General features: G+C 38.3%; 2 protein-coding genes across 2 annotated transcripts; one reads left to right on the top strand and one right to left on the bottom strand.

Annotated features, from left to right (window-relative positions):
• Nucleotides 1-34,951: 34,951 nt before the first annotated feature.
• LOC150090329 (immunomodulatory peroxidase-like) lies at nt 34,952-83,331 on the top strand. The gene is made up of 12 exons (XM_090390271.1): nt 34,952-35,081; nt 40,113-40,296; nt 45,032-45,255; nt 51,940-52,113; nt 53,266-53,421; nt 57,322-57,426; nt 57,621-57,728; nt 58,762-58,897; nt 63,299-63,859; nt 67,062-67,231; nt 78,808-78,814; nt 83,214-83,331. Exons 1-12 carry the CDS (start codon nt 34,952-34,954, stop codon nt 83,329-83,331), a joined length of 2,073 nt encoding a protein of 690 aa, XP_090246397.1.
• On the bottom strand, nt 82,496-138,106 carry LOC150090328 (immunomodulatory peroxidase-like). Its single transcript, XM_090389800.1, has 14 exons — nt 137,995-138,106; nt 119,266-119,465; nt 118,337-118,460; nt 112,305-112,528; nt 109,857-110,030; nt 109,308-109,463; nt 104,361-104,465; nt 103,320-103,424; nt 102,964-103,099; nt 93,300-93,860; nt 92,580-92,749; nt 91,383-91,485; nt 85,688-85,793; nt 82,496-82,662 (listed from the first exon to the last, which is right to left on the bottom strand). The coding sequence occupies exons 2-13, from the start codon at nt 119,462-119,464 to the stop codon at nt 85,721-85,723; spliced, it is 2,130 nt and encodes a 709-aa protein (XP_090245926.1). The 5' UTR covers nt 119,465; nt 137,995-138,106; the 3' UTR covers nt 82,496-82,662; nt 85,688-85,720.
• Nucleotides 138,107-144,179: the final 6,073 nt, after the last annotated feature.

Below are 144,179 nucleotides of genomic sequence, written 5' to 3'. Positions count from 1 at the left end.
GGAGCTTTTGAACATGGTAATATTGGCAAGATATATCAAGTAGTGCCCACTCCAATCTGGTCATCTGTCTCCAATCGATCCCACTCCAATCTAGTCATCTGTCTCGCAGTCTATATATGAGCAGTTCCTCGCGATGAAGTACTGGATAATGAGATGGATGATAGGACCATAGGAAACCCATTGAATATTTTCAGGGCTGTATAAATACCACCCTAAACAGCACTTCCTGGCGACTTCGCATAATATCCAACATCCTTCGCCTTCTAGCTCAAATGTTTATCAGTATCATTGATGTCGCAGTTGTCATGGATATCCCCACGAAGCATTGCGTTCCATGCTGCCAAACCTCTCGTCTAAACAATTTTTACAAGTAATACAGAAAGCCTACTTAATTCAAAGGAAATAGATCTAGAGAATTACACCAATTTACATACACATATACAAAATATATTACTACTTCTACTGCGCCGATAAGCTTGAAACGCTAGCTGTTTACTTCCACATATGTCACAGTTGTGTATTGCAAATTTTCAGTAAATACATTCAATCTATCTAGGCGTCGCAATTTCTGTGACTAGTAGCATATTCATAGATCAAACAAAAATCTTTTCTTTTTAATTGCATACTACATAATTATATTAATTTTGTCGCCAGTTGTATTCTTAGCTCAGAGGCTATTTATGAATCGTTATAAGTTATTTATTGTCAGTGGATAAACTCAGCTGAAAACTATTTATTGGAGTCTGTACTAGTTTTATGATTTTAAGTAAACAAGTTCTTGAGAACACTTTTTTGGATTCCAAAATTCTTCATGCTTCATGCTTCATGTTTTCTCAACAGCGTAATAAATATTAACTGTAACTAAAAATACTAACTTTTTTCAGCTGAAGCTCACCTTCGGGTTCTGATAGAGAAACGGGAGTTGTAAATCTATTGGTTTCCCTAGCATTATCAAAAGCTTCGTTCAAAGCATTTTCATCAAAGATAGGCAACGTCGTCTGGGGACTGAGAATATCCTGAGTAGTAACCAAGCTTACCACAGTTAGGAAATGTAAAGTTGACATCCTAGAAAAACAAAGAAATATAAAAAAATTGTAAACACCATTTATACGTTTATTGCCGATTTAATGATAAGCGAAATAAGTCCTATCTTGGGCCTTTCATTCTGTAAAAATAAAAATGTATTATTTTATATTTTGGGGTCTCTTCACATGATTTACCCATGAAAGCTGGTTTTATTGTAGGATTAATAATAAAATATTAAATTGTTAGGATACTTTAATGAAACTTGAGTTTTTGTGGATTTTTAGGCACATCAGGGACTAAGGTCATGTTGAGCCGTATATATTGACTGTAAATTGCATGTGCGCTGTGATCGATTTTCTGTTTACTGGGAAAAAACCCCGAGTTTCCGGGAGAAAAAACTATTACCATCGCCTGAGACCGAATAACTCAGTCACGTTGTGAAAAAGACCTGTAAAACTTCCTCGCATCATTGAGGGGATTCGAACTCAGGTATTTATCATGCGGTGTTGGGAAGATGGTGATTTTACCAACTATGCTACCCACGAGGACAATGAAACATCAGACTGAAATTTTACATAGCAAAGTTAACACGCTTTCGACTATAGTAGGTTGAGTTAAGTTTTCGATTGTCATAAAGAAAATAATAGTTAGCTAGCCTGATAACTATATAACTAGGCTATAGATAGCTAGCTCTCCTTCCTATATAATTATCCACTTAAAACAAAACCCAGTTTACAATAAATCAATTGAAATGCAACCTTGTTCACAGAATTCCGATCCACGAGCTAATGATGTCTTTCTGAGTAATTGAAGGAAAGAATTCGCAGAAAATTGGTGTAAAAAACCAATTAGTTATTTTTGTCAAGATGCACTTGTTATTTCCTTTCTTTTATAATGCTGAACGTAGTTATGACCACTCAGGAAGGTAATTTTTTTCAAGCGGTTGGAAAACAGTTCCTTTTGCTCTTAAGGAAACGATAGTTGTTTTTAATTTTCCGATTATGATAACTGATTGAGACTGACAGGCATATTATTAGTTAAGTAACATGTACGCACACTGACCAATAGTTGCCAATGCTCCTAAAATCCAAAACAACAACAACAGTCTCGTTGAGTATAAAGACTGCACCGTAATCTGAAGCAATAATGGAGAAAACGCGTGCTTATCCGACTTTGAAAAGGCCTTATCGTGGGTGTACGTTTAGCAGGAGTCACGATTCAAGAAACGAAGGACATAACTGGTTTCTCCAAAGAATCCACATCAAAGGTTTTTAATGAATGAAAAGCAAGCGGTTTCCCCCATCTCAAAGGCGTAAATGTGGAAGAAAAACAGTACTTCAAGAGCGAAGCCGTCGTACTACACCGTATGATCAAATAGGACATCCGGTGCGCAGCAAATAGTATCTGAATTCAACCAGGCCCAAAGAGTGCCCTGTTTCAACGTGTACCATATGCAGGGAATTGAAGAAATTGGGTACTAACAGTCGGCAGCCTATTCGGAAGCCACTTGTTTCAGAGAAAAACGGAAAAATTCACTTTCAGTGGTGCTGAGTGCGTTGTGATTGGACAGTGGAACAATGGAAGAAAGTCATGTGGTCAGACGAATCACGATACACTTTTTTTGCACTGATGATGGAGAGTGTTACGAGACCCTGCTTGCCTTGTTAAGCCAACCCGAGCATCTGGTGGTGATATTATGGTGTGGGGAATATTTTGTTGGTACGGGCCCGTTGATACGAGTGGAAAGTCTGCGTGGGTAGCAGAGTGGTTCAACACCATCCTCCCCACACCGGATCGAAAAGGCCCTGGTTCGAATCCCGTCGATGACGAGAGGAACTTTAATGGGCTTTTTTCACTCCGTGGCTGAGTTAGTCGGTCTCGGGCGTAGATAGCAAGGTTTTTTTCCCAGAAACTGTTTTTTTTTTTGTCCAGCAAAATAGACAAATCGACTATAGAACACACGCAATTAACAGACAGCACGGCAGATGAATTTCATTATTCGGGTGGCCTTAAAATAATAGTTTGATACGAGTGGAAAGTCGAATGTCATCCAGGGAGTATCTGAATTTTGTATCAGATTTACTGCACCCTGCAATATTAGACTTTCATCCATGAAGTGATAGCTACTTTTTGAATGAAAATGCAACAAGAGCATCTTGCAAGAATGGTTCTAAGAACATGACACGGGTTTCCACCATCTTCCCTGGCCCCACGTTCACCTGATCTCAGTTGTATTGAGAATATGTGAGATATGCTGGAGAGAGTTATTCGGCAACGAAGTCCTCTTCCTTCAGCAAACAACTTTGTCGGCTACGCCATATTTTGCTGGAAGAATGTTTATAATTATATCAGAAAGCACTAAAAGGCCTTATAGAAACCATGCAGTGCTGCACACTTGCTGTTATTCATAACAAAGGCGGCCCGATTCGATACTGAATAATGATTCTTATTTTTTGGCCTGTGTGTGTGTATTTGACCATCCATTTGGCAAAGGTATACTTATTACTAGCTAACTCTGGTCTTTTATTAGATTCTAAATGAATTTTTCATGCTCCTGTATTGATTGACTCAATACATCTTCTCCTAGCATACCTACAATTTCCATTCAATTTTCCCTTTTTTTTCTGATCAATATAAATCGAAAAAATCCTGACTATTCTTGTTATAGCAAGTCTCTCCAGGATCTGTCGGCTCTTCACTTTGTCTTGAAACCTATGTTTCAAACTTTCACATACATTTTCTGCTTATACCACAATACAGTGACATACGATCAGAGAAGTCAATGTTTCCCTCAGTTATGAAAATTGTCCGTATCCCGTCTATACTTAAAGAAATAAAAGTTTCTGTCATCTCATTATCATCCTTTTGCCCTTATCTCAAATCTTTTAAGTGTATTTGATGGAAACATCCATCAACTGATACCTCTTATGCATCTTAATAAACAACAATGCAGCCAAATCCCTAACTAAGTTCTGATCCTACGGTCTCTCTTTTTGCCTTTTGCAACTGGATGGCCAATTTTCTCGTTACATGCACCAATCATGGCAGACAGCATTTTTCAATTTCTGAACCAACGCGTATATTACTGAAGATTTTATTCTTTCATTTACATTTCCTCCTGTGCAAGGACTGTTTGAAAATTATGGTAACAGATGTTTAAACCATGCCTTTTTCCTGTAGAGGAACGCCACATGAACATATGCAACGTTCTTTTCTGCTTCTTACAGGGTATTGTATACCTTTGTTGATATTGGGCGACTTGCCCAAAATGGCCGCTCTACTGGAAACGCTGACAAATGAAGAAGTGTGAACAATCATCTGATTTCTGCATTCCAGAAGGACTAAATTTGCAGAAACTCGTCAGCAACCGCTATCTGAATATGATCGAATAGTCATTCCAGGAAACCAGTCTGTTTTGGTGCATTAAATTCAAAATCGATATCACAGACAGTTGATGAAGTCTTACGCATGGGACATGCTTGCTCATCGATCAAATAGTCTTGACCTTGTGCTTTCTGACTTTCATCTGCTGGGGACTTTCTCTTTCGAAACCCTTTCAGATACTTTTTTATATATAACAGTGAAAAATTCGCAGTAATTAGAGCTGTCTATGGCGTTCATGTTCTAAACTTTCAAATGGAAGCTTTGCCTTGCACTGGGGTCAGAAGTTTTATGGAATACATGGTCCTAACGTTGTCATCCCGCAAGAAAACTTTTTTTATTTTTTCGTTGTGGTATTATGAGGGAGAGACTACTTGAAAATTTACTCCTGACGTTTAACAAAACTGTTTAAAAACTTTAAATTCTAAGCAAATCGGTTGATGTCCAGTGTGATAAATTCATATTTTTTATTAATTCAAGCGCAAACTATACCGGTTCTACGCGTCCTCAAACATTAAGTTCATCATTGCTGATTCCGAAACATGAATTAATCATGGCATCCTAATGTCAGAACCAATCAGAACTGGTGTAATAATATTTGCTTGTGTTGAACAAAAATTTTATAAAAATGTATTTGTCCTGTAATAAAATGTAATAAAAAATGTCGGCGTTACACCTGTGAGGTACACGATCCCGCGTTAATTGTTGGTTTGCGATTAAAACTGTGGCTTCCTGCAGCTTCTTAAATATAAACACATTTTTTGATGGTTTTGATTTTTTCCTTTTTCCCAGAGTTAGATTTTTTTACACTCATCAGGTACAGCGCCACCGTTCTTGTTACAGTTTTTCACTAGCGCGTAACTCACTAGTTCTGCTCCAAACTATTTCTACAAATAACAAACTGTCTGTGGTAAAGAACTGGCCAACGTATTAGATCGATATCAATAGTCTTAGACGAGGTTTTTGAAATATTGCTTATTATTTTTTTCTTATTAGTTTTCAATAATCATGAAATCATGAAAAGTTCAATTTTCGTGCGATTCAGTGTGCCAAATTTGAAATGTCTCAAAGATATTGGAAAATGGAAGTAATTAATACTTTCTAAAATGTTATGTAGCTTTTGAAAGTTTTCAGAACTATCTTTTAAATGTTTTCAATCTTTTTTGAATTATTAAAATCCATTTTACAAATAATAAGCAGAAATATATGCAGATGTTCGTGTTTAAAGTTTTATGCGACTAACGGCTTTTAAAACTATAAAAATGGAAGAAAGTAACAGTTTCATCTTTATATTTTGTCTATAACGTGTTTTCTTTAATTTTCAGCATAATTAATATATTTTTTGAAAATAAAAAGGTACAAAAACGCACCTTTCTTTAAATGTTTAAATTTTTTAGTAAAACTTTTAAAAATCATACAATAAGTATCGTAATCCATTAAGAAAAGATGAAATATTGATAAAATCTAAGCAGAAATTAAAAATCTCATAAACGTTTTCCAGAAATTAAAAAATAATAATAAAGTTTACGCCTGTCAGGTTTAGCGCCATCGTTTTTGTAAAAATTGCCGGTTTAATCTGTATTCTTTATAATAAAAAAACTACAATAAAAATACTCACCCGCTTGTGGACAGTTTCTAAAATTGCCTATCAAAATATTTACAGATTAAAAATTAATGAAATCCTTAATTAATGAAACTCCTTGATTATTCCTCTGCTGAGACAAACCAATAGCCTCTCTGGCTTGGCAGTAATGGTAGTTATAGGTGCATAAAATAGTTGTATATCCTTTCCGAATCTTCTGAAGCCATTGAGCTCTGACAAAGCCAATGAGCTCTGACGTCAGAAACATGCAAAGTTCTGACACTATTTTCAAACAAATATTTCAAAATTACCGGAATATTTTTATTTATGTTAATGAAAAGTAAATGATATCAATTTCTCTTTAAAAGTCTACCACTTTTAAAGAGTCTACCACTCTTTCATAAACAAATATACGATGAAAGTCGTTCTTACCTGAATGTTGTGTTCTTATGAGTGAAGTGAAAACGGCTGATGCTTCATATCCTTCACCTACAGACCTATAGCCCCGTTTTTTATGATTACCATCCACTTCAAACCTGTTTAAACAGTGTGCAATATTTGTTCGTTTATAAGTGAGTAACACGTGATGCTGGAATTATATAGACAATCATCATGCACTCTCTTCAGGGACACAAGCTAGTTACAGCTTGGTTATAGTCATGCTAATTGATAAAGAAGGAAAGGGTGGAGTAACTTTCTCTGCAAACTCCATGTGTTGAAGAAGTTGAAGAAGAACCTTTTAACACAAAATAATAAAAAGATGTACACTGCTATGACAAAAGTAAACGATTGCAAATGGATCTGAATATCATATAGCTGTAAGCGTTATATGATGGCAAGTACAGGAAATTTAAAGAATGTTATTTTCATCCGAGGATTCATAAGTGATATCCCGCTTATGAGAAGCTTTAGACTACTGTGTCCATATTTTACACTTGTGAACACCTCTTCTTCTAGAATGGTATGCGTGAAGCTATTTTTGTTAGCCCCCATCCTCATGAGTCTTAAGAGTTTAAAAATTTAAAATGTACTTTTTTATGTTACTCCTTTCCTTCCACTTCAATATACTGTAAATAAACGGATTTTATGAGTTGACTGTTGCATAAAATGTCTCTTGGTCCATCGACCCACCTGTCACGTGATTATAATCCGTAGTTTTCCATGCCTGCAAATTTTGAATCACGTGGGTTTCTAATATTATATTTTTAATTACAGATCTATTCCCCTTCCTCAGTGGACTGTAAGGCTGCCTAACTGCTTTATCTTATGTTTCTAGAATTAATGGTAAAAAATATTCAGCTGATTTTTAAATAAATATTCATTGCTGAAACATTCCATCGAATATTTCAGCAATAGTTGTTATAAGCTGCTGAAACTTCATGCATAGGTTACTGGAACCAACTGTTGGGAATTCAGAAGGTTCAGATTGCACCACTATAGTGCTGCTGTTTCATCTTTAAGAGATCATTAATCAATGCTGGCTGGGTAATGCATATCTTTTGACGTTCGGTTTGCAACCCGCGCTATAGTTTTTATTTAAAGAAGATTGCAGTAGACTGTTACCGTGGATGGGTTAAAGGTGGGCAGGTAAGCTTCCCTGGAGATTTTGTAGGAGTCGGAATTATAGTTCGGATCCCCCCTAGATGGAAAAGCGCTCTGGTGACCAGTGAGGCATTTTCAGTGAGTGCCCATGGCCATTCTCGACTCTTCTGACTAAAGGATGATAGGATGGTCTGTTCCTTTCACCAGCTTTCTGCACTTGTAACTTTCCTCTAGCTATTATTGCCAACCCTCAACCAATTCATGTTCCTGGAAAAGCGTTTTGTTAATCTGTGAGCTCTGTGTAATACACCGAATTATCATAGCCATCAATTGTCTCTCACCAATTGTCATACACCAAATTTCACTTACAGGAAATGTCATTCACCAAACTGTCTCGTACACTGAACTGTCATGCGATGAATTCTCGCGTACAGCGAATTGTCATGCACTGAACTGTCGTACAACGAATTGCCTTGAGACAAATTGAAGTGATCCCGTTCCCATGTCGTATTGCTGTGTGTGCTCAAGGTTTCTCTTCATTATCCAGGAGGGACTGCATTCAGTAAGTGACAACCATTGCTGCGGAAACACATTCTGTCATATGAGGTACCTTTGACCATTTGGAGGACACCTTTGGCCCACGGTGCGGAAAAAAAGATTTATAATTAAACAAAGATGGCAAATGTAAAACTTCATCATGGTAAACCATTCGGGGCGAAACAGTAGGTAATGTGAATATTGTCAGAATCGATTTTCCTTTCACTACTAGTTTACAGAGGCATTGTGAGCTGTGTTTACATGTGCAGATTCGTAAGGTCCAAATTTTATATTCTATTCTGGCCACAAAAAAATCTGGAAATTAAACATCTTTGTTTCTTATAAACCACCATCCAATAAGTATGCAGACATTCCTATTTTTACAGTCCACTGGACCTTGCTGGATACAAAAGTGACTCATACCGGTGTACAAGGAAGGCATGAGTTATACAAGGTAGTTGTTTTAATCATTATTACTTCCGTGAATGGTTGGTAAGTTTGAGGCCCTACAGCAGCTTATGCTGCTGATGGGCCTCATTTGTAAACTCTTACAAATATAATGAAAATATTATTTATTTGAAATGAATTCAATAAGGGCAGATAAAATTGGAAGCTATTAAGGTTAGAGTATTAAGTTTGAATATGATAAATATTCAAGTTGAATATTAAGTTTGAGTATGATAAATATTAAAGTTGAAAATGCTGGATTTGAAATAGAGAAGTTATAGATGTGTAAATTGAATAGCAGTCAAATGGAAGAGAATAACAAGATGTACGAAGAGGATGAACTGAGAGTGAACAAAACAGTAGCTCGTACTAAGGAAGGAGCGGCCATTTGCAAATAGGCGAGAAAGGATTACTAGGAGCAAGACATTAGGACCAAGTAATTAAGGAACGCTTTGATCCATCTATGATCCATAGATGTATTTCAAGACTTCTGATCCCTTAACAAAAACCCGTCTTTCCGGGAGAAAAGCCATAATACTCTGGTCTGAAAACGGCTAAAATTTTCTTTAAAATATTTTGTTGTTGTTGTTGTTCACTTCCACCTACTGAAGTCATAGGTGGACACACCTGTGACTTCAGTAGGTGGAACTCTAGCTACAATTTCAGAAAATTCCAAATTCTAGGTCGTGTAAAGCGGTGAGTTAACACAACATGAACGACACACAATTTACACAATTAACAAAATTTTAATGAGCCTTATACAAACAAAATTTACATATATGCATACCAATTTCAACATAGTAAAAAAGGCCTACGTGCTCTGGATTCATTACGAAAATTTTTATTTTGTTTCTCAGAGCAAACTAAACTAGAATTACAATTAATAAGCTTTCGGCTGGGAGGCAGCCTTCTTCAGATTGAATACATGAATGCCAGTTGGAATAGAGATGTGCACTGCCAGGATGGTGCGTGAGGCGCGTGGTTAATTGTTTGTTGATGTTTGTGGCTGTGACATATGGTGGTGACGTGGCCAGCGTTTGTCTATGGATAGAATTACTGCCTCTGTGATGGGGTTAACTTGGCGACCACTGTTCCTGTTCAAAGAGGCATCCGAGCATTTTATATTTAACGATTCCAACCAGGTGCGCTTTAGGTAATGGTGGGACCTGTCCACAACCACGACATCGCGGTGTGGGTCGATGTCGTGGCGGGTTGTCCAGACATGCTCGGCGATAGCTCAGTGTTCTACATCTGCCAAACGGATCGCCCTTTTATGTTCTGAGAGACGTTTCTCGAGTCGACGTCCAGTCTCTCCAAAGTAGCAGCTGGTGCAGTCACGGCAAGAGATGCGATAGACCAAACCGCTCTGTAGAAGAGTGGGGACGGGTGTTTTTACGTTGGAGATAAGAGAACGCAGTTTCTTGCCTGGGAGTTGAATGCATTTTATCCCATATGATTTTAGGATTCTACCGATCTGTTGTGACACAGATCGGTAGAATCGATCTGTTGTGACACAGATCGGTAGAATCCTAAAATCATATGAGATAATATGCATCCAACTCCCAGGCAAGAAACTGCGTTCTCTTATCTCCAACGTAAAAACACCTGTCCCCACTCTTCTACAGAGCGGTTTGGTCTATCGCATCTCTTGCCGTGACTGCACCAGCTGCTACTTTGGAGAGACTGGACGTCGACTCGAGAAATGTCTCTCAGAACATAAAAGGGCGATCCATTTGGCGAGAACACTCAGCTATCGCCGAGCATGTCTGGACAACCTGCCACGACATCGACCCACACCGCGATGTCGTGGTTGTGGACAGGTCCCACCATTACCTAAAGCGCACCTGGTTGGAATCGTTAAATATAAAATGCTCGGATGCCTCTTTGAACAGGAACAGTGGTTGCCAAGTTAACCCCATCACAGAGGCAGTAATTCTATCCATATAGGAATTTGCAGATAAAAGAACCACTAGGTGGCAGTGATCACAGTGTACTGACGTGGGATTTACTTAAAGATTTAATTACCATCAGGGGTAAAGGAAAGGGTTTTTGCTTCCGTAAAGGCGAGTACAGTGGTCTCCAACAGTTTTTAAATTCTGTACAGTGGGATCAACTGACGATGTTACCAACAGTAAATTCGAAGTCGGAAGCATTCAAGGAATTAATCGTGGAGGCTACTAAAAGTTTCATACCTATTAAGAAATATTGTTCAAGGTTTAGGCCTAAATGGTTGTCAAATGAACTAATGAGACTCGTAACAGAGAAGAAAAATGCATGGGATGCATATAAATTATCAAGCGTCTCAGAAGCCTATGGCAGATATAAGTTAATCTGTAATCAGGTCACAAAAGAGGTTCGGCAGGCGAAGGCAGATTACGAGAAATCCTTGGCAAAAGATGCTAAGAAAAACAGCAAGGATTTCTTTACTTATATAAACTCTAAAAGGAAGGGGATGAATCTGATTGGTCCACTTGACATCGATGGTTCGACTGTTGATGATCCTGCTCAGATAGCAAACAAACTGAATGAGTATTTTGCATCTACATTCACACATGAGGAGTTATTAAGGTTTGAAAATGGCAGAAGGTTATCAAATTGTAGCAGGGTGCTTAATGATCTTGTAATAACTGAGAGCAAAGTGGAAGAGAAATTTTTGAAGTTAAACGTAAGAAAAGCACCTGGGGTGGATGGGATCTATCCAGTTATATTAAAGGAGGCGGCAAAGCAACTAAGCAAACCCTTAGCCATAATTATGAGAGCATCCTTGGACTCAGTGGAGGTTCCCACGGACTGGAGATGTGCAAATGTATCCCCAATTCACAAAGGGGGATCGAAGGGTGACACGAGTAATTACAGACCAGTTAGTTTAACTTCTGTTCCGGGTAAAATAATGGAGTCACTGGTTAAAGATGCATTGCAGGATCATCTAGACAAGACTGCAGCAATAACTCAGACACAGCATGGGTTTGTTAAGGGAAAGTCTTGCCTGACAAATTTGATAGGATATTATGATGTGGTTACAAAGGAACTGGATGCAAAAAATAATTTTGATATCATATGTTTGGATTTCAGGAAAGCTTTTGACACTGTTGCGCATGGAAGACTATTGTACAAATTGGAGCAGAATGGTATTAAGGGTAAGTTGCTACAATGGATAAAAGGATGGTTAAGTGGGAGAAGGCAGAGGGTGGTAATCAATGGGTGCTGCTCTTCTTGGACTAATGTTATTAGTGGAGTCCCACAGGGTTCGGTGTTAGGTCCACTGTTGTTTTGTATATTTATCAATGATATTGTGAAGGTATATCAGGCTTAATGTCGAAGTTTGCAGATGATACAAAGTTGGCAGGGTTGTTAATGACAGTAATGGCAGTGTGCTACTGCAACAGGATCTAGATAATTTGGGCAGATGGGCTAAGAAGTGGCAACTGAAGTTTAACCTTGACAAATGCAAAGTACTGCATATGGGTAGAAGTAACCCCAGAGAAACGTACCAACTGTGTGGTACTACACTTAAGATGGTACAAAATGAAAAAGACCTGGGAGTAATTTTTGCAGTCAGATATGAAGTTCTCTGAGCAATGTAGACAGACTGCCAGGGCAGGTCATGGGGTTTTGTCAATGATATATAGGAATTTTGCTAGCAGGGAAAAGGAGGTGATTATCCCTCTGTATAAGGCAATGGTCAGGCCACGCCTTGAGTACTGCGTACAGGTCTGGAGGCCTCATTTTAGGAAGGATGTAGATTTACTTTAGCGTGTACAGAGAAGAGCAACAAGATTGGTGAGGGGAATGAAGGGATCCTCTTACCAAGAGAGGCTGAAGTTCTGCAAATTGCAGTGGCTGGAGACTAGGCACCTGCGCGGTGATCTGATTGAGGTATATAAGGCCTTGAATGGGTTGAGCACGCTGAATTCTGATGGGATCCTTCCACTTGTTCAGATTACGAACCTAAGGGGGCATAAATTCAAATTTAGAAAAGACAGATGTAGAATAGATGTGCGGAAATTTGCCTTTAGCCAGCGGGTGGTTAATTGCTGGAACAAACTTCCATCTGTCGTTGTGGAAGTTGATAGTTTGAATAAATTTAAGGAGGAACTGGATAGGCATTTGGAGGGAATGGTGTGATTTTTTTTTTTTTTTTTTTTTTGGCTGATCTGCATAAGCTCATACATTTGCTTTCTTGCATCACATGCCACTACTACTAGTACTACTACTACTACTAGTACTACAAACGCTGGCCACGTCACCACCATATGTCACAGCCACAAATATCAACAAACAATTAACCACGCGCCTCACGCACCATCCTGGCAGTGCACATCTCTATTCCAACTGCCATTCATGTATTCAATCTGAAGAAGGCTACCTCCCAGCCGAAAGCTTATTAATTGTAATTCTAGTTTAGTTTGCTCTGAGAAACAAAATAAAAATTTTCATACCAATTTCAATTTTAATTTGCATCTATAGGAACTGTGATATAAGAAAATTCACCATATCGCACACATCATTAACTATTCTCAAATATTCCTGATATGTATGCATAATTCACGTTGGCAACACAACCCTTTATTGATAATCTCTCACACAATTTATAATTCCGACTATTGATTAGGAAAAGGTGTTTGTCTTCCTTTACAGATTTACACATCTCACTTTACATCAGTAGTCTCTCACTTACTACAAATCACCAATGTCTATCAATTCACCTATCTATCAAATCAATTACTATTTTTATCACTTACATCAGTAGTACGTATTTATTACAAATCACTCTTTTCTATCAAATCACCTATCTATCAACACATATCAAACCAATTACTATTTTTCTTCCCCCTTACATCAGTAATACTGTAAATAACTTATTTCTAACTTAGTTACTCCCTTAGTTAGTATCTTAGTTACTTCCCCTTTCTAATACAGGGCAGGGTTTCCCTTTTCTCTCAAGGTCTCTGAATAAAACACTTTTTTTTTCTTCCCTTCACACCTTAGCACATTATCTAGAATCTTATCTGTTGTATTATCATCTGTTAACACATTGTGTAGAATAATAATACAGGTTACCACATACTCATCCTACTGATTTATTCTATTATTAATTCCCATATATTTTTTTTCTTCTTTACCCCTTTGGTACCCTTACATCATTTCACGGTCAGTAACTTATCTATAAGTACAAAGTACAAAGTACAAAGTATGTTGAGGGTCAAACGGCACCAGGAATTTCTCCCATCTCCGCGAGTGTTCGCTGTATCGAGGGACAGTACTCTGTCAAGACCAGAGATTTAAAAGTGTGTGGATCATGTGTTGTGTAGTATGTTGTGCCCATTGTTCTTCTGGCCTATTGGCCGTCGAGCCCCTGATGAGACCCGACGTTGTCCGTACTATGCCAACGAGGAGGCTGGCCAGGTGTACCTTGAAATTTATTATACTCTGGCAGGTCCCGCCGCCTAATGTCCTGGGATTTCAGCGGCTGGGTCCTATAGAAAAAAAAAAAAAAAAAAAAAGATAGATAATCGCGGTGGTATAATTGCAAAATCGCTATTAAGTTAGTATGTGGGGTTTGTTAACTTATCTATAAGTAAGCAGCAGCCATTATCAATCCACTGCAGGATGGAAGCCTCCTCAACAATTCATGTTGAGGTAAATGGACCATAATCTGCGGCCGACCGGACTAGCCGAGTGGGTAAAGTACCTGCCCGGCAACCCAAAGGTCGCGGGTTCGATTCTCGCCTCGGGCTTGGATCAAAGTACTGCAAAAACCTTGGGAGGTGCAATATGGCCACAGAAGCCGATGCGCCAACAACTACCAAATCAAAAAAAAAAAAAAAAAAAAACCATAATCTGCCACGCTGGTCCAGTGCAGGTTGGCAGATGGACCGTACTTATCAGTCAGGCGCTTGAACCCCGGTTGACTCAAAGAGCGTGTGCTACTGCACTTCCGTCTGACCACTCGGCTACGGAGGCCTATAATCTACCCCAACTTAATAACTCCCTTGTACTAATTATACAAAAGATTGTACTCCCTTGTACTAATTATATACAAAATTCCTTTGAAAGAAACTATCAAACAATTTATAACAGAGTTTAGCCTATAAGTATATGAGTTTGGGGTTCAATAAAAACTGGAACACACTTACGTTCCGAAAATGGGCCGCTACTTTCAATTCCTTTAGACTTTGGTTTCCTCCGTGGCAGACAGGTTCACACATCCGTTTCGAATCTTTCTGGCGGGGGCTCGTGGACTGGACACTCCTCCTCCTCACGTAGATTTCTCGACTCACATATCTGCCTACCTGGCTCATTCTCGACGGGCCGGATCTAGACACGTCTTTAGATTCCTACATGAAATTTCTTCAGAAATACAGCATGTGATTGCGTTGCTAGACACGCCGACCACCCGACTGCTGGACAAATCTACCTTTACTTTATACTACAGAACAGCCGACTGGGCTAGCCAGATGGGTAAAGTGCCTGCCTGGCAACCCAAAGGTCGTGGGTTCGAATCCCGCGTCGGGCTTGGATCAAAGTACTACAAAAACTTTGGGAGGTGCATTATGGCCACAGAAGCCGATGCGCCAACAACTACAAAAAAAAAAAAAAAAAAAATACATAATATGTTTCCCACTCGTCCGCACTTCCCTCCCCCCCAAAAAACAACTCTCCGAGTTCTTTCCATAACTCTCTTATATCTCACTATTTCCAAACACCGAACTTCATTACTAAAACTGCAAATCTAGAAACTCTCCATGTCCTCACCTTTATACAGGGTGTTTCAGTTAAACGTTTCAGAACTTCTAAGAGGGGTAGGGTACATCCTGACAACTCGAAATCATATAGCAATGTGGGGTCGGAAATGCTTTCCTGAAGCGGTGTTGTACACAGAAGCACCATAAAGAAAAGAGACCGTAAGTGAGAAATCGTTTTAATAATACATGAAAAGAAGCAAAAGGTACATGGATTAAAGTAAGTGTTCGAAGTTTCTTCCACGGGCTACAATGCACGCCTCACATCTCCGACGCATGGACATCCGAACATTCTGGAATACTCCAGGCGAATTTCGAATTTCTTCGGCAGCTACTGCGATTCTTGCAACCAGCTCCTCAGCATTGTCAACAGGGGTGTCATAAACTAGCGATTTCATATGACCCCAGAAATAAAAATCAAGACATGATAGGTCGGGTGACCGAGCAGGCCAACGCACGGGACCACCACGTCCGATCCACTGTTGACCAAATGTGACATCCAGGTAGTTACGAACATCTCCGCTATAATGGGCAGGGGCTCCATCGTGTTGGAACCACATTGTCTGTTGCGTCGATGCAGAAATCTGTTCATCTCTCAAAAGTTGTGGCAATACTTGCTGCAGAAAGATCAAGTAGATAGGTCCAGTTAGACGACACGGTAACAGGTAAGGTCCGATGAGGTGATCTCCCATAATACCGGCCCATACACTGACCGAAAATCGAATCTGTGCTGCACGACGTCGTATTGCATGCGGGTTCTCGACCGCCCAGATATGGTCGTTATGCGTGTTGAAAATTCCTTCCCTTGTGAAGGATGCCTCATCGGAAAACAACACTTCAGCAGGAAAAAGGGGATTTGTAGCACAAATCCCCTTTTGCTTCTTTTCATGTATTATTAAAACGATTTCTCACTTACGGTCTCTTTTCTTTATGGTGCTTCTGTGTACAACACCGCTTCAGGAAAGCATTTCCGACCCCACATTGCTATATGATTTCGAGTTGTCAGGATGTACCCTACCCCTCTTAGAAGTTCTGAAACGTTTAACTGAAACACCCTGTATATATATATATAAACATTTATATATAGTGTTCTCTGCCTCACTCCTTTTTTTTTTTCTTTCTCTCTGTTTTTCTTCTTCATCTCGCTTCCACGAATTGCGAACATGAAAATCTAAAACAAACTTCAACCTGCAACTCGCGACTCACACTCAAAGTTTGGAACGCCTCCCACAGAACTTTTAACTAATCCAAATACTACGCTTAATTTTTCTTTCCTTTCTATTTGCTAAGAATAACAATAATTAAAAAAAAAAAAAAAACTTACCACAACCGTCTCCCTCAAACAAACCAAACCAAACAAAACAAACCAAACCCGTCCGGCCCACCTTCAAAAGTAGCTATTTTAGTGTTTACACTTTCGTTGCTAAATGTCACCAACTTACCTAAAAATCCGCCACTCTGGCGCGGTATTTTCGGTACGATCAAAACGCTTCTTAATTACATGATCTGACGGTGCCATTGTTCCCTTCTAGTAGCTCTTTTCTCGGTTGTTTGCAAATGTCCACACCTTCCCTAGTATGGGCCACTGTTTACTCTCAGTTCACTCTCTTTGTACCACTTGTTATTCTCTTCCATTTGACTGCTATTCAATTTACACATCTATAACCTCCCTATTTCAAATCCAATATTTTCAACCTTATTATTTATCATATTCCAATTTAATATTCAAACCTAAATAATTATTCTCATTTTTCATCGCCCTATATGAATTTATTTCAGATAAATAAATATTTCCGTTTTTATTTGTAAGAGACAACGGGATTCTAAATCAAGTGTGCTACTCACAAGGACAAATTAGCATGTGCTCTTATACTTAATGATAATAACTGTTTACGAGCAAAAAATAAATAAAATAATGACTCTAATTAAAGCAGCAAAGGTTGATGTTGAGCCATACTGGCCTGGTCTATTTTCAAGGACACTTGAGTGGATACTTTAAACTTATTACAAGTGTTGATGCAACTGATCCTGTTATGACTTTCCCACAGAAAGTCAAAGATTGAATCGAAGGAAGCTCCTAAGAAAGGCGAAGATGAGAATCTGATGATGATATTGGTTTTGGTTTCTTTGACTGATGGACAAATACCGCATGAAGAGTGCTATGTTATTACTTGACAATTTTGTAATAAAAAATCAATAAATGAATTTTCAGTTAATAGTTTGTGTGCTTTCTTTCTTAGGTTTGAAAAAAATTTTATTTGGTAGTCTAAGTTATTAAGAATATAGAAAAGGCGCTGCTGACTGCAACCCTAAATGAAAATTCCGAGCATCCATATATATATATTTTTAACCAAATGGTAAAGCTACTATGATATCACCGTAGTTGGGATTAGTAATGTAGTCTGAAGTGGCGTTTCAGGGTTTCCTTAAGATATTTTCATCCCATCAAAAATAAACTGTTAGAGTACACGCCGATTAAGGCCTAATGTAGTGGAATCGTCAGTTTCAGCCAATCGGCCATCAAAGCGGCGACAAGTTCAGTTTTATTTTTTGGACCATCTCTCCTCATGCGCACCCGACCTGTGATGAGAGATGGCCGAATGTACAGTACAGATCCAATTCACCCCAGAGATTCTCTATACGATTGTGGTCAGATCTCTGAGCTTGCCGGTCCAACTTTTCGAAGGCATACTATAGCCCCAGAAGTTTATGCGCCATTAAACACACACACACACACACACACACACACACACACACACACACACACACACACACACACACACACACACACACACACACACCAACTTTTCGACGATTATGTCCTGAAACCAGTCCGTCAATGTGAGCAAAAAAACATGGAGCGTTGTCCTGCTGATTATGGGCTTTCTTCGCCGTTTTGCCACAATAGCTAACACATTATTGTCCGGAATGTCTCCATAGACCTCAGCGTTCATGGTTTTGCCCAAAACAACCAATGGTCCAAGGCTAGACCAAAGAAAGGATTCCCAGATTATTACGCTGATTCAACCAAACATTACAATTACTGTTGGGTTAATACAATCCGACGCGGTAGCTTTATCCGAGCATCCTCCACATCTAGATGTAGTCGTCAGACTGTATACCATGCACCGTGAATCATCACTCCAATGGACACCTTTACATTGTTCTATGGTCCTAGAACGGTGGATCTTGCACAAAGCTAGACGGTGCTTAGAATTAGTCGAGGTGATTAGTGGTGGACGGCTGCTCGACGTTGCTAACCCATAGTATGCAGCATCCTACACTGTACTGATGTTGGAATATGTCCTAAGCTCTCTCTCTCTCTCTCTCTCTCTCTCTCTCTCTCTCTCTCTCTCTCTCTCTCTCTCTCTCTCTCTCTCTCTCTCTCTCTCTTTGTGTGTGTTACAACAACGTCAACTTGCGTTCTTTGTTTTAAATAGTATTATTCACATTTAAGAAAATTTATTTATTAAGACGTTTGCCGAAGATATACATACACGGTGCTGCCACTTTATTAGGTACACCTACCCAGTAGCGTGTTGAGCCTCCTTTAGCCTTAAAAACAGCCTGAATTCGTCTAGGCATGGATTGAACAAGATGCTGAAAACGTTGTACGGAATGAAGTATCATGCAGACATGAGTGTGTTACGCAGTTCCTTGCGATTCGACGAAGGTGTAGGACTGCAAGGAACAGCCCTTTCCAGTTCATCCCAAAAATGTTCAATAGGATTGAGATCCGTGGACTGAGCTGGCCACTGCAGCAAAGAAAAGTCATTGTCATGTTCCTGGAACCATTCCATAGTGGTTCGGGGTTTGTGCACCGGCGCATTATCCTGCTGGAAGTAATCATCTGACTGAGGATAAACTGTCAACATGAACGGACGCACTTGATCAGTAACAATGTTTAGGTACGATATGACATTCAGACGTGAATCTATGGATATCAATGGACCCAACGTTTGCCAAGAAAACATTCCCCACACCATAACACTGCCCCCACCACCTTGCACAGTAGTCGTTAGATATGACGGGTCCATGCATTTATGTTATTTTCGCCAAATTCTGAACCTTCCATCAACATGATGCACCAGGAACTTCGACTCGTCAGACCAAGCAACTGTTTTCCAATCCTCGATAGTCCAGTGCTGGAGTTGCTGTGCCCACAGGAGGCGTGCTCTCTTGTTCTTCGTTAATAACAAAGGTACGCGATGTGGCCGTCGGCTGTTGTAGTCCATTCGCGACAAAGTTCGACTAGTGGTCCGTTTTGATATTGTGTTCTGCGCACCAAGGTTGTGTTCTGACGTGATGTACGACATTGTGGCTCGTCTGTTTTCTTGCACAATTCTAACCATCCTCCTCTGACCTCTCTCATCAACAAGCAAACGAGACACTCCAACATGCAAAAGAGACACTCCACGAGACTACCCTGGTCGTGTATATAACCCATACATGTGACTGACCTCAACCTACCTGGATGGACACATAGCCAATGAATGACATCGGGGAACTGGTTCCGACTGCTTCGTTGGACCCATATCTTTTCCCCACCTTGAACAGCAGATTTGCTGCCAGTGCGCCAATTGGCGACCGAGCTGGGCACTCTTTCCTGGCTTTCTTTCCACTCCACTTCCCTGGCAGGGGGGGGGAAGGTGCCTGTCCTCTTGTCTCCTCCCTTCCTCGCCACCCCCAATTTTTCTTCTGGTGGGGCATGGGCATGCCCCACTGACACCTATTGGGGTCGCCTTCCCTATTGACTCCATATTTCTGTCTCTCCCCCCCAGTCTTCAGTCTCCCTCCCCTACTCTATCTGTACACAAGCGATTGCCCTACACGTCCAAATTTAATCATGTCCAGATTACTGTAGTTTCGGCCTTTCAAATCCTAGCACTCTTACCCCCGCCACGCGAAAGATCAAAAAAAAAAAAAAAAAAAAAAAAAAAAAATTTTTTTTTTTTTTTTTTTTATTATTATTTATTTATTTATTATTATTTTTTTTTATAGGTCCTAGCCACTGAAATCTCAGGAAATTAGGTGGCAGGACCTGCCAGAGTAATTAATTAAAATGCTGATATACCTGGCCTGCCTCCACGGGGCTGAGTGTGGACAACGTTCGGCCTCAGCAGGGGTCCAGCGGCTAAATGGCCAGAAGAACAACGGTACACGACACTACACTCATACAATAACCATACACTTTTAAATATCTGGCCTTTCCAGTGAACTGGCACACCTACAATGAAAGCAACGCGGAGATGGGGGAAACCCCTGGTGCCGCTTGACACTAAATACACTCTACACTCTACTCTCATCAACAAGCGATTTGATTTTATTCCACAGAAGTGCCGTTGAGAGGAAGTTTTCTGTTCGTTGTACCATTCTTGATACACCCTTGAAACTGTGGTGCGTGAAAAGTTCAGGAGAACTGCCATTTCCGAGATGCTTTGTCCAGCACGTCTTGCACCTACTACCATGCCAAGTTCGAAGTCCGTTAAATTACTCCTTTTCCGCATTCTTGCAACGGTTTGTACGCTTAACTGATACCAGAAAGGTTGTTCCGCTCCATTTATATCCACAACAGTGGTCATGTGACTTGCAACGTTGTGGGACAAACCATTTTTTTTTCTGTTTATACTCCGGGACGACCAAACGGTCTGAGGAGTTCACAAGATAGACAGAATACAAGAAACAGCACCGTATTCAGCAGTCACGGGTTTGAACCCCGGTCACTTGGCACGTGTACTTATGCACCCGCGCGTCTGACCACTAGGCTACGGCGGCCTTTGTGTGTAATAAAGTGGCAGCACAGTGTATATATTGACTATGTCATTCAGTTATGAATTCTAATGGGAATCTCGTGTCATTAATCACTTCCAAAATATCTTTTTCTCATTAAAGAAATCGTTGTTTCATCTTTTTCTTTAGCAAATCTCAACGGCGCAGAGAAATCCTCAGTTTGATAGTTGAACAAGCTGCAATCTAAAAAAAAAAGAAGTTTTTGTTTTCTTTCTTTACCCGACTTTTCTTTAGACCAGTTAATTAAATACATTTTTATTTCACCTCAGTTCGCCAAAATATAAGTGAAGGGTGAAAAGTTACTAAAATTTCCCGATAGGTGGCAGCACACTCCGAATTCACAATATCCGCATCAGAGTAAACATCTTAAATTGAGCGAAATGTGACCAATCATGATTTTATATCCGATTGGGATTAAACTGGTTGGTTACCATCAGGTTTTAGGCGCATCAGCAATTTTAAAGATATTGCACCATATAATATAACTGCAAACTCGTGTGTTCTGTGGTCTATTTGCTGTTTTCTGGGCGAGAAACCCAAGTTTCCTGGAGAAAAAGCCATTTTATCCTCGCCTGAGACCCAACTCAGCCACATTGTGAAAAAGATCAATTAATACTCTTCGTGTCATTGACTGGATTCGAACTCAAATCTTTTCCACCCAATGTAGGGAGGATGGTGATTATACCCACAAGGGTTGGGTATAAGCATTGCTCTTCAAAGTGGTATTAACTATTGTGATTGTAAATTTGTATGTAGCACCAAAAATGTCCATAGAAATGCTGTAATCAGACCACTTTCGGAAAGTTGTATTATACTATAGAAAGTTATATTGCTGATTTTTAATATTTTGAAAATATTACTGTTATTTTCTTAGTTTAATATTTATATAATTAAATTAGAGAGACTGACTAGTCGCATCGGATAGTCCTAGGGCAGAGGTTTGCTCTTCACAGCTGTAGTGAGTTACCGGACTTAGAATCAAGAGAGAGAGAGAGCCCTCTGGCTATCCACGTCAGTCTTGCGTACTTTTGTAGCTCGAGGGGACTTTTCAGCAACTGGACATGGTAATGGCTTTTGTAAACCTGTTGTATAAACAACCCTTGGTCTCTGTTGAAAGTAAATTATGGTGATTGATGTGAAGTGAGTGCGACATTTTATAAGCTTCCGCGTTTGATGTCCAGTTGAAACAAATGCTAAATTACACTTATGAGTAAAATTCCAGCATTAATGTTAGGTTTGTAGACCACCATAATTTCCTCCTGGACGTCTTTTCCTCGAGTATTACAACATTAAGGATTTTCTCATTTGAAATAGAAAAGAAGATTCAGGTCTCTGAGAGGATTTGTTATACGTGCGTGTGTTAAGTACAAAAGAAACTACGGCTATGATGCGTCAGTATATTGTGTCTATAATTGCATGTATCCTTCGACCGGCTTGCTGTTTTCTGGTCGAAAAGTTGGTCTCAGGCAAGGGTTGCTTGCAAATCGTGCACCCTTCACCTGAGACCGAATAACTCGGCCACTTTGTGGGGGGGGGACATAAAAATTCCTAATGTCATTGAAGGAATTTGAACTCAGACCTTTTCTGCCCGGTTTGGAAGGACGATGATCTGAGAACTTTGTAATGTTTAAGTTCATTTTCATAGCGTTGCCGCTCAACGCCAGCAGATTGAAATACGCTTTACCAATAATTAATTCAAACAGTAAACAAAAGAAGACCTAACAGTGAGCCTTGAGGAACACCTTGTGAAACAATAAACGAATTTTATGAAATACCTTCATTTATTACAGATAGTTGATGATTGCCAAGCAGTCAATCAAGCAGATGCGGTAAAGGTAGACAGTTGTAGACCATAAGATGAAAGCTGGAAGACAAGATTGATGTGAAGAGAATCAAATAAATTTAAAATGTCAAGGAATAGACAATCTGGTTTCCTTTGTTCAAATTAGTTTTCAGGAAATAAGAGAACCCAGCAAGATTGAGACTGGATTTTCTGGGATGAAAATCATTAATGGTAGTTATTGGTAAAAAGCTGAAGGTAGGAACTAACATATTAATAAAATAGGAGTTCAAAAATTTTAGCAGTTAAGTTGTTGATAGTTGCTTAAATTAGATGTATGATTCTGTTCACCACTGAGCATATCACAGTGAAATGTAAACAATAAGAGGATACTAATCCTTGATGTCAACCAACTCTAGAGTTTTATTTAATGGTTTATATCGAACTCCGGAAGGTTTTTTTCAGGAATTGAATATAAATACTAATAAAATTTAATCGTGGGTAACCATAACTGAATAAGTAATAAGAGATTGAGTCAAACAGAATTCTGTTTGAAACGTGTTCCATGCAATTGGTCATCGCATGCCTAATCAGATAATAATGTAAAAATGTCTTTGTAGCAATATACTTTATAACAATAGCTCCTTGTGGCTTTGAATTATTGCATTCACATCACTCTGTTTATTTATTTAATAATAATATACACTACAGTGACAAAGTCACTAGTTCTCATAAAAATTTAACAACTCAATATTGTTAATGTATGTTTCGTTTTTCTCAAATCCCAGTCTTGGCCGAATACTTTTGCCAATGTAGTATACATGTTTTGATTATTACTGCAAGTGACGCAGATTTTGAGTAGTATAGAGCATTCGGTGTCTTTTATGTCATGATTTAATATAATATGCATTAAATGTAATATATATGCCAAGATTGTTATAAAAAGGCCAGGAAAGATGAGGAGAAAGAATTTTAACTGTGTAATGTCAATTCTAATTTTATCGAACATTGTAATATACCATTCAGTGACCACACGACTAGCATGCTTAAGTAGAAGGATATGTAGGCGGAGAGGACAGGACAAAAGCAAGAACTAGAATGACTTCTCCCAGGAAACGGGTTCTAAAGATTTTGACCTAATCACCACTGACGTAAAGTACCTGTCTGTGTGAGGCCCCAGTTATTATAATAGCAAAATTCCGCCTCAAAAGCGCTTACGGTAACCATAAAATATCTTGGCCAGTAAGAAGATGAAGTATCTTGGTCAGTGGGGGAGATGAGGCAAACTGCACAAGGGATAGATTGACAAAATCTGTGCAAGGCATCGAGCGCTGTATCGTTTCCTTAGACATTAAGCTAACCTAATTATCTTATAAAATAAATAATTCATCTTCATTGGACGGAATACACATTGTTCCCGTGATGGCAAAAAAGGACTCCAAGGGATTACAGTTGTGTAATCTCCAGTTTATTTTCCAGTTTCTCTCCTGTTCTTAATAAAATTTCTCTGTGTCTACTCATATTTGTGTAGAGTTGAAATTCTGTGCACAAATGGAACTCGAAAGATGATGTTGGTTCGTCTTGTCCTTTATTAGTTCGACTGGAGGGAGGAATCATCATCTATCATGACCATAATCTTCTTAGTTGAAATTTGTCTCCTAATATGTATAATATTTTTGCAGTCACAGACCAAATGGGAAACAAAGCCGAAGAAAGTTTAAGCCTCCACCAAGACTCACTCATGACCGTGGCGCCTTACCAAATCTCCTAATGCAAAGCGCCCTCCAAACGCCATATAACCTAAATGAGGAATCCCCCAAATACCATATAACCTAAATGAGGACCCCTCCAAACACTATATAACCTAAATGTTTTGAGCTGAGACCTGTTCCGCCACCAACTGTCGCGCAAAATGTAAATTGTACTGCATCTTGGGGTATTTTTCGGTGGTTTGCTGAGAGAAAAACTCGGGTTTCCGGAGAAAAAACCATGCAAACCTCGCCTGTACGGTAAACCATAACAATGCAATTAAGGTTATTTAAATGAAGGATATTTAAATTCTCCTTAATAAAGGAGTACTGTATTTAAAATAAGCATATTTAAATTCTCCTTAATAAGGGAGTACTGTATTTAAAATAAGCATATTTAAATTCTCCTTAATAAGGGAGTACTGTATTTAAATGGGAATTGGGGGGTTACTTGATATTTCTTTTTTTTTTTTTTTTTTTTATGAGAACCCCAAACACGAGAGGTATTATAACCTATAGTACTTAGTACCGTGCTTGGGTTGGAGGTTGAGAAGACGAAAGAAGATATTTGTTGATATTGGACTTGAACTTCTGTAGATTGTAAGTTTCAGGAAATACGTATGAAGGAAGGTTGTTCCAGAAAACGGCAGCTGAATGAATAAATGAGGAAGCTGAAAAGTTGGTTCTGTGGGTTTGAAGTTGGACAGTAAATGGATGTTGGCTGGTGGCGGCACGTGTTCGGACTGTTTTGAAAGAGAGAGCGGGAATTATAGAAGCCAATTCAGAAGAACAGTGCCCATGGAAGTATCTGTAGAAGAGGCATGCAGCAGAAACAGTGCGTCTATGAGAAAGCGAGTGGAGAGACTCTGTTAGAGATGAATCATTAATTAACCTAACTGCCCTCTTCTGAATGGAATCAAGAAGCCTGAGAGAGGTTTTGGGGGCACCACCCCAGATGTGGGAACAATATTCCATGGCAGGGCGGATTTGCGATTTATACAGAGTGAGAAGCTGATTGGAGAAAAGTAATGCCGAGAGCGAAAGAGAAAACCAAGTTTTTTAGATGCAGAGGAAGCAATATTTGTAATGTGCTTGTGCCAAGAGAGATTAGAAGTCAGGGTAATCCCCAAAAGAGATATATCATTTTGCCTAGAAATCGGAGTGTCACTAAAGATAAGCATAGGAGCAGAAGAATCCTTTTTGCGAGATATAAGACAAGATTGAGTTTTAGAAGGGTTGAAATCAACTAAGTTTTCTTTGCCCCACTGGAGAATTACCTGAAGATCGGCATTTAAGGAATTGGCAACAGATTTTCGAGAACTTGAAGCTGATTGAGCTGGGCAAGGTTTCTCAAAATGGAAAGTTGAATGCAATGTGCTATCATCGGCAAAACTATGGATAGGATTTCCAGTCAATGGAAGAAGGTCATTGATATATAAGAGGAAAAGAGTGGGGGAAAGAACTGAACCTTGGGGGACACCGGCATTAGTGGAGAAGTTAGAAGACAGAGAGCCATCTACCATCACCCTCAGTGAGCGATCAGAGAGAAAACTGGATAACCAATTACTAAAAACAGTTGGCAAACCATAAGATGGAAGCTTGTTTAGAAGACCTTTATGCCAAACACGATCAAAAGTCTTTGAGATGTCAAGAGCAACTACTTGTGTTTCACCGAACCTTTCCATTGATTTAGTCCATAAATGGGTAACATAAGCCAGAATATCACCAGTGGATCGACACTGACGGAATCCATACTGGCGATCGTTGATCAGACGGAAGGTTTCTAGGTAGTTTAAGAGTTGGCGGTTAATTGATTTCTCCATTACTTTAGAAAGAGTAGAAGTAATTGCAATGGGACGATAATTGGATGGGAGGGATTTGTCACCCTTTTTAGGAACTGGCTGGATATGAGCAAATTTCCAAGCAGAAGGAAAAACACCTTTGGAATAAGAAAGTGAAAAAAGGCGGCAAAGAATAGGAGTAGGTTCAGGAGCACAGGTTTTGAGAACAAGTGGAGAAATACCATCAGGACCTGGAGCTTTCTTAGCATCAAGATTCATCAAAATCCTTCTGATATCCTTTTGACGGAAGATCACAGGAGGCATTGAATGGAGCGTGTTAGGAATGGTGGGAGGTGTTTTACCAAGATCATTAATACATGAGCTCAAAGAAAAATGGGATGCTAGCAGGTCACCTTTATCCTTGGCTGAAGTGACAACAGAACCATCTGGTTTGGACAGAGGTGGGAGCAGAGATGGGCAAAAGTTGCGGCCAATAGCTTTGGCAAGAGACCAGAATGCTCGGCTACCATTAGGGCAAGAAGCAAGTTTTCTACTCTTAGCCTGTTCAAACTCTAGTTTGGACTGATTAATAACTGCTTTACAATTGTTGCGAGCTTTGGTGTAGGCAGAAAATGAAACTGAAGAATTAGAAACAAGCCAATTACGACGATATGCAACGTCGATAAAGGACGAGATTTTAAAGTGGAGTTTGGGATAAAGGATTCCATTCCTGCAAGAATAATTTCACTGACACGATATGAGCAAACGTTGACATCAGAAGTTTTGAAACAGTAATCAGACCAAATAAAAGAAGAAAAGAAGTCTCGCAGGTCATCCCATTTTGCATTCTTGTAATGCCAAACAATACGAGGTTGGGAATAGCCATGAGATAAAGGTTCCATTGGAGAAGAGGCAATCACCAAGTTGTGATCTGAAGTGCCTAAAGGACCTCTCACTTCAACCTTGTACTTAGAAGGGTTGTTTGTGAGAAAAAGATCAAGCGTATTGGCTGTATGATTAGGATTGTCCGGTATTCTTGTAGGTAAATGAACAATCTGTGCTAGGTCATTAGTAATTGCAAAAGCCTCAGCATCTCGACCTGCTGGGTCGGTGTAACTAGAAAACGGAAGCCAGCTGGAGTTGTGAACGTTAAAATCACCAAGGAAAATTACCTCACTGTTAGGAAAGTTGGACTGGAGAAAGTCAAGTTGCAAAGAGAGGAAGTCAAAGAGCTCCAAGTGATTAGTGGAGTTGGGAGAACAGTAGAGACAACAGATGAATTTTACACAATGAGGTAGAGAGATTTTAAGCCAGAGAAGATCAAAGAGAGGAGATTCCAAATTGCCAAGTCTCTAACAGGGAATATCAGAACGGACATATGCACAAGTACCACCTTTGAGGCGAAAGGAATCATACAGCAAATAATTTGGACATCTGAGATGAGCAGTAGTTGAATCAACTGATAACTGAGATTCAGTCAGAAAAAGTACATGGGGTTTGGAAGACTGCAAGTGGAAATGGACATCGTTGAGATTAGAATTGAGACCACGTATATTTGTGAAATGAATTAGGAAGTCCTTGGGAGGTTTAGATCTTTTCGCAGATAAGCTTGCTCTATTATTTTGACAATTCATGGTGTATTCAATAGTAAGAAAAAGTGGGTGGGACATGCTGTATGAAGTAATGAAATTTTTGGATATGGCGTACATGTGGTAAGAATATACCCGGATCCTTGACATAACGTGGCCTCGACAATGGTCCCCGCATACACACTACTCGGACTCCCTCCAGTCACTATCTGGCAGAGTAGAGGTAGCAAGATTATACGCTAGCTGATCCGGAAGCTTCCTAGAGAGTTATCAATAGGTTCAGTCCGGTGTACTAACTAGCGGCCGGCCTGCGAACACCATTTTAGAGCTGTACCCTCGAAATGTAAGGAATATTGGATCTCGCCACGACATTCATCATAACCTCAAAAATCATCAATCATACTGCATGATGGAAGAGATAGGGAAGAGTTGGCCGGAACTTAGCTCTAGAGACTAAACATGGGTTCCACCACTTCAAGCCTCCAATAAGCAAAGTGGTGGTATTTCACCGGTTGATGAGAGTCATCTACCACCTAGTACTGCCTGGTAACATAGAGGGGCGGCGTTCCTCCATGTGGTGTGGGCGCCACACCTCGACCCCTGCTTACGTTGGTTCACACCTGGGTGGTCACCCACCATGTACTTGTGCATGAAGGTTATACCCAGGATTACTAACAGTCCCACCATCGTGAAGGTGCAAGCAGAGGATTTGGCTGTCATAGACCGTCCGGACTTCGCCGAAATTGGGTCCACTTTGACTTGAGTGTCACCCGAATATCAGTTCCATCAGCGTTTTAGACTCCCAGGTAGCAAGAACAGCTTGTCTGGCATATCTGAGAGAATGTCTGTGACAACCTCAAGGATCCAATTTCGAAACATAGTTCAAATAATATCGAAGCGATCGTCTTTAAAAACTAAAGCTTCACGGCATAAAATGAGGCACATGAAGAGCAACAACCTTGAGAGCAACAACTTTACTCTAAAACAGAATTAAAAAATTCCAGTGTTAATAGGCTGAAGGCCAACAGCATGTTCCTTTTTTTTTAAGGATTCATAGTTGTGGGCTGAGTTCTTAAATGAGTTTAATGGTTAATCTTGGTTAAAGTGCCTTTCGAATGACTGTGAAATGTGTTTAGTTACGTTTCAACGAGAAAAATATCAGCGTAGACTGTTTCCAGGTTAATTTGCTTATAAAAATGTGAAAAATTGTGAACAGTCCAAGAGTTTTAAGGCGATGACTTTAAAAAGCTGGTTAAAAAAGGGTTAATGCCTTCGTAGTCATCCTTTGTAAATTATAACTTCGTATTGTGAGGTGACAGCTGTTGTGGACATTTTTACCAGAGGTAAAATAAATAAAATTCTAGTTAACCAGATATATTCGGATTGCTACCAACCAAAGCTGATAAGGAAAAAAAATATTTATTTTTTTATTCGCAACTTTTCGTATTGATCTTGACTTAATAGTAATAGTATTGGCAAATGATGCAAGAAAGCAAGCAAGCGAAAACCGAATTGAAGGTCAGATTGAAGGCCAGCGTTGATATAATGTGATTGGAGCCGCGGTTGGAGGGTCTTTTGAAGAGCTTGCTTATCATGGATAAATCGACGCTCATAGAGTGAACAGCTGGGTTTAGCTCCTGGTAAGGTGACTGCAGTGAACTATCAAGTAAATCCCAATTGGCCTTAGTAAGGGCATATCGGTTGATGATATGATGCTGTGGTGGGGTTTGGTCGATAGATCTGTGGAGATTATAAGTGATTACCCTGTGATCCGACGTGATTTATGCTTCATTGACATGCCACTCTGAGATCTTGCTAGATCTTGTTGCAATTGTCATGTCGATGGTGGATTCCTACAGGGTACTGGAGTAGGTAGGAAGTTTATTAGATCGATTCAGTATAACAAATGGCGCTATGGCTAGGAAATCTTCCAAGAGTCTTCCATTTTGGATACCTGTACGATCAGCAGTGTTACTACACTAGGCTGGGGAGCGGCAGTTAATATCCGGACACCTGCCTTTAGACAAAAAAAGAACTTTTATTGTGTCATTTAATATTTTGTACTGAAACGTTTTGCTTTTATGGCCTTCATTCTTCGCGGCATACTCTCAGCCAGCTTCTTATAAATGTTAGGTGATATGTTCCTCCACTGGGCCTTTAACGCAGCCATTGGTTCGGCTTTGTCCTTTGGGTGACCTCGACGTGCGTATTCCTCCGACGATCCATTATATCCCAAAGGTGCTCGATAGGGTTCAGATCAAGACTCTGAACTGGCCAATCCAACTTTTCCACACCCATGTCCTCAAACCACTCTGTTACGACTCGAGCAGTATGGCCTGGCGCGTTGTCTTGCTGATACAGGTTTGGGCCTTCCCCGAAGTATTGCCATAATGTTGGAAGTGCATAATTTTCCAGGCTGTCCTGGTATTGCACAACATTCATGTTTTATCGATAACTACTAATGGGTGCAAGCCAAACCATGAAAAGCAGTCCCATACCATGACACTGCCTCCACCAAACTTCATTGTTGGAAGGATACAATAAGGAAGGAACTCTTCCCCTGACATTTGCCACACCCAGGAAAGGCCATCAGATTGGTAGAGTGCGAACCTCGATTCGCGTGTCCACAGGGCTATTTTCCACCTCTCTATAGTCCAGGATTCGCATTCCTTACACCATACTAATAGGCGTCTAGCATTTGTTGAGGTGATCAATTCTGTTGAACTGTTGAGGTGATTCTGTTGAACGTGTCATCATGCATACCCACTTTTGCAATTGTCTGTTCGAAGCCTAGAGTGCATATTTATAACAGGCTCTATGATGTGTTGCTTGCATAGGACCTGGTTCCCCATCAATGGAGGGGTGTCCAGATGTTAATGATAGCGCAATGTATATAGAATCAGCCAAAAAAAAAAAAAACTACACAGTTCATCCATGCGTATTCCTCCAAGAATTTTTCTACTTCTTTCTCGAATTTATTCAAACCACCCACTTCCACAACAGTAGATGGAAGTCTGTTCAACAATCAGTCACCTGCTGGCTGAAAGAAACTTCCGCACATATATCCTGAAACCATCCTCAACTTGAATTTATGCCCCGTCATGTGTGTAATACCAGCAAGTGGAAGAATGCCATTAACATTCAGCTTATTTAATCCATTTAAGGTTTTAAACACCTCAATCAGATCTTACTGCAGGTTCCTAGTTTCAAGACGCTGCAATTTTGCCGAACTGAAGTCTATCTAAGCAAGGGCATCATTTGTTCCCTTCAAAGAAGAACAACCCTTGTCTGGTTGCCCTTCTCTTTACCCGTTCCAGCAGATCTACGTCCTTCCTAAAGTGAGACCTCGAAACCTGTATACAGTGCTCAAGATGAGGTCTAACTATGGCCTTATACAAAGGGATAATAGCCTCCTTAACCCTCCTAGCAAAGTTACTATATATCTTTGACAAAACCCCATGAGCTATCCTCAAGCATCTGTGCACTGCTCAGAGAATTTCTTGTTAGATTGCACAATTATCCCCAGGTTTTTTTCATTCTTCACTACCCTGAGTGTAGTACCATACAGTGGGTAAGTTACTCTGGGGTTACTGTTACCCATATGCAGTACTTTTCATTTTTAATTGTTAAACTTCATCTGCCATTTCTCAGCCCATCGACCCAATTTTCCTAGATTTTATTTTGTTGTGGTAACTCACCTTGGTGACTGTCGTTAACCAATTTGCCAACCTTTGTATCATCTGCAAACTTAGACATTAAGCGTGATATACCTTCATCAATATCATTGATAAATATTGAAAAGAACAATGGGCCCAGCACTGAACCATGAGGAAACTCCAATAATAACATTAGTCCACGAAGAATAGTGCCGATACATAACCACTCTGTCTTCTTCCACTTAACCATCCCTTTATCCATTGCAGTAACTTGCCCTTAATGCCACATTGCTCCAGTTTGTCCCGCAGTCTTTTATGTGCAACAGTATCAAAAGCCTTCCTGAAATCCAAATTTATGACATCAAACTTTTTTTGCATCCAGTTTCTTGGTCACTACATCCTAGTAATCTATCAATTTGGTTGGACAAGACTGCCTTAATAAATCCATGATGTGATTGCAGTATAACTGCGTGCCTCTCCAGATGGCCCTGCATTACTTCTTTAACGAGTGAGCCCACATTTTCCCTGGAACAGACGTTAAGTTAACAGGTCTGTAATTACTCTTGTCGCCTTTTGATCCCCTTTATGAACTGGAGATACATTCGCACAACTCCTGTCCATACGGACCTTCTCTGATCCAAGGATGCTCGCATAATTATGTCTAAGGGTTTGCTTACCTCCTTCTCTGCCTCCCTTAATATAACCGGAGAGATTCCATCCATCCCAGTTGTTTTTTTATGTCCATATTCAACAATTTATCCTCCACTTTCCTTTCAGTTATCACAAAGCCATTTAGCTCTTCATTAAAGTGGGACAGTATGCACACATCCGGCAATATGTTCAATGTATTCAATCTATACAGAGTTCTTGGTCTCATAAGGTAAGGTCTGTACCTAAGGAGCAGAAATCCAGGAGTTACGACTAGGGGAAGTGGAATTAAAAGTGCTCCAGAACGAAAAGATTTATAGGTTGCGATTTAGTCAGATATGAAATTTTTTAGTGCAGTGTAAACGGGCAGTTAGGAAATCATGTGGTGTCCTGTCTATGGTATAAAGACGTTCAGAAGTAGGTAAAAGCATGCCATAATCTCTTAGTATAAGATGTTGAAACCGCATTTAGAATATTGTGTTCAAGTCTGGAGGCCATATTTATATAAAAAAAGACAGAGATTTCTAAAAGGGGTTTAGAGAAGAGCAACTAGATTGGTGAAAAGTGTTAATGGATGTCAATATGAAGAAAGGCCTAAAAAGGTGAGGACTGCAAAACTTGGCTACGGAACATCTTAGGTGGGACTAAATCCCTGCAATATTTTGACTGGCAGAAGATCGAAGAATCAAGAGGCATATATACAAAATTTTAGGAAATACAGGACTCGATCCTATGAAGCTTACTTTTCGGGCAGCGGTTATAGTTCATTATGTATAATTCCCTGCCACAGTGACCGAGGTTGATGGTTTGGTAAAGTTCAAAGAGGAATTGAATAAGCAGTTTTTGGAAACAGGGAAGGGATGAAGGAATGATATATATAAACTTTTTCTGACAGATTCAGAAAAAGTCCACTTCCTTGCATTACCAGCAGGCTGCCATGGCCGAGTGATCAGGTACGAGGTTGCATAAGTACTCACTCTTTGAATAACCGCTGTTCAAGTCTGTGTGACTGATAAATACGGTATAATGTTCATATATTTTTTCTGTCTTGGGGAAATCCTCTGATCTTATGTGGTCGCGCCGGAGTATAAAAAGAACATTTATTTGGCCATTATAATACTGGTACTTATCAAAAGAAGCACAGTTTTTTTGGAGTTTTAGTTTGGCTTTCTTTTGGAGAGACTCGTGTCCAGTGTATTGAAACAAACTTTCACCTAATCTTGTGATGTATGAATAGTTTTAATAAATTTAAGGAGGGTTTGAGAAATTGTTGAAAGGAGTGGTAAAATGGCAGGGTTTTTTTTTGTCTGGTGTTGTATAAGCTTTGCTTTCTTGCAGTGTATTGCCGATACTATTCGCTAAACCCCTGCAATTATCCATTGTGGGATGGGTGAATTTACACTCCACTTCTACAGTGACGTGTCAATTCAGTAATCCAAATACCATCGAAAGAAGGATTACGAGCAAAAATTGTAGCTACCATCGCAGAAACTAAGAGACTTCTTAGCTTAGAAGTTTAGAGGAGGTTGAGACAGCTAAGGTTCATTGTTAGAAATGATTTTACATGACACAAAACTACAAAATTGTTATACAGGGGATATTTATGAAGAGCTGTATATCGCAGTTATGAAATTATTTCTAAAATTTTTCAAATGAACAAAAGCAAATCTCATTGGCAATTGAGATCGTTGTAATTGGGAAACAATATTTTGAGGTTTCCAGTACAGCTGAATTGGGTACATCTACCATCCTATTGCAATTAATAGGAGAGTGCTCATCTCATTTTTGTTATTTTTTAGGACATGTAACTGTCCTAAACTTTGCTAGTTTCGGACTCTTACAATATTGTTCCACATGTGCGGTGTAAACGAGCGAAGTTTCTGATTTGCTGTTTACTGATTTACGTGTTCCTCCACCCATTCCCCGCAGCAATATAAATATAGCCAAACCTTAAATAGGTTGTACCCATAAAGAAAGTGGACATTTACTTTCCCAAATCATTTCCATGTGTTACATGACCAATTTAGAAAAAGAACGGATACATCAAGTGCGGCCTAAACAGGTTTTTTGAGGAGTATAAAACGAGGCTAAATGTCGTGGGGTGAAGGGTATAAGGCATGAGTCGAATCTTCTTTTTCATAACAGTACACTCAGGTAAGTCATTCAGGTAATACTTTTCCTTATCGCACGCTCTTGGAAGGAAAAGCGAGAGTGATTTTTAAGTTGTACAATGCCAGATAACGATTTACACCCACAGTAACGCTTTTATACTTCATAATGATGATTTTTTTCATCTAAGGGGTTGTAAGCCCCGTATATGAGAGATTCATGACGGTTCTCCTTTGGTATTTTTATTCTACAATTATTCTGTCTAAGACGTAACAATCACAACAAAATATATTATTCTGATTGTGGGATTAGAGAATAATGTATGTATTTCAAACTTGAAAATCACTGTTCCTTAAGTGAGGTACAAAGTAAACGCAGTTTTTCTTTCCTAAATGAAGCTGAAATTACAATTAGATGGTGTAGAGTTACGAATGTAAAGTTTTAGGCATTTTTATGAATATTTGGTTTATTTTGATTTATTTTATATAATGTACTGAACATGGATCGTATACTGAGCTATAATAAAACGTTAAAAAAATTAATGCGCTCTTTTCCTTCTTGTAGGATGCTTCCTTTATTCTTTCTGGTACTCATGGTCTTTACTGCTGGACAAGATATCTTAAGTCCAGGGACGACGCTTGACTTTCGAGAAGATGAATTGGACGTAGCTTTTGGTGCTGGTGCTGCGATGTCTGCTCCCAGTCTTCGAGCTGGTTTTTACGGTATTTTAAAATTTAAAAACTTAAATTTTGAAATTTTAAAATTAAATATATAAATTATTGCCTATTAGAAATATTCATTTTAAGAATTAAAATTTTAACTTCAAAAGCTTAGACAAATTTACATGGAGTGTCCACTTTCTTAGATATATTTACTAACAGCATCATTTGTTCGTATCATGCGATATAAAGGTACGTAGGGATGCTGTATTTGTATAATTCAGTGGGAGAATTGGCAACACGAAACGTTTAGTGATTTGAACGTCGCAGGGCAGTCGTCGCCAGATACGTTGGTATGACTATCTCAGAAACTGCACCCCTACTGGGCTTTCACTTATTGGAATAATTGTATCAAGGTTGATCAATAACTAAATAACAACCAGCCAACAACTCTGTGACCGAAAACAGCTCGTTGTTGTAAGAGACCAGTAGTCTGGCGAGACTTGTGCAGGCTAATGAGTACACACAGTTAAATAATTTCAAAATTTCCTGGTAAAGCTTTGCCTGGTTTGATGAATTCCTAATTCATTCTGTTTCACGATGATAGAAGAACCAGGTATGACGAAAATTGTTTCCAACGAGGCGGATCCCTTCATCGCTGTAGTGTATCTATCTGCGAATGTGTTCCTTCAACGGGATAATGCACCATGTCGCAAGGTGCATTATCCTGTTGTTCTGTACTCCCCCTGAGTTTCCGGGGGGAAAAATACCCTCGCCTGAGACCGACAAACTCAGCCACGTTGGAGAAAAGGCCCATAAAAATTCTTCATGTTCCAGCGTGAATTCAGGAATAGTCAATTCAGTGTACTGTGATGGCCTTCCCAGTCGCCAGATCTGAATTCAGTTGAGTACCTGTGGGATAAGATGTAACGAGATCTTTGGAATAGAGATCAAAGCAGCCAGTTTGCAAGAACTGTGGAAAGTAGTTGAATTAATATGGACCAGCATCTTTTTGGCACGCTTTTGACACCTCGTCGAGTTCATGCCACGACGAATCCAAATTTTTCTGAAGTCTAAAGGGGTGCAGGGCTACTCATTGTTATCGAGGTGTATCTAGTTAGGGCTATCAAGCGTGTTACCGTTGAGGGAATTTTATGATCGTATGTGTGGGTGTCAGTTGGTTTTTCTGACTTTTAGCTGAACAACATAAGGTTATGGCAAATGTTGTTGTAATAGGGTTTTAGGAGCACCAGCAACGGAGGCCATATTACTTCGTGTATATTGCCTGTATTCTGAGATCGACTTTCTGTTTTGCTGGACGAAAAACCTGAGTTTCTGGGGGAAAATACCCTCGCCTGAGACCGACAAACTCAGCCACGTTGGAGAAAATGCCCATAAGAATTCCTCATGTTATAGACGGGACTCGAACTGAGATCTTTTCCAGGGGTGTGTGGAAGACAGCGAACCTACCAACTGTGCTATCCATGAGGGCTGTGGAAAATGTGTAGGTTGTGTTATTAAAGATTTGTATTCTCTTAGTCCACCTCGAGTTTGACTCACTACCTTGCACACGTTTGACATGAAGAATGTCAGATTATTGATGTCATCGTTGCTTACTTCAGTGGTGGAAACCTATAGCTCGCGGGTCACTTAGTGACCGGCCACGATGAGTTTTCTTACCCAGTAATTAGATTATAGAAATGAATAAATAGTAGTAAATAAATAAATAAAATTCAAATATAAAGAAAAAATATAGGATCCTGAAAATAATACATTGGTGGCTATTCTTCGTGTAAATAAAAAGTGTAATTACTTAACTCTCCATAAGTTGATGAGAGTGTTAATGTTATGGCCAATGTTTACGAAAGTAAATAAACAGATTTATCTTAGCCCACGAGAATATAATCACGAGCTACACGTTTGGCTTGCTGTGGTTCTTCAGGTGCAACGCACCTGCTCTCTGGAACGCTGTTGCGAAATGAATAATTAAAGATACAGAAAACTACCTAAAATGATTGTGTAATATTGCACTCTGTTGCACGGTGTGGAAAGGTATAGAGACATTTTGAAAATACAGTTGTTGTTCTTTTTTGTTGTTTCTTTAAGTGTTGCTGATAGCAGGCAGAAGTCCCCTTTAGTGTTTAATCTTGTAGAAACGACCATTAACAGTACCATTTACAAAGTGAAATTCACTCCTTTGCTTCTTCTACAACTTCACACCTTCTGATTCAGTGAAAACTTCGTTGTTGATTCAATGCAGTGAGGCTGTTATGATGATTTGCATGCTTTCGACACCTCGTTAGATTTAGATTCATCAAATTACCACTCCTGAGTTATCCAATTAGCATGTTCTTTCGCAGGTTAAGCATCTCTCATATTGTGGAGCTATAGTTCATAACTGTGTTGTCACTATTGCAACACCTGGGAACCTGCCCGCTCACCAATGAGTAAGCCAACAAGCTTCGAAAACATATCGTCCGGGTGTTGGTATCCGCCGAGAATAAGTAATATTAGTCTTCTCCACTGGTGAAGGGTTACTTATTCAAAGCAGGGCAATACCTCGGCAACTCGTTGTGAAGGTGATCACAATATGAGATATGAATAAACGATGCATTCATGCTACTTGGGTAGTAACCTGGTGTGCAAAATTTAAGGACCTGTCAGGTTTTCACCCGTAGCTTCTCATAGGAGTGGCCTGGATATGGGAAAAGCATAACAAAGGAACCTCGTGAGGTACAGAAACGATGAAGGAAACAACACTGACACAACAACGGAAACAAAACGGTACAGAGGGATTTTATTCAAAACTGGCAACATAGCACTGGCTGCCATGATACAGATGCATCACTGCCAAAGATGGAACAAAGGGAAGAGGTGGTCCTCAGTAGGAGATATGGCCAACCCTAATGTCGAGGCAGTATTTACACCGCCTGTCCATATTAAGAACAATGTTGTTGATAAGTTCTTGCGGTAACATTGTCCATTCCTCTGTCAGCGCCATCTTTAGCTGGTGAACATATTCTGGTGGATGTGGACGTGCCGCTAGGCGTCTCCCCAGAGCGTCCCACATGTGTTCAATAGGAATTAGATCGGCGGAAACGGGTAGGCCAATCCATACGAACAATGTCCTCACTTTCCAAAAGCATATCAACAGTTGCAGTGCGATGGGGTGTGGCGTTATCATCCATAAATACGAACTCGGGACTAATAGCACCTCGGAACAGACGCACATGGGGAAGAATTACCTCAGTACAGTAGCGTGCACCGGTTACAATACCGCCTTCCAGCATCTGAAGTTGTGTACGTCCATCCAAGATAACGCCTCCCCAGACGAGAACACCTCGACCGCCATATCTATCCCTTTCAGTGATGTTTGCGGGGTGATACCGTGTGCCAACCTCTCGCCAGATTAGCTGACGTCCAGAATCGCTGCTGAGACTGAATCTACTCTCATCAATAAAGAGTACCTTACCCCATTGCGCTGCTGCCCAGTCCTTGTGTTCGATGCACCAGTGTAAACGGTGTCTTCAATGAGTAGGTGTTAAAGGGACACTGGGTACTAACTGTCGGCAAACAGTCCACCTTTGTGAAGTCGCCTGGCCACAGTAAACCGCGATATTCTGCGTCCTGTGCAGCTGGTTTGCAATGGATCTCGCTGTCTGGTGTTGGTCCCTCTTGCCCTGTAAAAGTATATAGCGGTCCTCATTGGGTGTTGTTTTTCGTGGACGACCGCCATTGGTCCTTCTAACAGCTGTACCTGTCGTTCTGAAGGCCGACATGCACGTGAGACGATGCTATGGGCGATACCGAACTCTGCGGCCACACTCCTCGCACTTCGAGCTTCCCAATTATTCGACCCCGGGTAAAGTCATTCAGATATTGTCTACTGGCCATTTCGTTGTCTGTAGCACCGTATTAAACCAATCGAACGTATGTAACAATCGTGCTCACCATTCGGTAATTTGAACATAACTGCTGCTTTTTTCTGTTTATGTGAGCTCTCTCATCACGATTCAAATTTTTACATGTGCACCAGCTTTCTACTGAACGATCACAGTTATGCAAATCGCCACAGGCTGTTTCGTTTGATTTTGTGGTTGTAACCTTTAGAAATAGTGTTGGGCCTTAAGTTTTGCACACACCAGAGTAGTTATAGTCGCCGTAATCCCACACCGGAGTGGAAAAGGCTTCAATTGGAATCATGGCAATAAACGGGACGAATTTTTACCGACTATTTTCATAGTGGTTGAGTTAGTCACTCTCAAGCTAGAATAGCATATTTTTTGTCTCCGGCAAACTCGGCTTTTTAGTTCAGCAAACAGGAAATCGACCATAGAATGCACGACATTTACAGACACGACCATAGAATTCACAGTTAGTGGCCGCGCCCTGTTTCTGCTCACCGTTATCTAGCCACTGCTTTCTCTGTAAAGTTAACTCAGCACGATAGGCTATTGTAGTTGTTGTTGTAAACAGGATTTTTGGAGCTTTAGCGACTAAGGCCATATTGCTCCTTGTATATTTTCTGTAAATTGCATGTGTTTTGAGGTAGATTTTTTGTTTCTGGACGAAAACCATAGTTTCCGGGAGAAAAAACTATGCTGCCTCCGTCTGAGATCGATTAAATCTGCCACTTTGGGAAAAAGGCCCATAAAAATTCCTCACACCATCGACGGGGCTCGAACTCTGGTCTGTTCCCCCGGTGTGGTGGAAGATGGCGATTGTACCAATTATGCTACCCACGGGGACAGCACGATAGGAAAAACCGATCGTGAATCTTGGATTATTTTACCAAAAGAACTCGGAGATCATATATGTATTTCGTGAACAACAGTACAATCCTATGCACTGAATGTCTTGCCTCAGGTAATTCATTTTTTTGGAAAATAGGCTTTAAGCACCTGACTCAAATCCACGTACATTATATTTCCGGTTTTTAGAACCATTTATCTTTTGATACCATAACAATACGCAATAATTGATAAGTTGTTGAATACTGTTGTTACATAAAACTTAAGTCCAATAAATGTAACCACAATTTCTAGCATATCTACGATAAAAACTTTTTTTTATCGTTTATTGCTTCGCGCTAAGGAGGAGGAGGAGGAGGAGAAGGAGGTGGAGCAGTACCATTTTCAATTTCTCTTGAGGAAAGTTCTTTTACTGAAGTATCCGCTGAGAACAGACATCAGTTACTGCAAGGTTCTGGACCGCGATCGAATGAATTACAGCAAAATCAAATTGTCTTCGAGGGGGCAAGTGGATATCTTGCTGCAGCGTAAGTGTATATTCCAGAAATTTCTCTATTTTACTATGCTTTTGGTACAAAGTTTTATTCATACTTATTTTGATTTTTATCGAAAGAAATCAGTAATTATTTCTTAAGCTTCGCTGTGCATAGATGTTGTACCGTTATACAGAGCTCGTTAATTGTATTAACGAACTCTAAGTTTATATTAAATCACTTTTGTGCGGTTCTTCTTAATGGGGTGTATTTCAGAACCGTAGACTTCCTGATATATGGAGGGATGGGATATGTGGATGTGAGTAGATACATTTTTTTTCATGTGGATAGTTGCGTTTTCGTCTTAAAAGAATCCATCGCTTTCCGGGTGAAAATGAAGCATTGCAGGGTGAAGTTGGTCCATTACAACAGAACGATATTCATTAGAGGTAACACCTCCTTGTAACGGTTGATCCAGCCCGAATGCTTCATGTCATGATACCATCACTAGTGGCTTGAGTGGTGGACAGGACACAGTCTCGATGCATTGCTTCATCAAATTCACGCCGATCATTCTCCCTACCATTGGCGCATATAAGCGTTAATCGAGATCACGTGATCTTTATCGCTATTCCACGATCCAATCTTGGTGTTGACTCGACAGCAGTCAAATGTTTTGATTTTTTACAGAAAGAAGTGGGCTTTGTATATGCACATGACTATCAAATCCCAGAGTCTTCAACTCCCTCGCCCTTAGTACAGTTGGAAACGGTTCTTTCTTTGCTTAAATTTAACCTTTTTTTTTCAGTCATTTACTAAACACTGTCCCTTCTAATTTGATGCACAATTAGCTTTAAAGTCCCGAGGTCTCGTTCTTTCAGTACCCACATTTTCATCTTTTTACCGAATGAAAGGAGCTGCATGCTCCTTTCGTCTTCCACTCATTTTATACTTTTGTGATGGTTGCTTTCGACACACCAGTGATTTCCTTTATTTACTCAATTGGCTCTTGCTAAACATACTTCAACAATAACACTTTCCTGAAAATTAGAAGGATCACTTGTGTTCCCTATGACCAGATCGACTAAGAAGCTCCAGAAAAGCGTAGGGTATTTATCTCGTAACGAGGAACTTGTGATCGTACTATGTGATAACACGTTTACATACCTACGTCTAATTATCTCCTGATGCTAATTACAGAAAGGTTCAAAGTGTATTTCTGTGGTGTAACTGTATAGCGTTATTTATCTCATTGGCATACGAATGTTTATAACTATTGAATTGTAACTTTTTTGAGAAGGCACAGACGAGACATAACTGTCATCGACAAGAAGGAAATGGCTACGTATCTGATCAATATATCTGTTCCCAACAACAGCAACCTCCAGAAAACCTACCAGAAAAAAAGATCAGGAATTACGCAGACTTAAGACAGGAAATCAACGGATTTGCCATGTAGAACAAGTAACGATTATCCCGATCACCGTATACAAAAAAATCACCTGTATGGTACCAAAGAGCATCCATAAAAACTTAGCAGCAATATAGGCCTACCAGAAAACACCTGCATGGAACTGTAGAAAGCTGTAGCCTGAACGCACCTGCAGGATAGTGAGAGTTTCCCGACCAACAGTAATAATAATATTAGTAACCAGATACAACCAATTACCTCATACACTGCCCTCTTGGATAGCACACCATCCTCCCCACACCAGGTGGAAAAGATCTGAGTTCGAGTCCCGTTTATGACGGAAGGAATTTTTATGGGCCTTTTTCACAACTTGGCTGAGTTAGTGTTAGTCAGTCTCAGGTGAGGACAGCATGGTTTTTCTCCTGGGTTTTTCTTCCAGCAGAACAGAAAATCGATCACAGAAAACAAGCAATTTACAGACATCATACGTACAAGGAGCAATACATAGCCTTAGTCTCTGATGCTCTTAAAACCCTATATCTTTCACTCATCGTTAAAATAGCTAATTCCACATCAGGAAAGGCTGACAGTGGTCATTATTCTCCTCACGGATGGGCTTTACGAAGACGTAAAGGAAGCTATAACACGCAGTACAAGATATTAAAAACATTTTGGATAAAAAATATTCAGTAGGACAGTAGCTTTAAAAGTATCTAATTATTTACCCCAAGCGCAATTTAACTTTTATTACTGGACACTCGAAGAATGAAGATAACGCAGTTAATAAGCCGATGAATTTTAATTAGGATTCTTAGGAGAAAAGAAAAGGAGCCTAAATGTATTTAGAAGGAAACTCCGGAACTAATTGAATGGCGCAATTATAAAAATATTTAATCGGGCAGAAATCTCTGATAAATATTTAATCAAAATTTATAGCCGGAAGCTTATCAGGACCTATTGGGGCAGTTAATTTTTATAGTTAAGTCCGTTAACCTTCAAATTTAATTGCGATAAGTTGTATACATACACTTCAGCGAAAAAAACAATTTGAATGCTAAATGGGGAAGGATGAAATTTAAAATTATTAGCTTGTCCAACAGTTGCGTGACTAAATTTTAATTAGGACTGATTAACGTGGGAATTCTTAGCCATTAAATTTTTCAAGTGAATATACTTTCGAAATGGTTTAGCATTCTTATCAATAGTTAGAGAAATAAAATATTTTCCTCTAATTTTATTGTGAACTTTTCTTTCATGTTCTTAAAATTAGTTAATTTTTGTACAGTACAAATTAAAAATTGGAATAATACAACTATTGTAGTCATAGTTTTGACGAACAGTTTATAATGCCCTATTACGGGGCATATAAATATTGCAATCATTTTGAGGAGTGTTTCTGCATCACACAAATGTAAATTAATTGTATTATTGGGTTGTTAAGCATCAACCAAAAAAAAAACCTTCCCATATCACCCGTCATCTCCTCTAGTTCTTTGAATTCATTCAAACTACCCACTTTTATGACCAGATGGAGCTTGTTCCGCTTATCAAATACATGCTGACTGAAACTTTGTACATCCATCCTGCAACCATTCTTCCTCAATCTCAATTTATGCCCTCTCATGTGCATTTGAACAAGAGGAAGAATTCCATCAACATTGAGTTTACTTAAGCCATCCAAAGCTTAAACACATCAATCAGATCAACTCGCATGTGCCTAGTCTTCAGACCTGCAATTTACGGAACTGAAGCCTTTCTTGGTAAGAGCACCCCTTTGTTCCCCTTCTTTGTACCCATTCCAGCAGCTCTACATCTTTCCTAAAATGAGGCCACCAGAGCTGTATGCAGTACTCAAGATGTGGCCTGACCATTGCCTTATGCAATGGAATAATCACCTCGTTGTCCCTGATGAAAAAAATCTGTATATCATTGACAAAAAAATCCATGGCCTGTCTGCACTGCTCAGAGAACTTCACATTTGACTGCACAATTACCCCCAGATCAGATTCTTTTCATTTTCCACTACCCTGAGTGCAGTACCACGCAGTTGGTGTGTTAGAATGTGATTACCGCTATCCATGTACAGTACCCAGCATTTGTTAAACTTCAGTTGCTATTTCTCAACCCATCTGCCTAATTTTTGTAGATCTTGTTGCAGCGGCATACCTTCATTACTGTCATTAACCGCTGTGCCAACTTTTGTATCATCTGCAAACTTAAACATTAAATCTGATATACCTTCATCAATAACATTAATAAATACAGAAAACAACCATGGGCCCAGCACCAAAACCTATGGGACTCCATTAATAACATTAGTCCACGAAACGCTGTGTCCATTGATAACCACTCTCTGTTTTCTCCCACTAAACCATCCCTTTATCCATAGCAGCAACTTGTCCTTACTGCCACACTGCTCCAATTTGTATAGCAATCAATCTTTTATGTGCAGCAATATCAAAAACTTTCCTGAAATCCAGGAAAGTTTCTGGTATAAAAAGTATTTCTTGCATCAGGTTCCTTTATCAGTGCATCACAGTATCCAATCAAATTGGTCTGATGAGATCTAACCTTATAGAACCCATGCTGCGAGTGAAATATAATTGCACTCCTGTCTGCATTACTTCTTAAACAGGCGACGCCATTGTTTTCCCTGGAACAGAAGTTAAGTTAATAGGTCTAATTATTTGTGGCCCTCTTTGATCACCCTTTGTGAATTGGGGATACATTTACACATCTCTAGTCCACAGGAACCTTCCCGAATCCAAAGATGCTCTCATAATTATGACTAAAGATTTGCTTATCTCCTTTGCTGCCTTCCTTAATATAATTGGATAGGGGACAAATGGATAACTGACGTTCGTCTCCTATTTTGGAATAGGCTGGGAATGGACAAATTTATATTATTCCGGAAAAAGACCACTAAAATAGAGAAGTATCTCTGGATTTTAAAATTTTAAGAACTACACACCTTTCTGTTAGCAGGATTGGTCAAGTTGCCCCTGGTTGTTTGGTAGTGAAAAATCAAAGGAGGGATTGAGTACGATCCTGTTTATATGGCAAGTGAGTATTTGCTAAGATTAATTGCGAAGGTGAAGAAGTAGAATTCAGTTATTCTCTAACTTTGTGTGTTTCTACTGAACCATCTGGGATGTAAAAAGATACTAAGGATCGGGAGTTGCAGGACATGGCTTTAGAAACGGCCAGTAAGCATAATTGCTATTTGTGCATGAGACAGGTTTTTCTCTGTTTCTGAATTTCAAGGCCACACACAAACACACTGATAGGGAACTTTTGCCTTTATATGTTTTTATATGCTAACATTAAACTATTATTTAAAATTCATTTTCAACCTCATCTGAATCTTTTTTCATGCAGGCGTTTTCTGTCCCCTACGCAAGCAACATTCGACTTACCGAAAGTTGAGCTTAGAGGAAGGAATGCTATAGCTGCAAAAGAACAATGCATCTCTAACTTCAAGGAACTGTGCTATGATAGTCCTTATCGCACAGCTGATGGCAGTTGTAATAATTTCCAGAATCCGATATGGGGACGAGCTGCCATCTGCTTTAAGAGACTCCTTCCACCCGTCTATGCCGACGGTAAGTTTTTCTTTTAGAAAAGGTCATGTGCTTTCATGCAATGTTGTAACCCTCGGGCCTAAACTGTTCGGTCACGACCTCTCCCTGGAGTATTTTTATTTGTATCTTGTAAAAAAAGTTTGCCATCGTTCATATAATAAGCACAACCCATTTATATAACTCGATACCGATGCTATAAATCCAAAAATGCCTTTAACTTTATATTTTTTTGCGTTGGATATTAACCTCTATTTCTAAATTACAATGTGTAATAATTTTGATTAATAACTTCCGTTCGAACAATTGATTTTTAATGAATTTGGTTTATTATATTGCGTTTCGATGAATTGTTTGCTTTTGATTGGAATAGTTCCTTTGGTAGATACTTTGATTGGGACAGTTCCTTTGGTAGATACTTTGATTGGGACAGTTCCTTTGGTAGATACTTTGATTGGGACAGTTCCTTTGGTAGATACTTTGATTGGAACAGTTCCTTTGGCAACATCTCCCATTTTGTATGCGCTCTCAGTTTATATACGTTATGAGCCTAATCAGTATTTTTATATATATTTTTGCTTATCTAATTTTCCACGTGTGGCGTTGGGTCTTACAGGTTTCATTTTGGCCTGTTATCCTCTTTGATCGTCTGCCCATAGTGTTTGGTTAAGTAATTTAGAATATGCCCCTAGGAAAATAAGGCCCTCGTGGGAAGCACAGTTGATATAATCGCCCGCCATATCCACACCAGGTTTGGAAACATTCCAAACTCGTCGATGACTCTAGCAATTTTGATGGGCCTTTTTCACAGCGCGGCTGAGTTAGTCGGCCTCATTCATGGAAAGCAAGAATTTTCCCCTGAAAACTCAAGTTCTTCGTCCAGAGAAACAGGCAAATCGACCAGAGAGCATACAATTTATGAACATAATACAGATGGGCAGATCTCGGATGGCCCTAATATGACAGTTTTTGTTTATTTTTTTTATGGTAAACTCTGTTTCCTTATTCTTCCGGATTCAAAACCCGAGTTTCGATATCATAATGAACAGCACTTGTTTTTGAACTATTGTTACCCTCGAGGGTAAGGAGGAAGTTGTTCTTGCCCGGACCCGCATAGGACATAGTCATTTGACACATTCGTTTTTGCTGAGGGCTGATGACCCTCCTATGTGTGAGTCCTGTGGCACAATTTTAACTTTTAGACACATTTTAATTGATTGTCCAGATTTTAGCAATATCCGTTTTACCGCTTTTAATCATCTGACTGAGCCGTATACACTCAGTCAGATTTTATCTGACAATGACCATGCGTCTGCTGTTTTTAGCTTTTTAAAATCAATAAACATTTTTGCTCTTATATAAAATTTACATTTTTCTTTTATACATATGTTATACATTTTGACATAGTGACCTAACTAATTAGGTCACTGAAAGTTTAAAATTTTTTTTATATATGACCTGGTCTTGGCGCATTATAGCCTTAGTAGCTAATGCGCCAATAAAAACAAAACCAACCAACCACCCAACCCTCGTGGGTAGCACAGTTGTGCTACGCCGGGTGGAAAAGACCTGAGTTGAATTCCCGTCGATGGTGTGAGTAATTTTTATGGGCCTTTTTCACAATGTGGCTGAGATAGGCGATACTGAGTTAGACAACGGTAGCACTGATGTTCCTAAAATTTGTTATAACAACAAAATATTGTTCATTATGCGGAATGCCTTTACGATGTCTTTTTCCCCTTTTTTTAAATTTACATAATCTGTTCTATTATTTATTTTATTTTATTTTATTTTATTTTTATTTTATTAATAAAAAGATACACAACAGGTAACCATTAACAGTGTATCTGAGATCAGATCAATAAACATAATAACAATAATGTGAAATCCTACAGGACGATAAACATTGATACAAATTCAAACAATAAAGCATATGTACAAAAGAGGATTGTATTAAGTTAAGTTACCGGTAAAACAAGTAATAATTAATCCGTTAGAGAATAGAAAAATAATATAACAAATAATAAGCTACAATAATTAGATGTGAGCTAGTCACTTTGCAGTTTAAGTGAAGAGGCAAACTTGTGGATGGAGTTCATCAGTGATTGGGAGTTGTCAAAGAAGTCAATGAGAGAGTCATTTGCTGATTTGCTGATTCTGTTCAGTGGACTGAACTTCATTAAGTCCGTGTTGGCAGAGTCAAGGCGAAACGGTGTAAGGTTCCTGACTTGTCTACAGGGAGCATTGAAGTTTATTTTACTCAGGATATCAGATGCTTCATAAATTCCAGTGATTACTTTGGCTAGGAGGGCGATGTCAGCAGTAACTCTTCTAGTGCACAGAGGCCTTAGATGAAAGTAATCACACAGCGATTCATAATACACTGAGTGATAGAATAGAGGATTGCGGTACGTAAGGTAACGGATAAAGTTTTTTTGGACTGCTTCAATTTTGTTAGTTAAAGTCTTTGTGTGAGGATTCCAGATGGGTGAACTGAATTCAAGGATTGGCAGTACAATAGTTTTATAAAGGATAACCGCATATCTGTAGTTTTTGAACTTGTATGTGTTCCGTTTGATGAATCCCAGTGTTTTGAATGCTTTGCTGGTGATTTTAAGGACATGGGCATCGAATTTAGCACTGCTGGAAAAGAGAATCCCTAAGTCGTTAACTTGGTCACACCTTTCGATGATCACAGAGTTAATACTATACTCCGTATTCATTAGTTGTGGAGATCTGCAAGATGAGAAAGAGATTACTTTGCACTTCGAGGGGTTAGCAGACAAGCCATTCAGAGATAGCCACAGAGAGAATTTATTGAGAGCACATTGAAGTTGTTGAGAATCGGTAGTCTCCTTCACTGCTGAGTAGATCTTAAGATCATCTGCATAGAGAGCAACTTGAACATTGGAGGTGTAGATGAAAGAAGGAAGATCATTTACGAAAACAATGAAGAGAAGAGGACCTAAGGGAGAGCCTTGTGGTACTCCGCTTAGTGGTATAAAACAGTCTGAGTTCACTTGATCGATGATAACGCTCAAGGAACGATGCGTAATATAGCTGCGTAGCCATGAGAGCAAAGGGTCACGGATGCCATACAGCTTAAGTTTTTTCAGAAGTTGTTCGTGCGGGACTTTATCAAATGCCTTAGATATGTCTGTGTAGACTGCATCAACTTGTAGGTGGTTATCAAGAGCTTCAGAGGTGTATTGCCAGAAAGGAAGTAAATTTGTGACTACTGACTTGCCACTGCAGAAACCATGTTGATTCTGATCGATAAAAGGCTTGAAGAATTCGAAGAGATGTTTGTGCACTGCTGTGTCGAAGAGTTTAGCCAGGCTGTTTTGCAAGGTTATGGGTCTGTAATCGCATACGTCATTTTTATCACCTTTTTTGAAAATAGGAACTATATTGACCTGCTTAAAGTGATTAGGATACTTCCCCAGCCTGAGAGACAGGTTGAAGATCCGCAGTATGAGGGGTTTCAATGTAGTGACAGTCCTTTTCCAAAATAGGCCTGGAATGTCATCTGGGCCTCTAGTATAGTCATTTTTCATGCTTTTTAATGCCGAGTTTAAATCTTCATCAGTGATAAAGAGATTAATGAGGATATCATCTTTAACAGGTGTGAAGTCAAGAAATGAGGCAGGTCTCAATGTATCATTTGTTTGAATTCTAGAAAAGTGTTTGGCAAACTCTTGAGCAATACTGAATTCGTCAGATAACCAATTTAAAATTGGTTATCTGTTTAATAATGTTACTTACTGCAATTTTGCTTCGGATGCATCCATTTCGTTTGAAAGCCGTTGTTTTGGATTTATTTTTTCCAGTCTACAAAATATTATAATTTTCTGCTCGGAGATAAGTTTGCATTCGATTTTCAACTTATCTCCTAAAATTATATTCTAAGTCAACTGATATTAGCCTGGGAAACGGCAAATAAAATAGCTGAAAGACTGTAGCTACGTCCAACTGCTGTTTAGGTGATGGTTGTTTTGGAATTAACTGCTTTTACTAACCATGAATACCCATAAACTATCCATGACTACTTTGGTTCACAGTATGTGATCCAAAGTAGTCTTGGACAGACGTGGTCTTTATCGGGTATTATTTTTGTAAAAGTTCACTGGCTGATCTGCATATTGTGCTATCTGAAAAAATCTAAAATAATTCATGGAAAAAAAGTCTATTCTTTCCATCTAAGATCGGCTAATTAACGCCCGAAGATTGAGGTCTCCATTCTTCGTGTCCGACGGGATTTGAACTGAGGTCTTCCAAAATGAAGGATACTTTAGCGAACTCGCTGTACTCTCAACGGAGGAATAGCTTATATGAGTGAATGAAGATAATCCTTCTGGGTATTGAAAATGTTATTCCCTACTAATTCTAAAGCCTTTTTTTTATCGCCAACAAGATAGGATGAAATTATAATATTTCAGTGTAACAACAGAAGCATAAATATTCCCTTTATAAAGGGAGAATGCCCGGGGTAGTTTCTGAGGTATCGGTGAACAGGCTTCGCTCAATAAAGCCGACCGGGCTAGCCGAGTGGGTAAAGTACCTGCCCGGCAACCCAAAGGTCGCGGGTTCGATTCTCGCCTCGGGCTTGGATCAAAGTACTGCAAAACTTTGGGAGGTGCAATATGGCCACAGAAGCCGGTGCGCCAACAACTACCAAATCAAAAAAAAAAAAAAATCGCTCAATAAGTTCATGTACTGGAGCTTTCTAAGGAGATAATTAAATCGGAACGACAAGTCAAATCTCCTGAGAAAAGTGCAGATGAACTCCTGCTTACAATGTGTCAACCAAGAAAATTTATGTCTCTGGAGAGCGTAGCGGTCAAGAATTTCTGAAGGGTACATATAATTGTTCAGATACCGAAAACATTACTGTCCTGTGTAATTTAATAAGTAATTGCGAGGTTTGTCTAAAAAATGAATTATTAGCATGTTTAAAAAACTCCAAGGTGATTATAATTTCTCCATTTCATTTTTATAAATACTGGTTTTAATAGATCTTCCATTTCGGCTTGTCTAAATGTCTTGCTTACTTTGAGCTACGGAATATATTTGTCCATCAGTGATACTTAAATTGCATTGATTACTTTAATATTTACCGGTCTACAGAGTTACATTTAGATGGCCCTCTCTGTAATTTGATGATAGTGTTTTTTTATGTTTAATTAAATAATAAACAAGTAAATAATAATAATAATTAGATTGATAATTAACCGACTATTATTAAATTAATCTTAATTACCATTAATAATTATTTAAAATAATACCTTTATTGTGATTTTATAAAACATTTGTATTTAAAGTTTAATTTTTTATTTTCCCATTTCCTTCGAGCATCCAGGACTTGTATTCCAACACTGTCTCACGAGAACTTTTCTTTCTGTCAATATTTATTGTTTACGGTTGCCTACATATTCTTCTGATGGAGCAAAATATGTAGAGAACGAACCTATTTTTATTTGTAAATTGACCGTGTATTCGATGATCGGGTTGTTCGTGTTACGGGATGAAAACCTGATTTTTTTTTCCAGAAAACCATGCCTTCTTCATTTTATTTTGGAAAACGAAACTGACGAACTCGACCAGATATAAAACAAATCAAATAAAGTTCTTTCCATCCTGAAAGGAAGTTGTTGAAGTTCCCATCACAACGGACACCTCAGCATTGAACGGGGAGACTATCTACTGGACTAACTTGAGAGGGTTTCGTTATACAAGTATTTTCTAAACTATATGGCACTGCCCCTTGAGGACTGTGAGAAGTTTTTCATTGGAATAAACTGGTGGAATAAAACAGTAGAATAAATTTCATTTTAATACAAGCGTTTTTTAATATAAACCTGTTTATTAAAATATAGTATTTTCACATTTAAATACGCCATAATGAATTCAGTTTGATAGAATTCCTTTTATACATCTATAAGAAAAAAATTATACGTTCAATATTTTTGAATAAGAAGGTGTACAAAAGATACGCATTTAATTTAGGAGGGCGCCGAAGACAAAATTCTGAGAACGTTACTTTATGCTATTTAGAATTGGTATCTTGAGACATTCCTGTGGATTTGGTTATATTGAGTTTCGAATTTGAAAAGGTTCACAGAGCACACAGTGAGCTTATTTCCTGGTGATTTTCTCTCTCATTAGCCTAGTGCTAGGTATAGTTCGGTAATTATTATTTGATTTCTGTATTTTTAGCATTTGCATACCCATTACTGGCCGAAGTTGAGAAATACTCCCTCGGGAGAGAAGGAATTAATAGGTTTCTCATTGTAACCGAATTAGTCGGTCTGGGAAGAGTATTGTCTAGTTATTTCTCCCTCATATTTGGTTTTCAATCCACAAAAAGGGCAAATCGACCATAAAATGCACGCAATTCAAAACTTACCGACGCCTCATTGTCTTAATTACTTAGACGCATATTCTAATCAACTATATTTGTTTGCATGGAAACTAATATACTGATGTACTCGTACAGTTGAAAGAAAAATTTGTCACGTTCAATTATTTATCAAAAGGCTCTTTTCACTAAACGATATAGGCAAAATCTAACTTTTCTTGGAAGAATCTGTCCAATAAAGGTTGAATTTATTCTATACCAATTCACATTGTTTTCGTTCAAGAAGAGAATTTCGTATGAACTCAAGTAAATATCTTTCGCAGTAATGAAATTTTGCATTTTGATTTTAGGGATCTCAAGTATGCGTAAAGCATGGTCAGGTGGTGAGTTGCCAAATCCACGTAATGTTTCTATAAGAATACACACCTCTGAAAATAGACCCAGCGAATCAGGCAATCATTTCGTCATGATGTGGGGCCAGTTTCTCGATCACGACATCACCCTAACTCCTCTCGCCAACAGAGGTAAGTCTTGTCATTACACTAGTCTTACGGTTGTTTCTTTATCATGAGATTGCAACTTTGTGTCACTATAAATTGATAATGGTAAAAGTGTTGTTATTTTACTTTTTGGACTCTTCTTTCTTATGTTTTATATGCAATTTCAGAAAGATACTTGCCCAAGTAAGTTTAAATAAATTCTTGTGTCATCCTTATTTTAAAAAGGCAATAAAAAGTTTGCGGCTAATTATGCTGATGAACAATCTTTAAATATTGTGAACTGCCTTGCTGAAGTACTAGTTTTGAACAGACTTTTACGTGCCGTTCACCATAGTTTTATCAAATATCATTCTACATTATTTTATATTCTTGTGTCTTATATCAAAGCCATCTGATGGTAAGGCCCTGATGGGTAGCACAGTTGATAGAATAACCGTCCTCACATCTGGTGGAAAAGACCTGAGTTCGAGTCCCATCGATGAAGAGAGGAATTTTCATGGGCCTTTTTCACAACATGACTGATTTAGTCGGTCTCAGGCGAGGGTAGCATGGTGTTTTTTCTGGTTTTTCGTCCAGCAGACAGATAATAGACCACAGAACACACGCAATTTACTGACAGTATATACGGAGCAATATGGCCTTAGTCGCTGAGGCTCCTAAAATCCAATACAATAACAACAACTGATGGTATGTGTGGAACGGGAGTGGAGGAAATTCTGTTCTCTTTACCCCTCAAAAAGGAGTTCTGCAGAGTTCCTCTCTTGGTTTTCTTCTATTTCCTTTATTTATTAATTACTCGGTGTTCGGGTTGGATATCTCCTTCAGATGTATGCTAATTTGTTACAGAAAGTGACAAAATCCGAGTTTTCGGAAGAAAAAAACGAAGCTATCCTCGCCTGAGACCGACTAAATAAGCTATGTTGTGACAAAGACTCATAAAAATTCCTTGATCATTGATTCGAACTCAAGACTTCTGCACCAGGTGGGGAGAGAATGATGATTATATCAACTGTGCTATCCATGAGGAACCCTTTGGTCCTGGTTTTCTGTTATTTTAATTATCATTAACATTTATGAGCATTAATCTCCTTAGAACATATTTCATTTTAAATTACATTTTGATATTATTCATCTCTATAAAGAAGATAGGAATAACACATTTTGTTCACTTTATAGGTGATAATCTACCTCTTCGGTGCTGCGGCGTAGATAGATTCTCTAGACAAATATGCGCTCCTGTTGATATTCCTCTTGATGACCCCTTCTTTTCAGAAACTGGAAAGACGTGCATGAATTTTGTTAGGTCCTCTTCCTGTTCATTGTGCAAATTGGGTAAGTCAATTTAGACATAATGTATGTATTTCGACCATTTAAACCAGCAGTACTAGCTGAGAAGAACAGAATGAATCTTACCATAACGGAAACTGTGAATTTAATTATAGTGTTTTAATTATATCCGCCAAATATACAATCAGTGGCCACTTTATTAGGTTCAACTGCTCTATTTATGAAATATTGCGCTTCTTCAGTAACAGCAGTAAATTTTTGTACGAATATTGTATGTGTGCAGTTCAGTGCGAGAGTGAGAATGACGAAAATATTTAATTTACTTTGAACAGGCCAAGGTAGCTGGTGCCTGATGCGCAGGTATAAATATCTCTCAAACTTCAGCCCTGGTGAGATTTTTAGTTCTAGGGACAGAGATTGAATTCATCTTATTGCGGTACCTGGCCCAGTCATCAAGTCTCAATCCAATTGAGCACCTGTGGTATGAGGTGGAACGCGTTTTTCGGAATAGAGATCCGCAACAATCCAATTTGTAACAACTGTGAAAGTCAGTTGAGAGAACATGGGCTAACACATCCCTGCTGCGCACATTCGGCACCTCGTTGAGTCCATACCAACGAATCCAAGCTATTCTAGAAGCTGAAGGGGGGACCTCTTGGCTATTAGGTAGGTGTACCTTATACAATGAGCACTCAGTACGTCTTGTAACTTGTATAGTAACTTATTAACAGTCAAATATAGATGCGCAGATCGAATGCGCATTAACATTTCCCCGGACGAATACATGGGCCATTCGTTCTGTGAATTATTATTTATTTCGGTGTATACATATTACATTGTTTTACTGTACTTAATTCAGTCTAATATTCAATCCAATCAATACAGCTTAATTAAGCTTTCCATGTAATTCATTCGTATATTTATTCAGAGTAATACCTACAAAGATTTCGAAACTTCTCAAATTGGTCTATAAACGGTTGGGTTATCGGAATGTCTTTTGTAATTTCCATCTAGAAGATATGAATTTTATTATTTTTTAATTAATTTTACTTAACTTGAACAGTGCTATATTCATTCTTGTGCATAACTTGTCTTACATAAATTCCTTAGGAGGAGGTATGTATTTTTCTTGGCATATTTAATGTATATTTAGATTTATATCTAATTCGAACTTGTGTATTTTTATTGATGAAATTTTTTCAAAAAACATGAGATATTACCTTTTTTTTTGGTAGGCTAATTAAGCATGCACACTGAAAGGACAGAATTCATGGGATACCTGGTTCCTGGGCAACGCGACGCTGTCACCCCTCTCGCTAGTCGACGAATCTACCGCTTGGCAGGTATATAGGTATACCACATCACAGCATTCACGTAGACAGTAATTCGATGTCAGTATGGATAAACCTCGTGAGTTAACCGACTTTGAAAGAGGGATGATAATGGGTGCCCGACTCATTGGTCACTCTATCGCGGAGATGGTGCAGAAATTGCACTATTCCCGTTCGACAGTATCAAGCGTGTATGGGCAATACGCCATTTCCGGAATTACATCTCATCGTGGAAAGTGCTGTGGGTGCATATTATTAAGGTCAGGCGCCACCTGTGGTTTCCTACATCTGCGCCGCATGTACACTGTGAAGATATACAGTACTACTGTAAATGCCAGAAAAGTGTTGTCTGTTGCATATGACATATTGCGTTAAGTTCTGTTGTGTGTTCTGGTATTTGGCCGCAGGGTTCCTGGGGGGGCCCTACTTTGCCCGCACACACCACTAGGAGGTAGCCAGGCTGCCCATAATTCTCTGGCTGGTCTCCGACATGGTCGCCTGAGGTGGGTTAGCAAATTCTACCCTACATGAGGGTTAGCAGGGAGTCATGTCTGGTGAGCTGTGACAAGACCGTGGGTGCCATGTCCATGAAGGTTGTTTTCAGTTAGGGAGTACCAATCCAGTTCTGTTCTTGTACACTTACAGAGGGAAGAGTGTCCTTTAGAGATGAAGGATAAGATGAAAGTCAGAAGGCAGTTGGATGTGCAAGGTGTGATCTTCTTACAGCAAACAGATCCTGGGCAAACTTGGTAAAAGCTAGGTAATATTCCTGCTCAGTGATATATAGATATTCCCTGTCTCGCGGGAGATCATGTATTTTGGAAATTAAACGGCATCTTAAGTCTTCGTTGTGAGGACACGTATAAACCATATGATCCCAGTCCTCTTCCTGGCCACAGGAGCAGTAAGGGTCCTGCTCAATTCCCATCAGGGTCAGCTTCTGTTTGATAGATCCATGCCCAGTAATAAGATATGTAGCATGGAGACCAGAAGAGAACCAAGAGGAAGCTTTGGGTGAAACTGTAGCGACCTGGGGAATAAACTTCTTCGTGATTGGTCCTTTGCTTGTATCTGTCCATCTCTGCTGCCAAGTTTGAGTGAGTATAGAGAAGAGGGTTCGCTTTTCCATACGAAGAATCTCGTTTGTGAGATTGATCGTGTGGTTAAGGATGGTGGCCGGAATTCCTCTTGATAGGCAGGCGATAGTGTATTCCACGGCGGATCACCTCCAGGTCCAAAGGCAGGACCCCAGCCAAAACTTGAAGAGCAGGAGTGCTGACTGTGCGGCAGGCCCTTATCATCATGAGCAACATGCAGCGCTGGATGGTTCCAAGTTTCAGTATGTTTCTAACAGTGGTGACTCTGGTAAACCATGTGCCGGCACCGTAAGTAATTATGGGCAGGAACACAGACTTATAGAGAAGAGAGAGGATGCATCTTTTTAGCCCCCAGTCGCTCCTACTCACACGTGTAGTTGCGGATTTTTGTATGTAGATATGCTAAGTGTGGATAAAAGGACAGTTTACTGTCTAACGTAATTCCTAAGTACTTGAGTTCCGTGACCAGAGGGATTGTTCGTCCTGCTAGCTTGATCTGTGGTGTTCGGGTGGTCTGTAGGGTTCCCTTGAGTAGAGTCGATTTGGTTTTAGCAGGCTGTGGGTGGAGAAAAGTGGCGGATGAACGTGGCCGTCGACGTCTGTTTCGTATTGATTCAGCCAACTGGAGAGCGACAGTGGCACAAATCACCACCGACTTCAACGAGGGAGCTGCCATAAATGTCTCAACCAAGACCATAAGGCGATATTAGCCGCAATAGGTTATGGGAGCCGCCTACCCACCTGAGTCCCATTGCTAACAACAATGCACAAGCCTGTACGCCTCAACTGGGCGAAAGAACATCGGCACTGGACCTTGAATGATTAGAGACTGGTCCGACGAGTCCCGTTTCCAGTTATTTCGAGCTGACGGGAGGGTGCGTATCGGCGGAAACCGCACGAAGTTATGAACCCGTCATGTCAACGAGGAACTGTTCAGGCAGGTGGAGGTTTCGTAATGGTCTTGGGCGTGTTCAACTGGCACACGTTGGGACCTCTGGTATCCACACGCATCATTGTGCGGTCAAGGTTACGTGTCCATCCTTGCAGACCATCTGTACTCCTTCATGGTCATCGTGCACCCACAGGGCAGTGGACTCTTCCTCCAGCAGGACAATGCGCCTCCTCCCAGAGCCATTGTGACTAATACATGGTTCGAAGAGCATTTCGCAGATTTTACCACCATAGAATGGCCTCCCCGTTCACCGGAGATGAACCCTGTGGAGCATTTTTCGGATGCTGTGGAAAAGTCCGTTCGAGCTTTGGATCCTCCACTCAGGTATGCAACGGAATTATGGACAGCGGTGCAGCAAGCATGGAAATACCTGTAGAACGCTTTCATGAACTAGTGGACTCAGTTCCTCGCCTTGTGACTGCCTTATTCGGGAGAAAGGTGGGCCTACCCATTACTTGATAATTATCCCATGATTTCTGTCCACTTAGTGTAGTTCCTATTACTATACATTTTCAATACAAATGGTTATTCCATTTATTGAATTATTTTTATTACCGTTTAATAGGCCCCAGACAGCAGACCAATCAGATATCGGCTTTCATCGATGCATCTCAAGTATACGGAAATACTATTAACGAAACTAATACTTTACGAACTTTTAATGGCGATGGTAAGTGTTATCTATTAGAAAGAAAGTTACAGTGAAAAATGCATCCTTTTCAGCTATTGATTAATTCATTCAGTATTTTATGCAAACGTAAAAAGTTTAACATGTACTGGAAAAGAGGTTTGTTCAGTACATAATGGTGTTTGATTTTATTAATATCAGTACTGTTTTGAACTAGATTCTATATGCCTTTTCAGGAACTCTGAAAATAATAGGCAGTGTAGTTGGCGATTTACTACCGCCAACTCCTGACCCAAAGACGGACCAGTGCAGTCTCGGAAACAACATGAGATGTTTTCTAGCAGGTGAGTAAGCACTTATGTCTCCTTCCAAGAAATGGGTATAGTTTATTGTTATTCTGGTATTACTGCATCCTAACAGTATTTGGAAATACTGTACTTCTCAGGTTTGGAATTTCTATTGTTCATAAATTTTGACCTGCTTGATAGAGGTCTCAAACTTCTTAAGTCTCATTTTTGTGTGATCGGTGTCTGCAAGAATTTTTCCATAATTTGCTTTCTTGTACATGATTCACGTGATTCAATATTATGTTGGTTCTATTGTTTAAGATTTCTTTCTCCCAGTAGTTCATGTGGAATCGACGTCCAACCAGATCATTTTTCGATTTTCCAAATATATGATGAAAGTCATGGGTTATTGAGTAGGTCGAATCCATGACTTGATATACAAATCCGTCCTAATGTCATTGTCTGCCAAGATAGTATTTTCACCTCTGACAACAGTTTGTTCTGGACGAGAAGAGTAATCTTCCAGAGTTTTTCTTCCTTCGCTATAAAGATTTGCTTATTCGTACACATAAAGATGTACCTATTTATGGGCGTAACATACAATTATCAACGTAACTCTTTTCTATACACTTGTGAATTACTGCTGTAGAGACGGTCTCTGATCTAAAGAATTGAAGAACTTCATTAGCTTGAAAACGCGCGTCACTGTGAACACCATATTGCTTCTGCTGCTAATGCTGCACATCACTCTCCGCCCATACAGGACAGAAGGAGAAGCATCATTACTATTTCCTAAATTCACACCAATGAATTTAAATTTAGACAGTTGGAAACTCGTTTTCATTTGACTCACTCTCCTTTGATGATTTTTATTTAAAAGTTTTCTTCCCCAGTTTTATTAGTTAGGTTTATTATACAGAGTTCAAAATTTATACAGAGTTTTCTGTTTTTTGAGATGGAGCTTTGAAAGGTTTTCTTGAAATGCAGTAAACACTTGGTTATTTTTCATTTCAAATATTAAATTACATGATTTTAAAATCGAAAATCTAATATACCTCGATTAAATTTATTTTTCTGTGTCTTTGATCAGGTGACCAGCGTATTAATCAACACTCTTCTCTTGTAAGCATGCATACTCTATTCGTAAGGGAACACAACCGCCTTGCTCATCAATTAAAGACCCTAAATCCATGTTGGGAGGAAGAACGCATCTTCCAAGAAGTTCGGTAAGTTCTGCTAATCATCTGATACGTTGATAATTTGTTTATTTATTAAAATCTTTGGAAAGTGGTTGAGCCAAGAACATAAAGCATGTCTTATACGAAATGACTGCAGACAGTAGCAAAACACCAAATAAAATTTTATGGGACAGTGTTCTTTTGCATTAACTCATCTCCTGTGAGTAGTCTTTCATACAAGGGCCGTTCAATAAGTTATCCACCTTGATTGTAAATATCTTGATATACTGTACAGTATATAAAAAAACTGTAGTATTATGATACTCTCATAAATATCTGTACTTTATTTTCTTAGGTCTAACTCAGTATAGTGAAGAAATTTAAAGTAACCAGCCAAAAGATAACATCGTGTCACGAAATTGGAGCATCGGACCATTATCAATTTTTCGACAAAAGAAGAGAACGGACCAAAAGTTAGTTTTGAACACATAAAAGCTATGGTGATGCTACATCAGGTAAAATTTTGCTCTAGGCAAGTGAAACGAAATTGAGGATTCATAGAAGATGACGCCCTCTCGAGGACGATCACTGGAAGTGACAACTCGAGAAATGTGCCAAAAAGAATTAAAGACCTGGTCATACAGGACAGAGGTATTAAAGTGTGATTTCCAGAGAATGTAATTTTTCTGAGGGGAAGGTATTGACCATTCTCTTTGAACACTTGATCATGTCAAAGGTCAATGCTCGCTGGGTGCCAAGGTGTTCATGCTTCTTGAGAAACAGTACAGGGCTCAAATTTGTGAGGAAATTTTACACGATGCAGATCCATAAAGATTTTTTTCAAAAATTAACTAATGCTTCACGTGGACTCTTCCAGTGATGGGTACACATCAATTAAGACTGAGATTCAGATTCCATGGTGAGCAGTAGTCTATGCAGTAAAAACACCCAAAACTTTCAGGTTTCAACCCTCCACCGGAAAGATCATGGCCACCATATTTTGGACATAGAAGGAATTATTTTGATAGACAACACGCCACATGAGAAAACAGTCATTGGAGATAACTATGTTGTTGTTCCCTAAAAAAAAAAAATTAAGCGGATTCATAAGGGGAAGAGAGAAACTGACTGGCACGAGACATCTTGCTTCTTCATGAAAATGTTCCTATACACAAAGTCTCATAATGCAATCTGTGTGTTCCTCGGCTTTCGTAGGTATCAATTTATGACGATATCAAGGAAGTTGTAAATGGCTTTTCTTGTAGACTCCATTTTGAGGGCAATTTCCTCTTTGCCCTCAAAATGGAGGACATGTATCGAGTTCAAGGACATATACCATTATATTGAGAAAAAAAATAGGCCTTACTGTTTCTTTATTACCAAGGTAGATAAACTTTTCAGAGATCCTGGTAAAGGCAATTCTCCTCCGAACTTCCCTTTATTTTGTTTACATATCTCACATAACGAAGGCGGCAGCGACTCCTTTTTATTAAAAATTAACCTTTACGGAATATCTGCAAGTTTCCTCGTGTGATTAGGCGGAAACGTTGGCTTTATATACTGTATTTTATTTTTTTTTAGAATTACGAATGCATTTTATGACTGCCTCTTCTTTCTGCGAAACAAAGTATGAATACCTGATGGAGTGTAGTATATGTATTTCCCACATCTGAAAAAACAGTGTTTCTTTCGAAAATCACAATATTTTTAATCTAAAAAAGTTAATAAAAGCTATTGCTGTTTCTTTTTTCTATGTGTTAATTTTAATTTGAAAAAGATTTGAAATGTTAGTTTCCTTTTTTGATTTTGAATTTTGTTTTCATTTCCCGAATTTTCCGAAGGACAGTTGTATGTAATGCTGTGTGGATACAGAAAATTGAAACGGAAAGTCTTCATTGAATTACATCTCAAACTAACCGACTAGGCTCTGTTGTTTCAGTGCTGGGGTAGTCGCACCGGAGACATCGGCCCTCGTTGGTAGCACTGTCGATAGAATCGTTGTCCGCCCCACACAGGGTGGAAAAGACCCGAGTTTGATTCCATGAGTGACGTGGAGAATTTTTATGGGCCTTTTTCACAACGTGGCTGAATTCGTCGGTCTCTGGCTAGAGTAGTATGGTTTTTCTCCCGGAAACTCTTGTTTTTCGTCCAGAAAACAGCAAATTGACCACAGAATACACGACACGCAATTTACAGACAGTGTACACGGAGCAGTATGGCCTTAGTCATTGATGCTCCTAAAACCCTACAACAACAACAACCGATGCATCGGTAGTTTTTGCATTAATTTAAATCTACTTTCAATTTACAGATACAGTTCTGTGGTCGATTTAGTTTTGTGGATTGAAATAAAAATGAAAGTTTCCTCGAGGAAAACCGTCACTAGAGACCGAATAACTTGGCTAGAGTGTGAAAAAAAAATTTCCATAAAATTTCTGCCTCTCTATATCCGAATCCAACTCAACTGTTTTCCCCACCATATGACTCAAATCGTGGTAATAGCAAATGTGCTACCTGTGTGAGATCAACAAATGGTGAAATACGTGAGATTCTAATAAACTGGGTAGTAGTTAAAGTCTAATAATTTATGCACACAAAAATTACATTACATTACACACAATGGATTCTAGCTCCTCGTAAAGATTGCGCTTTCCACGAAAGGAATTACAAAATTGTTCAATATTTATTACTATTCTCTAACGTTCTAACATCCGACAAATTTCGAAGAATTCTCTTGACCCAGGAATTCTACCAATTTAAAACACTTTACGTACTTTCTTGGAATGCGCTGCTAGAATAAAAACAAATCCCTATTGACCCAAATAGCAAATTGAAAGGGAATAATAAAAGTAAAGATAGTATTATTAAGCTCTTAAGTATTTTATTGAACAGATATTAGCTAGTAATGAAATAAACGTTCCTCATAATTATAACGGTAATAATGATGTAAACATAGGTGCATGGTTCTGATGATCATGTAACAAAGGAAGTCAAAGATCATGTTTGTGATAGCCTAGAGCAGAGCTGGTTCTGCTCCCATGACCTACTGAGTTATAAAATTGGCCTTGTCTGCATCGTAAAATAGGAAGATGTTGCAGAGGGCTTGCTGTTAGCGTCTGTTTAGTGCGAGGGTTACACATAATTCGCCATATGGTGAAAAGTAGTCAAATCGATCTTTCCTAATAAATAATTATTTTTTCTTAGCTTCCCCCTCATATTTGGCAATGTTGAGTTCCACTAGTTGTGCTAATGCACAATGTTCGGTTAAAGTTAAGCTTCTTTAATTTAGAAAACATTCTGCAAAATTTTCCAATCTATAAAAAAATTTTACTCCTATATTTCATAGAAGTTCATACATCTATTCGCTGTAAGCTCAAAATAAACTTCTAAAGAATAAATGTAAACTACTATGTTTGACTTTTATTTATGTTCGTCCTAAATACTTTTCAAATTACACCCTGCTACTCCAAGCACCGTACTAGATAATGAATACCAGTAACTTTCTCTGAAGGTTACTGGTATTCATTATCTACTTCCGGTACTTGAGCAAAATAAAGCCACGTGTCATCATAACGACATTTAGCATTAGTAGAGGCATATGATGCAAGAAAGAACGCTTATACAGCATCAACCAAAAAAAAAAAAAAAAAAAATCTTCCCATTTCACCCATCTATTCACTCCAAAACTTTGCCCACTTCTTCCTTGAATTTATTTAAGCTATCAACTTCTACAACAAGAAATGGCAGTGTGATACAGCAATCAGCTGGATCGCAGTGCTGGATCCACTGGTTAAAGGAAAATTTACGCACATCTATTCGACAACTGTCTTTCCTCAATTTTAATTTATGCCCCCTCAGGTTTGTAATCTGAGCAAGAGGAAGAATCCCATCAGCATTGAGCCTGCTGAATCCATTCAAGGCCTTATGCACCTCAATCAGATCACCTGGCAGGTGTCTAGTCCTCAGACGCTGCAATTTGCAGAACTTAAGCCTTTCTTCCTAAGAGCACCCCTTTGTTCCCCTCACCAGTCTTGTTGCCCTTCTCTGTACTCGTTCTAGCAACTCTACATCCTTCCTGAAATGAGCCTTCCTGCAAAATGTATGACCTCGAAATTTTATAAATTTTCAGACATATTTTGTATTTGATTTTTCAAAAATTTCTTGTTGTCAATTCAAAGAAGGTAACGTGGACACACTGTGATAATGTTTTCGAATTTTTTGGCCTAATAGAAAAAAAAAACTTATTATACGCATAATACCGTTTCTTATACTGCATATCACAGTATTTTCATAATGCTATTAATAATCAGTATGTGCATACATGTATATAAATATTTCGGAATCTTCATACTGTTTCATAGGTAAAGTACAATGTACTATTAAGTAATGCAATATTTGTTTTCTGATGTATTATCGATTGCAGATAATTGAATAACCTTTGTCTTTCAGACGTATCTTGGCTGCTGAAATGCAGATGATTACTTACAATGAATTTCTTCCATTGGTGCTTGGAGATAAACGCGTGCATTTCTGTGGACTCAGAATTAGGAAATGTGGTTTCACTGACTATGTTTCAACGGTGGATCCCAGTATATTTAATGAATTTGCCACAGCTGCCTTCCGATTCGGTCACTCCATGATCAATGGCTTCTTTCCCGAAATCCCCACCAATAATCCAGAGGGTGGAGAACATCTTAGAGACATCTTCCTGTTTCCGTTTGAGATATACCATTATGGTATCGAAAGTTATCTCAGAGGTCTGGCGGAAGGCAACGGCCAGCAGTTCGATAGGTACATGGTAGAAGATGTTACCAATCACCTGTACGCAGTAAGAGGAAATAATTCTGGACTCGATTTAGCTTCACTGAACATCCAAAGAGGTCGTGATCATGGCCTGCCTGGTTATATCGACTATGTCAAGTACTGCCAAGGACTTAACATCAAACAATTCAGAGACCTCGATCACCTCATGCCTGTGAGCACTCGGGAGGGCTTGGAGGAAGTGTACAAGTAAGTTTGATTCATTGCTACTTTTCTTATTATGTATGATATAGTATATTAATTTTATTCGATAAGAAACTATTCCTCTTTCGTTGACCCTAAATATTGGATTTCAAGGTCAGTTCTTTCGCCTGCAACCTTGTGGGCTACAGTTACCATTATTGGACTTTGTAACGTACAATAGAAACATGTCATTCCTGGTACATGCAATGGGAGTATCGGGCCAAACATTTCCAACCAAACGGGACGTCAGCAACCTTTTGGTAAGTTTTGTTAAGATTTTATCGCACATTTTTCCTTAATGAAAGCACCACATCAGTTCGGCTATTGCATTTTACTCTATGTCCTCAGCATTCTGAAATCTCTTTCCTTTGAGGGCAGTATTCCACCTTGGGAAAGAGGAAGAAGTCCGCTGGTTTTAGATCGGAAACGTAGTCTGGATGGTTGTGTACAATGCCATGTTTCGTCAGAAATGTCTTCATAACAAGTGCGGAATGGGCGGGGACATTGTCGTGCAACAAGAACCAGCTGCCTTTCTATCAAATTGCTGCCTCACTCGGGAAATGCCCTTCAGTAGTCTTTAAAGCACCTGTATGTAGAACGCAACACAGACTCTCTCCCCTTCAGGTAAAAATTCCTTGTGAATCATACTCTGTTTGTTGAAAAACACGAACAGCATCTTTTTGATCCTAGACTTCTCTAACTGGCACGTTTTGGCCTTGATGATTTTTAAGTCCACTGCATGTTTTGACGCCTCGTCTTTTGGTCGTACTGAAACATCCAAAACATATCTCCAATGACAATATAGTCGAGGAAATTAGGATTGCCTTCAAAAGTCTGTATGAAGTCTTCGCATAAAGACTTCATCTAGAATTGTCAAGACTTGTTATTTTCATACTCATTGAACATGACCGCAACAGCACCACTCGGGGAACTTTCCTGTTCCAGGAAGATTGTTAGAAACAGTGCAGGAAGCAATGATAATTTCCTAGTTCATTCACTTTTCCAATTTTTAAAAAAGGGCATAGGGGAATATATATGCAATCCCCGCATGGTTGCCTGTGTTACATATTTACTGTATTTGGAATACAGTATAGTCGATATATTACCCAGAATACCTCGCAGGGATAGCAAATATATCCTTCCAATGCGTTTGTTTAAGAATCGGAAAATGAATGGACCATTGAGATGGGACATTTTTTGATATTTCAGACTTTTTCCAACACGAACTAATGAATCCCAGGATTTACCAGTTGATGTTGGTAATGTCGGTAAATCCTAAGACTTTCACTACTGGTGTAGGTAAATCCTAGGATTACGGTATCAGAGCGGTAAAAGTAACATATACAGTATATTTAGTCAATTTTCTTACACGTATAACTGTTAAAAGTAATTTGCTGAGATTCGAGTTGTGCCTGCCTGAAATTTTACTTCGTAATCACATTATAGACGCGTATTCCAAAATTAGCAATACAAGATTTCTCCAATATCTTCTATAATTGTATGGTAAGTTCTCTTCGCTTGTCATTTGGGGTCTAAGTTCGAATCCCACTGGAAAACTGGAGGAGTTATTAATGTCCTCTTCAATCAGGGCTGTGGTTAGTCGATCTCGCACAGAAAATAGGGTTCCCAGCTGTGAAGCCTTCTTTGTTTTTGAGCACTCACAACATGCAAATCAACCTGTGAATGCTCACTTGCATAGACATAAGATATGATACAAAAACATGCATTAGATCCCCGAATTATAACCGAAGTTGTTGATTGTAGGTTGTTGTGAACTGCGCTCAGCAACTAAAGAGCGCCACAAGTAACAAGAATTTTGATGTCACTGGTTAAACATGAAAAATAAGCGTGAATAATAGTTATATTTTCAAGCACCCATAAATTTGATATTGCATTCTGAGCATTCACAATACAAAAAGCATCGGTGACATAAAAATAAACCCCATTTTTGACATCGCAGAAGCTTTGATAATGAAACGAAGCATCAAGCACTTCATATATCCAGATTTAGCGAGAATTTTACAGAAACATCAAAGATCTTTTATATTGATCCTGGCTCAGAGAAGACAACACTGGCTTGACAAAATCGGATTATTGACATCAGAAAACGTAAATTTTATCTTCTGTGCAACACGACTTAGGGTTTGTGCCAAGTATGCAAGTCAGGTTAGAATAGAACACTTCCAGTGCTATTGTTTCGTTTACTATCACGAACACCCGTTTGCCATTTTCACCTTTATTTCACAAGAACCCAAGAGAACCGTTCAAAATTCGAAGGATTGTAACAGGTGTCGCTCTTTCCAGCATTTTTCACTCTAGAAGTCGAACCTAAATTTCATATTCGTCATAAACCCGCCACCCTTATCAACAGTTTCGATTTCGGCTAACCATACAAAATTATTTGCTCTCTGTACGATGCGATCTGTCCCTCTAGTGTACAGTTGTCTGAAGTGGGTATCAAAACATCTCTGAGGTTTCGTGTTGAGTCCTAAAGGGTATTGCCAAATTTTGACACTATGGAAGCATTGTTTTTGCGCTGATTTAAATTTCCTTTCACTGCATTGATGTAATTGACTAATCAAAATACAATTATTGAGTAATCAATTAAAAATTTACGACGAATTTTATACTCGACTGCTGGTAAGCTTGAGCACGTTCTTTCTACAATCCACAACCAGACAGCATCTTTTCATTGACCAACTCCAGACTCACAGAACCAACTTTTTCTCTTCCCCGTTGATCCCTTCTATTTCTGTTCTGTGGAAAACCTTCCTTTAAATGTATTTCAAGAAAATTACAGTTCACAGAAATTCGAGTCTAATGTTAACAAGTATCTTCTATTCTCAACCTACAACCTGTATACGATATCAGGTTCGGATACCTTTCTTGTAGGCGCATTATAGCCATAGTAGCTTATGCGCTATTAAACTCCCATAACAACAACAATACCTTTCTTGTTTGAAGTTTTCATTTAAAAGAAAAACCTTTCACAACATGCAAAATTTTCCAATGTCGACAATGGTAAGAATAGCAAAAACATTTTACATATCTCTATTTTAAAATTTTCTGTTATCTACAGAAATTTATAGAAATGTGTAACTTTTTATTTATGTTTTCTTTTAAAGAGCACACCTTCTTGCATTTTGTTATAATTACCGCCATTAGCAGTAGAACTGTATAAGTCATTTATAAATGTTTAATATTTCAGGGATGTGGAAGATATAGATTTATTCACAGGAGGACTCTCCGAGACCCCCAGAGAAGGCAGTCTCGTTGGACCCACGTTCGCATGCATATTGGGAAACCAATTTTATCGTTTGAAATTCGGCGACCGGTATTACTTCGAACACGGTAGACAGTCTGGTTCTTTCACCCATGGTAAGGCAGGATTTTCTAAGAAACAGAATATTCGAGACACACATGAATTGTATTCTCTAGATTTCAGTCACTTTAATCTAGTTTAGAATCTTTATTTCCCAAAGGATCTCATACAATAGAAATAAAATTCAGCTTTATTTTTCGTATAGATTTATACACTATCCTCCATTGTGTATTGGTATAGCAGTGAAAGGCAAAGCTGAAGTTCCTTGTTTGAAATTTGCAGCCATCCAACTAAAGGTGTCACTATTACTGGGTTGTAAATCACCCACATCTTGGCATCGGTGTTTCGGGATGGAAAATCCAATTTCTCAAGACAAGAAACCATTCACCTCTCTTCAGGGACCGACTAACTAGATCCAATTCAGCTCTTAATGGGGGACTCGTAACCCTTTTTCCACACGGTGTGAAAGAACAGCCATTAATTGTTTTCGCTTCACTGCATACCTCAACATAATATTCACTCAACTTTTTGTTTAGTAATTTTTCTAAATTTTTAATGAAAGTTGAAATGCAACACGTACAAGTATTTCATATTCATATAATACATTAAACAATTAGTAAAATTTACCTCAGATCGTTCCATCGTGGGTAGCACAGTTAGTAGAATCGCCGTCCTCCCCACACCGGGTAGAAAAGACCTGAGTTCGAATGACTCGAAGAATTGTTATAGACCTCTTTCACAACGTAGCCCAATTAGTCGATCTCTGGCGAGGGTGGCATGGTTTTTTCTCCCGGAAACTCGGATTTTTCGTCCAGTAAACAGAAAATTGACCACAGAACACATGCAATTTACAGACAGTATACACGCAGCAATATGACCTTAGTCGCTGATGCTTCTATAAACCTACTCCAACAACCAGGAAGAAATAAGTAGGTTATACAGCATAGAGAATTAAGCTCTCCATTTCTCTCTTTCTCTCTCTCTTCACAATCATACTCGAAAAAGGATTATCCGGTGGTCATCAGCTTTACAATGTAATTTTCGCGTATTTTATTCAAAAAAGCAAAAGTGCATGACGTTATTTTAATTTCCGGCTGGTAGTTGCCCTTGTTTTGATTGCTTGAAGAAGGAAGTAACTGAAGAGACAATTTCTATCCGAGTCACGAGCCAAATACCCGACCTTTCACTGTGAGCTGACAAGTATGCCAAGAGGAGGCGTTAATTTATTGTTAATTTACATGAATGCCATCGGAATTTAGTGGCTAGAGGCAATATTGGCGATTATACATTTATGAGATGGCAACGGCTGAATACAAGGAAGTTGACAGATGCGATCTGTTGTAGATGTCATGAGCGTGACCAGGTGACATGAGCGTTACCTCGTCTATGTGAAGGCAAATCAAGATATAAATTAAACGTCATCTAATCAACAAATGAGGTAATTATACCTCATTAGTTGATTAGAAGATGTGCTAAATGCAACAAATGATATTGGAAAGTGTTAACTGTCACCTGCAATGAATTAATTAGAATAAATAAATAGGAAAAATCCAGAAAATGAAAAAAGTGAACCAAAATGGTTGCATTTAGTAGCATCAATGGTTGTAAAAGCTTTGTACTTTGATAACCAAAACGAATAAATAATCAAAATAAAACAACCAAAGGATTTGTTTTATTTTGAACAATCAGTATACATTACATTTCATTTATTGTTTCGGTGTTTTCAGCTAACGTGGGCTTTTTAATGTTACATGATAATTAAAACTTAATAATTATCCGACCACTGCTTTAGTCCCCCTCCGGAAAATCCTGGGACCATCACTGCTGCCGTCTATCGTTCAGATCACTAACAGGCAGCATAAGAAGAGTAACTGCTGTACTTACTGTTCTATGCAGCATCTGCGTAGAACATCTGGATTCAACTAAGATAGCATACTGGGTTTTTTTTTTTTTTGTTTTTTTTAATTTTTTTGTGTGAAGCCAGTTCCGAGCCAAACTATGGCAGACCTACAGGATGTATATGAAGGCGCTGTACGTTGAAAAGCAGATTGGTGAAGTGGTAAATGTGTCTGCCTAGTGTGGTGTTGAGTTATGCATGCTGTTTGTACTAATTGATTGACCTCTTAGCGCAGTTGGCATGAATATTTACCTCCAGACTATAATCCCGACACCAAGGATAAGCTAACTACCTGGATTATAAACCACCTCAAGCCTCACGCGTTCACATTCGCTTCAACATGCCCTTCCCAAGACATGAAGTAGCTATAAATGACCTCGTACGCTCCTTCTCATCTCTAGGCCTTATACTTAGCCATACGCGACCTACAAGACATCAACAAAACCTTGATCTCTTATTCCATAACCTCGACAATCGCACTCTCACAATGTCGACTTTTAAGTTCTCATCAGATTATCTTCCTATTGCCTTTGATAGTGAAAACCTGTGCTGTCCCCAACAACTGGTCCAATATAAAGAATCTCAACTGAAGATCCCATTAAAGGTTATAAAACCTCAAATCATCCTACAAAGATTAAGATCTACAGACTGGAACCAAATCGTCGCTAGCCATCCTGATCAAACGCTCACCAATTTAGCTAACTTGTTAAAAGACATCGAATGTGAAGCAGCTTTCAAATCCGTCTACCTGTCTTCCAGGACCAAGAACTGTCTCCAGTTCTATCCTACAAGCAAATCTAGGCACCACTCCTTGGAGACATATCATCATGACAAAAAATGTTCTCACGCTTGCACGGCTTATAACGAGGCGAATTGATGCTCCATCAGTATCCGCATTAATCTCTGGCCCGAGGAGGGCAAGAGGGAAGCACCCCGACTCCTGTCTCCCTCTACGTCTTACTCTGTCAAACATTGATTCTCTGAGGAACATGTTTCCAGCCAATTGTCTTCGGATCTTCAATAAATTTCGGATCCACCCTGATAGGTTCTGTGAAGACAAGCCCTACAGGAAGGAAATCCTCATGAACTGTTACCAGATTATGAACCTATAATACTCCCCTGCTCCTGGACAGACTTTTTTTTTTTTTTTTTTTAACTTGCCTATTTGTATATGGCAAAGACTTTCTGTTTTCATGTAATCATGTATATTACTGTATATTTTGTACATTATTGTTTATTTAACCCTGTAAAGTCTCGGGTCGAGCAAGAATGTACCCTTGTTTATTGTACATTGCGTTCCTCGCACCTTAGTCTGTATTCACACCCTTCTGGCACAGAGCCGTCCCGGGTTGACCCAAGGTTTCTTGGGAAATAAACTGATTTTAATAATAATAATAATAATAATAATAACTGGTTCACCAGTGACGCGAAACAAGCCTTCATCACGAAACAGAAACTATACCGGAAATGGCTGAGACGCGTGATCCAGCTCACTACCAGCTCTATAAAAAGCATCGAGCACATTTCCTACGCGTACGGAGGAAAGCACAAAATGATTGGATCTCCTATAGAATGAAGATGGGGAAAAGAATTTACAACAACAGGAACCAACAGTTCTCTATGACAACTGACGTCTTCCTCGAGTGGACCAAGTCGCTTGAAACCAAGCCCCTGCTTGCCCCCATCCCCTTCATACAAGTTAATCCACCATCAAACCAAACATCATTGGATAAAATAGCCATCTAAAAGGAACGCCTTATTGAAGTCATCAGCAATCTTACCAACAAATCCACCACTGGTCCTGACGGATTCCCTGTTTTTGTGGTTAAATTATGACGGATTTCCTGTTTTTGTGGTTAAATTGTGTATCATTGACCACCTACTTGAAGCATACAACTCCATCCTCACAACAGAGCACACCTTACCATCTGGAACACATATCATGTCTCTCCAGTACCAAAAAAGTCTAACCCTAAATCGCCCAACGATTACAGATCAATTGCTATAGGATGCACCTTTCTCAAAATCATAGAAAGGCCATACTCTCTGCTCTTACCCAGCATATGTTTGCAATCCTCCATACCTCCATAGTATACTACCCGGACGATTCATTACCATCAACTTCATGGACACGCTTTTCAGAATAGAACATACTATAAGGAACAAAGAGCAACTTAATATTCAAATTATTATATTAGGACCATCCGTAATCTCTTACATATACACATATATGTATTATGACTGTAAATTGCGTGTTCTCTGGTCGATTTGCCTGTTTTGCTGGGGAAAAATAACCAGTTTCTGGGGTAAAAACCTTGTGTTCCTCGATATTAAGGCTGCTTTTGACAACCTGTTTATCCATTCACTATGCGCCATTTCATCCGATTACTACAAAATCTCTAGCCACCTATTAGATCTCCTCAAGAAGCTCCTACAGTCCAGAACCCTATGGATAACAAACCAGAGCCACCATCACCGAACTATCTGCTCCAGAGGATTCCCCCTAGGTGGTGTTCTCTCTGCCACCCTCTTTACCTCCATCTGACAACTACAATAACTTGAAAATTACCTTCATGCGATTGGGCTCTCCATAAATCCATAAACAAGGAGATAACTGCTCAACATACAATAATCAAGAAGAGAAATATCAATGATGTGAATATATAATTGGTAACTCTCCAGTTAAAAAAAGTCAATCCGCATAAAGATTTGGGCATCATCTGGGACGATGAAGACGTTACGTTCTTGCCTCATTTTAATGCCACTCGGAAAAAAGAAAAAACATATAAAGCTATATGGGCTGTGAAACAGAAGATCTCCAACTATCATAATCCGCATCTTATCAGCAACTATATTCTTCGCTGCATAATCGCTGTTCCCTTATATGCCTCTACTGTATGGTTCTCAACACCGCCATCATACCAAACCAGGTTCTTATCCCTGGAATACTGGATTTTAAAATGGGTGAATAAGATTGCAGGCTTACCATCGACTATTTCAAAATCTGTCATGCTCTCCAATCTAAATTTGCTACCATGGAGATCTCACATCTCTAAGAATGTTATCTTCGCTGAGCTCCTGTCCGGAAAACTAAACTCACCTGATATCTGGGAGATAATTGCCAGACCATCAGATTAGAATAGAAGCCTTACCAATGCACTCCCATACAGACCTAAGCTTCGTAACATGACCTTCTTGGACTACACCGATGAGCCAAAACATTATGACCAGCGAGTCGTTATGCAAATCGAAGTAACTGCAGATGAATTACGTAGCGTGCGCTGGTCGGGACACGGTAAAAAAAAAACACCTGATACTGAGCTCCATTAATCAGTGTAACTCTTGTTCTTCAGATGGGAAAGGACTTAAGCGAGCTTGAAAAAAGCGAAATTGTAATGGCCAGACAACTGGGTCAGAGAATGTGCGAAACGGCACGGCTGGTGGGTTGCTCACGATCAGCCGTGGTTAGTACTTACCGAAAGTGGTCCGAGGAAGGAAAACCCACGAACCGCGAGCGAGGTGTTGGACGACCACGGCTCATCGATATTCGAGGTGAGCAAAGGCTCTCCCGGATGGTACGTGGGAACAGAGGGGCGACTATGCGCAACTCGCCGGTAATTGGAATGCTGGTGACGGGAGTAATGTGTCACAACACACAGTACATCGAACTCTGCTGAAAACTCTGCCGGCGACAGCGCTAACAATGCGCATGCGAGCATCGAAACTGGACCTTGAGTGATTGGAAAAAGGTCGTCTGGTCCGATAAGTCACGTTTCCTGTTGCATCATGTGGACGGCCGGGTACGTGTGTGTGTCATTTACCTGGGGCAGTGATGGTGCCTGGATGCACCAAGGGACGAAAACAAACCGGTGGCTGCGGTGTCATGCTTTGGGCGATGTTCTGCTGGGATATCCTAGGTTCAGTCATCCATGTACTGGGCAGACACTCTGACGTCTACCACCTACCTAAACATCATTGCTGACCAGGTATATCCTTTCATGGCAACGGTCTTCCCCTCTGGCGGAGCCGTCTTTCAGCAGGATAATGCGCCATGCCACACCGGACTGGTTCGTGGAATATGAGGAAGACTTCCAGGTATTGCCCTATCCTCCAAATTCTCCAGACATCAATCCCATCGAGCATCTGTCGTTTGTGTTGGAACAGAAACTCCGATCTGTGGCGTCTCAACGGACCTTACAGGAGTAAAAGAATCTGCTGGTTACGTGTTGGTACAAGATACCACAAGACACATTTAGAAAACTTGTAGCCTCCATGCCTCGCCGGGTACAAGATGTTTTGGCTGCACGTGGAAGACCAACATCATATTAGGTAGGTGGCCATAATGTTTTGGCTCATCGGTGCGTATGTTTCCACCAAATATGGAGAATGCGGAAAGGTCAGGGAATGACCACCGCATATCCCGGAGCAATATGGCCTTAGTTGCTAATGCTCCTAAAAACCAAATAACAAACAACAAACAAACAAACAGCGTATGTTTCCATTTAACTCTATTGAAATATCTAACACGTTTTCCATAGACTTCCAGAAGCTGTCCAACGACAAAACCTACAGGTCTTCCACTCTCGCAGATATGTATGCCCTCGTTAAGCTCTAGGTGAGATTATGTCTGGGAAGCTACATTGCATGAATTGATGTATTTATGTGTATAAACCAGAGGCTGGTTTAAGGCATGTATTGTATAACCTTCCTGATTACTTCGTACATAACCTGTATTTGTTTGTCATTTTTCATTCGTGTAACCGTGTAATTCATGTATTATCATGTAATCCGAATCCTCTTTTTTTTTTTTTTTTTTTGATTTGGTAGTTGTTGGCGCATCGGCTTCTGTGGCCATATTGCACCTCCCAAGGTTTTTGCAGTACTTTGATCCAAGCCCGAGGCGAGAATCGAACCCGCGACCTTTGGGTTGCCGGGCAGGTACTTTACCCACTCGGCTAGCCCGGTCGGCCCGAATCCTCTAGCTGCACAGCTGTAGCGGGACATTCCTTTGGAAATAATAATAATTTTAATTAATATACCCCCCCATTGGTTTTTGTTCCTGCCCCAGAGAAGCAGACCACTATTATCATTATAAGCGTTTAGTACTTATAAAAGAATCCACGGCGACAGGGTCAGCAAAAAAAATCAGGCCCACGACATAGTCCATAGTTGGGATTGTGAGTCAGGTCCACGGTATAGTGGAAGGTTGAGATTGTGCAAAGCTGAAATTATGCAAAGTTGCTAAGTCCAAAGTTGATACACTGGTGTGCAAAACTGAAGGACAAACACTATTTCTAAAGGTTACAACCACAAAATCTTTACTTAAGGTACTCTTTACTGATGAGAGTAGATTCAGTCTCAGCAGTGATTCTGGACGTCAGCTAATCTGGCGAGAGGTTGGCAACGGTATCACCCCGCAAACATCACTGAAAGGGATCGATATGGCGTTCGAGGTGTTCTCATCTGGGAAATCGTTATTCTGGATGGACATACACAACTCCAGATACTGGAAGGTGGTACTGTAACCAGTGCACGCTACTGTACTGAGATAATCCTTCCCCATGTGCGTCTATTCCGAGGTGCCATTGGCCCCGAGTTCGTGTTTATGGATGATAACGCCACACCCCATCGCACTGCAGCTGTGATTTGCTTTTGGAAAGTGAGGACATTGTGCGTATGGATTGGCCTGCCCGTTTTTCCCGACCGATCTAAATCCCATCGAACACATATGGGAGGCTCTAGGGAAACGCCTAGCGGCACGTTCACACCCACCGGAAAATGTTCACCAGCTGAAGATGGCGCTATCAGAGGAATGGACGATGTTACCGCAAGAACTTATCAACAACATTGTTGAACAGGCGGTGCAAAGCCTGCATCGACATTAGGGTTGGCCATATCTCCAATGACGAGTACCCGGGTACTCCAAAAAACAATTAGTTTTTAGTTGTTAATTGTAAAAACAATTAGTTTTCCATGTGATTGACTGTATATAATTGTCTGATAAGAAATAAACTACATTTATCTCACTAACTAAATATAATTGTTTTTAATTAAAAATGTTAAATTGGTCCATTTTTTGCAATTTTAATGAATAGAGTAAATTTAATGTCCTTTATTTTCCACTCGTTTTCTTCAGTCATTTTAAAATCTGATTTTCAGATCAGCTACAGGAGCTTAGGAAAATTACGTTAGCAAAGATCATCTGTGACAACACCAAAATCGAAGAAATCCAACCAAGAATATTTAGATTCGCAGATGACAGGTGAGTGAGTAATATTTTTTTTTACTTTTAGCACAAAAGTATAGTTGGTTAGATAGTCCCACTTGGGTAAAGCTAAAATGCATGCATTTTAGCTTTACCAAGTAAGGAACTTTACTTTTCATGTAAGGAACAAGTGGATATTCAAAATAGTATGATAAATTTGAAAGCACTCGCTTGATAATGAATTCTGTACTAATAAAATGGTGGACTAAAATGGTTGTCTTTAAAATAGTACAGTCAGATTGATTTGGAAGCGATTCTATCAAAATAAATAGAATTTTTATAAATATATTGCATGAGTTTCGAATAATTATTGCTGCAACTTTGGACAAAATTAAAATTTTTATAACTTTCGTGAGAATCCTTTGTGGAGAGAATCCGTCCTCATGAGTAGTACAGTTGGTACAATCGCTGTTCTGCTCACCCTTGTGGAGAAGACCTGAGTTCGAATCCTGTCGATGGTATGAGGAATTTTTTTCCTCCTGGAAACTCTGGTTTTTGGTCCAGAAAACAGAAGATCGACCACAGAACACGCAATTTACAGACAGTACACAGGGAATAATATGGCCTTAGTCACTGATTCTCCTAAAACTCTATTACAATAACAACAACACCTTTCTGGAATATTTATTTATTCAATTGATTGCTAGTTACAATCGCCCCTTCGAATATTGTAGAAATTTCTTAAATATTTCTTAAGCATTATTTAATTTTTTTGATTTTTATACATAATAGAAAAATATTTTAATAAAAATTGTTAAACAAGTTGGTCCTATTTAAATAAAAATTTTGAAATTTAAGAAAAGTGATTCCAAACTTTTAGGCAGGAACGTACATTTTGAGGCATACAAGTCAATATATTGGATTAATTATTATTTATTATTAAGTGTTTGAGTATTTCATCCACGAATTTATGGATTATTGTTTTTCTGCAGCTTGCTATCTCAGTGAGTTTGCACTAGTTTAAAAATAACGGTCATATTTGGGAAACTCGAGAACGATCTCATCCACTCATGTGTGTGTGTATTATTTCCATAAACTTCGTGTATTCTCTAGTCGATTTACTCGTTTAGTTGGACGAAAAAGTGAAGATTCTGGGGACCAAACCTTTCTGTCCACGCTAGACCGACTAACTCAACCAAGGAATGAAAAAGTTCATAAAAGTTCGTCAAGTGATTGACGGGATTCGAACCCGGGCCTTCCTCTTCCTAGCAGCAGTGCGTAGCACACGCTTCTTGATTAGACCGGGATTCGAGCCCATCACCACCAAATACGGAGGATGCGGAAAGGTCAGGGAATGACCACCGCATATCCCTGAGCAATATGGCCTTAGTTGCTAATGCTCCTAAAAACCAAATAACAACAATAACTTCCCCCTCCCCCAGTATGAGGAGGACAGTGATTATAACCACTTGTTGTTGTTGTTGTTGTTGGCTTTTAGGCGCATCAGCAACTTAGGCCATATTGCGCCGTATATAATAGATCTGTAAATTGCATGTGTTCTGTGGTTGAGTTTCTGATGGCTAGAAGCAAAACCGGAGTTTTTCGGGAGAAAAAACCATGCTACTCTCGTCTGAGACCAGCTAAATGAGGCACGTTGTGAAAAAGACTCATAAAAATTCCTCGCATCACGCACGGGATTCAAACTTAGGTCTTTTCCACCCGGTGGAATTGAGGGGAGGACGGTCATTATGTCTACCCACCAGGGCATTATAACTACTGGGCTGTCCGCTCGGACTTGTATCGGTTAAAGTAATTATATGGTAATTAACTTCCGATCTTGTTATGCTTGTTTGTTGTAGGGTTTTTAGGCTCATCAACAACTTAGGCCATATTGCACCAAAGTTGTTGATACAGTGCGGCAATTGGAAAACGAGACTGATGCAAGAAAAACGAAATGATCCCATGTATGAAGTAAACGAACCTTGATTTGTTCAAAGTAACTTCCTCACACGTCCACACTGCACGAATGATCACGAAGCGATTAGAACGACTGATGAAAGGTCGTGACTGGTATGCTGTTCAATGTTCTCGTCACAGCTGTTTGAATGATGTCAACGTCATCAAAATAACAGCCTTTCAGTGGTGCTTTGAGTTTCGGGAACGAAAAGAAGTGCACGGGGCTAAGTCTAGAGAATACGGTGGGAGCGACAGTACGCAGACTTATTTTGCTAGCCATAAACTCCAGAACAGTGAGAGCCTTGTGGCTTGATGCGTTGTCATGCAAGAGGAAACAGCAGCCGTCTCATCCATACTGATGATACACACGACGAATTCTCTGCAACAAGCGTTTCGAAACGGACAGATAGTAAGCAGCAGTAACACTCTGGTCATTGGGCAAGCTCTTTATGCACAATCCGCTTGCTGTCGTAGAAAGTGATGAGCATGCTTTTGATCTTTCTTCACGAACTTTTTTTTTTTTGGCTTTGGAAGAGTTTGCCGACTTCCACTCCGCACTTTATTACGCGATCGTACTGAAAACCCCACGTCTCATCTGGAACAAACCCCGCACAGATCCGTTGTCTTTAAATCCTGTATTATTATTTGTCGAATGACTTCCTTATTAACGCATAGATCTTAAATCATTCTGAGCGTTTATTGGCAATATCTTTCTTTCATTCAATATCTTATCATTCATTGGCAATGAATTCCCGCATCTTTTCAATCAACTCCGCGTTCGTTTAATGGGAATGGATGTTCGTCGTTTTCCAGTGATTTTCTTCCATGGGCAAAACGTTCATACCACTAGAACTCGCGTGCGCAATAAAGACAGTTCTGTCGATACAATGACTTCATCATGTGAAACGTTTCGCTGGCACTTTTTACCAGTTGAACGCAAAACTTGATGTTTGCTCTTTGTTCCATTGTCCCTCCCCAACACAGGCACAGGAGAGACTTGAAGTTCAGTTCACACTACGTTCTGAAATGGCTGCAATTTCCGCTGACCTTGACTGCAGTGCTCGAGGAACAATCACTCCTTCATTTCATGTTTGCTTCTAGTGGAGGGCATGACATCAGTCTCGTTTTCCAATTTCTGTTCTGTGTTCCATAATAGAGAATTGCTTTTGTGTTCCATTTAGAGCCATAATATATACAGTTCTGTGTATATATTATGGCTCTAAATGTTAATGACAAAATTATGCTTTCTATGGTCCACATCTAGTTGATACTACGTTCTTATATACCCTTCATTTCTGGCGCTTTTCGTGTAATAAGATATTCTCAAGAATATCATTGAAATGCCAACGTTGACTTGTATGACAGAAATAGTAAGTAGAATACGTTTTACTTAGTGTTTCAATAAATATTTTATGAACTTCTATATCCTAATCAATGACAAACTGCTATAAAATTGTGAGATGAGAAATAAAATTAATTAAATTATTCTTAGCTGTGTTAAGCATCAATCATGTTATTGTCAGCCACAGTAACATTATATCATTAACATTTTTTCTGTTGTTGTTTATTTTTAGGAATAGAGTAAGTCCATGCTCTGAACTTCCAGAAATGAATCTCGTACATTGGATGGAGGATGCGAATTGGTTGAAATTCAGTTAGGTTTATAATTAATTGGAAGGTAACGTTGAAATTTCACTAAATTAGTAAAAATAGATTGAAATGCACTGCTCTTCAAAAGTTAAATTTCTTTTCGGATCCTTTCTCACAACATTTCTCTCTCTCTCTCTCTCTTCAGATGTGGATGTGTCTCTGAAGAATGAAAGTCCGAGAGAGTGAGTGAAAGAGGACAAAACTAATCCATAAAGGAGTTCTTGACATTTATAATGTCCATATCTTCGAGAGAGAGAAAGAAACTGTGACTATTGTGAGCTGCAGGGACGAAATCTTTGAACCCGATGTCAGCTTTTTCAGGGATTTTGTAGCCGCCTCTCAGGTCCTTCTAATGGCTGATAATGTACTTTCCCTAAAAATGAAACTGGCCTAGAATTTCTTCAGTCAGAGCATTTCTGGAAAGGAGTAATCTTAGAGGTCTCGAGACCTGAATCCTATTGATCATCTCTGTGATTCTCTAAAGACACGAATTTTGAATCCACGGTCATCATTCAGAAGCTTATATAAGTTAAAAACTGTTCCCTTGGAAGAGTGATTTCACTATTACCAGGTCTCTTGAAAACTTTTCCGTGACATCATGAAACTCCACCGTAAGTTGTTGTAGTTTGTTATTTGGTTTTTAGGCGCATTAGCAACTAAGGCCATATTGCTCCGGGGATATGCGGTGGTCATTCCCTGACCTTTCCGCATCCTCCGTATTTGGTGGTTACGGGCCCGAACCCCGGTCTAATCAAGAAGCGTGTGATACGCACTGCTGCTCTTGCTCACCTGGCTACTGAGGCGCCCCACCGTAAGTGTTCTGTGGTTGTTAGCCACAATTAGCCCTCTTAAATCCTGGAATGATTAGCCCTCTTAAATCCTGGAATGATTAGCCCTCTTAAATCCTGGAATGATTAGCCCTCTTAACCGTAGTAACTTCTAAAGACCAAAACGCTGTTGTTTTGGGCTTGTATCTTTAATCCTTTCATCAGTATCATTTCTTTCTAAATAGTTTGTTGATGGGGCAGATAATTTTTTGTTATGGCCACGCTGTGGTTATTAATCAATAATGTTCATTCTTAATGTCACTAATATAATTTATTTAATATATTTGTTTGTTTCAGTTCACTACTTTAATCGATCATTGTTGTTGTTTTTCTTCCCCTACCTAGCCTTCTGTGGAATTTGGCCTCCCGAGAATTGAAAAGAATCGTTTCCAAGAGAAGTATCCCAGCTTTCTGGAAAGAGAGTTTGGGTTATACAAATATCATTTGATGATGATTTCTAAAGCACCACACTACTTCAGAAATTCAAGATACGTATAACTGGATGTTCACATATCTAAAAGTTATGGCTTCTGTAATGCTGCAGCTGAATTATGGAATGTTTAGATTATTCTCACGAACTGCTCTAACAAATAATTCAAAGAAAGCCTAAGACCAAGTGGATTAAATGGTGAAAGATCGTATTTAAATATCTCACCCACTCATTTCTCTGTTTAATTCTTTAAATAAAGCTCAGTTTATACTTGTTTTTACAAACCACAAATACATGATGCTTCTTAAATAAGTATAGTGGTTGCTGAACAAGAAAGTTATTCCAAAAGATGAATTTGATTCTAAAATCAGCACATCCCCAAGATAGGTTCGAAAGGTAAACTCGCTTAAAGATAATACGCGCAGAAGGCAGTTAACAAAAATACATGGCATCACCGATGTAACGGAACCGGATTCCATTATCCATTCAGAATTTGATTTGTTTTTTATTCCTTTTATTTTGGTCTCTGTCGGGTCGGCTATGATATATACATCAACTCACTTTTTTCCGCTTGCTACGTATATTTCATATCAGAAACAGAGGCCTTACTTCTTGATGTATGGTTTTGGCTGCTGACCCTTGATGAAGAAGTTAAAATCTTAGGATCTGTAGCATTAAGTACTGTTTGTAGTATTTTATTTTATTTTATCTGCCTTTATTTCTTTACAATTACTACTTGTAATTGTAATGAAGGAAAGGAAATATAGATAATTTGAAAGAGTGATTGTTTTAAGCATGGTCAAGTTACTTTGAATAATTTCACTAGGTTTTGTTAGGTTATTATAAAAGTTATTTAGGCAATTCTAGTGGCGCCATCTATCAAAGAATTTCTCTACTACTATTTATATCCTTAACATAAACACATCACATTTTTTACTCTACGATCGTATCACACAAAACTTTGTTGTTTTATCCTTCATAACACCAAGTGTGCTACCCGCGAGAGCCTTCTTTTTAAGCGCGTTAGCATATATTCATAATCGCCTATTGCCTTCACAATATCTGTCTGTCCGTCCGCATGTAACAACTCTACTCACAGTGTAATGCATGAAATTCATGTAATTCATGAAAATTTTATATTTTTATATTTGGTTCAGATAAGAATATTTTTCAAGCCATCCTAAATTTTATTAAAATTGTACCAATACAAATCTGGCAATTAATATTTCTTTTTTTCCATACAATTTGCATTTTAGGATGAAACTTATTATGTTAGAACCCAATATGTTTTATCCTCAAATGTATCTTACATGTTTTTTTTTTTTTTTCATGGAAAGTAACTTAGACAAAATTTCATTCAGTATCGTACCGTTCGAAGCGCACATCACTTCGCAAGAAACTTGTTCATAAATGCAATAAATTTGGTGCTGACCAGCAAAGGCAAGGACAGTTAAGTAAAGCAAGACGGTATCATGCGTTCCCACATTTAAAACTTTCGCTCTGGTCACATAAACTTATTTCCAAAACCTTAACAGTACGTGCCAAGTTGGATAAACAGTGGTTGGAATAAACAAAAGGCACCAGATTTTAAAAACATAAAATAAATATACGAGGTGTGGCAATAAAGTTCCTGGACTGCTGCTGTTGCGGTCATGTTCGATGAGTTTGAAAATAAACGGAAGTGGTATACAGCAGTTCAAACTTCTTTCAACAGATAGCTGTACAGAGATTGTCCAGTAGCATTTGTGAGTGCTACGTATAGATGCTTCAAAGAAGCGCATTTCCCATGTGAGGCTGCAATTTCGAGAGAAAGGTAGCTGGTTCTTGTTACAAGACATTGCCCTAGCCCATTCTGCACTTGTTGTGAAGACAAGTGGAGAACACTGCCTTGTACAGATCAACCATCCACCCTACTCTTCCGATCTAGCACCAGAGGACTTCCGCTTTCCCAAGATGAAAACTGCCCTGAAAGGAAAAAGATTTCAGGATGTTAAGGATATAAAGATAAACGTAAGTGCTGAGCTAAATATCGTCCCTTTGGACGCGTTCGCTGACTCTTTTCAGAAACCTTTAGAGCAGTGTTATAAGTGCATTCGATTGGTGATTACTTTGAGTGATAATAAACCCATTTTGCAGCTCCTGCAATTTATGTTCTTTTTAATGCACCTGTCTGAAAACTTTATTGCCATACCTCGTATTGTTTCTATAGCTTAAGCACTCGTTATAGAAAATTTCATATATTCCACTCTTTATAACAAGACGCACGCGTTATTAGTTTGATATTTTGCTAGATATCCAGCACAGCATAACCGATAAGATATTTCACACAATATTTTATTTTAAAAAAATGAGCAGGTTCGTTTATTTTTTTTATTTTTACAGTTTCGTATTATGAATCGCTTGATGTGTTAAGCTCTTCGCCGTTTTCTTCTATTTGGAGAAGAAATTGCTTCATCACTAAAGCCGTATTCATGCTGGTGTTTTGAAGGATGCCGTTTGACTCTTCAGTCAGTACATCTAGACTGTTATATAAAAAAGAAAAAAATAAATATATAGCAATAATACTCACCAAGTAATGTAAAAATATTAAAAATATAAGTTTTCACGTAAATAAATTAGCAGATATAAAAATTATACTTAATTCGTAACAGAACCGAACATATAGAATGTATTTTAAAGTAAAGTTGGGAAATTATACTATACTTAAGGCCCACATGCCAAATGCTGCCCATCCCAATTTCATGCTTATTGTGGTCACCTCATTCTAAAGAAGAAAAGAAATAGTTTAAAGAAACTACATTTTAAATGAAGACTACGCTCCTCGTCACTGAAATTAACCCAGATAGAAAGAATGGGCGGATTTATGTGAAAATTTGCATAACTGTGATGTATATGGACGTAAATGATTAGCTGATTAGTGCAGATGATGTTTCTTTTACTGCCCTAAGATACATATCTGAAGGCGTTATAAAAAAAAGTGTACTTGAACGTTGGCAGGTTCAAAACGGTGAGAGAATGACCGCCTAAGAGTGTACAATGCTTTCAACATACTTAAGGATTATTTCTTCTACAGCTGTGTTTTTAAAGTGTTGGATCGGGGTCAGAAGCTGGTTGGCCGACATGAAAAATTACCATTCGTGTGGGCTCTACTTGCAGCAGAAAACGTCAAGAAGTGCCGGCCGATTTGCTAAATCGCGACAGGAAACAAATATGTTACAGTCCATCAGATATCCAACATCGTAACGCCACCCCTGTCTGTGCCTGCGTCCGGAGCACAATTGGTAGACAACTGTGAGAAATTGTTGCAACTTGTCATCCGTTGCCACGACTACTTCTGATGCAATTCCATCTCTTCAGCGTCAGCAGTTGTTCAAGAGGAAAGCTGCTTGAGAACAAAATGATATGTTGTTTCATGTTTCTATTTGGAATTCACTGACGCCGTATGCTCGTCTGGAGACAGAGGTCGAGCCTACGTCAGGGAACTGCATGTCGGATCCACAGCCGGAATCGTGATATGAGAAGCCGTTCACCATTGGCGGCTATTGATGGCACGTTGACCGGAGGACGTTATCTTCAAACCATTCTATGACCAGTACTTTTGTCCTACCTACGCGCGGTGGCGCGTTATCCTATAGGTAAAAAACCATCTGCCTAGGTACCCGATCAGAGGGGGGGGGCCCCAAAATCACTGTTTCAAAAACGCATTGCTGTTTTTACTAATATTTTAAGTGATTTTTTTTTTATCGGAAACTGAACTTTCTACCTGCTAAAGTCAATGAACTTTACTTGAAAATTAATTTAAATATTTTTTTTTTAAAATAATTTTACCGATTTTGGTGAAATTTTATATTTAGTTCTTATGTCACATAATTTTTTTTTTTGTTGTTGTCACAATAAAATGAAATTTAAAATGTTCTTTATTAGTTTTTTCTTTAGATGGGCCCTAAATTCCATTTTGCCTTTGGCCCCCATGAAGGTATAGCGCGCCACTGCCCACGCTTCATCCCAAACACTAAATTTCAGCAAGACAATGCCTACCCAAATATGGCCATCATGTCACTAAAGTGCCTAAGTGGTGTGGACACCATTCATTGACCTGCACTTTCATAGATCTGTCGCCCATCGAACACAATTCGGATATGATGGGGCGTTCATTGAACTCCACCTCTCAATCCCCACTACTATTTTCTAGCTCAAGTGCAGGAAGTATGGCTCAATATTCACCAAGATAACATTCTTCACCTTCATGACACCCAAACGCAAATAGCTGTAGGCAGTAATTCTAAGGAAAGAAACATGGATTTGTACTAAAGACCTGCTTGTTCGTAAGGGAGCATGGAATTGTCCACAATGTGAAGATAGGCGTAGCTTTCATGATTCATCACACAACCACCTGAGATCCTACCACGTGAAATGCTCTCGCACCATAGCTCTACCTTCTCTGAATTTCATTGTTGGCACACAACACACTGGGAGTCAGATGTTCTGTAGGCCTCTTCCGCTCTCACGTGCTCCCTTCTCATTGGAGAAGATTGTAACGACATTCGCTGCTCCATAAAACTAATTTCCACTTCTTTATGGAGTAGCTGAGGCGTTTTCACCATGCAAGGCTTAACCGCTGATTGCGTTTGGTGATGTTTCACTTATGCACAGCCACTCTCCCATTAGAACTAAGGCTATGGAACTCAGTTCGTACGACCTCACCTTGGCCTTGGCGCCTAAAACCTCTGATGTTGATGTTTTGCAGGGATTTTCATATTACTCTTTCGAGTACCCTCTGGTCACGTGGAATGAGGGTCTTTGGTTTTCCTAAAAGTGTTACAGTCCGGTCGTGGTACCGCCACACTTCAATTTCATGATGCCCTCGTGGGTAACACGGAATAATCACCGTCCTCCCCACACCGGGTGGAAAAGACTCGAGTTCGAATCCCATCGATAAAGTGGAATTTTTATGGGTCTTTTTCACAATTAGGTTAGGGTAGCATTTTTATTCCCGAAACTCGGGTTTTTCATGCAGAAAACAGCAAATTGACCACAAAACACACACAATTTATAGATATATTATATATGGCTCAGTATGGCCTAAGTTGATGATCTTCCTAAAACCCTACACCAACCAACCAGTACACTATGAAAACGGGATTTGGGGATACTTTATGGAGGATAGTATAAACACTGCTGAAGAGATACATAACCTTTATCGTTTTTGGTTCACATTGGTATCTACCACCCCACTTACTTTATGCCCAATATGTGATGTATGCTCTCTTTTTTGATGACAAGCAGGATTTAAAATTGAGAAAAGAACGTGTTCTGGCAACGAATCAGATCTGGTTGCAAAGTGCAATTATTATGAAATGTGCTGAATTAATAATCGATTACTTAGATGTAACCCACGATTTTTAGAGTTTCCGATAGTTCGTTGCATGCATAAGTATCCTCGTCCTGCTTAAAGAAAACAGAAAAACATAATTGAGGTTATTGGCAAGTGTACTTTCACAACAAATTTACAATTTTTATTGTTGCAATAAACTATAATCACCTTACCTCGATGTCAATTATTTTAAATATGATTGAGCTTCAGTTTCTTGCTCCTTCTCTCCAAGCAGCGAGGTTCATTTGTGGAAGATTTTGGCACGAAGTAACCTCGTTTCTGAAAAATAAGAAATCAAAATATAGAACACAGCTGTGGAACAGTAAATATTCTAAACGAATGTTTGATTGGAAATAATGTTGGCACTCACAAAGAGATCGTGCCTTGGATTATCACCTGTAGGAATATATTTTACAGGCTTGTGTAAAGAACTGAGTCGATTAATTTTTGCTTTTGCTTAATATCTTAACATCTCATAAATTTAATTTAAATAGTTTCTGTAGTTATTTTCTGTGATATTTTGTAAATTTAATTCTTGTGTCTTGTAAGGCTGATGCTTGTAAGTTACATTCTTCTCGTGCATTTTAAGTTTAAATTCTTAAGTTCAGTAGTTGATAAAAGTATGGTATCTGCTTTATTATTGTAATATTTTTGTCAGTTTAATACTTAATAATGGTAACTACAAGATTCACTTTGAATACTTGTTCCAAAACTATCATGACTCATACGGAAATGGCCGTAGTATAATCACATCTGAGTCATGAGTTTATCGCTTGTATAGCTTGCGATAATACAAGGTCAATCTTCAAAGTTCAAAATCTTGTTTCCGATGTAAGGAGTGCAGCGGAAGATGTTTTTGGATCGCAAATTAAAACGCGGTACATTGCTATATGCAATTCAATCGATGACCTAGAGATAAATAAAACTGGATACTCATCAGGGATTCGAATATCGCTGGACAGTGCAGTATCGAGTCAGTTTGGTGTGACATAAACATTTGGAGATCAAAATTGAGAGTAGGAGTGTGCTATAGGCCTAATAACTCTGATGAGTATAATAAGAAACTGTACAGGGAAATAGAGTGGGCCAGTAAATCAGAGAGTCTTATAATGGGGGATTTTAATTTCCCAGATATTGACTGGAATTTGTGGGTTGGTCACTCACTCACACACTACCAAGGCTTTTGCGGATTTATTGGATGATTGTTTTCTACATCAGCATGTTTGGGAGGCAACTAGAGGGAGTAATACTCTTGATTTTATTATCAGTAGTGATTCTTCATGCATTAAAAATCTGCAGATAACGGAACCACTAGGTGGCAGTGATCACAGTGTGCTAAAGTGGGATTTATTCAAAGAGGTAACTACCATTAGGGGTAAAGGGAAGGGTTATTGCTTCCGTAAAGGCGACTACGATGGACTGAGACAGTATTTAAATTCTATACAGTGGGACCAACTGATGATATTACCAACAGCAAATTCAAAATGGGAAGCATTCAAAGAACTTATCTTGGAAGCTATTAGGCTTTACATACCAACTAAGAAATATTGTTCAAGGTTTAGGCCAAAATGGATGTCAGATGAACTAATGAGGCATATGGCAGAGAAGAAAAATGCATGGAATACTTACAAATTAACACATGACACAGAAGCCTATGATAGATACAAGTTGATATGCAACCAAGTTACAAAGGAGGTTAGGCAGGAGAAGGCAGATTATGCAGAATCTTTGGCAAAGGATGCGAAGAAAAACAGCAAAGAGTTCTTTACTTATGTAAACTCTAGAAGGAAGGGGATGAATCAAATCGGTCCACTTGATATCGATGGTTCAACTGTTGATGATCCTGCTCAGGTAGCTAACAAACTAAATGAATATTTTGCATCGACATTCACACATGAGGAGTTATTCAGTGAGGGGAATGCCAGAGGTGTATTCAACTCTGGTAAGAAGCTAGATAATCTTGTAATAACTGAGAGTAAAGTGGAGGAGAAATTGTTGAAGATAAACACAAGAAAGGCACCTGGGGTGGTTGCGAACTATCCAGTTATATTAAAGGAGGCAGCAAAGGAAGTAAGCAAACCCTTAGCCATAATTATGAGAGCTTCCTTGGACTCAGGGGAGGTACCCATAGACTGGATATGTGCAAATGTGACCCCAATTCACAAAGGAGGATCAAAGGCTGACACAAGTAAATAGACCTGTGAGTTTAACTTCTGTTCCCAGATAATTAATGGAGGCGCACTGGTTAAAGAAGCACTGCAGGATCATCTAGACAAGACTTCAGTTATAGTTCAGACACAGCATGGTTTTGTTAAGGGGAAGTCTTGCCTGATCAATTTGATTGGATACTATGATGTAGTCACAAAAGAGCTGGATGCAGGGAATAACTTTAATATTATATACTTGGATCTTAGAAAGGCTTTTGATACTGTTGCACACGGAAGACTTCTGCACAAATTAGAGCAGTGTGGCATTGGAGGCAAATTGCTGCTATGGATAAAGGGGTGGTTGAGGGGGAGAAGACAGAGAGTGGTAATCAATGGGCACTGCTCATTGTGGACTAATGTTATTAGTGGAGTTCCTCGGGGTTCAGTGTTGGGTCCATTATTGTGTTCTGTATTTAAAAATGATATTGGTATATCATTTATAAATGATATAAATATTGATGGTATATAATATACATTTATAAATATTGATGGTATATCAAGCTTAATGTCCAAGTTTGCAGACGATACAAAGGTCGGCAGGGTTGTTAAGGACACCACTGATTCTATGCTGCTGCAACAGGATCTGGAAAGGTTGAGCAGATGGGCTGAGAGGTGGCAAATGAAGTTTAACATTGACAAATGTAAAGTATTACATATTGGAAACAGCAACCCCAGAGCAACGTATCAACTCTGTGGTACTACACTGACAGTGGTAGAGAATGAAAAGGACCTGGGAGTATTTGTGCAGACAGATATGAAGTTCTCTGAGCAGTGCAGATGGGCTGCAAGAGTAGCTCATCGTGTCTTGTCAATGATATACATGATTTTTTCTAGCGGGGATAAGGAGGTGATTATTCCCTTGTATAAGGCACTGGTCAGGCCACACCTTGAGTACTGTATACAGGTCTGGAGGCCTGATTTCAAGAAGGATGTAGAGCTGCTGGAACAAGTACAGAGAAGGGCAACAAGATTATTGAATGGAACACAGGGTTGCTCTTACGAAGAAAGGCTTAAGTTTTGCAAATTACAGTGTCTGGAGACTAGGCACTGGTGAGGTGATATGATAGAGGTGTATAAAGCCTTGAATGGTTTGAGCATGCTCAATGCTGATGGGATTCTTCCTCTTGCACAGAATAATCACCTGAGAGGGCATAAATTCAAATTGAGGAAAGACAGATGTAGGATAGATGTGCGGAAATTTGCCTTTAGCCAGCGGGTAGTTGGTTGGTGGAAAAGACTTCCATCCCTTGTTGTGGAAGTTGATAGCCTGAATAAATTTAAGGCTCAGCTGGACAGGTTTTCGAACGAACGGAGGGGTGAAGTGAAAATTTTTTTTTTTTTTTTTGGCTGATGCTGCGTAAGCTTGCTTTCTTGTATCATATGCCTCTACTAATGCTAATGCTATCTAATGACTTGACAGGTGAAGTACAGCGATTTGGACCACAGAACAGAATAGTCAAGTACATACTGTTTTGGTACAAGACGATTTAGTTTTATTGGGAAATTCCATTGTCGGGGAAACGGGTAACATCTTTTTTTAATAAGGATAGGTGGAATACAGCCAAAGTGTTCTGCCCGAAGAAACAATTGGTGATGTCACCAACAAATTGTAAGGAGGAGGGGATAAGAAAAATTATTATCATGTGAGGACTAATGATATTATGTGAAAAGAAACTCACGATTTGTTGGATAAATAGAGGACCATGTTGAAAACGTGTTGGGAGTTGGGTACAATGTGTATGTGTCTGCAATTTTTCCAAGATACAATCGGAGGAACTGCACATTAACGATGTTTCAAAGGAACAAAAAGCTAATGCTAAGGAAACAAGCTTAAATAGCTTTAAGGCTGTGTCAGGTAAGCTCTACAAAAACGCTGTTATTTATGTGTACAGTAATGCGGATGTGTAGTCATTAAAATGAGTGGATTTGAACTTTTGGTTAGAACTATGTGCAAAATTATATCTGATATCCTGGTTAGGACAACTATGTTGTTGTTGTTGTAGAAGGGTTAAAGGAGCATCAGCGACTAAGGCTCTATTGCTGTGTGTATACTGTCTGTAGATTGAGTGTGTTCTGTGGTCGATTTTCTATGTTGTTGACCATAAGACGAAAGACCATGCTAACCTCGCCTGAGACCGACTAACTGAGCTATGTTGTGAAAAAGGCCCATAAAAATTCCTCACGTCATTGACAGGACTCGAACTCTGGTCATTTCCACCTGGTGTGGGGAGAACGGCGATTCTACCAGCTATGCTGTCCACAAGGGCAAGACAACTATGTACAACTGGATTCTTATCAAAAGCAGCCTGACGCGACAGAAGCTTTCCCAGATTCAGAAATTACACGCATGCTAGTATAGAATCTGCATGCTGTGAGTTAGCTGGAAGCAAAGGTACAGTGAGAGTTCGGGTAATCTACAGACCAGAAGAATATGAAGATTACGATAAGAGCCTCTAATGCAGATGGAATGGGCGCGTAAGGGTGAATTTCAGTTTACCTCTTACTGATTGCATCACGTGATAGGGAAACTCACCATGGTACCAACTATTTTGACAGCAAGTACAAAGGAGAAAAATATTCTAGACCTGATCGCCCACGAACAGACGACATCATAGGACAGAGAGCACAGGAATCATTAGGAGGGAGTGCTCACGGAGTTAATGATCAGCGTCTCTACTTCAGGATGATAAATAGGGTTCGAGTATAGTCAGAAAAGTAGGCAGCTTTGTTTTAATGCAAAGAAATGAAGGTCTTACACATAAGGAACAGCAACCCCATAATAACTGATACTTGCTAGGGTTAAATTAAAAACAGTAAAGAAAGAAAGGTATTTAAGGGTTACAATACTGGCGGACATGAAGTTCTCCGAGCAATGTAGACAGGCAGTGAGGAAGGTCCATAGTATCCTATCTCGATACACACATACATTTGCTTGTAGAGAAAAGGTGATCATAATTCTACTGTATAAGGCAATAGTAAGACCGCACTTGAAATACTCTGTCCAAGTACCGAAACCATACTTAAAAGTAAGATATCAAACGCCTTGATAGGATCCAAAGATCTACAAAAGGGGCATCCATGTGAGGAAAGACTTCGATTATGTGGGCTTTGGAAACCAAACCAGGCACCTTAGAGAGGAATTGATCGAGATTTATAAGGCCCTGAGTAAAATGCATGAAGGCTAAATTTTCACTTTTGTAATGAATCCATGAGCACTATTGGGACTGGCCCACCTTCTTTTGGGTACTCGTATATTTGGACGAGTTTGAATCCCGTGAATGACGCAAGGAATTTTTAACGGAGTTTTTCACAACATGACTAAGTTAGACGATCTCAGGTAGCATGTTTTTTCTCCTGGAAACTTGGATTTTCATCTAGCAAATCGGCCATAGGGCACATGCAATTTACAGACTTATTATACGGTGCAATATGACCTATGTTGCTGATGCGCCTACAACCCAACAATCACATCGGTAGTTTTTTTTTTTTTAAATTCATGTTTATTATAATTTTTGCAGCAAAAACTCGGGGGCTTCGTTGCGCCATGGCTAACATTAATGCTAAATAACTTTAGCTATTCATTGAAACAAACACAGAAACGATACACGGTCATACGGATGCCTATTTAAAGGGTTTTTTTTGTTTGTTTTTCTTCACTTACTTGTTATAACTGTATCTGAAAGCTCCAGGCTGAATCACATTAATATCTGAATTATCACAAACGAGCCTTGCTAAAGAAACCTTTCGAAGCTCCTGCAGTTGATCTGAAATGAAAATTAAATATGAGGGGATTGATAAGATAATCGAAGTAAGATAATTCCATATAATGAAGATGAATCAATTTGCTTTAAAATTAGTTATATTTCAGGCACAGTCGATTTTTTCCCTTAAATTTGAATTATTTAAATGCAGTATTCATTCAACTTTTGTATTCTCAGATATTAATAAAAATTGAAATAAATCATGCATATTACGGATTATTTGTGACTTTGTTTTATAGTTTTAGATGTCTAACGACGTATTTTCTTTTTTCTTATTCAACTGCTAAGTCTTGCTCATAGCCTGCTTGTTTTACTTTATATATGAACTACAGGCGTAAGTCCAAAAGCCTGACAGGTGATATCGAAACTTAGAAGCGCCTGCAAATTTTCTGCGGGGAAGTAGTCTCAAAAATCATTTGGAACAATGCAGGAAAAAAATACCTCAATTTAGGAATTTAAATGAAATACTTGAGTATTTAATTCTAAGTTGAAAAGAGTTAAGTTTAAGCAGAAGTAATGGCAACTCCTTGAAGATTGAGGCCAGTGATTCATCGCATTCTAATAAAAGCAAATAAAAGTGTGAGCTCTCAAAGACTGGTTGGGGAAGCTTAGCAAAAGGTTTGTCAAATGTGAAGAATGAGAAATGTGTCAGAGGTCTTGTGCTATGATTTACTAACGGCCAATGTGAAGGCTAAAAGTGGGAAATTTCCATCTTCCGGCAGAAAAGAAACCATTCACGAAAACCAGTTATGCTGCTTATGTAAACACGTTTTGGAATTATTGGTATCCTCGGTGATAACCTGGAATGACCTTCCAGTTTTATCTCTTGCGAGTTCTGTAAGGGATTATCTAACTTTATTTCATACTTCAGTTATGTCCATTAAATCTTCTTGGAGGGGGTATTCACATTTTTCTTGGAGCGCACATACTTAAACAAGAACTGCACAAGTCAGACTTTGGAAGATCATTAGCAGCGTCTGAGTTTAAGATAATGTTTGAAACTTCTCGAAAAAAAAAAAAATGGGATCAGCCCACTTTATGATTCTTCGTTGAGATTTCTGCATGGATTTTAATATTCAGAAGATACAATAACTTACTTAAAGAGAAGGATCCGGTCTGTCTACCATGTTCGAAATAATATCGATCTCCGAATTTTAGATGGTAAAACTGGATTCCAAGGATGCATGCGAATGTCGGTCCCACAGCACTACCTGCGCTGGGAGTTTCTGCAAGTCCTCCTGGAAACAGATCAATATCTTCTACCGATCTGAAAGTCAAACCAGCAGTTACTGATTAAGTTAGAGGTCAGTGAAGTTAATACAATACAATGATATACGAGAATAAATCTGCAGTACTCAATCGTTCTAAGATTACTAAATTATCTATAAGATTATCTGTTGAGAGCCGGCTTACAAGTTTCACGAATAAAAAATCCCTAAATACTCATTGACAATATTTGAACATAAATATAACGAGTGGCAAAAATACTTTACCGTGAAGTCGGTTAAATAAATATTTATTTGTTTGCTATCTGATTATACTATATAATGCACATAACTTCACTCTTCAGAACTAGTTGAAAAATTATCTTAATACATTTAAAATTAAAAATTTCAAGTTTCTTAATTAAATTTATTTTATTCATAAAATTTAATTAATTATTTAGTTAATTAAAATGAAATTTAAGATTAATAAAACTAAAATTTTTAACATTAAAATTTTCTTTCAGTTAAAGTAACTGAACGCATTTCATTAATGCTCCATACTGCCTTACGACATACCAAATAAAGGATTGTGATAGAGAGGAATAAACTTACTCATACAGATCTTGGAAGATCTCTCTGGAACTCGCAGGCATAAGACGATCAAGATCACGAAATCTCCGAATCTCAGGGCCACCACAGAAGCGGACGTATTTGATGTAACCTGGAATTCCGTGGTCACGGCCTCTCTGTATGTTGAAAGCTGCCAAGTCGAGTCCTGATAGATTCCCTCGCACCTGATACAGATGATTTGTAACATCGTCGGCCATAAAGCGGTCAAATTTCTGGGCATTGCCAGCTGCAACACCACGGATGAAAGTTTCTATGCCGTTATTATAAATCTCAAATGGATAGAAAAATATATTCTGCAGAAGTTCTCCGCCTTCGGGATTGTCAGTGGGAATTTCGGGGAAGAAGCCATTGATCATGGAATGGCCAAATCGGTATGCCGCTGTCGAAAATTCGTTGGCGAGAGTGGGTTCCACAGTTGGGTCATACTCAGTGAAGCCATTATCTCTTACCCAAAGACCGAAGAAATTCATACGTTCCTTTCCAAGGACCAATGGAAGAAATTCGTTATATGTAACCATCTGCATCTCGGCCCCTACGATGCGCCTGGAAAAGAGAGGAAATATCACTCGCATTTGAACAGCTAGTTATAGTATTCTACCCTTATGATAACATAGATTCGACACAAAATCGTTTCTGTTTAAAAATTTAATACTCTTTAATAACTTACATGAGAGTATGAAACTTTTAAAGCCTTTTACACAGCTTACGAGGAGGATATTTTAAAAGTAAACTACGATTAAAAATAGATAAACCCTCATAAGTAAATTTCGTCTTGCTCATACTTCCTTGAAGTTTTTAATAACACCCTCATACACAAAACACATTAGAACCTACACTATTACTTAGTACTGTGTATGGGTTGAAGGTTGAGAAACCATGAAATATTTGTTGATATTAAACTTGAATTTCTATTGGTTGTAATTTTGGGAAATATATAGGAAGGAAGGTTATTCTAGAGAACAGAAGTAGAAGGTATTGGTTCTGTGAGTTTGAAGTTGGACAGTAAATGGATGCTGATTGGTTGCAGCACACGTTTGGATTTGGAAGACACTGGGCGAATTACAGATGCGAATTCAGAAGATCAGTGTGATGGAAATATTTATAGAAAAGGCATGCAACAAATACTAAACATCTGTGTGACAAACTTTGAATGGACAGACTTTGTAAGAGAAAATATGAGAACCATATCCCAATATGGGGTAGATTTGAGACGTACACAGAGTGAGTAGTTGCTTTGATAAAAAGTAATGAATGCCGAGAACGAAAAGGGAAATCCACTTTTCTGATGTAGAGAAAGCAATGTTTGTGATGGGTTTATGCAAAGAAAGATTGAAAATCAGCGTGAACTGCAATAGAGATATGTGATCTTGGATTGAAATCTCAGTGTTACCAAAGATAAGCACAAGAGAAGAGACTTTTTGTGAGAAATAAGATAGAACTCAGTTTAAAAGGATTGAAGTTAATTGAGCTCCGTTCCCTACTGGAAAACTACCTGAAGATCAGCATTTAAGGAACTAGTGGAAGATATTCGACAAGCTGGAGCTCTTTGTTCAGGGCAAGGTTTCTCAAAGTGGAAGGTGGAACGCAGTGTTATCATCAACAAAACTATGGACAGGAGTTCAGTCAGTGGAAGAAGGCCATTAATATACCAAAAGAAAAGAGTGGGAGAAAGAACTGAACCTTGGGGAACACTAGCATTTGTGGAGAAGTTAGAAGAAACCATTTAATATCACTCACACCCAATTGTAAAAAAAAAAAAGTCGGAAATCCAAGATGGGAGCTTGTTTAGAACACATTTAAGCCAAACACGATCAAAAGCCTTAGAAAAGTCAAGCGCAACTGCTTGGTTTCTTCAAACTTTTCCATCGAATTTTTCCAGAGGTCAATAACATAAGCTAAAATATCACTAGTGGATTCCGTCAGTGTCTCATGGATCAACTGACGAAATCGATATTGCGATTATTGAGCAGTTAGACGGTTTCGAGATAGTCATGAGTTGGTGGTTGATGAATTTCTCCATTACTTTGGAAAGAGTAGAGGTTAGTGCAGTGGAACAATAATTGAATGGGAGGAATTTGTCAACCCTTTTAGGAACTCGCTGGATATGATCAAATTTCCGTGCAGAAGGAAAGCATCAGTGATATAATAATGTGAAATGGCTACACAGAACAGGGGCAAGTTCTGGAGCAGTGATTTTGAAAATAAGTGGAGAAATGCCATCAGTGGCGAAAACGTTCTGCGTTTCATTTCAGAAATATAGAAAGTTTTCGGTGTCAAAGCCGGAAGCACAGGAGGCACTGAGTAAAATGTGTTTGGTATGATATGGTAGGAGATGACTTGAAAAAAAAATTAGGCCGTTAATGATTCAGCTTCAATCTTCAGCTGAAGATGAACTAGACCAGATGTAGTTCAGGAATGTATCAGAGGTAGAAGTATAGATAGACAGAAGTTGTGGCTTCTGTCCATTTATACTTCTACAGTGAAGTATAGTTGGACAGAAGTCCACAACCATCATGTGGATTATTACTTTCGTATGGTGGATATATCAAAGTGCAAAATGTCTGCGGATCGAAAGCTGTAGTGTATCCCAACATACTAGTGACTACTAGTTAGTCACTAGTATGTTGGAGGCTACTAGTGACGGTCGTGTTCAAAGCCGCTAAGTGGATTTTTCTTATTTATTGATTTGAAATTATTGTTTTTCTAAAACTTTTGATTTAAATTTGGTAGTATAACATTATTTTGTGATTTTTTGATTAATTTGGTGTATTTATTCTTTACTCGGCCTTGTAGAAGTATCGGTAAGGGTTTCCACGTGTTCGTAACTACCGCTACCGTTAGTAACTTTCCCGCTATTGTGATACTAGAATTTGGAAACTAGACACCTTAGAGGAGATTTGATTGAGGTGTTTAAGGCTCTGAGAGGCATCAGTAAAATGAATGAGGACAAAATTTTCAAGATTATAAATGATGCTAGAACTAGGGGACATAAATTCAAGTTACGCGGGGAAATGTTTAGATTGGACTGCAGGAAGTTTTATTTTAGCCAGCGAGTTATAAATTACTGGAATAAGTTGCCTTCATGGGTGGTAGAGGCCGACAGTTTGGGGAAATTCAAAGGTCATCTGGATAGTACTTTCGGGTAAGGGAAGCGCATAGGATGATAGGATTAATTTCCTTTTTATTTAATTTTTAATTTCATTTTATTATTTTTATTTATTTATTAATTATTATTATTTATTTATTTAATTTTTGTTTTTATCATTGTTTTGTTCGGATTTTTTTTTTTTTTTTTTTGGCTGGTGCAGCATAAGCCATAGGCTTTCTTGCACCATACGGCCGTTACTAATACTAATACTAATACTAATACGATAGTTATATACTGTACTAGATAGCGTTAGTTGAACTTCGTTAGCAGTTAAATTGTACGTTTAAATAAATACATATAACGACTTAGATTACAAACGTAATATAATTAATAACATAACATAATTAATTAATAAATTAATAGAACAATGACTCAGACCAGAGCAGCAAAGCAAAAGGCTCAAGCTAATGGAAGGGCTGTGGCTCAGAGCAGAACTGAGGGGGGCAGTTGTCCTCTGACTCACAGCCTTATAAAATGCACTGTTTGCTTGATGTTTGCAGAGCAATCGGGTACGGGACATGATACTGCCATGGGGGATGTCTTTGTGTGTGCGCGATGCAAGGAGTGTATCGATATCAGGCAACAACTCGGCGTTCTTGTGGGCCTATATGAGAGCTTGAAGGACAGGGTGGATGCCCTCGAAGAAACTAAATTGAGGGGCCCATCAAGCTCTCAGCTGCCCACATCAACGCCAGAGCTTGCACTTGGGCATCCCGTGACACAGAGACAACCCCTAAGGCAGAATGCGCTGGTCCCGAAGGAACTAGTAGTTGTTGGTGACTCTATTGTCAGGGAAACGGGGAACATGCTTTGTAAAAAAGATAGGTGGAACAGGACCAGGGTATGTCTGCCAGGGGCAAAGGTTGATGACCTTGTAGAGCGAATATCATCTTTTAAGGGCACAAAAGGTGATATAGTTGTACACGTTGGCACTAATAATATTAAGAGTAGGAGACCGGCAGAATTACTTAACAAGTACAGGTCACTGCTGAACAAAAGCCGAGAATTAGGGTTGAATTTGAAAGTGTCTGCAATTCTGCCCAGACACGATAGGAGGGAGTATATGATGAGAGCTTTGTCGATCAATTCGGCCCTGGAAATATTGTGCAAGGCTCAAGGGGTAGAATTTTTTTCAGCCTGGACTGTACTTGTTAACAGGAGAGATTGCTTCTACAGGGATGGGATACACTTAAATAGAAAGGGTGCAAGAATATTTGCTGATGCTATCGAGGCAGTGTTAGGTGGGCCGGAAAACTGCTAGCTTGGGGGGAGACAAAGACCAATAGATTGACAGTAGCCACTGGCAGAGGTGAAAGAGATTCTTGCACTGCTTCTATTAGAATGAGCAGAAGCCTGAAAAACAAGATGCATGGTATTTCAGAGACTGCTGGAAGCCACTGCGGTACAAGTAAACACATGGGTTGTGTTAGGGTAGCTAAGAATAGAAACAGGTGCAGGTATACTTGCGTGTACACCAATGCTAGGAGTTTAGTAAATAAATTTGATGAATTTGAGGTATTGCTCAAAACATCGAAGGCAGATATTGTTGGGATATCAGAGACGTGGTGTCACACAGATATAAGGGATGCAGAACTGCAATTTGGGGAGTACAACGTCTACAGAAAGGATAGACAGGATAGGAAGGGGGGAGGGGTTATGCTATTAGTTAAGAAACACATAAAAACCAAGGAAGTGAAGCCAGTCGACATCGCTGGACAGTGCAGTGTGGAGTTAGTTTGGTGTGACATAAACATTGGGAGATCAAAATTGAGAGTAGGAGTGTGCTATAGGCCTAATGACTCTGATGAGTATAATAAGGAACTGTACAGGGAAATAGAGTGGGCCAGTAAATCAGAGTGTCTTATAATGGGAGATTTTAATTTCCCAGATATTGACTGGAATTTGGGGGCTGGTTACTCACCCACTAGCAGGGCTTTTGTGGATTTATTGGATGATTGTTTTCTACATCAGCATGTTCGGGAGGCAACTAGAGGGAGTAATACTCTTGATTTGATTATCAGCAGTGATTCTTCATGCATTAGGAATCTGCAGATAAATGAACCACTAGGTGGCAGTGATCACAGTGTGCTGAAGTGGGATTTACTCAAAGAGGTAACTACCATTAGGGGTAAAGGGAAGGGTTATTGCTTCCGTAAAGGCGACTACGATGGACTGAGACAGTATTTAAATTCTATACAGTGGGACCAACTGATGATGTTACCAACAGCAAATTCAAAATGGGAAGCATTCAAAGAACTTATCTTGGAAGCTACTAGGCTTTACATACCAACTAAGAAATATTGTTCAAGGTTTAGGCCAAAATGGATGTCACATGAACTAATGAGGCATATGGCAGAGAAGAAAAATGCATGGGATACTTACAAATTAACACATGACACAGAAGCCTATGATAGATACAAGTTGATATGCAACCAAGTTACAAAGGAGGTTAGGCAGGCGAAGGCAGATTACGAGAAATCCTTGGCAAGGGATGCAAAGAAAAACAGCAAAGAGTTCTTTACTTATGTAAACTCTAGAAGGAAGGGGATGAATCAGATTGGTCCACTTGATATTGATGGGTCAAGTGTTGATGATCCTGCTCAGGTAGCTAACAAACTAAATGAATATTTTGCATCGACATTCACACATGAGGAGTTATTCAGCGAGGGGAATGCCAGAGGTATATTCAACTCTAGCAGTAAGCTACAGAATCTTGAAATAACTGGGAGTAAAGTGGAGGAGAAACTGTTGAAGATAAACACAAGAAAGGCACCCGGGGTGGATGGGATCTATCCAGTTATATTAAAGGAGACAGCAAAGGAAGTAAGCAAACCCTTAGCCATAATTATGAGAGCTTCCTTGGACTCAGGGGAGGTACCCATAGACTGGAAATGTGCAAATGTGACCCCAATTCACAAAGGAGGATCAAAGGCTGACACAAGTAATTATAGACCTGTGAGCTTAACTTCTGTTCCAGGAAAATTAATGGAGGCACTGGTTAAAGAAGCACTGCAGGATCATTTAGACAAGACTTCAGTTATAGCTCAGACACAGCATGGTTTTGTTAAGGGGAAGTCTTGCCTGACCAACTTGATTGGATACTATGATGCAGTCACAAAAGAACTGGATGCAGGGAATAACTTTGATATTATATACTTGGATCTTAGAAAGGCTTTTGATACTGTTGCACATGGAAGACTGCTACACAAATTGGAGCAGTGTGACATTGGAGGCAAATTGCTGCTATGGATAAAGGGGTGGTTGAGGGGGAGAAGACAGAGAGTGGTAATTAATGGACACTGCTCATCGTGGACTGATGTTATTAGTGGAGTCCCTCAGGGCTCAGTGTTGGGTCCATTATTGTTTTCTGTATTTATAAATGATATTGATGATGGTATATCGGGCTTAATGTCCAAGTTTGCAGACGATACAAATGTTGGCAGGGTTGTCAAGGACACTACTGACACTATGCTGCTGCAACAGGATCTGGAAAGGTTGAGCAGATGGGCTGAGAGGTGGCAAATGAAGTTTAACATTGACAAATGTAAAGTACTACACATGGGAAACAGCAACCCCAGAGCAACGTATCAACTCTGTGGTACTACACTGACAGTGGTAGAGAATGAAAGGGACTTGGGGGTGGTTGTGCAGGCAGATATGAAGTTCTCTGAGCAGTGCAGACGGGCTGCAAGAGTAGCTCATGGAGTATTGTCAATGATGTATAGGAATTTTTCCAGCAGGGATAAGGAGGTGATTATTCCATTGTATAAGGCGATGGTCAGGCCACACCTAGAGTACTGTATACAGGTCTGGAGGCCTCATTTCAAGAAGGATATAGAGCTGCTGGAACGAGTACAGAGAAGGGCAACATGATTGGTGAATGGAACAAAGGGGTGCTCTTACGAAGAAAGGCTTAAATTTTGCAAATTACAGTGTCTGGAGACTAGGCACCAGCGAGGTGATCTGATAGAGGTGTATAAAGCCTTGAATGGTTTAAGCATGCTCAATGCTGATGGGATTCTTCCTCTAGCTCAGAAAAATCACCTGAGAGGGCATAAATTCAAATTGAGGAAAGACAGATGTAGGATAGACGTGCGGAAATTTGCCTTTAGCCAGCGGGTGGTTGGTTGGTGGAACAGACTCCCATCCCTTGTGGTGGAGGTTGATAGCCTAAATAAGTTTAAGGCTCAGCTGGACAGGTATTTAGAACGAACAGAGGGGTGAAGTGGAAGTGGGTTTTTTTTTTTTTTTTTGGCTGATGCTGCATAAGCTTGCTTTCTTGCATCAAATGCCTCTACTAATGCTAATGCTAATGCTAATACTATCCTCTGTTTCTCCGTGAAGAATACTGGCATCTTTTCATATACAGTTCAAGTAAAGGTTTTAAAGCTGTGTTGCTTCACTATGGGAATGTACAACCATCGATTCCTCTTGCAAACTGTCTTCATATTCCAATCTAATCCCAACCATAACTTTCCCCTCTTTCTAACAATCAGTTTTCTCTGCACAGTTTTTTTTTCTATTTTAATTTAATTTAATTTTTTTATTATTTTTATTCCACGCACATTGGTCAAAAAATATATGAACCTTAGTATTAAGATATGTCAAGGACAGAAAAAAAATAAATGCGAATATATGCAGATAAAAGCAAATAACAGATATGGAAATAGAAAACGTGGGGTGATGACGCATGCCTCGTTGAGTATAAAGACTGCACAGGCTGTTTTACCAGTAATCTGAAGCAAGAGTAAAAAAAGTGTGTTCTATCAGACTTTGAAAAAGGGCTTATCGTGGTGCACCTTTAGCAGGAGCCACGATTCAAAAAACGAAAGACAACTGGTTTCTCAGAAGCATCCATCTCAAAAGGTTTTTAATGACTGGAAAGCAAGCTGTTCTTCCACATCTGAAAGGAGTAAAGTGGCAGAAAAACAATACTTCAAGAGCGAAGCGGTCGTTCTCAAAGAGGACCGTACGGAAAAATTGGACATCCAGTATGCAACGAATAACATCTGAATTCAACCAAGCCCAGAACTGCCCTATTTCAACCCGTACCATGCGCAGCAAATTGAAGAAATTGGGTATTGGCAGTCGTCTGCCTGTTTCAAGGAAAAACAGAAAAGGCTGCTTTCAGTGGTGCCGAGGGCGACGTGATTAGACAGTGAAACAATGGAAGAAAGTGATGTGATCAGACGAATCACTATACTTTGTTTTGCACTAGGTAGAGATCGCAGCGAAATTTTCATGACGTGATGGAAACTGCTTGCCTTGTTAAAATAACCCAATCATCCGGAGGTGTTATCATGGTATTGGAAACGTTTTGTTGGCACGAACTGGGTCCGTTGACACCGATGGAAGATCAATGTCATCCAGGGAATATCTGAATTTTGCATCGAGATGCTTTATGTTACTTCCTGGTTTGCAAGGTGGTTTCACAAGGTCCCTTGCTTTTTCTACCTCTGGATAGCACTATCCACAATACAGGAGAAGAGAATGGTTGCTGGTATTGAGTTGCAGCCTGGTGCACACAGTGTAGTAACAGTCACTTGCTTCTCCCACTCCATATAAAAATGGTGGTTAAATAATTTGATAAAGAAGTGGATTCTTAAGGTGACCCTTTCAATTATTTAGAATCTGTTTCCAAAATTTTCTGATACAATAGTGAAAGAGGGCAGATAAAATGTTTGAGTTAAAAATGAATAAAACATCTAATTTTCTTAAAGTTACATGTTAAGTATATGATTTAAAAAAAATTAAATTACACAAAATTTTATACTGGCAACAAAGAATCAGAAGTTATATATTATTATTTTATTTATATTATATATAAATAGAGAAAATATTTTAGAGCATATCATAAATATGCTCTAAAATACCATAAACAGATGAGGAATGTTCCAACGGTGAAAGATTGACTGACACTTTTCTAACACAATAATTTCATTAAGTTTAACTTTGTTAAAATACTTTTAACTTTGATATGGTTCTACGAGGGCTATTTGAAAAGTTTTTGAAAAGACATTTAATTGCGCTGCAATTAAACCGCATATAAATGGAGGCATATTAGTACATTACTTTTCGACACAATCAGCTATCACTTTCGGTTATCTGTCCTGCTGTATAATGAGAGTGCTAATCTTCTTTCGTTAAATTCATGGATATTTTCATTCGACCAAGTTCAAAAGCGTCGTTTAACTTTCTTGTCATCACCGAATCTCAAAAAGTTATATTTTCAAAGGATAAACAAGTGAAATTCGGAGGGGGCAAGGACATTGCAGGTTAATGGACAAGGACCTTCCCCCAGCACTACATCAAAACAGATTTGTTTCTTGGACATGGTTATCCAATGTGACATCGTAGGATGAACGTTGATGGTGCTAAGCCTTTTCAGAACCGTCCATTAACCGATATACACATAATTTGTAATTTTAATAGTCCATACTATTTTATTTAATGTGATATGAATAAAAATATCGTATGAATGATTATCCGCTCACTCACCGAGCCTCTTGGAAAAGACGCTCTCCATCCCAACTAGGATTCAGGACTCTTAATTCACGTACAAGTCTGTTGTGCTCCCTTAAAAAGAGTGTGTGCATGGACGTTAGAGCAGGGTGTTGGTTTACACGCTGATCACCTAAGAAAAACAGAAACAAATATAAAATTTTATATAATCCAGAGAATTTAGCCACTTACTACAACTTGGAAAAAAAAGTACAACAACCATTCTTTCTCTTTAACAAGATGTATAACACCTTTCCAATTTAGAGAGCACCATATCCTTATAGAGGAAATAAAATAGTTATATGTATATTCTTATATGGTTAAGATTCATTAATATTCCACTGTATACTTGCCTGCAATGAAACATCTGAGTTCGTCAATACTACACTGGTCATTATCATCCATACTTTGAGGTAAGAGGTCGCCAACTCTGCTGTCTTGTGTGACAATGAGAGTACCTAAAAGAAAAACAAAATACTCAGGATGTGTAATTATTACTACACAAACACACTTCATCTTGAAGGATTCACTGATTTTTTTATCATAGTGTATTATCGTTGTACTTGCAATTACGAAGTTCTAGGGTTTATACTGTCCAGCTTGTAAATATTTGTGTTTATGTAATAATTTTCTATTAATTTCTTATAAAATCATGAATTATGCTTTAAATGCAACAATATTAAATGTTACTCACCATATTAATCAATATAAGTGTAAGTGGTACGTGACTGAGTGCAGTGGCCCATTTCTGTAGCCTATCAATGGCCTGGTTTGCAGTCGCTTCCATTTGGGCTCTGCTGTCCGACTGTAGCATGAGGACAAGATTGCCCGCTTACGCTTGGGTATCTACTCCATCAAAATCCAGGCCCAGGATACTGTCCAGAACCAGTTCCAAAGTTTCTATCCCTTTGTTTTACCTCACCAAAGAAGGGCAACAAGACTGGTGAGAGAAACAAAGGGATGCTCTTACGAAGAAAGGCTTAAGTTCTGCAAATGCAGTGTCTGGAGACTAGGCATCTGCGAGGCGATCTGATTGAGGTGTATAAGGCCTTGAATGGATTGAGCCTGCTCAATCCATTCAAGGCTTTATACACCTCATAGGATTCTTCCTCTTGCTCAGATTACAAACCTGAGAGGACATGAACTGAAATTGAAGAAAGACAGTTGTCGAATAGATGTATGGATTTGCCTTTAGCCAGCGGGTAGTTGATTGCTGTAACTAACTTCCATCTCTCATTGTGGAAGTTGATAGGAAGGGTTTTTTTGGTTTTTTTTTTTTTTGGCTATGTTGTATAAGCTTGCTTTCTTGCATCGTATGTCTCTACTAATGATAATAACACTAATGCTAACTGTATTTAAAAAAATATATATTCTGAGTAAATGGTAAACTTTACCATCACCATTTGTGGAACGGAGATCATTCGCTTCATCGTCGCTGCTACCATATACCTGGGATGCATCGATGAAGGCTGTAATCTGATTGATCTGCTGTCTGGGACCTGTAGAAGAAAAATGGTAAACCACCATGAAAACAAAATTTGGACTTTAATAATTTTTATTTAGAAAATTAAATACAACATTATTACATCACTGTTGGAATTGGTTAATTTAAATATAAGGGTCCCCATCTCCTGTCAGTTACACTGAGGACACAGATGCTGCGACACGTTTGCAGAGACCTACTGTACTTTGTCATAATATCTTCGAGCTGGAGTTTGAAGATGATATTATGGCAAAGGACAGTAGGATTCTCTGGTAGTGGCATGGAATGACCTTGCACCAGAAAGAAACCTGACATCTCTAAAATACTGGAGCAAATATCTTAATTATATGAAGGTTTCCTTTAGATAAATAAGCATTTCATCTTGTTTCCGTCTTTGTACACTCTTTCCTTTGATAGCATTTTTATATAATCTTTATGACATATTCATACTACTGCATATCACTCCATAATCAATCATGGCCTTTAATTAATCCAGGCTCTAAAAAGCCTGGATTGTGCCTATTAAATAGTGGCAATGAATGGATGCTTACCAAACGAAAAAAAAAAATATATATATATATATATATAATTGTGTGTATATATATATATATATATATACACACAATAATATATATACTGTGTGTATATATATATATATATATATATAAAACATAGAAATAAATGATAAAGGACATAGTAAGATGGGAAAGTTATTAACAACAACGTGCCATGCCTAATGGAAGATATGAGAAGAAAAGAATGTTAAGATCCTAATGAATTAAGTGGAAAAATTGGCTGAATTGATAAGCCAAATCATATTTACAAAAGCTAGAAAAAAGTGGTAATTAATGCATATTAAAAAGTAGTAATAAATAGAAATGAAAATAATGAAAATAACAATTGGTACATAGATCAGGTAATTCATCAGGGGACTACACCCGATCATGTACCAAAATACTGCGTTTCTATACAAACCCATGCCGATGGAGGTAGCAATAAATTTAAAAAAAAAAAAAAAAAAAAATAATAATAATAATAATAAAAAAATAAAAATTAAAATTTTTTGAAACCTTCATAGACATGAGTGAGGTAGCCCCAACGCAGTGTGTATATTTTAAGTGAACCGTTAAATTAAAAGGTGTAATTAAAAGGTGTAACAGGCAGCAGCATAGAAAAGGGAAGTAATACAAGGTATGGGTGGGAAAAAAGATAGTAGTAAAAAAAGGAGGCGAAAATAGCGAGAATAAGAAAAGAAGGAATGTCCGAATCGCCCTCGTATTGCACTAATAGTTCAACGGACGGAAAAAGCAGAATAGAAAGTATAAAGACGTAAAGAGAAGGAAAAGATTTTAAAGATACTAGGCAAGCTGGGTTCGTAAGTACCCAACCTCTTAGAGAGGGCCTTGGCTGTGAAGGTGTTAGTAGAAGAGGAAAATTAATACTGCTAGCCTGTGAAATATTTTGTTAATGTCACATGTAAAAAAAATTAGTATAAAATTACATACCTTTAAAATTATGTAGCATCAATTAGTAGAATTATGTAGCGTCAATTAGTAAAATTATGTAGGATCAATTAGTAAAATGCATAATAAACATGATTAATAAATAGAATACAAACAAGGAGAGGTTGCTTAGTAGAAAAATAATAATGGACGCCCTCTATAGTTAAAAGTGAGGAAAAGGTCCGAATAATAATTAAAAATAATTAAGCAAAAATAATTAAAATAAAATAATGGAAAAAATTAAATAGATAAAACTTAAAAGATAACTTAGAAAGTGAAAAGACATGAGCATCGTTCAGAATAGAAGTCATATGATGTGATCACTTTCAAAGTGGTGGGAATACCACCATTTAAATTTACAACTATACATCTGTACAAATTATCATGTTAACCCTAATCAAAATGAGATATAGTGAAACCGAATTTATGTTTAATGAAGTTAGAAAGATTTTTAATAATACGATTTATAAAATTAATAGGAATATCATTTAAGAGGTTGGGTACTTACGAACCCAGCTTGCCTAGTATCTTTAAAATCTTTTCCTTCTCTTTACGTCTTTATACTTTCTATTCTGCTTTTTCCGTCCGTTGAACTATTAGTGCAATACGAGGGCGATTCGGACATTCCTTCTTTTCTTATTCTCGCTATTTTCGCCTCCTTTTTTTACTACTATCTTTTTTCCCACCCATACCTTGTATTACTTCCCTTTTCTATGCTGCTGCCTGTTACACCTTTTAATTACACCTTTTAATTTAACGGTTCACTTAAAATATACACACTGCGTTGGGGCTACCTCACTCATGTCTATGAAGGTTTCAAAAAATTTTAATTTTTATTTTTTTATTATTATTATTTTTTTTTTTTTTTTTTTTTTTTTTTAAATTTATTGCTACCTCCATCGGCATGGGTTTGTATAGAAACGCAGTATTTTGGTACATGATCGGGTGTAGTCCCCTGATGAATTACCTGATCTATGTACCAATTGTTATTTTCATTATTTTCATTTCTATTTATTACTACTTTTTAATATGCATTAATTACCACTTTTTTCTAGCTTTTGTAAATATGATTTGGCTTATCAATTCAGCCAATTTTTCCACTTAATTCATTAGGATCTTAACATTCTTTTCTTCTCATATCTTCCATTAGGCATGGCACGTTGTTGTTAATAACTTTCCCATCTTACTATGTCCTTTATCATTTATTTCTATGTTTTATTTTATAGTTGTATCCTGTTCTGTAGCCTTGCGCGTCCAGGTACATCTATTCTCTATTTTCTTTTTCTTTTCCTTTCTTTACCTTTTTCTTCTCATTTCTTTACCTTTTTCACCTGTTTTATATACTATATATATATATATATATATATATATATATATATATATATATATATATACACACACACAGTTTACACTCTATTGACAAAAGTAATTGAATGCCTGTATGTCTGAAAGAACTTTTTGTTGATACAATATTTAATAAGCCCTTGGTCTTCGTTACTTACTGTGTCCTGGTAGGTAGACTTCGAACTGAGTGGTGGAGGTCCCTACATAACGAACTTCTACAAGTATCAATTCTTGTGACCTCCCGGAACTCCTCTTGGTGGTATTTGATGAGGACATCTGGATACTACTGTTCTGAGCGCCATCCAGTTTCTTTCCGTCGATTTCTGCAGTATTCTCAAATATTTTACGGCTATAGTAGCAGCATGACGCTTCTGTTTGATGATTAAGTCAGCCACCATTGATCTTGAATTTTTCAGTTTTGCTGCAGTGGTATAAAGAGATTGTTAATCTGGCATACTATGAAGACCCCATTGAAAATCGTAAAGATCAACATCTCGACCTATCTATTGTATTTCGTTGATCTGTTTACTTCTAGCGTGAACACTTCCATTTATACCTATTTCTTTTATTCCATTTCTTTTCTTCGCTCTCGTGGGTAACGCACAGTTAGTATAATTACCGTCGTATAATTTCCAGCCGGTGTTAGTACACACCGGCTGGAAAAGACCTGAGTCGAATATCGTCAATAAGGCGAGGAATTTTTATGGGTCTTTATCCCAACATTGCTGAGTTAATCGGTCTCAACCGAGGGAGGATGGTGGTTTTTTCCCTTCTGAAACATGACTTTTTGTCCAACAAACAATAAATCGACCACAAAATACACCCAATTATAGAATATAGACATATTATATATATGGTGCAATATGTCCTAAGTTGCCGATGCGGCTAAAACCCTACAGTAGCTACCTATTTCTTACTGATGGCAGGTACGGTTAATCTTTCCAAAATCTGGAAAATATACACTGCTGAATGGACACTTTATTAATGGAATTTTTTTCGTGAAATTTACAGAAGAATCTTTCCCTTTCTACAAGCCAATGCGGAGGGAGCTCTCGAGAGTGGTGTATTGCCAAGTCTTCTGTTAAAGGCCCTACTACCTTTCCTGAATGAAAGACCAAATTTTATCAGCTATGCTGTTAAGCTGATGGTCAAATTATACCCATGGATGACCTAATAATTACATAAAGCATCGCTAACTCAGTGAGCTCCTTTGCAAAAGTCATCGCCCTTGACCATCACAATGAAACGTGACCACGTATAGATCTGTCTAAATCTGGAGATGGTACCATTCTTCTCACCAGGGATTCAACACCTTGTCACCTGAGATTCAACAGTCACCTGGACCTGCTTCACTTAAAGATGCTGAAGTTAGGAATACAGGCCAGACGGTATTTTACTCAATTCAGAGATCACCATAAAACCATAAAATACGCGGGTATAATATATCCGTCACTTTTGTATGGGGCTGAAATCTGCACTCACAAGCTCAAACAAACATCAAGCACATGCTTTCCAAATAATTCTGTTCATTAAGTTGGGCAAAAAGTTTAAGTGCTTCAATTTTCAAGGCCTTATAGGTATCGTAGTTGGTATAATCGCCTTGCCCTACTGGTTAGAAGACTTCAGTTCGAATCCCATCAATGACGCGAGGAATTTTATTATTATTGCCATATTTGGTATAAAATTAAAGCTTGTTTTTTTCTGTTTAATGATGAAAAGTATTTGATCCAAATTGTTCATTTCCCTTCAAACAGGCACTGCTACTGTTCAATAGACATACTTTATATACTATTTAAGTGTAATTCAATAATCCATTCCTTCGAAGGTCTTTACTTCCTCATTGGTAGTTTATTTATTTAGCATTTTAAAATAAATTCTTCTGTTAATTGATTAGAATTAATTACAATTCTTCTATTAATTATAAAATAATAAAATAAGTGTTTGCTAGAATGTTAATGGCTACTCCCACTACCCAATATTTGTTAAAAACTTTAAATACGATTGAAACTTACCTAGCGTGCAGACTGAACACAACATGGAACGAACAAAATTCAAACAAGTCACGCCAGTTTGGGAATAAAATGGGTCATTGCTGCGTAGATTTATAGGAGCACACTGTTCATGATTGTCATCACTTTCAGGACAGCATTCGAGCGGTTCGTTATCGGCTAAAGAATGACAATAAAAACACAATAAAGACAGTTCTTCTGAGTTGTATATAGAGAAAGAATAGAGTTAACAAGAGGAAAAAAACTCCCAAACCATTGCTGTTCTACTGCGATGGTTTGGGAGTGGTTATAATGCCTTCTCCACATGTCTACGTTTCAAGGTACTTTTCTATACATTTTCGTCAGAACTGTGCAGCAGCTATTACAAACAATACAGCATATATCAAAATAAATAACAGGCGATCAAAATTAAAGCAATTTCGTTATTTCTTGGTCTTTCAAAGTCAAAGTGGTATTATTTAGTATCAGCTGTTGGTGTCTAACGAATGGATTCTATCATAATTACCCTCCAAAAGTATGTAAAATGTGCGAAGGGAAAGTAATGATACTTACCTGTTGAGGTAAACGGAGTGAGGGAGATGTCGTGATCCAAAAATTGTCCCCACACCATGATGAAGTGAGTGGAAATTTCGGTGGGTCGATTCACAGCAGGATGTATTCGCAAAGAAATGTCACGTGGATTTGGTAGCTCCCGACCAGATTGTGCTCTACGCATCTGTGACACACCTGTTGATAGAAAGAAAAGTTAGTCCATACAAATACCTTTACAACAAAATGCGTATAATACAAGGCAAGGTTGTTTAATGCTGAAAGGTCTCAAGCCAAGGACCAACCATCTGTGAAACCTGACGGGTTTTCATCCAGATTTTACTGAAGGCTAAAACATCTCCGTGTTCATTGAAAATGATTATTCAGCTCTTTCGACCAGTTGACAAACTACTCAAAACTCCTTGAAAATATATTACTGTCAACTAATCTTTAGCGCACACCTCTTTCCAATAAATCCGCCACAAATCCATTACTTCTTAGTAAACAGATCTACAATAAGTAATCTTCTTCGTATAAGCTTGCTTTACGAATAGGATAATGCAAGCCTTCGAATAGGATAATGCAAGCCTTTGAAGACAACTATCTAGAAGAAAAACTATCATGGATGTAAAGGACATCAGGACAATACAGCATAGGGATGATCCTAGGAAACTCACAAGTGACTTGAACAGAAGGCAACAGCTTGAATCATATCTCCAACAATTCGCATTGATAATTAATCCCAATAAATCTGCCCATATAGTCTTCTGACTCAAAAAAATAAAACCTACACAGATATCACAGTATCCTATTAACCACGGCTGAATAGAAATACGATGACTGGAAACGTGCTTGACCACTAGTGAGAGAACAACCCACGAAAATCTTAATACCATTTTTGACCAAAAATTAATCTGCAATGCTCATATCCAGTGCCTACACGTAAAAACATTGAAAATGAAATTAAATAAACGGTGAAACAACATCTACTGCACAACAGAGATCTAAATACCACGAAAAATATATCTGTTGCATAATGCACCCCGCTGCATTATATGGTGCAGAAATACGGACATCTCCTGCCTCATCCAAAAACAAAAGAACCTTGTTGAATAACTATTTGATGATGCAATGGATTGCCCATAATCGCAGGTTCCCTAAACAACAAACTTCACAACTGGTAGACAGCCACGGCTTCAAACCACTCCGGGATGAATTATTCCTAACAAGACTAAGAACGATGAGAGCCGATGTTTTTTGACACACCATTCTTCTGGAAAACTTCTCACTGGAGATTTCCTACAGAAGCAGGTCAACACATGCTTTAACCAACAAGAATTTTGAGAAAATTAAGGGACTCCTCCCGCATAGGATGCTGAAACAAGCTGATAAACTTGAAGTAAATCCTCTAAATTACTCGAAAAGGAAAAATTCCGAAATCCAGATAACCTGGGAAGCTAAAAATAAGGACTCTGACTGTAGCTAATTTGGATACAGAGGTTTCATAACATGGGTGTTGTACCTTCAGGGTCGATTCTGAAAACAAACAAAATTGTTTATATAAATATGTTTCCGTTTCTGAACGGTTAAAGAGACCTGCCGGTTGGAATTTAAAAAAAAAATGGTTATGGAGTTATAATGGTCAAAAATAATAAATAAGAATAAGCATATACACACGAAGTAAAATGTTTATATGTTAATATCATCAATCCGTTTTGAAATCGGATGGCTGTTATATATTCATAGACCCTTTTCATAATACTGAGATGCAGAGGTTATTGCTTTTTGTTTGTTAGAACAATCAAATAGCAATTTTAATCGTTAATGCCTTATCTCAATGGAAATGAACAAAACACGAAGTATTAAACCTGGGTATTCCATGGTTACCTGTAATTGAACATGAGGTCTTAAAAAAAATCAAGTTCCAGTCACAGCCGACAATTTGAGAAAGAAGATAAGCTTTTCCGGATGTTGCTTTTTGGCTGAAGTTCAAACCACACACAAAAATTTTCGAAGAAGCCGACATCGTAAAATTTTGTTTTTAGATTCTGTGGAAGTTTGTTTTCCCTTTCCTGGAACTCAGTTGCATGCGATGTCTTAACTGTTTCCATGAAACGATCCTTGACATCGCCTGACAGATTTCCAAGTCCTCCAGGTGATTAATGTCTCCAGATTCAATGTTGTTCCTTGGCTGTCAAGGGTTTGCTGTAAATAAGAAATAAATATTTAATTTATTTTACAGAAAAACATCGCGATGGATTTTTGATGGCGTAGCAAGGTTCTGTGGTTTTCTCTCAGCAAGAAATTTTCAAGTAGAATCTCACTTTGTACTAAAAAATTAATTTATATAAGTTAATTGAGGACAATAATAATTAACTACAACAATTATAAATTAAAAACTCCTTAATTAAGGATTATTATTAATTTTTTTAAATCGTTCCAACATATCGTATAAGGTTTGTAGAAACTTACCATCAGCATACTCAGGATGTAGGAGCCTTTGGAAGCAGATAAATGCCCTACCCCAGGAGGGGTTCTGCTGATTATTGCAACTGCCATCCAGGGTTCGATACCTGCTGTCTTGACATTGATTCTCGAATTCAGACATACACTCCTGTCTAGCTGATTGAGCACTTCTTCCAGTAAGTGACATGCTGGGTAAAGCCTGAGTCACCTGATCTACGTTCAAACCAAAGCTGCGGGATCAAAGACGGAGAGAAATTTAGTGAGAGAACAACAGAAGTCATTTTTACAAGAATACCTCTAACCATCTGATAAACAAATAGGTTAGCAGATTACTAGAAATAATAGCAAGACAAATTATTACATTTTAATATTCGAAAGAAGAAAACATATGAATCTTTCAAGATTAACACGAAATACCAAATCACTGAACCATTGATTTGTTCCATGCATACTCGATATAAACCAATTTGTTCTGGAGTCAAGTTTTTGAAACATGTAATGACAAAAATAGGAACAGGTGAAGGATATTTCGTGTATCTCTTATACATTATCAAAAAGTTCTTGAATATGTTTTTGTGCACGATATTGGCTTCGAGTTCTGCAAGCACAAAGATAAATCATATATCAATCGAAAAGTCAACAAGGAATCGCCTTTGGGATATTATTTAGAATTTAATAAGTTAAATTAAGTAATTGATACAATTGCACAAGTTGCTACTTATCATTGTAAATCAGGATATTATAAGCACAACTGTTGAAGCACTCGCACAATTGATATAATGACGGTCCTCCCCCCACTAGATGGAAAATACCTGAGTTCGAATGCCTCGAAGAACTTTTATGGGCCTTTTTCGCAATATGACTAAGTTAGTCGGTCTCAGGCGAGGTTGAATGGTTTTACTCCCGAAAACTCGAATTTTTCGTCCAGCAAACAGGCAAATCAATCACAGAACATTCTCAATTTACAGACATAATATATACAGGCGAAACATAGTCTAAATCGCTGATGAGCCTAAAATCCAACAACAAAAAGAACATAACTGTTGAATCAGTAGACTAATAACTAAAAGTCTCATTTGTGTTTTTACTGCTTTGGATGTAGAGAACAATTTCGACACAGTTTGTTTGAATTTTAGCAAAGAATTTGACTCAATGCCTCAGGAGAGATTATTATATAAGCGGTAACATGTTGGTATTACTGAAACTAAGATTCTAAGATTGCTGTGTGCCTGCAGGGCAGAAGGCAGAGGGTGGTGATTAATGGATATTCTTCTGATTGTTGTAACATCAGAAGTAGCGTCCCCCAAGGATCGATTCTTGGACCACTGTTGTTTCTCATTTTCATAAATGATATAGCCGAAGGGATAGAAGGCGTGATGCCAAATTTGCAGATGACGTAGAGATTGGCAGTGTCGTTAATGATCAGTGCCACGCAACGTTCCTTCAGGATAACTTGAACAAACTTCAAAGATGGTCAGAGAAGCGGCTATGTTTTAATGCTACTAAGTGCAAAGTCTTACATTCGAGGAACAGCAACCGACAAATAAATTATACACTTGGTGGGATTGAATTGAAAACAGCAGAGGAGGAAGGGGATCTGGGAGTTACGATCGTGCAATTACGAAGTTTTCTGAACGCTATAAACAGGCAACCAGGAAAACTCATGGTGTCCTATCAATAATTTATCGAACGTTATCCTATAGAGATAGGGAGATCATAATACCACTGAAACGGATAATGTAACAGGTAAGACCACATTTGGAATACTGTGCCCAAGTATACAGACCTCATTTTCAAAAAAAAAGGCATTAAGCTCCTTGAAAGGATCCAAGGACAGGCAACTGGCATAGTAAGATCGACCAAAAGGCGACCGCACGAGGAAAGATTCCAGTTATGTGGGTTACAGCACTTGGCAACCAGGAACCTTAGAGGGAACCTGATTTAGGTTTACAAGGCTCTGAGAGGGGTTAGTTCTTCGCGTCATCAACGAGATTCGAACCCGAGCCTTTTCCACCCGGTATGGGGAGAATTTTTTTTTTTTTTTATGTAAATCCCAAACACGAGAGGGATTAGAATCTATAGTACTTAGTACCGTGCTTGGGTTGGAAGTTGAGAAGACGAAAAAAGATATTTGTTGACATTGGACTTGCATTTCTGTAGTCTGTAATTTTCAGGAAATACGTATGAAGGAAGGTTGTTCCAGAAAACGGCAGTTGAATGAATAAATAAGGAAGATGAAAAGTTGGTTCTGTGGGTTTGAAGTTGGACAGTAAATGGATGTTGGCTGGTGGCGGCACGTGTTCGGACTGTTTTGAAAGAGAGAGCGGGAATTATAGAAGCCAATTTAGAAGAACAGTGCCCATTGAAGTATCTGTAGAAGAGGCATGCAGCAGAAACAGTGCGTCTATGAGAAAGCGAGTGGAGAGACTCTGTTAGAGATGAATCATTAATTAACCTAACTGCCCTCTTCTGAATGGAATCAAGAAGCCTGAGAGAGGTTTTGGGGACACCACCCCAGATGTGGGAACAATATTCCATGGCAGGGCGGATTTGCGATTTATACAGTGAGCAGCTGTTTGGAAGAAAAGTAACTCCGAGAGCGAAAGAGAAAACCAAAATTTTAAGATGCAGAGGAAGCAATATTTGTAATGTGCTTCTGCCAAGAGAGATTAGAAGTCAGGGTTATTCCCAAAAGAGATAGATCATTTTGCCTATAAATTGGAGTGTCACTAAAGATAAGCATAGGAGCAGAAGAATAATTTTTGCGAGATATAAGACAAGACTGAGTTTTAGAAGGGTGGAAATCAACTAAGTTGTCTTTGCCCCACTGGAGAATTACCTGAAGATCGGCATTTAAGGAATTGGTAGCAGATTTTCGAGAAGTTTAAGCTGATTGAGCAGGACAAGGTTTCTCAAAATGGAAAGTGGAATGCAATGTGCTATCATCGGCAAAACTATGGATAGGATTTCCAGTCAATGGAAGAAGGTCATTAATATACAAGAGGAAAAGAGTGGGGGAAAGAATTGAACCTTGGGGAACACCGGCATTAGTGGAGAAGTTAGAAGAGAGCCATCTACCATCACCCTCAGTGAGCGATCAGAGAGAAAACTGGATAACCAATTACTAAAAACAGTTGGCAAACCATAACATGGAAGCTTGTTTAGAAGACCTTTATGCCAAACACGATCGAAAGCCTTTGAGATGTCAAGAGCAACTACTTGTGTTTCACAGAACCTTTCCATTGAATTAGTCCATAAATGGGTAACATAAGCCAGAATATCACCAGTGGATCGCCACTGACGGAATCCATACTGGCGATCGTTGATCAGACCGAAGGTTTCTAGGTAGTTTAAGAGTTGGCGGTTAATTGATTTCTCCATTACTTTAGAAAGAGTAGAAGTGATTTAAATAGGATGATAATTGGATGGGAGGGATTTGTCACCCTTTTTAGGAACTGGCTGGATATGAGCAAATTACCAAGCAGAAGGAAAAACACCTTTGGAATAAGAAAGTGAAAAAAGGCGGCAAAGAATAGGAGTAAGTTCAGGAGCACAGGTTTTGAGAACATGTGGAGAAATACCAACAGGACCTGGAGCTTTCTTAGCATCAAGATTCGTCAAAATCCATCTGACATCCTTTTGACGGAAGACCACAGAAGGCATTGAATGGAGCGGGTTTGGAATGGTGGGAGGTGTTTTACCAAGATCATGAATATATGAGTTGGAATAAAAATGGGATGCTAACAGATCAACTTTATCCTTGGCTGAAGTGACAACAGAACCATCTGGTTTGGACAGAGGTGGAAGCAGAGATGGGCAAAAGTTGTGGCCAATAGCTTTGGCAAGGGACCAGAATGCTCGGCTACCATTAGGACAAGAAGCAAGTTTTCTACTCTTAGCCTGTTCAAACTCTAGTTTGGACTGATTAATAACTGCTTTACAATTGTTGCGAGCTTTGGTGTAGACAGAAAATGAAACTGGAGAATTAGAAACAAGCCAATTACGATATCCAACATTCTTCTCTAGAACAGCCTTAGCACATTTATTGGAAAACCAAGGTTTAGATGATTTTAAAGTGGAGTGTGGGATAAAGGATTCCATTCCTGCAAGAATAATTTCACTTACACGATCTGAGCAAACGTTGACATCAGAAGTTTTGAAACAGTAATCCGACCAAGGAAAAGAAATCTCCCAGGTCATCCCATTTTGCATTCTTGTAGTGCCAAATAACACGAGGTTGGGAATAGCCATGAGATAAAGGCTGCATTGGAGAAGAGACAATCACCAAGTTGTGATCTGAAGTGCCTAAAGGACCTCTCACTTCGACCGTGTACTTAGAAGGGTTGTTTGTGAGAAAAAGATCAAGCGTGTTGGCTGTATGTTTAGTATTGTCCGGTATTCTTGTAGGTAAATGAACAATCTGTGCAAGGTCATTAGTAATTGCAAAAGCCTCAGCATCTCGACCTGCTGGGTCGGTGTGACTAGAAAACGGAAGCCAGCTGGAGTTGTGAACATTAAAATCACCAGGGAAAATTACCTCACTGTTAGGAAAGTTGGACTGGAGAAAGTCAAGTTGCAAAGAGAGGAAGTCAAAGAGCTCCAAGTGATTAGTGGAGTTGGGAGAACGGTAGAGACAACAGATGAATTTGACACAATGAGATAGAGAGATTTTAAGCCAGAGAAGATCAAAGAGAGGAGATTCCAAATTGCCAAGTCTCTGACAGGGAATATCAGAACGGACATATGCACAAGTACCACCTTTGAGGCGAAAGGAATCATGCAGCGAATAATTTGGGCATCTGAGATGAGCAGTTGAATCAACCGATAACTGAGATTCTGTCAGAAAAAGTACATGGGGTTTGGCAGACTGCAAGTGGAAATGGACATCGTTGAGATTAGAATTGAGATCACGTATATTTGTGAAATGAATTAGGAAGTGCTTGGGAAGTTAGCATGATCAATGCTCAGAGTGCTGTCTATTAGCATTCTGTCTATATGGTTTACAACAATACGTTGTCTTGTAGACAATCTTAGAGAAATTGAATATGCAGGTCCAATTACAATTACCCACCTACTTTCCAGGAGATTTTTAATCTCTATATAATAAGAGAATCATGAAACAGACTCCATCACGGATGTAATAAACTCGTTTTCTTTGACGTTTGGCACAAAGATCTAATGTATATAATACAATCTGCTTAAAATAATGCATGCTGTAGTTGTAGTAGAACGTTAAGTGCATCAAACCCTAAGGCCATATTGCTCCATATATATTTTCTGTAAATTGCTTGTGTTCTGTGGTCGATTTTCTGCTTGTTGGACAAAAAAACGATTTTCCGGAAGAAAAAACCATGCTACCTTCACCTGAGACCGATTAACTGAGCCATGTTGTGAAAAAGATTCCTAAAATACTGTGGATTTTAGTGTTTTGCACCAACCTTACGTAAAAATAAAAACACAAAGGAAACTGGACTTTTAATAACTGTGTTTATAATAAATTATAATAACCTGTATTTACAATAAATTTAACTTTACGATAAACTATACATATAAAATATTAAAATCTGCTACATTAAGAACAATAAAATGCATTAAAATATACTAAGTTAAAAGCGATAAAAAAATTGGTTTTTTATCGCTTTTAACTTAGTATATTTTAATGCATTTTATTGTTCTTAATGTAGCAGATTTTAATATTTTATATGTATAGTTTATCGTAAAGTTAAATTTATTGTAAATACAGGTTATTATAATTTATTATAAACACAGTTATTAAAAGTCCAGTTTCCTTTGTGTTTTTATTTTTACGTAAGGTTGGTGCAAAACACTAAAATCCACAGTATGAATATACCCAACCTCAGAGGCCTGTTTGAAGAAGATTCCTAAAAATTCCTCATGACATCGACAGGATTCGAACTCAGGTGTTTTCCACCCAGCGTGGGGAGAACGGCGATTATACCACTAGGGCTTAAAATAAAGCAACTTTTTCGTTAATAAGGGCATTGCTGCAATCAGCAAATAAAATAATTAATACTTACTTCTGAACAAGATTTCTAGTTGCCTCTTCAAACCGTAGTTGATTTCTAGCTATATTGGGCGATCGCCCTCGCACGCCTTGTAGCAAACTGTGTCTGGCTTCAGGAGATCTTCCTCTTCTTCCTCCTGAAAAAGAAACAAAAGAAATAAGGAACACTGTTTTCCCAGCAAAATCGTCAACAAAGTACATTAAGGTGCCCAACCCCCAAATAGTTGACACACCAGCGTTCATTTTTCCCCGACTAAAACCCTACAACCACTAACCAGATATCATATATGATTCGAAAGTGCTTGATGAGAATCGAGTGTTCACCTGAGATCTTCTTTTCATTACGAGGTCATTATCAGCCGCCATATTTTCAATCGACCTTCCTTGATCTCTCCTCTCCGTTGCCTTGATCTTTTTCCCTCTGTTTCGCTGCCACTACCAAACTTTTAGGGAAAGTAGTTCAAAAGGGAATGTAAGAAGTGAACTTTCAAACTTATATTGCAACCGAACTTGAGAAATTTAGTCGACGTTTTTCCAACAAACATTTTGCAATTTGGAGCTTTCTTGTTCTTCACAGATTTTTAACTATTTACTATTTATTTATTTTATTAAATAATAGATGATCGGTGAACTATATGTTATATTTTCAATTTTTACTAAAAAATCTAGGAGGAAATAAGTAAAGTATTACAAGAAATTGAATGAATAATAATATATTATTATTTGATAAATTAGTAATTAATTGTTAACAAGTAATCATAGATTAAAAAAAATAATTTAATTTAAATAATAAAAATCGAACATACCTGAAATGTATCTCATTGCACGAATTACCGAAATTGCTCTTAATTATATTAAGATTAAAATTAAGCAATTTTTTTTATAGCTTTAAAGGCAGATATGAATGTAAACTTTAATAATATCTGCACGGTTAAAATTTACCTGCAATGGTGCTGAATGAGACACCACTTCTTGACTGAACAGCAGCATTGCCAGCATCAAATGCTTGGGTAAATGCATTCTCATCAAGGGCCGGCACAGTCACTGCTGGAGCTGGAGGTCGTTGGCCTAAAGGGACTGGATTGAAGAGTTCTTGGGCAGCAGCAAACCCCACTACAACGATTAGAATGAAAGGAAACATCCTAGAGGAAGAAAGAAAATATTTTTGTTATATGTAAATCCTAGCGATACTGAATATCGCTAAAAATATTTATATTATATAAATTATTAAATTAATTAAGTGAAAGCAATAGTAATCGATAATTGGCAATGCAATGCGAAACTATAGACGACATATTGAAAAAAAATAAGTACGTAACACACTCCAAGTTTCCTGACCCATAAATCATAAGTAATGATTTATTTATTTTATTCTGAAGCTCTTTTGGACAGATGGCGCTGTGACAGACCTATGATGTTGATGATGATGGACGATTGGGAAGCCAGTAGTGTCAGAAGGTGCCCGGTTTATTGTGTGTATAACGAAATCCATTTGTACACACTTGTATTACGCAAGGTTCAAAAAGAGTCCAAATTGATGCGCACAACTTGTTCTACCTGTCTTGAAATCGCGATGCTAATAAGTCTAAGAAAAAGATAAGGAACAGCTGCTATTAAAGTGAAGCAGTTTCCTTTTAACTTAGCGGATCGTTTGAACTGTAGTCTGATGGTATCAGAAACCGGCTTTCATTGTAAAGCGCTGATCATAAACACTCAGTGGAATATGGCACACTTTTCTTAGAAGCTGAAAGAAGAAATACTTGAACAAAAGGCTTGCACTCACAGGAGGCGGACTGACATTAAACCCATTTGTTAATGGTCGAGATGTCTCTCAAACTGGAGGCCATTAGAACATAACCAAGTTTGGAGTAAAATTAGAGGCGCCCATATAACAAAAAAAGTAATACTAAATAAATTTTAAAAAATCTATAAGTTGCACATTATAATTTTAAGTTATAAAACACTTTTCTTAAATGTAATTTCTGGTAACTAGGTTCTTATTGAGTCTCCATTTACATTTCAGTACTGTAGTATGGCGTGCCACTTATAATTTTGTTAAAAACAATCTTTAATGACCCATTATTTATTATTTAAAAAAATTACACACCGTTTCACTTTTAGGTTAACTGTAAAATTACAGAAACATTTGCTGAGTATTACTAATGTTTTCTAATACAGATCGACCGAATGTTCAAGCCATGATCGACAATATATTTTTGTTTATCGATTAGCGCTTTAAAGCTGCCGTTAGGTGGCTCTGATACGTTCATTAAGGTTATTATTATATTAATAACCACTCTTATTACACGCGAAAATTAATAATGTAGTTTATTAGGCCGAGTATACAGGGCTATACGCATACAGAGCGTATAGCCCTGTATACTCATTCGGTTTCTGGGAGCATCAGCACTGAACCCTGTGATGTAGGAGAACAGCCTAATAAACTATATTATTAATTTTCACATGGTATAAGAGTGGTTTTAATATAATAATAACTTAATGGAAAACAACCACGTAGCATCCTTACTCTGATACGTTCGTTTTTTACGCAAAACATTATTTGTTGAAGACAACAAAAAAAACAGCAAAAAACATTATAATAATAATAATAAAAAATAAAATAAAATTAAAAATAATAATAATAATAATGATAACGCTGCATATCTACAACGCCGACCTGATAGTAACAATCTACTTAGGAGCAACCACGGAAGACTATCATCAAGGTCGAGAACACCAAAATCAAACCGATTCATATCAGGAAACGATTATTACAAGGAGATGCCCTAAGACATTGTGGTTCTATCTGGCACTCAACCCGCCATCCACAATGCTTAATACCAGCACGTACGGATATACTCTTAAAGAAGGAAAGAATAATCTGTACACCCTCCAACCTAATGTACATAGACGACATCAAGCTCGACGCGACAACCGAGAAGCAACTCCAACAGCTCCTGCGGATCACCGAAGAATTCAGCATAACATCAGGATGGAATTTGGTCTAGATAAATCTAGGCAAGGCTTATGGACTGCATCAGTGAAAACCAGTCGGAGGAAACTACGAGATGAAGACCGGTAAACAAATCGAAACCAAGACGGGGGGGGGGGGGAGATTTAAAAGTACAGTACATGGAGATGAAGCAAACTGAACATTTAGAGCAGAAAAAGATCAAGGCTCGCCTGCCAAGAAATACCATCAGAGACTCAGAAGCCTGATAAAAGCAAAGCTATACAGAGGGACTCAAAGCTACAAACACCTACACAATCCTATTCGTAACGTACTTCTTCGGGATCATAGAGCAGGCTAACACCGAGCTGGGGGAGATCATGAGAAGGACCAGGACAATAATTACGAAGAGCTGCTAACACCATCCCAAGGTGGCCATGGAGAGAGTGACCATAGCCCGTAAATGTGTTTTTGTAAGCTCCTAGAACGTGAGTTCATCTCAGCCTCGTATCTCTGTGAAGATCAGTATCACTATAAATGGGCCAGATGTGTGTGTGATGTAGGTTTCTGTGTATTATATGTGTGTTCTGTTGTTCTGTTCTGGCCTCTTGGCTACCGAGAAGCATCAGTCACCTGAACAGATGATTCTGGGTACTCGTCCACACCACGGGAAGGTGGGCCAGTCACAATGGAGCACGTACTGTCTCGATACGAGACGCTGAACCACCTCATGTTGCCGAAAGGTGGGCCAGATTTCTCTGGGGGGGACCCACTCCAGAGAGGGAAAAAAAATAAAATAAAATAAATAAATAAAATAAAATAAATAAATAAATAAAAATCCCCGTGGTGAAAAAAAAAATAACTAAAAAAATAATAATAATAATAATAATTCCCAGTGGCGAAAAAGAAAATATATTAAATAAATAAAAATACCATTAAATAAAAAATAATAATAATAAATAAATAAATAAATTCCCTGTGATAAAAAAAAACGAGAGAGCTGTCTGGCACCAGTGCCAGCCCAAGTCCAAGGTGTCAGAACAGAGAGCGAGTAAAAAACAAAGAAAAAAAAGCTAAATAAATGAAAAATAATAATTAAAGAAATAAATAATTTTAATCCCACACCCTGGCTACAGTGAAGAGGAAGATGTAAGTCGGGGTGTCAACAGAGAAAGAGAGAGTTAAAAAAAAAAAAAAAAATGGGAGAGTGGTTATCTATCCTGCACAGAGTGAGAAAGAAGAAAAAGTGAGCCAAGGCTACTTCTAGTTCCAGGGCAGGCCCCGGAAACAGTGCAGAACGCAGGTTAGAGGAAAAAGAAAAAAAAATTTGCACTGAGGTAACAGTCAGTAGAAGTGACTTTCAGTTGGCAGTGGCACTGTTAATGATCCGGATTTCCACGTCGGTGATTGGCAATCAGTGTCCTCCTCCAGGCAAATACCTCGGCTGCAAAGGTCTGGAAGACTTCGATATGGAGGAAGGAGCTTGACGGACCTCATCGAAAAACAGAATAAAGCGATTAACCACCAAAGGATTACATCCAGAAAAACATAGCGCCAATCTACCAGACCATAAAGAAGATAGACAAAAGACACACCCTCCCTCGCTCAACCTCAACAATGAGACTCCACTCTTCCAGACGAAAGAAACGAAGTAAGAAAAAATGTGCAAACAAGGCACTCTATGGCAGGCACTACAATGACCTCTATCAAGACTACATAGATAAGAAGGCTTCCAAGAAGATAACATGGCTTACCAGCGAGACCCTCTTCTCTGAGCCCAAAGCATTCATGTTTGCTATCCAAGAGCAGGTAATCAACACCAGGAACTACAGAAAATACATTGTGAAGACCTGGGAGTGACAGAAGACACGATGTTGCCACCTTCTTCGGAACTAATCCAGCAAACCACGGCGAGTTTGCAGGATGTTTACTCAGATGCAGTACATTCATAGGCACGACGAGAAGGTTGCCATGATAATACACCAGAAGCTATCGAAGAAATACTAGTTGATCAAATAAAGTGTAACGTTTTACAAATACGAACCTCAGTTCATACTATAAACACCTACCCACGAGTTATACTGGGACCGCGCCATAAGAACAGACAAAATGATCCCGCATAACAAACTGGACATAACCCTCACTGACAAGAAGGTAAAGACTACCTGCCTGATGGGCATAGCGGTGCCCAACACCGGCAACCTCCAGAAAACTCACGAGGGAAGGGTCAAAAAGTGCACTGACCTTAGACAGGAAAGCAAAGAGATGCAACATGTGTAAAAAGTGATGACCAGCCCGATCACCATGTTAACCACCGGCGTGGTATCACCTCCATAAGATGCCCTCGTGGATAGTATAGTTGGTAGGATCGCCGTTTTCCCCACACCGGGTGGAAAAGACCTGAGTTCGAATCCTGTCGATTACGGGAGGAATTTTGATGGGCCTTTTTCACAACGTGGCTGAGTTATCAATCTCAGGCGAGGGTAGCATGGTTTTTCTTTGCGAAAACTTGGATTTCTCGTCCAGCAAACAAAAAATCGACCTCAGAACACACGCAATTTACAGACAATATATACGAAGCAATATGGCCTTAGTTGATAATGCTCCTAAAACTCTACAATAACAACAATAGGAACCAGTAGCGATAAGCCGCCCAGAGAACTGCTAGAAGGAAATTCAGAAAGCCGCGATCCTGAATAACTGTAAATCCATGCAACATCATATTGAAAACAATTTGCACCATGCAGTGAAAATCTCCTACAACATTTTATTGAATGATCCTTGCTGCATGAGTTGATCCTCTGGCTACATCGTATTGAAATTAAAATTCCAAGGAGTGGCCAGTTCCTACAACACAATATCCTCAGCTGAGTTGCATCACTAGATTGCTGCAAAGTTCTTTGTGCCGCGAAAGCCATTTCGGCCTAAAAACCAGTTCTTTAGAAAGTTTTACGATTTCTGATTTCTCAAATTTGGCTAATATATACAGTAAATTTTATTATCATTCAATTTATATTATAATACTGTTAGAAAACATCAGTTATTTATAAACAGATCCTGTGTCTGGTAATTTAATAATATAGCATTATAATTACAGACATACATAAGAAAAAACATGCACAAAACCATTTTGCATTTACTTGTTGGTTCTATTACTTGTAAAATTGTTGCAACCTTCCCTGCGAGGTGTTCAGGTACGTGTGGGCTAATTTGCATACTTAATAAATTACATGCTTTACCCATACGTTTGAACATGATCCTATTGTATCTTAATATAAAGTACTGTCATAAAAATTCATATGACTCATATTTATTTTAAAAACTATTACATTTTGTAATTTATACCTTAACGTGTTTCCACGGGTGTAATTTTTGCTGGATAGCAGACAACTGAGCCCATTCAGTTAATCATTATTTAATGGAAAAGAGCATATGCAAATGAGTACTCGTCACCGTGAACCAAATAACAGTGAAATTTGAGTAGGAAGATGTAGGCCATCGGCAGAATGTGCTAACCACATACGAGTATGTAGGAATTGTTGCATCAACAACCAAATTACCCTAGATGGTTTCTTCTCGAGTTGGGTCGCAAGTTTATCAAATGTAACTTTTCCTTACATTCACAAAGCAACTCCTGCTTTCATTGTACTTTGTGTACATTGTAGTTGTTAAAAATATTCGTAGTTGTTTTTCTGTAGATATATAAAAACAAACTTTAAGGTAACATCTTTAAAAAGTGTTACCTTAGGATAATAAAAAAGATAATATATAAATCAGCATTTAATAGCTATTAAAATATAAAGTGGCACTAATGTTGAGTTTTTACCTTTTATTACAGTGTTTGTCACTTGCAGATTTGGCTTGTTTGTAAATTTTATTTAATAATTTTATTAGACTGGTCGTTTTTTCCTGTAATTTGAAATTCTATAATTATAATTATACTAAACAGCGAAAAATTGTGTGCTTGTACTTTTGCAATGCAGATTTCGAAAGTGCAGCATATTTTTTTCTATCTCTAGGATCGCAAGACATTCCATGTTTTAGTTATTATGTACTTAGATTGTGGTCGTGACCTTTTTATATACTGCTCGACAAAATTAACAGAGCATAACGTTTCTCAAGAATATTTTATTGTGAACAGTGTATAATAGGCATGGAAATTCCGAGTATCCAACAGAAATCGATCTACCACCTTAGAGTAGCACATTATGCAAATTATTCATGCCTATAAAAACAAGGGTTGCGACCACATCACTTCATTCCCGTTTTTAGGCTTGCCCAGTGGGATAGCCACATCTCCAGTACTCAGGATGGCAAATCATCGTAGTTTAGATGATTCTTTGAGTTGGAGGACCATTGGACGACTTGAAGCTGGGAAGTTGCAGGCGGAGGTGGTACGTTTGCTTAATGTGTCACGCAGTGTACTGTCGGCACAATGGAAGCAGTTTCAGGAGATAGGAACCATTACAGGAAGAGCTAACCAAGGTCGCCCGAGGGCTGCGTCAACCATAACAGACCGCTATCTGGCTCTAACAGCAAGGCGGAACCCTACGATGTCCTGATATCAACTGTTTCTTGAGGTTGCTGCGGCCACAGGCAAAAACATTTCCAACCGGAACTTTAAGAGAGGCTCAATTCAAGCGGACTGTATTTAAGGAATCCAGTGGTTTGTATACCATTAACTCCAAATTACCGTAGAGCTCGTCGAAACTGGCGCTACGAACACGTGACTTAGAGCCCTGACAAATGGGTTACAGTTCTGTTCTTTAATGATTCCCATTTTAGCCTACGAACAGATTCTATACTTTATTTCATCTGAAGACTACGAGAAATACCGCATTCAGAAAGGGACACCTACGGTGGAGGCGGTGTTCTCGTGTGGGGCGGAATAATGATCAACGGTCGCACTTCATGTTTTTGATAGGGGTACCGGAACTGTGCAGAGGTACCGAGAACAGATCCTCAAACTCTATGTGCGAATTTGTAGGGGTGCGGTTGGCACAGATTTTTCTTTTCGTGCACGACAGCGCCACTGCACATAGAGCTCAAGTGGTGGAGGAATATCTTGAAACTGAAGATATCCAACAACTTTCGTGATCAGCACGATCAACAGACTTGAATCGAACATATGTGGGACGTGCAATGCAACACTCTTGGGTGTTGCATTGCACGCCAACAGCAAACTCCTCGGTAACTTGGTGAGCTAAGGTCTGAGCTGGTGGAAGAATGGGATTTAGGATTTGTTGCCACGGAATCTTATAGACACCGTGAGGAAATTTGCCTTTAGCCAGCGGGTGGTTGGTAGGTGGAACAGACTTCCATCCCTTGTCGTGGAGGTTGATAGCCTAAATAAGTTTAAGGCTCAGCTGGACAGGTATTTCGAACGAACAGAGGGGTGAAGTGGAAGTGGTTATTTTTTATTTATTTATTTATTTTATTTTATTATTATTTTTTTTTTTTTTTTGGCTGATGCTGCATAAGCTTGCTTTCTTGCATCAAATGCCTCTACTAATGCTGATGCTAATATCGAGCATATTTCACGGCTGTCAGGCCTGTTTAACCGTTGGAGGGATCATACGCCGTACTGATGTTATATGACCATATTTTCGAGCATCTTGTATCGACTTCTCTAATGTGACCTTTTTTGGCAATTCTTGTATAAATGTCCCTTATACTTGTCTGAGTTTCTCTCTCTCTCCTCATTTTATCGTTATTCTATGGTACACCACCATACACAATTTTATCCTGCTTCATCGCACGCTGCACGAGTTGTCACGTGACTTAGAGCCCTGACAAATGGGGTACAGTTCTGTTCTCTAATGATTCCCATTTTAGCCTATGAACAGAGTCTATACTTTATTTCATCTGGAGACTACGAGAAATACTGCATTCAGAAAGGAACACCTACGGTGGAGCGTAGTTTTGGGCGTCAGGTCAGTGCGCTAATTCATCAGGTAGCTTTTGTCATATGTGGGATGATTACTTAATTAAATCTCACAGAATTAACTGTGTCATTACCACACCAATAGTCTATAACGCCCCTATTAAAGGAAGCATTTGAATTTTATTTTGGCTGCAAGTTAGTGATCAGAACAGGAAACAAGCCCTTAACAGTTGCTTTATTAATTGTATTTTGCATCTCTGAGGCTGTTTAAAGAATAAAAAAAAGTATCAGAGCCATTTGCTGTTACCATGGTGTGGAGGGAACCAATTAATCATATCAACGACTACCATTTTTGCATAACTTGAAGCAAGAAAAGGAGCTTTGAATTTTCATATTTTTTTTATTGAAGATTCATTTTGCTATTGTAACAATGATTATAGACTGCTTTATGTCTTTGGAAGATAACATAAGACAAAAGAATGGATGCTTTTCAATGATTCTTCAAATAAAGTCTGAAACCTGTGCTACTACACAATGGAAACATAGAAGCACCTATACCAATCGGTCAAGCTGTCCACATGAAAAAATCCTATGAAAACATGGAACTTCTCTTAAGAAACGTACAATGCGATAAATACAAGTAGCATATCTGCGGAGATTTTAAAGTTATTGAGGTACATTTAGGTTTACAATCTGGCTACAAACTATTGTAGTTCCTTGTAGGAGTGGAACAGTCAAGTCAGAACCATCCATTACGAATCTATGATTTAACCCCTTCCCGTGAATCATCCACCTGCCTGAAAAGAAAACTGTTATCTATAAGCCAATAGTTGATTGAACAAACATATTTTACAGCCAATTCACATAAAATCAGGTCCAATGAAGAATTTCGCAAAAGATGTGGACAGCACGTGCGGTTCCAGGATTTCTACAAGAGGGGAATAAAGCTGTGTTTCGGGGAAGTATTAAAAAAATCCATTCTGATTAATAAATGAAGTAACGTATTTTGAAAATACTATGGTATATCCCGTCTTAAAGTGTCAGGTAAAATGCTGTCCAATAAAAATAATAAAAACTTGAGTTGAGTTTTTATAATTACATTTTAAGATTTGCTAAAAAAAAAGTAGAGTAATAGATTCTTTGAAGGCTAACTGTGCTCTTCCAATGTTGAAATAACTCATGAATTGAGGCATACTTTTTCTGGGAATGTTTAGAATTTCGTAAGGCAAGACACAGCCGTCTATAATACAGTATGTATCTATGAATAAAAGTTAGAAACATTGAGCAAATTTCTTGAAAAATGCTAACTTGAATCAAAATCATTGGATATTCGGTTTCTACTAGTCTTTTTTATTTAATTTCATATTAATAAAAGTCAAGTTCAAGTATCAAAGGTTAGCGGTTGGGGTACGTCTGGTTTACAGATACAAGTAACTATAATATGACTCAAAAAAAAAACACATCACTAATATTGCAATTATGACAACGACATATCCAGAAGTTTGAGTTCAGAGAAGTAGATTTATCCCCTGTTCCTTTCTCTTGGCCTTTTTTTCCCTCTGATTGCGACAGTTGGTGTAATTCTTCCGGGAACGAATAAGTAAAAAAAACAAAGCCCATTTTGAAATCTTGCATGATTGATTTTTAAGAGTATTAATATCTTAAAACCCCTTCAACACCCTTTATACACCCATCAACAGATTCGTATCCGTAACAATATTCTACCGCATATGTTTGGTATTACCAAACTCCATAAACCCAATCACCCATAATATCCTTCAGCAAATCAGCTTTCACTAATTTATCTTCCTTCCTGGTCAAAATTATCTCCCCCCTCACCAGATGACATCCTAGCATCTTTTGATGTAGTCTCATTGTACACTAATGTACATTTGCCGTCCACGTTACAAAACTTACGTAATTTCTTAACAGACGACAAAACCTTATCGAATCGCACTTCCCTTTCAATTAATAGCATACTAGAGCTCACAACCTTTCTATTAGATGCCAGATACTTCCGATTTCTTAATCAGATTTACCAGAAAACCTACGGCCTACCTATGGGATTAGGAATCTCAGCTCCCCTATCTGAAATTTACCTAGACTCCGTAGAAAATCATATATTACAACCATAACCCCCTGATATTAAATTATTTATACGATAACGCTGACGATATCCTCTTAATAGGGCACAAATCCACAATAAATGATCTTTTCATTAAATTTAATTCCATGCATAATAGATTAAAATATACCCTGGAATTGGAAGAAAAGGGACAAATTAATTTCCTAAACCTCACTATATACAGAAGCGATACAAAACTAGGAACAAGAATTTTCAGAAAAAATACCCACACGGGCAAATACTTACACTTTGAATCACATCACCCCCTCAACACAAAAAAAGCAGTCCCCCAAACTATCAATAAATGAGGCTTTATACAGGGCGACTGGAAAGCTGCCACCATTAAAACAATGAATATTTAAAAAGAGAACAATTAGTTAATGTACACAGTGGAGTTACATTTCAAGTACGTTAGCAAAGAGTAAAAATTCATATAAACAAACAAAAAAAAAAAAAAACCAAGAGCACTTCGTTTCTGCACATCCACCATATTATCCATTCTTTCCACGGAAACAAACAATATCCAGTGCTTCACTGCGATATATGGATAGCCTAGGTGGTACGTATGAAAAATAATAATAATTGCTGGATTTCTATTAACAGAAGTATTTATTCGATTAATAAAATGATTTAATTAAAATTGGACCAATAAGTCCAATTTTAATTTAAGTTAGGAAGTCTCGACAAATTTTTGCAAAAGAAATATAAAATTTCATTAAAATCCACCAATTGAGAGTCGAGTTATTACATGCGGATAGACAAACGGACATGGTGAAGACAACAGGTGCTTTAAGCATATATGCTAAAGCGCCTAAGAACTGTTGACAACGACGTATGTTGCTGATGGAAAGCTCAGTAGACGACCGTCCAGTTCTGTGTAGAAAAAGACACATTAAGACAGCGCACGATTCTTTTTCACAAGGTCCTAAGAAATCATTTACGTGTGTGTACACGTCTGTATGAAAAGTTTTGGTAAACAGAACATAATGGAAACCATGGACATCAATCTCCGTTGACTTGATTGTATTCTTGAATAACACTTCGTTTGACATAATATATCTCTAACAGATGGATTAAGGAATGTGGGCGAAAAGAGTGTCCTGTTCTACAAGGAGACCTGATTTGATAACGATGGATTAATTTTCTCGTATGATTGGGTCAGATGAAAGTTTATCAGAGAAAGTGAAGAACTGCTGATGAAAGGGAGCAGATTATTAGTGAAATGACTGCCAATGTTTCTATGGGCGTTTTGTTTAAGCTCGATGGAAAATTTATTGAAAACCTCTGTTGATTAAATCTTTTATGTTCGACAGCGCTCCAACAATACCTGTTATATATTTTTAAATATTCTCATTTTATTTGAGCAACTTACTTATAAACTAAATCTCTGATAAGAATTTTATATTTTAATTTCACTACGGCATTCTCTTTCTTTGTCTCTCTCTCTCTTTCACTGACATATATGCAAACAGAAGCAGGAAAGTTCCTACCTGAAAGATGTTATTCCATGAGGGTCGGAAATGAACTCTCAGCGGTCTGTAATCGCCGACTAGAAACATTTCACCTAAATATTTTTGTTATCTGAAAACCTGTTTAGGCTTCCTTTGTACATGAGCATCGCCCTCTCTAATGCGTGCGACACAAGCTCATTATGAATTAGCTTTTAATGGTGTCATAGCAAGGTGAAAAGACAAAAACCGCAGCAGACGTATACAAAAAAGTTTTGATTTTTCTTTATTCGTACAGTTCTCGAAATCAGAGAAGAGTGAATAGATGAAAGCAAAACTTCATTTAAATCAACGATTTTTAATCGTTGATTTAATCCAGACCTTTTCCATCTAGCTGAAGTTCAGCTAGATGGAAAAGGTCTGGATTTAAATTCTATCAATAATGCCAGGAAATTTTATGGACTTTTTATTTCACAGTGTGGCTGAGTTAGTCGGTCTCGGGTAAGAGCTGAATGGTTTTCTCCCCGAAACTCGGCTTTTTCATCCAGTAGACAGGAATATTGACCAAAGATGCAATATATACACACACAATTTACTCACGCCTATAGTTGCTTTGACGCTTAACAAGCACACACACTTAACAAGTACACACAATGAGTTCAACAGAATGGACACGAGTCGATTCTGTTGAACTCATTGAGAGCTGGAAGTGCTATATGTGGCCCTCGTACTAGAATCGTCGTCCTCTCCACACTGGGTGGAAAAGACCTGAGTTCCAGTCGCGTTGATGATTTTTATGGACCTTCCTTTTGCACAACGTGGCTGAGTTAGTCGGTCTCAGGCGAAGGTAGCATGGTTTTTACTCCCGGAAACTCGGATTTTTCGTCCAGCAAACAGAAAATCGACCACAGAATACATGCGATTTACAGACAATATACACTTACTCCCAATATACGCTTAAACCCAACAATAACAACATCAAGATTTTTTTTTTAAACCCCAATCTGCTCGTGACAATCTTATAACTGTAGCAGTGCATTTTTTAACTTTTACAGCCAAATTTTCAAAAATGTGGGAGAAAACTAAACCTGTCATCTAAAGTTATGTCTGAATGTTTATTGTTAACTACAGTAGTTCCAATTCATAACTGTGCACGATTTTTCTAACCCTTGGAATAACAAAGTTAATATAATATATTTTATTATATTAAACAATGCTGTATTTTTTAATTCTCATCAGTTAACTGTGCGGGAGAACTGGAATTATTTTCCATCGATAGTGTAATTAACTCGAAGTGTCATTAAATATTATCTGCAGAAAAGAAAAAATCAGGGACACCAGTTGATTACTATAAATCAGTGCCTACACTACTGCCTTATTCTGCTAAACCTGTTATACATTATGCATTTGTGTGTCCTGCTGTGTGCTGCCACCAACCATTCCAATAACACAATAACCTTCTTCATTGCTCTTCTCAGTTTGGCATTTGTGTGCATGTAAATCACTAAACCAGTTTGATCACAATCACAAATAACTTTTGACCTCACTATCAACTCCCCGCGGGTAGATGGTCGCCAAACTTACAGTGTTGAAATTAATATGTTTTCCTAGGCCAGCACGTGGAAGGCAAGCCTTAGTTTTCCCGTCCTTACCTTAAGCAAAATCCACAAAATGGCCTCCAGGTACTTTTATCTCAGTCTCGACATATGAAAATGCGCCCTCAAAGGTGGTATAGTGGTTATAATCACTGTGTGAATAAAGTTCTTTCGATATGAGGAGCTTTTATGGGCTTTTTATGAATACAGTGGTCAATTTAATTGATGTGTTTTTGTTTCCAGAAACTCAGGATTTTCATTCGCAAGTTAGAAAACCAACCGCAGAAGGTAGGAAGTTTACAAACACGACTATAGGAACCTTTCATTGACTTTGCTGCTTCAGTGCTTATTCTAAACAGTCCAACCCATGCTATTCTGTTTAAGTTTAAAGTCATTGGAGAAAGAACAACGCTTTCAGAGAGTGAGGAGGACAGGGTTACTTTCAACTTGATATGTAATGAGTGAGTGTTTTATCAATTTCCTACAGGTTTTTAAGATTACTGTTTTAACTTATGAAGGGTTGAGAATTTGCATGCCAATAAAAATAAATAAATAAAATCGTAATAGTAATCATAGCTGGAGTATTTAAAACGATCAAGTAACTTTGCTGTTCTGTTTTTGTATCATTTTAGTACACTGAACAGGTTCGATTTCCTTATTCTCAAAAATTCTTCTAAAAAAACTCGACCAAGTCTGTAATTATTAGTGTGCTGACACAGAATTGTAAAACCCGTTTGTGGTCTGTGGTTTGCCTTTATGGTATTGTCATTTTAGTCTGTGGTTTGCCTTTATGGTATTGTCATTTTAGTCTGTGGTAATCTGATTAGAGGAATTTAACTTCTAATTTTGCACAATTGAAACTATTCGTAATCAAGAAAAAATGTCTGGACACTTTAAAATAATTCACTTGCAAAATTTTTTCTACTTGTTGCCTTGAACACGTCGATGACTTACCCGTTAATATTCACTTATTAACTTCGGTCACGGTAATGGTCCGCCGCCCGGAATTCTGCCCTAAATACGTCATAGTATTAACACCGTAAACTATTCAATGTCCTTGCTTCCGGAAACTTTTTAGGATTCATTTTAAAAACAAAAAAAACGATTATTTATGAATATCTGTCATGCATACATTCATGAAAATGGAAATTATTCATGTTGGAATGGGTACATGTCTTTTGCAATACAGAAAACGACTTTTAGTGAAACTTTTTCACATTTTGAAGCTCATAATTGTAAAATTATTCCTTTGAAACACCAGGTTGTCTTAGTCAGTATTCCTGAAACCTGTTTTTTCAATAGATCCATGAGCGAACTGATGAAAGCCCAATCCTGAGTTTATTTGTCATTTTTATCGATTGTTGATTGTTTGGTATGGTAATTGTTTCGTTCCTTGGAGTACACCACTATGGTCACAGCGCACCAGCTCATATTGTCTTTATATGTTTTGTCTGTACAAGTGTCGATTTGTACTTGTGGGCTGAAAAAAATCCAAAATAATTCATGTGAGAGAAAAGCCTTATGTGTAGTCCTCTTCTCAGAAGACACTCTACGTGATTGGCTTTGTTCTGTCAACAGATCGGTTCATTACATTAGCGGGTAGTTAATTTTGAAGATGTGTTAGTCTCCCACGGACATTTGTTTAAAACTTTTTTGTTTCTCTGTGCTTTTGCTATCGTTTAACATTGACATCAGCTTTTTGAGCTAATACGGTCTCCGGTGAATAGTGCATGATGGGTCACCCCTGTTTTTGTATATGTATTGGTGTGTGCATGTGTCCACATGCAGATGTGAATGTTAAAAAGCACCAAGTCCATTCTAACACAGACTTATCATTTACGTTTTTTTTCCGATTACTCTATTAAGTAAGGATTTAATTACTTCAAAAAAAAATGTAATATTACAATCTCTCTCCGGGCCCCTTGAAGAATATTCCGGGCCGAGTACCGTAGACCTTCAATCATCTTCCCTCTCCCTTTCGTCAGGCCCGACCACAAATATCCGCGGGGAAATAACATATCTTCAAACCTTAACTACCTACTAATGTAATGAACTATTGAATGCCTTCTACTGAAAGGAGGACAGTATCTCTTTCTGAGATCAGCTAACTAGAGTCCTGATGGATGAGACTTAATAATTCCTGTAGTTTTAGGATGAATTCGAATGAGGTCTTAGTTTTAATAGCGAAATCTCTGCACTTTCCAGAGTAACCATATTTTATCGTCACCAGACTAAAATATAGATAAGAAAGCATTTGACTTTCAGTACGAGATAGTAACGTGTAGTAACATTTCCTAGCAAATTATTTACAGCAGATTTTGATTGGATATGGCAGTATCATATTCGTGGAAAGAAAGTCGGAAATCAGGCAACCTCATTTGATCTTGATAAGGTATTTTCCCAAGTACTATTTTCATTTCGACTCAAACACGTAATGCATTAGAACCCATAGAAAATGGCTCGTAATAATTAACAAAACACGTAGAAAACGTCAACGTCGTGTTAATTCTTGCAACTTGCAATGAAGCAGGTCAAAATTTGGTATGGTGGTGTACCATAGAATAATATTGAAATGAGGAGACAGCAAGAAACTTCGAACAGATATAAGGAACATTTAGAGTTGTATAAGAATTACTAAAAAAAAGGTCACATTACAGAAGTCGATACAAGATGCTCTAAAATATGGACCTTGGGCGACCTTCGGCAGCTCTTCTTGTAATGGTTCTTGTCTCCTGAAGTTGCTTCCATAGTGTCGAGACGACACTGCGTGACACATTAAGCCAACGGACACATGCCATCAATACGGCGTATGATCCCTTCCAGCAGTTAAACAGGCCTGACAGCGGTGAACCACGCTCGGTATGAGGGTATCTATAAGATTCTGTGGCAGCAAATCACATTCTTCCACAAGCGCAGACCTTACCTCACCAAGAAAACCTGGGCCAACCGCACCCTTAAAAAGTCGCACATAGGGTTCGAGGATCTGTTCTCGGTATCTCTGTGCAATTACGATACCCATATCAAAAATATGAAAAAGGAGTGCGGCCGATGATCATTATTCCGCCCCACACGAGAACACCTCCTCCACCAAAAATGTCGCTTTCTCTGATGTTGGGGGGATGGAACCGCGTTCCTCGCTGTCTGAAGATGACATAAAGGTCCTGAATCTATATGTAAAGCTAAAACGGTACTCATCAGAGAGCAGAAATGTACCCCTGTTGTCTGGGCTTCAAGTTACGTGTTCATGGCACCGGTTTCGACGAGCTCTGCGATAGTTGGGGTTAATGGGATACAAACCACTGGCTTCCTTGCGTAGAGTCCACTTGAATTGAGCCTTCTTAACACAGTCCGATTTGAATTGTTTTTAATCTGTGGCTGCAGCAACCTCAAGAGGAAATTAATGACAGGACATTGTAGGATTTCATCTTACTGTTATAGCCAGATAACGGTCTGTTCTAGTTGATAGCCCTTAGGCGACCTTCGGCAGCTGTTCTTGTAATGGTTCTTGTCTCCTGAAGTTGCTTCCATAGTGTCGAGACGACACTGCGTGACACATTAAGCCAACGTGACACCTCCGCCTGCGGCTTCAAGTTTTCCAAAGGCCCTCTATCTCAAAGAATCATCTAAACAACGATATCTTGCCATACTAAATAGTGGAGATGTGGCTATTCAACTGAGCAAGCCAAAAAAACGGGAATGAAGTGATGGAGCTGCAACCCGTGATTTTATAGGTATGAATAATTTGCATAATGTGCGGCTCTGTTAGGTGGTACATCAATTTCTACTGGATATTCGGAATGTGCATGCCAGGATGCCTATTATATCAAATATTTGCCTTCGGCGAAACTGTTCACAATAAAATATTCATGAAAAACATTTTATTCCGTTAATTTTGTCGAGCAGTGTATAAGGATTGAAAGTTGAGGAGAGCGAAGATACTTGTCGTTGGCATTGGATCTAAATTTCTATAGATTAGAATTTTTTTAATAAATACGAAAGAGGGTTGTCCTAAAAAACAGAAGTAGGAGGGACAAGTGAGGAAGAGGAAAATTTAGCTCAGTGAGTTTGGAGTTGAACTGTAAATGGATGTTAGCTGGCTGAAGCACGTGTTCAAAGTGGTTTGGAAAAAAGGGATAGAATTATTGATGCCAGTTCAGAAGAAGGGTGCTCATGGAAACATCTGCAGAAAAGGCATGCAGCGAGTTGGAGAGAGAAATTTCTCCGATAATACAGTATTGTGATTCACTTTCAGTATATTAAAAATCATAGGTTGACGATTATTATACTGCGTTTGTAATTAGCCCAAGATGATAAATTAAATTATAATCCTTAAAACAAAGAGAAATTGTAGATAAAATCTTAAGAAATATTTCTTTTATATACTGTCACAAATAGAGCTATTGTTATTATCTGAAGTTCAAATCATTGAAGTGCAATATTGCATATTATAATTGTGTTTTATTATAAATAAATAAATTTTCTGTTTATATTCCGGGACGACAACATAAGGTCAGAGAAATTCACAAGATAGAAAGAATACAATGACCTTTTACCGTATTTTTTTTTTTTTTTTTATGTCTGTGTACATTTTGAAGTAATGCAATATGCCTTTATTTTCAGGGACCTCAGATGTTCAAACAAAGGCAGGCAAGAGGCTACTGCCATATCACAGGAAGTTGCATTCGTTCATTTGAATACAGTGGTCACGCAAACTTACCGATGGCCATACAAAATGACATTGGTTTTTGAGTTCATGAAATGTAGAAAGACAATGTCCAACCCCGCACCGGATGTTTGCTAACGTCAAGTATTTATGGGAGGCAACTAAACTGTGGGGTTATTAACTTACACAGTGTGGGGAAGATTTACTCGATTATGAAATATGAAATATTAGAGATGTTGGCAATTTTATGTAGAAATATTCTTTATAGGTTTCCGCACATCCAAATGGATTTCTTTGGCATAATCAACAATCCAACCATTATTTCAAATGTAAATAGTTATAATGCAAGGAAACGATTATTGTAACTAATTATTAAATGTTTCAACTGGTATATCATTGAGAATTAGAATCCATTTATTATTTGTTTTCTAAGTTTGTTTTCAACGTGACTGTTGTATGTGTAGGTCCATGAAACCACCACTGGAAGGTGAAATTAATTTTATTATTAAAGAAATTACTAACTCGTGTACAGTAATATTCTGTATTTGTTCTGAATTTAATTTATTTGAGTGTAAGATTACTTATTATCTTAAAGCCTGTAGAATGTAGGTCAAACTGTTCAATTCTAAGAGCGTATTTAATATGCCTACCCTTTCTCGGGATAATTTTAGGCTTTTCAAAACATAACCTGTGTTTTGTTTCATCATTGGATACAGAGATGACCTCAAATGCTCTAAAAGCAAATCTTGCCTATCACTCATTCATCTCTCAAAAATTAACTGAATAAAGATTACAGGGAGAATCTGTCTCAGAGCATTTATTCGTTTTAATTTTATAAAAACTGGAAATGTCAGCTGATGAATTTTATGCCTGTGTCCCAATATGAAGTGCATAAGCGCAACCGACATTACCCAACATTGCGCTCTTATTTAATTCTAGTTTATGGTTCTCAGTACACATTCATAAAAGACAAATGAAGGTTATTTCCTTAATTTACGATTCTTACCTCCTTAATGTTTCAGCTCCATTACGGTGTACTGTGAAATGCGTAGGCGTGTTTTTCCTCAAATCGATTCTTTTATACAGTTTCGTACCACCGAAAACAAATGATTGCTTTATTCTGTGGTTATCACCAAATGGAGTTCAACTGCTTTCAAAGCATTGGAATACTGATAGCTTTCAAGGTTTAGTGCGGTAAGGCAGTAATGAGACTGAAATAAAATAAAAATATCCACTATGAGCATAGTTCCACGACAGGCCGCTAGAGACGCAATGAACGGTGACATTGGCAATTCCATTAGCGTGACCTGTTGAGACTGCGTTGCGAGTCCAAGAAGTAGCAGTTTTACATAAAGTGATTGCTGCACTGTGCAAAGTTTAGGGATTGTATATTCCTCATCCACAACGTGGAAATGAAAATTTTCTCGTGGAGAAAATGATCATGTGGAGAACTCAGGTCTTGGCTGCAATTCAAGTAGGACTTCTGTGAAGTCGTAATGTGTAGATGAGTCGTGAAGTGAATAAAATTAAACTATGGTTAATTAAACTTTATCCAATGTTTATCTTGTAACTAAGAGCGTGTTAAATGCTCTAAAAATTTAGAATCCAAACTTTTTTGTTTCTTAAATTGTATGATAACCAAATAATTACTACTTAGAATTTGTACAAAGTAAACTAAGGTCACGAGATGTCGATATATAGTGTCTGTATATTGGTACTGACAATCAGTTGGCTTTCTGTGCGGTTTGTAAAACAAGACTTTGACTGCTGTTGTTGTTGTAGGGTTTTAGGCGCAATATGCTCCGTGTATCTTGTCTGTAAATTTGGTGTGGTCGATTTGCCTGTTTGCTGGACAAAGAACCCGATTTTCCAGAAGAAAAACGATGCTTCCCTCGCCTGAGACCAGTTAACTGAGCCATGTTGCGAAAAAGGCCTATAAAATTCCTCACGTCATTGACGGGATTCGAACTCGCCTTTTTCACTCGGTGTAGGCATGACGGCCATTCTACCAACTCTGCGCGAGGGCGCTTTGAAAGCACGGATTTGCACGGCTTCTACATTTTCTTCCAAACAGTGTGGAAAATGTTTGGGTACGAAATCCTTCAGGCTAAGAATAATTTTTATGGACCATGTTCACACTATAGCTGAGTTATCAGGTTTCGGGCGGTTTGCAAGGTTTTTCCTCTCTGCAACTCGAGGTTTTCATCCAGAAACCGATAAAGTAACCATACAGTACAGAACAGTATATTGATGCTTCATGACCTTGACTGTTTCGGCGAAAAGTACTAAAAACATAAGCCTTGTTACAAGTTGCATCAAGTTTCCTTATTTCTGGGATATTTGTCAATGGCAGGTTTTGCAACAAATCCTCAGAGCTCTTCCTTCACTCCGAAATGGCTGCAATATGTGCCATCCAAGATGACTATTTCATCCCCATAAGCATGCTTCAGACAGTTCAGAACCTGGATTCACATCTCTCATCGATTTATCTGCGATAAGAAGTATAGAAACAAGTAATCGCAAGCATACAACCATTGCAGAGCTGAGGTTTCACTAATTTCACCTCTTGATGATCACTCGACGTAGATCAATTGTTATTATTAGTTAGTCTAATATTGGAATTCTTACCGATAATATGGTCTCTTCAATTAAACGGAAAAAGAAAGTATTTTAAGGGCACAAAAATATAAGGTACTCAAACTTATATTTGATGTCACGTCTCACATCTCAGAATTCCATTATTTTTCAAAAAGCAATATAAGATAAAATGAATTAATTTTTTCTCCGACTGCGCAAAAGTATTTGATTTAACCATTCTAAACAAACTTAGAAGACAAAATAATTGCTAAGGTACAAATTTAGAACTGGGTATGAACATCTTTATCCACTCTTTCAAAAATCTAACATAATCAATGAATTGTACTTGGACCTTTTCATTGATATTAAAGATTTTATTTCTTATTATTTGTTTCAAGTTGAAAATATTTCATAATCTTTATTTATTATAAATGATGATGACATATGTTGTCAATTTTAATCATGCTTTATACATATTTAACAGGTTAACTGATTTTATTGGTTGTTTTATTGTTTTTAGAACTTTGCTTTTAATAATTTGCTATTAAAAGAATTAGAATTATCTTGAACCAGAGGGACTTTGAATAGAATGGTATCATATTCATGCCTAGAAACAAATGCTGCAATGGCGTTTTTGTTATGTTTTGCATCTAAAGATAAAAAACGAAGAACGTCTTTTATTCTTGGATTTAAGTTAAGTTTGCCTCAACAGGAGATGATCGAATTCTTCAAGAGGAAATGAATGACTCAGCTAGCGGAGAAATATGAACGGATGCAGATTAGATAAATTGTACTCCAGAAGATTTTTGTTTTTGGGAACAGAGGTACAGGCATAATGGGTGAGTTATTCAGGTGTGGATTCTCCCTCAGAGGTCCTTGAAATTTTGGGTTTAAATATCCTTCTGAACACCTTATGTTCCGGAATTGCTAGTGCTTTCTTCTGACCAACTCCTTTCCTCACGATACAGTCTCTGCATGTATTATTCGTCGGAAAGTATATTTGGCAGCAAGTTAACTCAAGACTCAAATCACAGAAACTGATAAAAAAAGTAGATAAAACAATTTCTTCGTCTTATCACTACCCTACTGCTATTAGGGTATCAGCGAGGTGGGAAAGGTGAATTTTGACTGGTTAACCAGTTATAACAGAACAAAAGGGAACCGTGAGCCATAAAGAAAGCAAAGCAACTTCTTCGTTCAATCACAATTACGAGTAAAATAGGGCGAAAACACACAAGCTGACAGGTATAATCATATAGGATGTTAAAATAACATAAATAATATGGCGATGATCGAGATCTATGTTGTTGTTCTTTTGGGTTTTTTGGCACAAGGGCCTCCTGGGCCATATTTTGCCTTTTCATTATTAACTTATGACTGAGTCGAGATCTATATCAGTATCTATATCTATATCTATATCTATAAAATCCAAGCTCGTTAAAGAAGGGTTAAACGATATGGGAACTTAAAAGTTTTCAAATGACATCATTTTCATTTGGCTCTTATCTTTTTGACTTTGAACTCCAGAAAGTCGGAGTTCAAATTACAATCTTTAAACAGAATAATAAATCTTCTGTCTTTTTGGTCTGATCTTAACTGATGATATAGCTATATTACTATCCTTGATCTTAGCAACTGAGTTAAACCAACTTCTCCTCAATATGCTTTTGTTTATCTACCAAGAGTTTCAATCTTCTTGAATTTGATTTATCCCAACATGCTGAAGAAAGCAAATACAGAAAATCTGCCTGTTTTATCTATTTTTATACTTTGTTATCCATACAGAACCGACAAGGTTACTTGCACAAGGAAGGAAAAGCAATTTCTGAAAATTATGTTTTACCTATTTTAGAAATATTATGAATGAAAAAAAAAAGGACCGGAAAAGGGGTAAATTTGTTTGAGGTTGCAAAACATTTTAAAATGATCTTGTAAAAAATAGTGTACCATCGGATACAGATAATTTTTTCTTTGCTATAATAGATCAGTCTAATTTGCAAAGAAAGAATGTTCCTGCTTCACTCATCCACCTGTTCATAAACGACGAGAAAGGCTTCACAAGGACATTGCAATAGAACGGGATGATAAAATTTTATTACGCTCTTTGACTTCTAACTACTGTACTGTTACTTGAACTCACCTTGATATTTCACTTCAGTGGAATTAATGAGTCTGATATTCGTAAATAATAGTTGTAAGAAAGTTTAATCTATTCTGCTGCACGTATTGAATACGAATTGTTATGATGAAAGTTGTCTTGCCATAAAAAAGAGAAAATTCACGATTAGGCTATCCAGTTAGCAGATTTCGACGTTCTTTATATGAAGGAAGGAGTTTCATTGCTGAAGTTACCAAGGTTAGTTGGTTCATTCTGCGCCAAGGTGACAACAAAGACCATGAAGAGTCACTATATAGTGTTTATAATACTAAGTGTATTATATGGTCGGTTGGTCTGTTTTTCCTTAATGAAAAACTCGAGTTTCCAGGAGGCGAAAACCTTGCAATCTTTCACGAGAGTGACTAACTAGGCCATTATGTGAAAAAACGATGAAAATCCTCCCATCTAAACAGGATCCAAATCTGACCCTTTCCCCAATAATGTGGAAGGACAGTAATCGTATTCATTGTGCTACACGCGAGTAGAGTTACCAAGAAAGTTACCATATAAAAATTCTTTCTTAAAGTTAATCACAAGTGTTGCTTTGTAAATTTCATTCCTTATAAGTTATTTACTTTAAATTCGTTTTAAATTTAAGCAGTATTTTTTAATTGTCTGAAGTGAACCCACTTATTATATAGTACACGACAATGGTGGCGTGCCACTGTCACGTAACTCGCATGATATGTGAAAACAATTGGATATGGAGAATCGCTGACAACCTCTCTGATTGTCAAACTGAATGATATTGTACTTATAAAAATTTAATTTTAAAAGTATTTTTAACCATACTGTTGTCCCATTTTGTTACTTTATGTACAATAAATTGAAAAATTAAATTTGACCTTTAATCTTCCTCTATTTTTTTTATTACTTTTGAAGTTGAAGCTGTATAATAGTGCTGCAAGGGACGAAATATCCACGCGACATTATGTTGGATATCGAAACGATTAAAACATGACCCATTACTCACAAAAGGTTCGCCAGGATTGCGATAAGGACTAACCTTTCCCCGTGATATGGGTAATATTCTCTTTTCTCTCGCTCTGTGCAAGGGTTGAATTATTTAAGCTAAGTTAAGGAACACCACGAGGTATCAGTGTATAATGTCCGTCAATTATGCTTATAGTATCAGTATTGACAAACAATAGAAGGCAACAAGCTTATACAGTATCAGCCAAAAAAAAACTAGTATCCACCTCATCTGTCCATTGCATATATTGGCCTAATTTGTCCTTAAATTTATTCAAATTACCCATTTCCACAATACTAGATGGATGTTTTTTGCAACAGTCAATGGTTATTTCGCTGGATGAAAAATCCGACTTTCTCGGAGAAAAAAACAAGCAACTCTCATTAGACTAACTAGGACGTAGTATAAAACAAAAACCAAAAAGCTCCTTCCATCCCGAAAGGGATCGTAACCAAACCGTTTACCCCTCATACTGCGGATCTTCAACTTGTTTCTCAGGCAGGGGAAGTATCCTAAGCACTTTAAGCAGGTCAATATAGTTCCAGTTTTCAAGAAAGGCGATAAAAATGATGTAACTGATTACAGACCCATATCGTTGCAAAACAGTCTGGCTAAACTCTTCAACACAGCAGTACATAAACATCTCTTCGAATTCTTCAAGCCTTTCATTGATCAGAACCAACATGGTTTCTGCAGTGGCAAGTCAGTAGTCACAAATTTGCTTCCTTTCTGGCAATACACCTCTGAAATCCTTGATAACCACCTTCAAGTTGATGCAGTCTACACAGATATATCTAAGGCATTTGATAAAGTCCCCCACGAACAACTTATGGAAAAACTTAAGCTATATGGTATCCGTCACCCTTTGCTCTCATAGCTACGCAGCTATATTACGCATCATTCCTTGAGCGTTATCATCAATCAAGTGAACTCAGACCGTTTTATACCACTAAGTGGAGTACCTCAAGGCTCTTCCCTAGGTCCTCTACGTCTCACTGTTTTCATAAATAATCTTCCTTCTTTCATCTGCACCTTCAATATTCAAGTTGCTCTATATGCAGATGATCTTAAGATCTACTCAGCAGTTAAGGAGACAGCAGATTCTCAACAGCTTCAATGCGCCCTCAATAAATTCTCTCTGTGGCTATCTCTGAACGGATTGTCCGCTAACCCCTCGAAGTGCAAAGTAATCTCTTTCTCATCGTGCGGATCTCCACAACTAATAAATACGGAGTACACTATCAACTCTGTGATCATCGAAAGGTGTGACCAAGTTAACGACTTGGGATTCTCTTCTCCAGCAATGCTAAATTTGATGCCCATGTCCTTAAAACCACCAGAAAATCATTCAAAACACTGGGATTTATCAAACAGAACACCTACAAGTTCAAAAACTACAGATATGCTGTCATCCTTTATAAACTCTAGTTCTCACAATCCTTGAATTCAGCTCACCCATCTGGAATCCTCACACGAAAACTTT

Source organism: Mastigoproctus giganteus, chromosome 2 (assembly GCF_048544385.1).
Source record: "Mastigoproctus giganteus isolate SK-2022 chromosome 2, ASM4854438v1, whole genome shotgun sequence".
Classification (NCBI taxonomy): domain Eukaryota; kingdom Metazoa; phylum Arthropoda; class Arachnida; order Uropygi; family Thelyphonidae; genus Mastigoproctus; species Mastigoproctus giganteus.
This window is presented reverse-complemented; position numbering and strand designations above follow the sequence as displayed.

Coding starts and splice junctions, on each gene's coding strand:
- LOC150090329 (XM_090390271.1), top strand. CDS start 34,952: ATGGTCTTTACTGCTGGACAAGATATCTTAAGTCCAGGGACGACGCTT. Junction 35,082..40,112: donor TCTTCGAGCTGGTTTTTACG/GTATTTTAAAAT, acceptor CTTCGCGCTAAG/GAGGAGGAGGAGGAGGAGAA. Junction 57,427..57,620: donor ACGAACTTTTAATGGCGATG/GTAAGTGTTATC, acceptor ATGCCTTTTCAG/GAACTCTGAAAATAATAGGC.
- LOC150090328 (XM_090389800.1), bottom strand. CDS start 119,464: ATGTTTCCTTTCATTCTAATCGTTGTAGTGGGGTTTGCTGCTGCCCAA. Junction 112,529..118,336: donor ACTAGAAATCTTGTTCAGAA/GTAAGTATTAAT, acceptor TTGATCCCGCAG/CTTTGGTTTGAACGTAGATC. Junction 103,100..103,319: donor ACTCAGATGTTTCATTGCAG/GCAAGTATACAG, acceptor TGTTTTTCTTAG/GTGATCAGCGTGTAAACCAA.